Source organism: Sparus aurata, chromosome 7 (genome assembly GCF_900880675.1).
Source record: "Sparus aurata chromosome 7, fSpaAur1.1, whole genome shotgun sequence".
NCBI classification, from domain to species: Eukaryota; Metazoa; Chordata; class Actinopteri; order Spariformes; family Sparidae; genus Sparus; species Sparus aurata.
In genome coordinates this window covers 33,523,049-33,639,796 of record NC_044193.1, presented here as the reverse complement: position 1 = coordinate 33,639,796, position 116,748 = coordinate 33,523,049, and the positions used below count along the sequence as shown (strand labels likewise).

The following is a 116,748-nucleotide window of genomic DNA, read 5'->3' as shown; positions in this document are numbered from 1 at the left end:
AGCTTGTTTTTTTCTACTGATCAAAACTAAACTCCAGTAGGTGGCAGTAATGTATCTATAAACGGGTTTGCCTACTGTCATTAAAGCCCAAAGAAGATCTGAGCAGTGTAGTTTGTAGTCGTAGTAGGCATTGACAGAAGCCCTTCTCACACAGAGATTCCACATCATCGCTGCAACGAAGGCTCACCTTAATGCCGCCTTTGTTCACACTGAACCAAAAGAGGCGTGGTAGTACATATCATGATGTCGACATCCTGTTGGTTTTTTTCAACGTGTTCCCCAGGTTTCCACCTGTTAATCTAAACATGTAGGCCTATCCACCAACTGGTTACATTCATATATTTGCTGCTATAACGTGTTGTGATTGAGATCCTGCCGCACCATGCATCATGGAAATTGACAAAGATACATTTTTCACTCTAAATAACCTAATTACAAAGTCATCATTGCACAACAGAGGACCCGGTCTGATTTTTTTCAATACAAGTTTCCAGTGACAGTTACTACAACAACACACTAATAAAGGGTGACAAACACATAGTGAGTTAAAAAAAAGTTTTGCTCTAAATCACGTCACATAATCACTGGCCTTCAACTGTGGGACTCATCTGACTCTGCTGCCGGGGACAGACGCTGTTTTTCAGGCAGAAGTGTCACAGAGAGTTGGAAGGACAGACAGGATGACAGACGCTTCTTCAAGTATGGATGCAGTATTTTTACTTTTTTAGTAGTTATACACTAGAGTGGTCCTTTAAACACAATGACACTTAATATCTGTTACTGCATTTTTTATGTGGCAGCCTTTATGTCCACTAAATTTCCCTTTGGACTAATAAGTAATCTTACATTTTGAATCAGTCTGTTGTGTTTAGTATTAATCATACTGGTACTCATTCATCCCATAATTTTAAAAGGGAAACAGAAAATTATGGACAACAGACTTGCAATATGTATTGTGCAAATTTACAAAAGTAGCCTGTGGCAAGTTTCCGTTTCTAACCATGAAATATTATTGTATATAATAAGTGTCTATAATTTTCTGTCATAGAGTATATCACTTCACTGCTAAAAGAAAATTTATCATCAAAATTTGTTAAATTTAAATGTGAAAAATGTAAACATTAATGCTTTGCAGTTTTCACTTCTACTAGTATTTGTTTACAGGGCAGACCTGCCACATCCAATTATGATGGTGACATCTACAGTAATAGGTCCATGATTGCATTCCTCAGAATAGGAAATCAGTAAGCATTTTTGCATATCAGGTGTCCTTATCCCAAAGTCTGTAAAGTTTTTGAATTGGTTTTCGGTTATATGCCTGAAATAAGGTGTGTAATTACCACAGGCTCAGGATATTTGCATGTTTTTTTTCCGAACCGTACAACATAAAATATCCCATAAAATGTCCCATAATTTAATATAAAATGCTTATATGTCTTAAGAACGGCAATTGTTTAGTGTCTAATTGAGACAACAGAGGTTGTCGGGGACATTAAAGGGATAGTGGGGTCATATAAAGTACATATCTATAGTCGGTCTGTTCCCTACCGTAATTGCCGATCAGCGCAGTCCAGATGCATAGAGTGATATATAGATTTTTTTAGGTGAGCCTTGTTTTAGGTGGTTGAAATTTGCTTTGCATCTGGACTCCGTTCACTGCAGTACAAAGCTGAGTGTCTGGGCTGGAGCGGCTCTCTGCTTCTCCAAACTGAGGCTGCGCTAATCAGCAATTATGGTAGGGAACAGACCGACTATAGATATGTACTTTATATGACCCCACTTCAAAAAACCCAAACTATCCCTTTAAACATTATCACAACAACATGGAGAGTTATCGACTCAGTAGTCTGTCTTTCAGGCCCACTATAGTTACAAATTATTCCCACTCTAACTTTACTGATCAGTTTATAGAAAACCTGTATAGTAATTGAGTAGTAAGATGCTTAGTGGTGGTGAAGTTTAAGTCATGTGACTGTAAAGTAGCCTGTTAGCTTTTTACTTCTAGGGAGTTAATTTAGGCTTTGAAAAGTCCCATAAGCTTTTTGACGAGGAAACCAGGGCAATGCTAACTTACGTACATCACTCTATTGACTGGCAGTTAAAACTGTTAATGAGAGGCAATAGGTACAGCACAAATTCAATGCAGAAGCATCACTGAATTAGACACAGATTGTTTGAGGCAGTGGTTTCAGTCTGTTCTGTCAGATTTGTGAACAACACAACATTAAAGAGGATTCTTGTAAGTTAGCAGTTACCTAACTTAAATGCAATAAATGCCACTGTATAAACTGTACATTTTGTCATCCGACTTTTTAATCTTTTTCATCTTCTATCTTTAATAAAATAAAATAACAATAACAATAAAAGCTCAACACCAGGTAAACAAACAACACAACAAACCCTCACTAATGTTACATTGGAGACCTATTTTGCCTGTTGGAGCACAGACTGAAGAAAATGACATATTTGCAAAACCACTGAGAATACTGTAGCTTGGTGGGCCTTTAACAGGCTGCGTTCAGATCCAATTTGGTGTAATGGTGAAAACGCTGGTCCTCGCCTTCATCTGAATGAGGGTGCTATGTTCAGGCAGTGTGGACTACAGCCGGTGCAAAAAAGAAAACTGCTCAGACAAAGAGTTGTAATGAACTTCACTTCTGGAGAAACACAACCCGCCATCACGTTGTGGTGGCTAATCAGTTGCTGATTAGACTACCAGCATGAATATATGAAAACATATCCTCAATTATATAACATATAATTAATATATCTTATCATAGTGAAGACATGGCCCGCAGATCAGAGGCTGAATAGAAGTGGTCAGCAGCAGGGTACTAGTAGCATGGCTAAATGCCAGCTAAAAACCTAACATGCTCCTAGTGTCACCACAAAAAACACAAAGACTTTTATTTGTGTAATGTCATGTTTCCCTCAGTCAGTCCTGTGTCCCAGTTTAAAACCCACCGTAATGACAGACCCGGTGTCCCTGTTGTTTACTAATATTTTGTAATCCGTTGATGTGTACGGACAATCACGTGTAGAGTAGCAGAGCAACAGAATAGCCCCCTCTGGCAAGCCAATCAGAGCGGGTTCAAGTTCACAACTGACGTCATACAATGGGCCATGGAATGACACTACCATAGCAGCTAACCGCTGCAACGTCAGATTCTGTCTGAAACTGCCTGCTGGCAGGGGAACACATTGAGGGTACATACATTTTGTAGATTCAGTTTGACTTCAAGGCTCTGCTTTTTCTGCAGTGAAAATTTGATTTATTTTCATACTTGGATCAAGTTTTCCTCAAACAGCTCTTACACACAGTCTTATTCAAATTAGTAGCCCCTTATTATCTGTTTTACAGATATAACTGTAACTAACTGTTACCCATCTTAAAATGCCAGATTAAAATATAGACGAATAACGTTAAAACAATTTAAATATTGACTGAAGTTTTAAGTTAATGCTCTAATGCTTTCTGTTCTTCGACGTAGCAGTTGTGATACTTTGTCAGATCTTTTGTTTCAACCATTCCCACCTCTTACTAAGATTTGCCAAGTTTTACAGTGCAGTTTACGAGCAGTGAGAAGCAGAGCTGTGAAGCAGAGTTTTTTTTTCTTTTTTCACCAAGTTGTGGTTGTTTTGTGTAAAATAGCTGAGTTTCACCTAAGTTGAGAAACAACAGCAACTAAGTCAAACAGAGTTGGAGTTGAGTAGTAGTTAGATAACAGTAAAGTGATTTCCCTGTCGCACCCATAAGACCTCCATGAAATAGTAGATGGTGATCCTCCCAGTTTGATCCCCAGGAGCCAGGGTCTACATTGCCACTGAAAGAGCAGGATGAACTATTGTCTTCTTTGGAGGAGAGGTTCAGCGGCGTGTTCTTAGGATTGTGTTACACAGTCCTTGCTTCTCATATAGACAGCTTGTTCAAGACATAAATGATCTAATCGAATATTGTGTGGCCTTATTCCGCATATTTCAGCTCCCCATTATGCAAGCTTTGTAAATGTCATGTGAAATGTATGTGTATTTGCTTTAAGTCTGTGTATTCACTTTCTGTACATATATTAATTTGCATTGGAAAATCAAAAAAATAAATTAATGTCGAAAGTTGAGCAATTGCTTTATCCTGTTGAGTGGCAGTTGCTTGCCTTGCAAATAATGACTGCTAATATGTTTAGCTTGGTAAGGAGCTATTACTTCAATCTGCTGAAAGATCTAGCTATCCTGCTAACACTAATAGTTTTAGGTACCTAACAATTCAACGGGAATGCCCTGAGCTTGTTGGGACCTCAGTACATAGTTCTCCTTATAGAGAGTCCTGCATGTTAAACCAAAAGGCTAACATGCTGTTTCCATGAACCACCAATCCCTGCAAACAAAGAAAAGTACGAGCAAATCCCTGCGTACCAGTAAATCTTACTGGTTGCGAGACTTATCCAAATTCAAGATCATTTTGCTGAGGCGCACCTGAACGCACCTCAGTTCCTGCAGATCAGTTATGTTGTCACTAGAGCTGGAGGGCAGCGGCACACCTCTACAGTACCTGACTTTCCTACTGAAACACATTGCTAAAGAAAGCTCTGATTGTCTTTCTGCAGCAGTTGCTGAAAGGGAGCACCCAAATGTTTGGACTTTGAACTGGACCTAGGCTGCAGTCTTCAACCACATGGGACAAGCAATAGGCTGTTTTTCTGTTTACTAAACACATTTTGGATCCAGGGGAGATGGCTGAGCAAACCAGCCTCTCCACCACTCCTCCTGCAGAGGTAAGGAATTTTCCCCAGGAAGAAACTGATAGCCTCTGAGCCCCACTCAACCTCAGTCAACACTGCTGTTTCCTCCACTGAACGCCAAGGACAGCCACCATCAGCCACCGTCAGCCCACTGATGGACTCTACAATGGCAAATATAAAAAAGCCTGTTGAAAAAACAGTACATATTTGAAAGCCCAGGTTTCTGGAGACATACCTTGTCAGTATTACTGGTAGTTCAATATATCCTCTTATTCCTCACTTATATTTGCTGGTTGTAATTTTCTCTTGCTAGTGTGTTTCTTCACTAATGTTATGAGCAAATGTATATCTCCTCCCCTTTCACTGCAAACCACCCTTTACCATGATCATAGGCTCTGTAATTTGATAGTCCCCACCCCTGAGAGAGACCGGCTCCTTCTCTACATATCAACGGTTCATTCTAAAGTGAGGAAAACACAATAATTCTTAGTTTCAGGTAGTTATACTCAAAAACATTACACATATATGAATGATATATCCAATTTCTCTAATAAAACACCCAAATCCCACAGACTGGACATTTAAAGGAGAATTTCGGACGTTTTTAACCCATATCTCTGTTGATCGAGGTTACCGAGTGCTGTCATTAGGAAAAATAACGAGAACATTTAGCACAATATTTACCGAGTATCAAAACGGCAGCTAAAGCGAATCTATGGGGGCAGACATAACCGAAAGTGAAACTTAAGGATGTGTGCACCCAGAGGTTTGCTTTAGCTGCCGTCCCGATATCTGGTCAATATTGTGCAGAAAATTCACATTATTTTTCCCACTGACAGCACTCGGTAACTTCGATCAACAGGGATATGAGTTAAAAACGGCTGAATTTCTCCTTTAAGTGTGAGCTAATCACATAAAGTGATATTGACATAGCCATTCAATAATGGTCAGCAACAGGAAATTTCCCTGTGTCATTACTGTTGGCACTGCTATTGCAAAGACAGCATAAGCAACACAGCTCCCACTAGCAGCCTGGCTGCCATAATGATAGTCATGTGACATTTAGTTTCTTCAGCAAAATGTGTATGTATATGGAGGCTTGGAATCATAGTCTAGTGTAATCTATCCATTCAACCTGGTGCTGTGTGTATGTGTACACATGTGTCTTTGCATTGGTATATTCAAAATGAAGTTCATGTAGCAGTTCAGTACATGTATGTCTTGTTGTCAGACAGCTGATTACTTTGTTGCTAATGATTTGGAAACTCCAATATGGGCTCAATTGGTGTCCCTCACATAGGCTTTGGGGTTTTCTACTACACTGCAAACCCCAATTTTATTGTAAAGTCTACACAAATGTTCAGGACTGTCAAAATGACATAAAAATGTTATGTTCACTTGACACAAACACTCATCCCTTGTGAACACGACATAATTTTTTTATGTTAAGACAGCAATTTTAGATTTTTTAGTTAATTTCACTTAAATCTATAAAGCTGAAGTATATTTAGTTCAGGGCCAATTAACAACACATACTTTGTGCACTTAGCATATATTTGAATGAACTAAAAAACTGTTTGTAAAAATATGCACTCAATGTTTTTATGTTCATATGACAAGCAGTCACTTTCTTGATCAATACAATGAAAAATGTATGTTCACTTTACATAACAAAAACATGTGATATCAACAAGAGTTGCACAGTTATGCTGAACACAAAATTGTTTTGCTGTCTTAACATAAAACTGATACCATTTTCTGTGTTATTACCAACTTATTATTTTCTAGTACACATAATTTAGTTAAAATTAGTCAAAGCACACATAACAACTACACTATATTAAATGGCACAATAGATGGAAAGTCAATTAATATTGACATCACACTACATGAAAACTGCACAACACATAAAAGTCCTTAATGTGAACACTGCACTACATAAAACAATAGAATCCATCGCTGAACTGAACTTGCTAAGTTGGTTTACTTTTTTTTGGTTAGCTATAAGAGAGGAGGCCCACAAAAACGTGTTTTTCTGCAAAAGGTTGATTTTACATTTTAGTTTTAGAATATTTTCCCTTGTACTCATTTTATTGGTAATCATATTGTGCCATATGTTCATCTGACAAGAATAAACAGTATCAAGTTACATCTTAGAAGAGAAAGGCAGGCTCTGTATACATGGGAAACTGCAACAGGCTGTTTCTTCCCATACAATGCACATCAGTTTAGGATATTATCCTTGAATGGGAATATTGTTAGAATCCTACCACATTCATCTGAGGGCAGCCTGAATTTTGTCTCAGTTCACCTCAAATGAAAAGCTTTAAGGTAAAAGTAAAGGTTAATTTGATTGTCATTCTACAACACCAGGGTTGTATAACAAAATGTGGGATTCCTTTTCACTTTATGCTACATAAAAAACAAAAAACATACTATTTCATAAGCGGGGTGCAGAGGATACAATGAGAACACTCGCAGCCTGAGCAAAGAAGCTGGCGGTATGGCAACAGGTTCTTCTGTATCTTTAGCCACATGGCAAGACTGTGCTACATCTGGCAAGGTGTACAGACTGCGGAGGGGCTGGTTGTTGTCTTTTAGCATCTTTTGGGCTCTGTGCAGACATGTCACTTCACTGATGCTGAATGCTGGGTGCCAATGATGTTCTGGGCAGTTTTGCTCCCATGAGTGAACTACCTCATTTAGACTCAGTAGCGAGATTTGAATATACACCAACAGTTGTTTCTAATTACAATTGTGATGATCAACTTACATTTATTGCAAATGTACTCCCATTTAATTAATTTCTACAAACTGAGACTGGACATCCATCAAATGTTTTTCAAACTTTTTTGCATTTTTTTAATATCATAATATCAGACATTATCATTGTGGGAAACGTCCCCCAGGAATGTGAAAATATCCTTGTCCTCCCCATTTAACATTTTGCTTACAAAAGTCACACTATTGTGTATTTTATTTTATCACATTAGAGGGGGGACTCATCTCTAAAGCTTTGCAGACACACAAAATGGTACATGGTACACCATGGACAAGATGCCAGTTGATCGGCAATTTAGACTGAACAATTAACCTCACTTGCATGTCTTTGGCTTGTCGGAGGAAGGCAGAGTACCTGCAGTCACAGGGAGAACATGCAAACTCCCCACAGAAAGATCCTGCCACTGTGCTGCCCAAATTACCCCATTATATGAGGAAAGTTGTTTGTGGTCCTTTGGTTCATCTGCATCTAGAGGGCTATAAAGGCAGCTCTTGTGTGTCTTCGCTCATCGCTCCTCCTCCTGGCTCCTCGGAACACAAATAAGAGCATTGGGATTGGGAAGGCCTGTAAGATGGCAGACAGGGGTGCGCAGGTGGTCGAGTGGTCACATCCCCCTCTCTCTCCCATATTTCCTATCTGTCTACTGCTTAATAAAGGTGTCTATGCTGGAAAAAAGCTTAAAAAAAAAAAAAAGATGGCAGACAGGAACGACTTCCGCTTCAAGTGAGTATCGAGAGCGAGGAAATGACAAATAAGAGAAATAAGACGCACCAGTTTATCCTCAACTGGTACATCTTAACCTCCTGCACGTATGGATTGAATTATCAGAACCTGGAAATAAAGCCATTCACGGCTCCTGCACAATCATCACATTCCATATCCACATTATAACTTAATCATAACTCAGGCCCAGTTCATTGAACAAAACTTCAATAAATAAACTGTGTTCACAAAATAAAACTTGTAAACTTAAACTTGAACTTTTAAATGATATCACGGGGTGAAATATAACACAGATCATTTTTAGCAAGAGTAACTGTCGGCCTGATCTCCAGTAAAAATATAAATAAAGCGGTGTCATTCGTGCATTATGCTGCATGATGAAATACCTTGGTGTCTGACAGAAGGCCTAACATGTTTGATGAGTGAAGCCTCTGTTAGAACCTTAAATACTCAAACCTTTGCTGCTAGCGGTCACAACAAGGTCTCAGTGTTTTTTGTTTCACAGTCACAATTCATACAATTACGCTGAAATATTATTTTCTAATACAGATGATACTGGAAACATGTGTGGGTGCTTGCAGACTTACCCTATCAACTTTTTTTGAGTCAATTTTGATTCTGGGTTTCACATATTTTCTGTGTTTCTTTTTTATTTCAGTAAAATTTCAGACTTTCTGTTTTATTCAGCCTGACTGGTCTGCAGCCAAAATAGCTTCAACATTTTTCCTGCTCCTGTATATAACCGTCTTCACTGAACAAGTAAGATATCACAGTGTATAATCTATATTCTAAACATTTTCTCAGTGGTGGTTGTGGTTAAGGCTGATATCCTTGTTAATTACTTTCATTATCAATAAATGTACCAATTCCTTTTTTTAAATTAGTAGTTAATCATGTGGACAAAAAATTGTCAGAAAACTGATGGAGTTTGCTCAGTACTAACAGTACGGTCTTTGTTTCAATACCTTTTTTTATTAACCACCACTCATCACATTCATCGTTTCACATCACACAGATCTTGTTTGGATTCAGTGTGTTATGAAAGCTTTGCAGAATCATCAAAGTATTGGTACCAAGGTACTGGAGGTATATAAGATTTCTGACTTTGCCATCAACAGTTCTCATTTAGGATAGAGGCTGAGACCTCAGACACAGATTTTCCTTTAATGTGGACAAATACATCCAAACTCTCTGTATGGATAGATACCACGAATATATAATAACAATAATATAAATAATAATAATAAAAATACAGCAGTAAATGATGCACTGAGGAGCATCCTTCAATTGGAGAATGGTGTGCATAAGCTGTCCTGATGAAGTACTCTCATGCTACATCCTTGCTGCAAATCTTTACCTTTGTCCTACCTGTAGTCTGTTTGTTATGTGATTTAAAGACCTGACAGTGACAATATCATAGGAATCAAAATGGGCCTGATGTGGACTTGATTGTTTCATAGTCTTTGGTTAATATATATCTGTGTGGTGTAGAGAGAAAAGCTCAATCCAAACTTTGCCGTTATGATATCAAATATAAGTATTTGTATGCAGCATGTGTTCAACTATAGTGTTTGCACGAGGAGGGCAGGACGCTGTTTTGTTGCATTCCTGCGGAGTGTTTGACCTTTGACCTGGTTGTTGCATTCCATAGAGGCTTGTCCTGCAGCAGCAGCAGCAGCAGCACCATCAACACCACAGCTATCCCTGCACTGACATTGCTTATGCCACCGAGAGACGATGTGTGTTGAGCTAGTTTAGACAAGGCACTGAAAACAATAGCGACAACTATCAGATACTAGCAGGCAGCAGTGCATCGTCTCGAGCTAAAAGGAACGTTTTGTTTTGTGTCCCTACATAGTTAACCTGGAACGTAGTTAGCCCTTTCGCTAAGTAGCTAAATCGCCATCGTATTGAGGTTGAGACACAGCAGACAACAGCGCAGAGGAAATGAAGGACAAACAAAAGAGAAAGAAGGAGAGGACCTGGGCTGAGGCTGCTCGCATGGTAAATAGTCTCGTCTAAGCGTTTAACTAGCTATGTAAATTATGTAGGAATTAATGTTTGATGATTAAACCAATTGTGTTGTTGTGTATGGACATTCCCCTCGCGACCACAGCCTGAAATCTGCTATATCAGCTAGCTATAACCTAGCAGTGCTAACTAGCCAGCAATCAAGTTGTTTGGTTTAAATGTAACTGGGGGGGGGGGGGCACATTGTACAAGTGCTGCATGTATTTCTGGCTGCTGACATAAAGAGCTACGCAACGCAACTTGCTAACGTAGGCTAGCAGCTAACATCCACCGTTTGTATTTTAAGCTCTTTGTTTGCTAGGCAGCAAGCTAGCTAGCCCCACGCTAACTATCATCCGAGCAACCTAAGTAATTGACTTGAAAGATACGCTAGCGGAACGCTACGTTTACCCATCTTATGTGAACACACCAGTCAGTAAAACGTTACCTCGTTAAACTTGTAACGTTAATGTACGGTCAACGTGGGGTAATAATGGCTAATGTTGTTGACCACAATGCACGCTAACATTAGCTAAGCTAAAAGCTAACGGTATCCACTAAATTAGCTTTCTTTTGAATCAACAGCACAACGGAATGGTGCAGGTAAATAATAGAAGTCGTTCGTTAAATCAACCACTCTCTGTCCGAAGATCGACGAGAATCAATTGATATTTACAACAAGAAGTATAATCTGATGAAACAGTTAAAAGCCAAAGATTGAACACTAGTGAGTTGTGGGGGGGGGCCCTCATTGTTATATCTACTTAACTATCTACTTCTACTATCTACTTAACTGTATTTAATCAGATAAAAAGCACACTTAGTATAGGGCAGATAGCTACACGTTGGACTAGTACAATGATGATATCATAGAATTATGCTTTAGCAGTGTTTAGTTTTCATCCTCACTGTGAGGATCACCAGCTACATGGGTCTGTTTTGGCTGGACAGGCCCCTGTGTCCTATTGATGCAGAGGGTATAGCACCAGCAACTGCAGAAAACCACAGTGAATCCCCCCCAGTTGAACAGAAAACTATATAACCAAGTAATTTACATATGTGCATTATTGGCAAAATCTTCTATCATGTTACATGTACATTTACATTTACAATTACATTTGTACATCTCTATAAATTACATTACATTTTTTTATTTTTATTAAATAACCGCATTATGCTTCATTACAATTTACAATTTAGTTCTTTGATGTCGAACAATAAAACAATTTTCTCGCATGAGATAAAAATGTTATTAAAAACAAAGACTTGAAACAGTAAAACATTCTTTCAGAATGGAAGCTTTAGTACCTCCTGCTTTGTATCTACAATTTGACTCATTTTTTTTTGGTCATCAATCTCTTCTGTGGCGGTTTGCAAACCAGCTTATAAGAAACTTTTTCAAGTTTAAGTTTTTCCACTTGCTGTTTTTGAAGACTGCTTACAAAAAGCCTCAGATCAAAGGCAAACTGTGCAACCACTGCCATGTGTGAACTGCTCAAAGATGCAGTCCGGGAGCTTGCTGGCACCTACTGAGTTGGTGATGGGCTGGTGACTAGGGCTGGGCGATATATCGATATAAAACTTATATCGATATAGTTTTGAAATGTGATATGGAATTAGACCATATCGCATACATCGATATAGTTCAAATTTGCACTGTGGTCCTTGCTCCGGGCAAGCCGCTGACCCGGAGCTCTCTGCACTGCTACCCCCGCCCCTCCTCCTTCATGCACAGAGAGGAAGGGGCTGGAACAGACACTCCGGCACTCTTCAACAGACACTTTGGTGGCCGCCGTTGCCCCACACTTTGGCCTTGATACCCCGTGAAAAAAAAAACATCGCACGGCCACCGGTCAGCGTAGCGGGCTTGCCCTGAATTACAGCCACCCGAGTGCACAGTAGTCACTCACAGTAACTTCAGTGAGTCCGCGGTTCGTGCAGGTGGAGTCTCATCATCACGATGATCTCACGTGAAAGCCTCTCAAACAGCAGCAGCGTCTCAAAACAGAAGAACGAAACTTACAGCACAGCGAGCGAGCGCAGCGTAACGATGATACGTAACTGACTTATGTGGTAGGATTTAGTTTGGTAAAGTTGGAAATATATTTACAGATTCGAACTTCCCAGATCAATAACTCATAAGCGAAACCTTGTTAAAACACAACTGACGGCTCTTTCCTACCGTAGTACGGTAGACAACGAGCTACAACTGTATGTTAATCAAAACGAGCGTCTGGACATTAACTCTGGTCTGTATGGTCAGCCAGCTGTGAGACGAGGGCGCAGGGACCGTCTACAAAGTACAGCACTGAAAAGAGAAACTAGAAAAAATTCAATAACTTCACTATTATTCAGAGTGTAGTGCCACCAAAATCACTCCACACATCAGTGGTCTCCTGCTGTTATTCTACAATTTTTTGTTTGGAAAAAATGTGCTTTGCCATAATTTTGGGGAATTTCTATTGGGAGAAATATTCAGTAACACTAATATTCAGTGTGGTGTCACAAAACTCACCTCACTCTAACCCTACTTAACAAAAACTGTTTTGTAATGTAACATCAACTTGATATTGGTATTTAAAAAATGTTTTAATACATAATCCATGTCTTATTATAAATTAGGATGTTATGGTATCAGTCTGAAAGGTAAATCAACAAATTTTACTCAGTGGCCTTTGTGCCCTGTCATATGGCCTTGGTGCCCCTGACAAAAAAAAAAAAAAGTGAAAGCCAAATGTACTTGCCCCTAAAATGACAAAATTCCCACCCACATGTCATATTTGGCTTTGATTTTGACTGAACATTTCCTCTCACTTTGCATAAAAATATCGGGATATATATCATATATCGATATTCAGCCTAAATATATCGGGATATGGCTATTAGTCCATATCGCCCAGCCCTACTGGTGACCCAGGAGTGAGCTACAACCAGTGAGAGCAGACACTCTGAACCCAGCCTTAACATGCATCCATCTGTGTGGAGCAAGCCAAATAATAGCTAATAGTTTCTATCAGAATGCATAAACACAAGCTCCTCAGTAGTTGTACTTTGGTGTCCTTGCTGAACCATAATATGAGCAGTCGGTCTTAAATTCTTAATGTAAAAACAATCCTTGTTGTCCTCGCATCACATAATCCAGCCTCTCTCACATTCTTTTCTTTTTCTTTGTTGTTTTTTTTTTTTTGCCAAGTAGTGCACCAACATCTTGGACTGGCTGGGCCCCATCATTCCTGTGTCACATTTCACATGTGTAATCTTAAAACGTGTAAACCATATTTACTGATCAGTCATATAGTGTGTTAAGTAGGAGGACTGCTTATTGGCAGTGGCCGGTTGTTAGATATTGCTGATACAATAAACTAATTTAACAATGTGCTACTTTGGCTCTGATGTGACATCCACTCACACAATGTTCCGCCCACAAAAATATCCGATTGGTAACACATCAAAATTAATATTCTGTAAACACTGAATAATCTGAATCTGCAAAGTAACTAGTGACTGCATTTATTAAATAGATGAAGTGGAGAGGAAATATGAAATAGCAGAAAAAACAAATACTAAAGTAAAGTACCTGAAAATAAGGCACAGTTCTTTACTAACATACATGTAGTAGTATTTACTAATCACACAATCTAGTGTCCTACTTTACACATGTAAAGTTAACTACACAATGTGAAAAGGGCTGCAAGCTGCAGCCACCCATTCAGCTATCGCTGTTGAAAGTTTGTCACATGTAGAGTGTTCCAGGCGTCTCCAGTGCAAAGTATGCAGCCTTGTGTTATATGAAAGGAAATCAAAATGAAACACTGGAATAGATAGATAACTGATATTGCACTTCCTGTATACAATCAATGATGTTTATATAAAAAAGGCCTAACACAAGGTAATTTTAAATGTATGTTTCTCTCAGAATTATATCAATAATGGTTTTCATTTTCTTCACAGGCATTACAAAGGGCCATTATCTGTGTTTGTCAAACATTACAAATAAACAAATATCGACACAAACCTCAAACAAAAACCCAACATCAGCAGGTACAAATTAATAAAAACAAAACTAGTAAGACATTAGCATATGTACTTGAAGTACAAACAAAAGGGAAATAAATAGATGAATAAATAAAAATAAAAAAGTCAAAAATTATATCGTACATATACTACACATATGCACACATCTGGTGTTGTACCTGCATGCACATACATACCCACTCTGTAAACAACCATACTGTATGACATATGAAGTGAACACTTAACATGGAAGGAAACTATTTTCTCCCCTTCCCCTTAATCCCCTCCCTTTAGCACCTGTCGAACATGGTGCGCAGTTGGCTTGGTCTTAAATTATATGTACATCAGATCATTTCCTTATAGACTATTCAGAAGGCAACGAGCAGGAATAAGACCAACATCCACACCCAAGCTGTCAATAATCTTTTTATTAACCCTCTGCCAATAGGTGGCCAGGCCGGGACACTTGAGAAACATATGGACAATGTCCTCTCATTCAGCTTGGCATTGCCAGCAGATATCTGAATGGCTCAGTCCTCCCCTATACTTCCTCACAAGTGTCCAATAGTCTGAGTATTGAGTGTTTTACATTTAGTTTACATCAAGTTTAGACCTGGCATCTCTCATTGTGTTTAACATCTTCTAAACTAGTATATCCCATTCCTCATCTTCATACATTACCCTTAAATCCCTTGCAGCTCACGCAGCTTTTAGTCCCATAGTAATACCGTGAAATCTCTCGATGAGAGAATTGTAAATTCAACCTGCCAGATGTGGAAGTTCACCGATCTACTTCAATGTAGTGAATATGGAGGACTGAGTACACAACCCAGCGCCTGCTGGGCTCGCCCCAGACAGGCATTCTCTGAGCTTGAGAAATTTCCAGAAATCTTTTCTCTGTAGGTTATAAACTTCTCTCAGTTCATCAAATGGTCTTAAGGTATTGTTGCGATAAAGACATCCAATGTGCTAAACTCCCTTGTTGTACCAGTCTCTCCAGAACACCTTCCCTCCTACATTCAATTTTGGATTGATCTATATTGAGGCTTACTGCACAAGGAAGGAGGACACTCCCTCTTTTTTATGTAAATGAAGCCAGGTATTCCCAGGTATTCCCCTGAATGGGGCATTCATTTCTTCCTCTAAATCTACCCACGTGGATCTGTGAGAGGAGGTAGACTATCTGAGCTCCTATGAATTCTTTCTGGTAAAGACTCATGTTAGGAAGTCGCAGCCCCCCATACTGTGTTTTAGCCTGCAGTTTAGTTCGCTTCATCCTCTGCCTTTTCCAAGCCCAAATACACTGTCTAAACATCTTATCTAAAGTCCCTGGAACACCAGGAGGTAACATACTTAGGAGGTAATTCAGTTTAGGAGCTATAACCATTTTTCTAGTTTGTATTCTTCCCCATAATGAAATCTGCAGTTTGTCCCATCCTTTGAGAGTGAGTTGTAGCTTATCCAAGGCAAGGCGAAAATGATCAGATATCATGTTCTAAAGTCCTGGGTTGAGAAGTAACTTTGTACTCTCTCTGAAACAAGTAAACCAGATCTAACATAGGTGGTACAGATGTCTGTGGGTCTGTCATCAAAACCAAAATGTCATCAGCAAAAATCTACATTTTATGTTCCTGACCACCCATCGTTACACTCCTAACAGATTCATTTACTCTTATAGCCTCTGCATGGGGCTCCAACGCCATAATAAACAAAAGCAGCAAGAGTGGGTAGCCCTGCTTTGTTCCACGTCCTACAGGAAAAGCAGATGATCTCTGACCAGTTGTTACTATAGGTTTCGGCTGATTGTATATAAATTATACAGTATTCTGAAATACTGGTCCAAATCCAAATTCTTTCAGTGTAGAAATAAGATAACTCCAGCTGACGTGATCAAAAGCTTTATCCGCATCTAAAGACAAAGCAGCTGTCGGGGTATTTGTGTCTTTTTTCTTCCATATTAAATGCAAGAGAGGCCTGACACTGTCAGAGGAGGTCCTGCCCTTCACAAACCCAACCTGAAAAAGCTCTTCCTTTTTTTACATCCATCTGGACCTCAGACCCTTACAGAACCCCTCAAACACATTGGTGATTTGTTTGTGATTGCTGACCAGATTTCCATTTTTATTTTGAATCCCCCCAATTTGGCGAGCCGCCTTCTCGGGCTTTCAGTTGGCTGGCAAGCAGCTTAGCAGCTTTGTCACCTGACTCATACCATTTTTGTTTCAGTCTATATAGAGAGTATTCTGCCTTTTTAGTGATAATAGTATTTAATTCATATTTGTCCTTAACTAGCCTGTCTATGCATTAGGGGTGGTTAATCGGCCCAATTTCCCGATTCGATTCCGATTATTGAAGTCTATATTCGATTACAAATCGATTTTCGATTACTAATGATTATTGATTCGATTTTCAATTATTAACGATTATTGATCTTCCATTTCACATCAGTCAGCTGCGGAATTATTTTACTTCTCTTTTGAGTAACACCTCACAGCACCTTCAATATTGTATAGTGTAACTGTAATATCAAAATTATTATTTTTTTATTTGTTTTAAATGTAGTGTTTCACTGTTAAAAGAAAGCTGCCAAGCTCAGCAGCCGGACTCATGTTAGAAGCATTGTTGGTGACGAGAACCAGGGCGTGTTTCTCTATTCCCCACTCGTCTGCCATTGCTTTGAGAAACTCACACATATTTGCGCTTGTGTGGCTATCATCCATAGCTTTCGTCTGAAGTACGTAGGACATTAGCTTCCATTAACTGCTGACATAATGAGCTGTAACGGTCACATATGAGACTGTAGCTCTGGATGTCAAGGCATCGCAGGTTATTGCTACCCTGTGAGCAGAGTTGAGGGACACTTGCACGGAAAGGTTTGTCTCCTTGTAAAGATTTGGAATCGATTTAATTGTGAAAAAGCTCCGGGATGGAATAACATATCTTGGCTCCAGACTGTGGACCATGTAGCGGAAGCCAGTAAGAGGAGGACTCCAGTTTGTATTACTATTTCCCCCCAAAAATTAAAAAAACAATAATAATTTTAAATCGATTTTTGGAAATTTAATAATCGAATCATAATCGTCAAAATATTAATCGCGATTAATCAATAATCGATTTTTTTCACCACCCCTACTATGCATAAGTTGTTAGGATTTTCCCTGTATTCCTTTCTAGTATATTATTTTTTTCTTCACATTTAGAGTTTTGTAATTTGTCCTGTTTTTTTGTTGAATCATTATTCCCCGTATGTAAGCTTTAAAGGAATCCCATATATTAATCTGTTCTGTGGTTCCATTATTAGAGAGAGTAGACTGAATGTCTATTTGAAAAAAATTTGTAATCCCGGGCAGACGTTTTTCAAAGTCTCCATGCATCATATAGTCCCATATCATTACATAAGGCCTTTATAGCATCCTGAGTCCTAGAAGGTATCTAACAATTCCAGATCCTGTTGTATCTAAGAACACAACCAGCACCTCCTACGACCACAGGGAAGTCACCAGTCTAAAATTATTTTACTTTCCTTTTTGTTGTAGAAAAAAGTCTGGATCCTCCACATTAGGTGCATACAGATTTCCTAATATTATATTTTGTCCTGAATGATTAACCAAAAGTATTATTATTAGCCCATCTTTGTCTCTAAATTTTTACTTTTAGCAGCAAGGCTACAGTCAGTGCGTTTACATGACACTCAAGAAAACCGAATTACTGGGTTAGTCCGACTATGATCTGATTTTTAAGATGCATGTATACACCTTAGTCTGACTAAAATCAGACCGGATCGATTTCTCATAGTCGAATTAAAACACCTAGATTATTCGATTGATAGTGGCATTACTCCTGCATGTATACGTTCCATCGGATCGGATTGGATTTTGCGCTCTGCACAGGCGCGAGATTTCTTTGCTTTTTCGGAGGTAGAAGGACAGCGGCGGCGTCTTTTCTCCGTAATAACGGCAAGAAAGAGCACCATTGTGAATCTAGTTTGTGTAATTATTATGTACACCATATACGAAATGTACAAAGATGTAGCTTCGTCTCGCTCTTCGTACGCCATCTTTCTCGAATGCCGAGGCAGAGTTTGTTGTTGCTGGTGATGTAAAGAGGTCTGCCGGAGGTGGCTCTATTACCACTAGTTGAAATGGCTACAGCGCCACTTATCGTACTGGGGTATGACATGCTCCGGCCAATAATCCAATTTTCTCACCTGGCATGTATACTCGGACAATTGCAGATGTCTGAGTAGCATAGTCGAACTATGGCTGTAATCCGACTAAGATGTCAGGCGTGTGATTTTTCCGGAAATCCTGATTTTTCAACATGAAAATGCGACCCTCGTGAATCATGCAAATCCGCTTTTTTGGGGGGGGGGGCGGCGGACCGCCGGACCACCAGGCCACCATTAACCACCAATAGGTTTTAACAGACCAGGAGTTTATTTGGGACAGGCGTTTAATTCCCTCCTCACAAAAATCCGGGATGAAAATGTCACAAACTTCGCCAGCTTCTCTGAATTCTCCGGCATCCTTCTGGGCAATACTTGTCTTCTGCCAGTGAAGTTGGCTTACCCGTTTGCTGATAACTCATTCCCGCATGTTTATCTCAGGCTCCTCGCTAGCCTTCTTCCCTCCAGCAGGCAGCCTGGCCCTGTTGCTGTCCTCCTCGGACAGACGCTGAAGCTCTGTTTTATTTTTTCGCCTATCTCTATCTCTCTTGGGGTCGACAGAGAAACATCTAGCCGCTGCTTCTCCCGAGTTTTCCTCTGCATATTTTAAGACAGAAAGTTTGCTGCACCGGAGCCATGCCGATCATCACTGTGATGACTGACAGAAAGCAAGCACGACACGTGAAAAAGGTGAAGAAAAAAGTCGTGCAGCGTCAGTGGTCACATCTTCTTCCTTGATGTTTAAAAAAAAAAAAAAAAAAAAATTCGACTCGGCATTAATTTGGAACCGGCGGTTATTTACCAAAATATACACCTTTACCCGGCGTTTAAAGGGGACCACATGATGTGTTTTATAATGTGTTTATGTGTTTACAGCTGCTAATGTATGTAACGGGACCTCTGTGAATTTGTGTCTTGTTCTGTACATCTTTAGTGAAGCCCAGGAAGAAGTCCACTCTAGCACCATTCCACTGAAATGTTCCAGGTTCCTTTGCTTTGAGTTGTACTTTGTGACGGGGAGCAGCGGTGCGTCGGCGCTGTGGGTTACAGCTGTGGGGATCGGGTGTGCGCTCTCTATGATCATGTCGTCCACATTTTCTGAAGCACCTGTAAACAAACACCGGAGCATGTCCTTCACACAGTCCATCGCTTTGTGTCCGGCACTCCTTTAATCTCAATAGTGTTTCTTCTGCTGTAGTTTTCCTGATATTCAAGGCGAGCCATGAGCTGTGTTATTTTACCACTGTGTCAAGTTTACCAGGCAAGTGTTCTCATCTTCCAGGTGGGAGAATCTTGCTTCAGCCTTGCATGTTCTGGAGCCTAGTTTAATCACATCTGATTTCAGTGAGTCCAGGTTGTCTTTAATCGCTGTCACGTCATCTCCCACCTTCTGTATTTTCATTTGGAGACCTCCATTCATGATGCAAATTTCGTTCTATATCACAGAGTTGTCTCCGTCCGTCCTGCTTGCCATGTCTGCCTTGCTAGCTTCGATGCTAGATGCTATGCTAGCTGGATGCCGTTTCAAAAGCAGTTTGTTGATTTTAAGGCCAGGAGACCTTTGTTCCTTAGGTTTTTGTTTTGCGCATGAGTTCTGTCTAAAAAGGCAACCTTTTGAGTATAACATAAGGGGTTTGGCTGATATTATTTAGCACTTGAAGGGACTATGCCTATTCAGCAGGCAACTGCTCCTCTCCACATCGTCACTGGAAGTCATTTCTCTCAGATTCATATATGAGCTACCAGCTGTGAGCTGTCGTGCAAAGTACACTTTTACTTGTGAAATTAGTTTTCTTTTTATTATACCAGTCGTCAAGGCCAAGAGGCACTTGTGGCACTTTTCACATTTGAAAGGGTTTTGTATTTTTTATAAAAGTTAATTTATCTGACATTGAATAATAAAGTGTTGTAAAAAAAAATGTTGTTGCTTATAAGCTAAATAAGATGTTGAATCATTGTCGACGTGCTGTTGTGGTATGCCAGTTCTGCTTTGCAGTAGACACGTTGCACTTTGTTATCTTCTTTTTTAAGTGGGAAATGATCTCAAACTTTGGACATTTTCTGACTTTTACGGACAGCTTCTTGGTTCTCCGCCATCGCGCTGACTCAAATCTGAACGTAGTGGTGTGTGTCCGCAATAGCAGTCCATGTGGAAAAATGATCCCTGAGCTAAGCAGGCCACAATACGCTGCTGATAGGAATTAAACGAAGCCTCGATGCAGAGATTTTGCTTCAACTATTTTTTGTAATCGAATTATTCAAGTTAGTCGAGTAATTGTTGCAGCTCTACTCACAGTTCAGTTTTCAGCACACTCCTGCAGGGCTGCTGACAGCTAAGAGTCAATCACAGGATGGTGGTAGTAGTAGGATTACAGTCTGGTTCCATGGAGTATAGGCCAATTCCTTTTTTTTCCCGCCAGCACCTTTGGCCATGCCGGCTCTAACCAAGCTGCGCTGCTTTGCTTTTCCATCACCAGTTTTGCTGCGCAGATTTGAGCTGTGCCATGCACGTGTTGGACCTGCTCTGGTTTAGGGCCAAACTGTGCCCGCTCCCACCTCCAAGCAAGCTGTGTCTCACTTCTGCCACTGATACTGATACTCAACTCAGGTGTGTGCAGGAAACCTGAGAGAAAGACGTTTTTAATAGTCAGTAGCCCTTTCAGAGACTCCGCATTATCTCCGCAGCGGAGGTTCGCCAATTCTCTGCCTTTGTTTGTTCACACAGAACCGAGCAGCTCCAGCTTAAAGCTGCACCAGTGTGTCAATTCATACAGCAAGCCGGTGCTGCTGATCCAAAAAAGGGAGTTATGGTACACATCATGATGATGTAGTCTGTGTGTTTTTAACGTGTTTTCCCCAGTGTCCTCTTGTTGTTTTGAACATTTACCTGCTGACTGTTTATAATCATATAGATGCTGTTATAATGGGTAGTGATTGAGATCCTGACCCACCAAACATCCTAGAAATTGACAAAGTTATGTTTTTCACTACATGATGTCATAATCACCATCAGTAAACAGGACACTCTTGAGTTGGAGAGATGCTGCTTTCTGGGGGAACATTCACTGAAATGTTGGTTGGGAGACTGTCGCAGTGATTTTTTCATGACAATAACTACAACAACACAACAATGGAAGAAGACAAGCACTGTTGAGTTTAAGTTTTTTGCCTGGGACAGAGGTGTTTTTCAGGCAGGAATGTGACCAAGAGTTGGTAGGACAGACAGAGTGACACAGACACTTTTCCATGTATAACTGCGGTATTTTTTACTTCATGTAAGTTGCCAAAAACACTACAAGTTACCACACTGTGTGTACAAATATTTGGCAAGTCAGTATTTTGACCATATTATTTTTAGGCATATCCAACTATAAACTGGAATGCTTATTGGAATTAAGCATATTAGGTGTTGTGTATGTGTAATGAGGGAGGGTGTGGCTTACGGAGCTCAACATCCTAGATCAAGGTGTGCATAATTATTAGTCAGCTTCTTTTTCTCAGGCAAAATGGGCCCAAAAAGAGATTTAACTTACTCACTGCTGGTGAAAATGCAATGTTCCATAACGTTGTTCCTTAGAAAAGCTGTTAAATGACCAAATAAGAGGGGGCTTTTATTATGAAGAAGTTATAGAAGATGAAACTGGTTTTAGTTGAGTTAGTTGGGCCACTTTGTAAGTGGTTATTCTTCGTTAGTACTGCGGGGATTGGGCTGCAATAAGACACAACTTCAAGCAGGTAGCTCAGTTGTGATGGAATCGCAAATCCCTGCCATGCTGCCACATTGTCAACTGAGTAGAGCCAGGTTGGCAGATGTAATGGAAAAAAACGCCTTAAGAGTCATTGTCATTGGACTAACTGACTGACTTGTGTTGCCTTCTGTTTCTATCACCCTCCTCCGCTTCAGTCACACTTTTTGTTATGTGATCGTCGAGACTTGGTTTGTAAAGTTCACAGCCTGTTGACGTGGGATCTTATAGCTGATCATTTTAATCATTGAGTTTTAGTGGACAGACCTAAGAATGCCAGACATGAACTCCTTCAGTTGCAGGTTTTATACCAAAATATTTTGTCTTGGGCTTGGATTCTCACCAATTCCAGAGAAAATGCAGGTCTATGCATTCATTTTAATGAAGGTAGTGTGTTTTGACTGTGGTGGTGGTAATTGCAGGGGGTTTTAAAGAAAATGCAGGCAGCTGCAGCACAAAAGTTGAAATGGACTCAACTTTTGGAGAAAAGCAGCTGGCGTCATGTTGCAGTGGCCATCAGGTCAACTAGTGATCAGAATGGCAGCATGAGTTACTTAGTGGAGTGTAACATAATGCGTCACATGTAATCACCCAGTTTTGTTTTAAAACACATTTTTAAAATGTATACGTCATCACAATTCTGCCGCAAAAACACAGCGTCTCTCCGCTCCAGAGGGAGCCAGACGAGTTCCGCGGTTGAATGGCGGTGATTATGTGATGCAATGTTTCTTCCCCCCTCAATTATTGTGTTGTTGTAGTTACTGTCTCTGGTAACTTGTATTGAAAAACAATTCTGAACCAATGCTGAACCAAATTTGTTGGTTTCATAAACTTGTGTTTGCCGCAGAGCTTATTTTCGGCGATATTCCAAATTCAACAATCCCATAGGCATTTTGTCAAGGGAAACCAGGCGATGCCAAACTTCAGTTATACCCTACAAAATTGTGTCAACTACACACCACTCTATTTAGCATGGCTTAATGCTAGAGAGGGAACACAATCGACATTTCTTTGTACACATTGAGGATAAATACACTGTAGAATGAGTGTGACAGAAGGTTATGAACAAATTTAGCTGAATTTTACCAAATCTGTCAAGAAGAGTGGCTGAAATTTCCGGTACAGGCCTGTCAGCAGCTTGTGGATGGCTATCCAAAGTGCTAACTGGGGTGAAAATGGCACAGGGACATTTAGCCAAATATTAAGAGTACTGACAGGGTTCGACATAACCCATGGCCCGATGGCCCGGGGCCAGTAAAAGTAGGTGCAGGGCATGTCGATTGGTCAGTCACTGATTACACTGATTGGCCAGTCACTGCCCGTACGACAATCGTGATTCGCTAGAATGCATGAGGGAAATGCTCAGAGTGATGGCGGCGAAGGAGTGCTAAGAGTCCGAGAGGAGGAAAAGGGGATTTCTCCCGAGGTGGAGAGATCAGTATACCTGGCTGAACCACCACGGCGGCGTAATGTATTGTGAAGTATGTCGGCAGTTTCTGGCGAAGGCTGACCACGGTCAGAGGCGTCGCGCCCGTGGGGGATGTGGGTGTTTTACCACACTTTTCCCGGTCAGAGGGTTCAACACCCACACTTTACTGCCGTTTATCTGCAGTTTTGCAAAAACGCCTCACTACAGTCGCTCAGTTTCTCTGGCCACTCTGTGTTTCAGTGTTGCCAGATCAGATTGGCAGTTTCCAGCCCAATCACATCTTAGAACGCTCCTCATGGGCTCCCGCACTTCAGAGTGCTGTTTTCACATTATTAAAAACTCGCCAAATGTGGACAAAAGCAGCCCAAATTTTAGTCACCCGCCCAATGTATTTTTTTCCCGCCTGGCGTCAACAAAAGTAGCCCAATTGGGCGAAAAACCGCCCAATCTGGCAACACTGCTGTGTCTGCGCTCGCTGCAGCTGCCTCATCTCCCCTCTCCTCCCTCTCCTGTTGCTGCTTCAAACATGACACCGGCTTTGGGTCTGACCGGCTGATGATTGGCTGTTCTGCCTTAAGTCCCGCCTCTCTTGCTAAGTTAGATTTATTGTTCAGCTCATGCTGATGATGCGGGAACTACCGTGAAATACCAAGTAATAGCCGGGGTGTTTATTTGTTTCAATCACATTTATCGGCGATTATTTGGGACAGGCGTTTAATTCCCTCCTCACAAAAATCCGGGAAGAAAATGTCACAAACTTCGCCAGCTTCTCTGTGAATTCTCTGGCATCCTTCTGGGCACAACACGTGAAAAAGGCGAAGAAGAAAAACGTGCAGTGTCAGTGGTCACGTCTTCGTCCTTGATGTTTTTTCAAAATAAATTAGACTCGGCATTTATTTGGAACCGGCGGTTATTTACTAAAATATACACCTCCACCCAGCTTTTAAAGAGGACCACATGATGTGTTTTATAATGTTTTTATGTGTTTACAGCTGCTAATGTATGTAACGCTGTTACTGTGATGATACATGACAGTTAAATATTGAATCTGTCTATAATAACCACATCCTGACATGTAACTGTGATTTTTGATAATCCAAGTACTAATAATAACAATCATGACAAAAAATTAACAAAGACTGCAGATCACGATAAGAGGCTGCAACTGGCAGTGAGCAGCTCTCTTTTCTGTTAGCAGTGAAGTGACATAGTCCATGACAGAACATTATAGAATATGATAATGTATAAAATAACATTTAATGGTAAAAAAAAGTACAGTTGCAGTAGGCTTCTATTATAAATATGCAGCATATAAATAGTTTATCATCATTATTATTATTACTATTTTTCTGCATATTCTTGACTTTGAATGGGAGCTGCTGTAAAGCATGTCTGTTTCTGATTTATATATTATGCAGTCAGTTGTCCATATTTTAAGTTAAATTAAATGAATCAAGACAGATGTCACATTTACATGTCAGGGTGTGGTTATTATAGACACAGATTCAATATTTAAGTGTCATTTATCATCACAGTATCAGCGTTACATACGCCGTTGCGGTGGTTCAGCCAGGTACACTGATCCCTCCACTTAGGGAGAAATAATGGAACTGATTGTAGATTGCTTTCAGAACATCAATCACCTGAAAAATGATAACAGAATTATAGGAGTGAGAGAAATGATGCATCTCAAAATATTAAATATGTTGTAATTTCAATTTAGAAATTTTAATACTTGTTATTACGCAAACCCCTATTACTTTTTGCCATCATTGCCAGATCATACTGATTTTTCAGGGACAGACTCTCTAAACCATTAAATGGGAACAATTTCAATAAATAAACAAGTCTTTTTCTTTTTTTTTTTTCAAAAAAACAGTTATTTTCATTTTTCGTGGCTGGGCCACTAAAATTATACATGGGGTCAGTAAAACTCGAATCTACTGGCCAAGCGGGCCAGTAAGAAAAAATTTTATGTTGGACACTGACTGATAACGGTTCTCAGTCATCCAAGTCATGGTAATGACTCCTCTCCTCCAAGGGACTTCTTCAGCCACTTCCTGACTGAATCCTCTAGTTTTGTGTTCTGCTAGTGTCACTAGCCCCATTCACACCGGTGTTTGGATGCAGCTTTAGTGCGCCAATTCCCTGCCTCCGTCTCAGTGTGAATTGCTTGGAGGCGGCGAGGGGTGAAATTTCACTCCGGCGCTGATCCGCCTCTGGAGGTAGTATCAGGGCCGCATTATTTGCAAACCGAACCAGTGTCAAGGATAAGCCGGCTTCACGTATCTAATGTGTGTCGATTGTATAGTCTGATAACTGCACAGGTCCCTCACTTAACAAAATAAAGAGCAATTTCCAACAAAGCAACCAAACAAAAGTAATGTAGTAACTTTTGTAGTGTAAAGCGCCAGCTTTCTGTGTGAATTACACAGTGGTTCGTCTTTAAAGTGAAACTCTCATAAAAAATCAACCTAGGCTTTATTTGTGATTGTATATGAGTCAAACCTTCGTGTAAAAGCATAATGTAAAAGTGTAAAAGGCAATTCGAGTGCGACCTTACAGGAAGGAGAAGAAGGAGATGGTGGACCCCTCCTCAAGCCTTCCTGTTAGGTTGCACTCGTGGATCGACACCTTTTGTCTGCCATGATGGCGGCGTGCCGAAGATACAGCTGCTAACGTGTGCTGTTCAAAAACCTTCTTTTTAGTAAACTCTGTCTACACACAATGTTCTCAATGCTCGTGTTCATATGTAGAGAACCTGGTGATACTAAGTGCAAAGTTTCATGTTGTGTCGAGCCTTCTTAGGCTAGCATCAAAATTGCTATTTTTAAAACACTACCAGTGCCACCGCATTCCATTGAAAATGAGCTTGCCCGAAAACGAAACTATGGCAAATCTTAAAAGTGCCTCTTTCGTCATAATCATGCTTTTTACACAAAGGTTTGACTCATGCAGCACACTTAGTGTACCTGGGTGAATCGCCATTGGTGGAGAATTGGAGAACCACCACCAACCTGCCAGCAGCACCTACTAGTGTGCATGTTTCTGACCGAACTGTAAGAAACCGTCTCCATAAGGGTAGCAAGAGTGCGAGACGTCCTTTTGTGGGACCTGTGCCCACAGCCAAGCACTGTGCAGCTCAATTGGCATTCATGCAAAACACCAGAATTGCCAGGTCCGCCACTGGCCTCCTGTTTTCTTCACAGATTAGAGCAGATACACACTGAGCACATGCAACAGGTGTGAAAGAGTCTGGAGACGCCATGGTGAAGGTTATGCTGCCTGTAATATCATCCAGCATGACCAGTTTCTTGGTGGGTCAGTGATGTTCTGGGGAGATAAATCCTCACACAGACCTGAATGTAGGGCTGGGCAGTATGGCCTGTAAGTAATATAGTGATATTTTTAGGCTATATCAAATCATTGCTTTGCATTTCAAATCACACCTGACTATTATTACACAAGTAATTTGACTTCTTCTGTGAAGGAACATGATTGAGTGACATTGACAGTGAAATAGGCCTAGCTTGTGTTTTGTAAGGAAAACGACCTAAATCTCTTTGTGATGGCTCTATTCTATTGTTTATAGAGCATAATGATGCCTTTGTAGATATTTAATTCTTGTAATGGTATTTTAATGGCCAATTCAACAAAAACGACTGAAACCTCTTAAATATGCCAAGTTTTCTAATGATTTTGGCCATTACTGTATATCTACATGTGTGTATCTTAAAAAAAAAAGTATTTCTTAAATATATCTTTGTTTATGTCTGTTTTTGATGAAAATTGTAAGTCAGTCATGGTTAATGTGTATAGCAGTTCCTAATGATGTAATCGATTCGATCCAATATTGATTTAAATGCTTCGATATCGATTAAGTAATTGGTAGTAATAAATAAATTAGAGCTGCAACAATTAACTATCGAGTAACTCGAATAATTCGATTACAAAAAATGGTTGAAGCAAAATCTCTGCCTCGAGGCTTCATTTAATTCCTATCACCTGCGTTATGTCAGGGATAATTTTTCCACATGGACTGTTATTGCAGACACACACCACTAATTTCAGAATTGAGTTAGCACGATGGTGGAGAGCCAAGAGCCGTCCGTCAAAGTCAGAGAATGTCCAAAGTTTGGGACCATTTCACAGTTAAAAAAGAAGATAACAAAGTGCAACGTGTCTACTGCAAAGCAGAACTGGCATACCACAACAGCACGTCGACAACGATTCAACATCTGAACCGAAAGCATCGAGTTGTTAACACCAGCTCACCAAGTGTCACCGACACAAGCTAACATAAACATTGATGTTAGCTAATTTAACGTAGCCTTCCATCGCTAATTAGAGCGTATGGTATTTGTAGAGGCTGTAGCCTGATGTCGGTATGACTAGAAATCATGTTAAGATGTGGAAACTAATTTGTGTTAAATTGCAAGAGAGTAATAGTCTACACACCAAATAACCTCTTTCCACACACACACACACACACATCTCGTCTGTCTCACTCTCCCTCACGCACGGGTGCACACATAAACAAACACACACCAGGAATAAGAGCCAATAGCTTGGTCTTTTTAACAGGCCTGTCATTTTCGTTATGCATTATTTGTTATTGTTGTTTAATAATGCAAAATGATTTTTTATTAGATTACTCGATTAATCAATGGGATAATTGGTAGAATACTCGATTCTAGAAATATTCGATAGCTGCAGCCATAAAACAAATTCATTCGAGTACCTGTTGATAATTTTTTAATTCAAAAAATTAAATTTGAATTGTAAATCTCTAGGAAGTTCTAGTTCGAATTGAAATGTAAACAAAGGCACACGATGTGTGCATGGACATAACCACGGTCCCTCCGCCCTCCGGCTAGACGCGAGAGGGTAAAATGTTGACACTGAACCCCCCTCTCTCCCCGGAGGAGAGTGCTACCTGCGGGCGAACGGTGCATCGGCCAGGGTGAGACCGGCTGCGCTGGGAGTTTACAGCCTCTGAAAGAGCGGGTTGTCAGGCATCGGCTTCCCGCCTCCACAGCTCCAACGGTGTTTCCGCGGCACATCACCCTCCGACCCTCGAGCGAGGTCGCCGGCAAGGCGCCTCCAGCTGCTGGGGGTGGGGACCGAGAGGTGTCCGGCGAGGGACAGCAGGTGGTCGGGGGCCTGCTTGCCTGAATCGATTCAGAGGATTTTCTGAATCGATATTGAATTGGGAAAAAATATATTGCAATGCATTGATGAATGGATATTTTTACCCACCTCTACATGAGATGTGATACAGTATGCCTCATGTTATTTTGTAATCTGTCAAATGGACAATCACTCCCTCTAAGAACTGGTATGCTAGAAGTGTAGCAACATAGCAGCTTCTCCTTTGTTGTTTAGCAGTGGTTGGCAAACTGCGTCTGTGACCAATGACCGCAGTTCCTGATTTGATCTGAATGAGGCCTTATGGAGGTGCAGATGTTGGCATACTACAGATTAGTCCAGAACTGTGCCAGCTTCCTTTCTATATTTTTATACAACCCTGATAAATTATGGAAAAAAAGATGATAATAATAATAATAATGTATCTGTCGCTGGCACTTAATTGCTTCTGTTAAACAGGTCAGTGTTGAGATAGTTGATCATGTTAAATCATTAGGATAAATATAGTCTAGCTTCAGCCTTTGTGGTCTGCTCTTGAGTCTAGACTGATCTTTTATTCATTGCACAACTGTTCTTCCATGCTCAATACTATGTGGATGTTTTCCAGGTTCTGGAGAACTTCTCTGATGCACCCATGACTCCCAAACAAATCCTCCATGTCATCCAAACCAAGGGGCTGAAGGAAATGAGGTCACACACACACATCACACAGCACACACATGAACTGAACATGTCAATTAGTGTGATTTTTAACTGAATTTTTCTTTGTTCCCCCTACATGGATTACTTGGCCTGCTGCTCACCTACACAGGAGGTAGGTTGGAAGACCTTTATTGCACACACTTATAACATACCCTGTGGAACCAAACACTTGTCCTCTTTTTCATGCTCATTCATATTCTGTAAGGCTTACTAGGAGCTTGGCAATATTGCCTTAAAATGACATGGCATTATATGTAGGCTATATTAGAATTCAAAATATATACTATATACACTACTCACAATAAGTTAGGGATATTGTTATTTACATGAGTGCTTTTCCTATTTGGTCTGAATTTTAATGAAATAAGTAAAAGTTCCCTTTGATATTACTAATAATGAATGAGAAGAAACACCATTTTCATTAGTTTAATATTTATTACCCCAAAAATTTAGACAATAACAAGGATAGCCCCAAATAACAAAAATTGACAATGTCAGTAGCGGGTGTTGCCACCATTTGCCGCAATGACAGCTTGAGAGCGACGTCTCATGCTCCTCACTAGCCTCATGATGTTGTTCTGAGGCAATGCATTCCACTCCTCCACAAGTGCTACACGCAGTTCTGCCAGGTCACGTGGGGGTGGGGTACGATCATCCAGTCTCTGCTTCAGCTGGTCCCAGACGTGCTCTATGGGGTTCAGGTCAGGGGACATTGCTGGCCATACCATATGAGGCACTCCGACTTCCTGAAGTCGAGCTGTGACAATTCTGGCACGATGTGGTGGAGCATCATCATCCATGAACAGAAAGTTGGGGGTGTGCTGGCGGAATTGGGGGATGATGATGGGTTCTATGATGTCTCTGAGGTAAGAACGTGCAGTGACTGAGCCATCTACAATAACCAAATCTGTTTTGCGCTGACTGGTGATGCCTGCCCAGACTGTTGCACCTCCTCCACCAAAGGGAACCCTGGGGACCATGTTGACCTCGGCGTATCGCTCACCTCGCCTTCTCCAGCAACGCTGACGACCATCATTTCTGTGCAAGGTGACCCGACACTCATCAGTGAACAGGACGGTAGACCACTGCTGCATTGTCCAGGTCACATGGTCTTGTGCCCACTGCAAACTTTCACGGCGGTGTCTTGGTGTCAGTGGAGTCACCTACAATGGTCGTCTGGCATTCAAGCCAAAGCGGTGGAGTCGGTTTCGAATGGTTTGTCTGGAAACCCTAGTACCCCTCACATCTCGTAACTGGGCCTGCAGCTATGTGGCAGTTTCATAACGATGTCTGGGTGCATAGGTCCTTAGGTACTGGTCATCGTTGCGGTCTGTTACTCGTGGGGCTCCACTCCTGGGTCTGTCACGAACTCTGCCAGTAGTTCTGTGTCTTGATGCAAGTCTGCTGATGACACTTTGAGACACACCAAGTTCACGAGCAACATCTGACTGCCTGCCACCGACCCGAAGGCGCGCTATGGCCAGGTGGCGCTGCTCGTCCGTTAAGTGACGTTGTGTGTTCATGGCTGTTTGAATGATGAACTTGAAATGACTTATTGACAATACCAGCTTTTTATACCCACAGAATGTTGGAATTGATGCCACATTGAAAGGGGTTGTCTTTTAGTTTTTTGGTATTGGCCCCAATTGGGCTGCACAAAAAATCGTTAAAAAATCGCGATCTCTATTCACACATACATGTGATCTCATATCTACACACAGCGATTCTGAAGCATTTTATATCTCGAGCTGAATCACAAACAAATGCTCCTATTTTCCTCCCGGATTTTTTGAAGCGCCCCCAAACGCAGCACTGCCGCTGCCTCCGCCCTCAACCTGTGGTAAAGCATCTTTACAACACGTGATTCAGTGGCGGAAGCCCGCCTGCAGTTAAGTGTATGGAAGGAGTGAGTGAGAAGCCGTTTTTAGACGGGGCAGCAAGCCGCCAATCTGCCCGTCCTTTTAGCGGCTAGGTCCGCGGTTTTGGACAGAGGGCGGCAAATTGGGGGTCTGTTTTGGTCCGCCGATTTCCCGCCTCGGAGGGTACACTTATTTCCGCCTCGCCTGCTAGATGAGCAACTGGACAGCCGCTGAGATCAGGAGATGCTAGCGTCTCCTGGATCTCTAGTTGTATGGTTGTGTTAGCTTGTTGTTGTAGCCACAATCTAGGAACGGTCGCTACTTTCAAATTAAAAGCCCCCCGCTAAGAACCCAGCTCTAAACTCCAATGGGGTGTAATGTAAAGCTCTTATTTTGAAAACAAATTCGTTATCAACTGCTCACAGCCCAACATCGGGCTTCACGTCACGTCACATGTTTACCTCTACCTCTGAGGCGGCTTTTGGAAAAGGAAGAAAATTATGCCTCCGTTTTAGAAAGCCGATCACAGCAGCTATCACATATCACCTAGCTTAAGATACGGCCCCAATAAACACTGTACAACATGAGGTATAAAAGGATGCCCTCTCATCTTGGGAGACTAATTTTCTTGTTTTTTTTTTGTGTAAAAATAATTTCTCATCCAATGATAGAACTTAAAATGAACAAAAAAACATTGCTTTGGCAGAGGCATAGTAGTATCTGCCATACTATCATATTTTTTTTTTTTTTTTGTTCCAAGTTCATCAGTGCAATAAACATTTTGTGAAAAAAATCGTGCCAGAGAATCGTGATCTCATTTCTAAGCAAAAAAATCGTGATTCACATTTGTTCCAGAATCGTGCAGCCCTAGGCCCCAATATGAAAGGCACACTGTACACAGTGAGACCATTACGTGGAAAACACAATTGCCTCCCTATCCCAAAACTCTCTGAAGTGAAACAAACACCGTATGTATGAAATCCACTGAGTCTCTCACAATATCCCTAACTTATTGTGAGTAGTGTATATGTGTATAGAATATCTTTGAAAAAGTTAATTTTCTATTCCATAGTGAAAATTGCATATGTTCTAGATTCATCACACATAAAATGAAACATTTTGTTTTAATTTTGATGATTCTGGTGTACAGTATATGCAAATCCATAAATCCAGTATCTCAAATTATTACAATATTTCATAAGACCAATCAAAAGAGGGGATTTACAATACAGAAATGTATTTTCAGTTATGTACTAAATACTTGGCCGAGGCTCCTTTTAAAAAATATATATGTATGTGTGTTCATGTGTAGTGGTACAGCTCCTTTGGCCTGCCTGGTCACCATGCTGCACTCCCAGGTGAGGGGAGACAGAGTCAAGAACAGCATCTTCTTCAAGCTTCCTGGACGGATGAGCCTGTTCACTCTAAAGGTACTTAACATGATCCATTTCACCCTCAACACACCTAACCACTCTGCATATCAAGGCAGCTTCTGTCATTTTACATCACCATCATAAGTGGTGTAAGTAGAAACGTGCTCCAAAAAATTTACTTTTTAAGAAGACGCATGTCACATTAGAGAAATGCCAGCATGGTCTTGGCAATGTCCCTTTCAGTAATGGTTAAGACTATAAACCAGCACAGAAATTACAATTACCAACAGAAACCACCATGATCTGGACAGACATCACTACCACTAACAAAAAACAAACTTGGCATAGACATAAAACTTCACACAAACTTTTGTAACATTGTAAAAATAATTGAACAATTCTTTGTGCATTGTCCGTGGTATATATAAATGTCTGTGGTGTATGTGTGTATATATATATATATATATATATATATATATATAGATAGATAGATAGATAGAGATAGATAGATAGATAGATATAGATATAGATAGAGATAGATATATAGATCTCATATAGATATAGATATAGATAGATCTAGATATAGATATAGATAGATCTAGATATAGATATAGATAGATCTAGATATAGATATACATACATACATACTAGGGCTGTCAAAGTTAACGCGTTAATAATGCGTTAACGCAACTTCCTCTTAACGTCATTAATTTTTTTTAGCGCGCCAATAGAATAGATAGAATAGTCTTTATTGTCATTGTACAGGAGAGTACAATGAAATTGAGGGTGCTCCCGCAGCAACAAATAAAACATTTTTTTTTAAAAATTAACGTTTAAACGTATTAACGTTCGGTATTAAAAAAAAAAAGAAACGTGCATTGTATGATTTACGGCCATCGATGGCACTCGTGTCTTGATCCAGAGGGTGGCAGAGGAATAAGAATGGGAATCAGAAGGAGAAGAAGAAGGGTTGGTGTTCGGGAAAAACACGGTGGACTGAAAAGTGAAAGTGAAAGGAAATGGTGAAAGGACTTATGAACTGCAAATTTACTTTCAAAACACTGCCAGATGGTTCGGTCCATAGGACAAAAGTTATCTGCACGTACTGTCGACATGAAATGAGTTACCACTGAAGTACGTCGAGTCTCAAATATCATTTGTCAAGCAAAACACATGGCAGATGCAGAGAGCCCACCCCAAAAATTAATCGTTTGACAGCCCTAATGTATACCTGTAGTTATGTACTTTACCCCAACGATAAGGTACTGGAAAATTTTAAAAATGACCCTTAAAAGTGCTTAATAAGTGCTTGAATTTTACCTATTCTTGATGGATGGCTGTAATTACTCTAAGACACCACAGTGTAAAACTGACACGTTCAATATTTTAAATGCTTCAGTGGAGCAATGTATTAGATGAATTACCTAAAAATGAATTAATAGGAGAAGACTTTCTGGTGTGCTTCTTGCGTATACAATGGGGAGAACAAGCATTTGATACACTGCTGATTTTGCAGGTTTTCCCACTTACAAAGCATGTAGAAGTCTGTATTTTTTATCATAAGTACTCTTCAACTGTGAGTGATGGAATCTGAAACAAAAATTACATTGTATTTAATTTGCATTTTATTTGCATTTTATTGCATGACATAAGTATTTGATACATCATAAAAACAGAACTTAATATTTGGTACAGGAACCTTTGTTTGCAATTATGGAGATCAGACGTTTCCTGTCGTTCTTGACCAGGTTTGCACACACTGCAGCAGGGATTTTGGCCCACTCCTCCATACCGATCTTTTCCAGGTCATTCAGGTTTTGTGGCGGTCGCTGGGTAATATGGACTTTCATCTCCCTCCAAAGATTTTCTATTGGGTTCAGGTCTGGAGACTGGCTAGGCCACTCCAGGACCTTGAGATGCTTCTTAGGGAGCCACTCCTTGGTTGCCCTGGCTGTGTGTTTCGGGTCGTTGTCATGCTGGAAGACCCAGCCACGACCCATCTTCAATGCTCTTACTGAAGGAAGGAGGTTGTTGGCCAAGATCTCGCGACACATGGCCCCATCCATCCTCCCCTCAATACGGTGCAGTTGTCCTGTCCCCTTTGCAGAAAAGCATCCGCAAAGAATGATGTTTCCACCTCCATGCTTCACGGTTGGGATGGTGTTCTTGGGGTTGTACTCATCCTTCTTCTTCCTCCAAACACGGCAAGTGGAGTTTAGACCAAAAAGCTCTTTTTTTGTCTCATCAGACCACATGACCTTCTCCCATTCCTCCTCTGGATCATCCAGATGGTCATTGGGAAACTTCAGACGGGCCTGGACAAGTGCTGGCTTGAGCAGGGGGACCTTGCGTGCACTGCAGGATTTTAATCCATGACGGCATAGTGTGTTACTAATAGTTTTCTTTGAGACTGTGGTCCCAGCACTCTTCAGGTCATTGACCAGGTCCTGCCGTGTAGTTCTGGGCTGATCCCTCACCTTCCTCATGATCATTGATGCCCCACAAGGTGAGATCTTGCATGGAGCCCCAGGCCGAGGGAGATTGACCGTCATCTTGAACTTCTTCCGTTTTCTAATAATTGCGCCAGCAGTTGTTTCCTTCTCACCAAGCTGCTTGCCTATTGTCCTGTAGCCCATCCCTGATGTCCTTACACAGCTCTCTGATCTTGGCCATTGTGGAGAGGTTTGAGTCTGTTTGATTGAGTGTGTGTACAGGTGTCTTTTATACAGGTAACAAGTTCAAACCGGTACAGTTAATACAGGTAACGAGTGGAGAACAGGAGGGCTTCTTGAAGAAAAAATAACAGGTCTCTGAGAGCCAGAATTCTTACTGGTTGGTAGGTGATCAAATACTTATGTCATGCAATTAAATGCAAATTAATTATTTGAAAATCATACAATGTGATTTTCTGGATTTTTGTTTTAGATTCCGTCTCTCACAGTTAAAGTGTATCTGTGATATAAATTACAGACCTCTACATGCTTTGTAAGTGGGAAAACCTGTATTTGTGTTTCAAATACTCAAATACCCGACTGTAACTTTTTTCTCAAGATGAATAGTGACCTTTTTAATTATAACCCTGTGCTATTCACACTCTGTAGAAGAATGCCCTCCAGTGGACAAAGACAACATCAGAATCAGAGACCCCAACGGAGCAGGCAGGCAATACTGCCACCCCAGCTTCCAGCAGCACCCCTGCAGGCCCTGCTGTTGCCTCAGTCGGCCCCACTGAGGCCACTGAGCAGGAGAGCTGTGATTCCACTGAAACCACTGCTGCTGCCAGCGGAGACAATGACGGTAACACCACACACTAATGACGAGGCTTACCATGCTAGTCAGTGTCTCCAGTTTGACACAGTGGTCAGGCATACACTGAATACATGAGTGCTTTTTTCTGTATCAAATCTTAGTTGGACAGCGGAAGCTCCATGTGCACCGGAGGCAGCAGGATTAGCAGCAGGGTCGTTGGAGTTAAATTGCACTGTATAACTTGAAAGTTGACTCACAACATAATGGTGGGCTATAAGGAGAACTTGATAACATTAATGAGGGAAGGGAAGTTTATTGAATATTTTTTTATAACAATAAGAAGTCTGCAGCTTTTTATATAACAGCTCCCACAGACTGAAATATACTACTCAAATATATCTGCTGATAACAAATGCTCTGTTGTTGCATTTTCGATTACTAATAGCGGTGCCCAAGGCACTGAACAATGTATTTTTCTGTGACTAGCTCACTTCAAAACAAAAGTCATCTCCTGTTTCGCCAATGTAATCTTTTTAACGCGGAGGGGCAGCAGTAGGAAATGGTTGTTTTGCATTAGCAGTATGTACACACAGTTTTCTACATACAGTGAGTGTCTTTTCTTGTAAAAAGCCCGGTATACCCATCATCACCGGTGTCATGAGTCATCAGGGAAGTCAGTGGGAAAATTCACTCAAACAGTCACTGTGGCAAACCTACAACGGACAGTGATGTTGCTGATGCATTAAAATTTGAAAGGATAAAGTGAACTCACCATCTACATTGTGAACAATAAATCTGTTATTGAAATAATTATAAAAAGAAACCTGCTCTCAGGATGGTTTTGTATGCACAGTTTTGTACATCTCCAGTATTGAAATGCCAGTGTGACTGTTTTTTGCACTGAATGTCTTGGCCATTTTAATCTGTACTGAGCTCTTCTTGTATTTGCTTGCAGGCAGTTTAAATGACTGAGCAAATGTCCAGAAGCATCACAATTGTATGATTTTGTACATGTGCAATCATTCTGAAGATTTCTAGTCAAGAATAGCCTTTCATTATTTAATCTTTCCCAAGGTATTAGAGATGACTACATGCACTGCAGCAGGGGATCTCTGTTATACCCCTTTCACTCTGCCCAAAAAGCCCACTAACACCCGCTGACGTCAGGCTTTTGTAGCAATGCGAATGTGTGTAACCAGGATTTACTCCTTGATCCGGCAGTAGTCACAGGTATTGATCAACTCCAGCTTGCCTCAGCTCTGATCTAAATGTAACATAGAGATGAACACTCACCCTTTTTAGGTGCGATGCTATGACGTGTGCTGAAGTTAAGGCTGTTGCCTGGTTAATACTTTTCCATCTGTCTCTGTCAGGTAGCGCTTGAATATTGTTCAGATGACACTTGGCTTGGGCAATATCCAACATTTTACATCATGATATTATCCTAAGATGACATGTAGCCCCTTTTGAATCATTTGGACTGCCATTTTCTCCTGTTTTCAATTCAAAATGTTGCTTAAATGGCAAGCAGGTGTTCTCCTTAGAAACTAAGTCATGCCGCTACATCAGGCAAATTAACCTGTGCTGTGTTCCGATATCCATACTTCCATGAGTACACTTAAACGTAGAACACTATCCACACTTACTAAGTACGCAGATTTCAGCAGGTGAGTATTGTTCCAAATCTAATACTCCGTGGTGCACTTAACGGAAATTATGATCGCGACAGCCGGCGCGGCGGCAAAAACATCCCGCTTTGAACGGTGAACATAAGACATCTACGGCTTTACTTTTTAACAATTACAATCCTGCAACATGGCTCCGCTGCAGGCGCTGTTGTCTCAGAAGCTATTTAAAAAAAAAAATCCGAGCGGAGCGCCTCTGCCTGGCTCCGCTTCTTTCGCTACGTAGACAAGATGGCGGCCGTTGAGTGCGCAAAGTGTACATCGTTGCACACTCAACAATTTTGCCGTTATGAGTGCAACATCCGGGTCCTTTAAGTACACTTCTTTTCACCGCGATTGATATCGGAACACCCTACGTACTCAAACTAAGTATAGTAAGTACGGAAAGTATGGATATTGGAACACGGCACTGTAGTAACCTCTGCCTGCCTGGTCTCCTCAAACATTGAAGCACATTGCCTCTGATGGTAGACTTCAGTATCGTAGATAAGGAAATATAAGCATTATGATATACCCTTAAAACAATATGTAGCCGCTACCCTTCTCTGTTAAGATGTTGTTGGGACAGAAGGAGGAGCAGCAGTGTCATTTCATACAGTGTAATGCTCCCACATGGCAGACACTTTGTTTCACTTTTTTTTTGAGTCCTGGAAAAATCAATGGCTAGGGTCTGCTGGAAGGCGAGATGGACAGCAAAATTGATGCTACACAAGAGATAAAGATCGTTTACTAACATCATGAATGTCATCTAAATTGCCAAAATGAAAACCAATGAGGTGAATTTGGGCCAATCCCGATGCTGAATCGGTACAACCCTGGAAAATGTGTTTTGCTGCTAAATGCTTGTAACATCAAGAGCTATGTTGGCCACTGCACAGACCTCTTGTGAATGTTTTCTTAGTATAACTGCCATTTGTAAATGTGTGTGTGATGGAGTGGAGTTGTAAATGTATTTTTCATTGACCTGAAGCCTCGGTGGATGAGAGTTCGTCCAGCGCCTCCTGCTCCACAGAGCTGCAGGCTCCCAGCAGCCAGCCTCAGACCCGTCTCAGCAGGGCAGCAGGACAGCAGGGACGTACAGATACACAGCAGACCCAACACGCTCAACACGCCCAGACCAGACTGAGCCGCTCAAGACAGGTCAGCATCCGGCATGAAGCCATTGGCTGCTCCGTGTTTACTATAGAAATTATAAAGTGTGTTCATTAGTCGAGAATTTGAGAGCAATTCCAAAGTGGCATTCAGCAAGAGTTGAATATGGTTAAAAAGTTCAGCTTAACACACAACTTTACAACTTGTTTGTACTGTTTCCACCCGTCTGTCCCACCATTTGTGTTGTTACAGTCAGGGAGACAGAGGAAGAAAGCCGTCATGATGCCTCGTGTTGTCCTCACCCCTCTTAAAGTGAATGGAGAGCATGTCCCCTCAGGTAAGAAACACTGGACCAACATAACCACAACATTAAAAGGGACATATTATGCAAAACCAACTTTTTAATCATTTGATTATGTACATTTGGGACTCTGGAGGGCCTATGAGCAGGCAAAGTGTGAAAAAAGATGATTCAGTCATGTTTTTCTTGGCTGCCTCAGTCAAAATACAGGAGATAAAACTCGCAATGTAGACTTCACACCAACTGTGATGTCACACTTCGGTTTGCGACCTTTCACCCCGAATGTTGCCACCTTTCCAGGAAGTTTACCTCTTTGTTGTGTAGAAGAGCTCCGCCTTGTCCCTATAAACTGTGAGAGTGCAGGCGAGGGGGTGGAAGAAGTGGGTGGATTACCTATGTCTCATTTGCATTTAAGGAGACAGGCGCTCAAAACCGACTGTTCTGAACAGGGCTGTTTTGGCAGGGTGTTTTGGCAGGGTTGAACTGCTATTGTGCTTAATCCTTATGGTATTTTGACCAAAGCATGTCACAGACATTCCATTAGGACACCAGGGAACTAGGTTAACTTGTAGAAATAGGGTATAATATCACTCCTTTAACAACGCACCAGTAAAGAATGACAGAATTCAGACTGATTTGGCCGGACAGGTCAGACCTCAACAGTATCCCGAAGATAAATAGGAAGAAAGCAAACCGATAAACAATACAATGGGTTTTATAGAATCTATTTGCTACCTATCAGAAGGTAGGATATCCTGTGAAAAATGTACCCCTGTCCCAGATGGGCCAGGACCATTTCACTGGATGAATTTTTGTGTGTGAACCTGCAGTGAGCACCAGGCTGAGTGGCTTAGTTAAACGTGTTTTTTGCTGAAGCAGGTCCCATGAAACGGAGTCGAGGAGGGGTGGATGTTGACTTTGAAACACCAGGCTCCATCTTGGTCAACACAAACATCAGAGCCCTCATCAATGTGCGGACATTCTCTGCCTTCCCCACACACTCACAGCAGCAGCTGCTGCAACTGCTGCCAGAGGTGGACCGACAGGTATGTGGAATTTCTTCCCACAGCTTTAATGTCTATTAAACCGGTACATCTTTTTTTTTTTACTCAAATGTAGCTAAATAATGTCACGTAATCTGCTACATCAATACTACACTGCAGAAAAGGATCCAGGTATTCACACTGTGGACAGTGCCACTGATTATCCATGTAACATTTTGGCAACAACAATGTCGCACATTGACCATCCACCAACCACCCATACTAGTTAAATTCAGCTCAGTCACACTCACTGTGAAATACAGGATGCATCTTGTAATTTTTAGGGTCACTTTTGATGCTTGTGAGGCATAGGCCTGTTTTACAGATATTTGTACAATTTGTCCTCTCCTCTTGAAGATCGGACCTGATGGTATGACCAGACTGAGCAGTTCAGCTCTCAACAATGAGTTCTTCACACATGCCTCCCAGAGCTGGAAAGAAAGGTTGGCTGAAGGTAAGTGATGCACAAGCTGCCACACTTTACTAAGACTTCTGCCAGGCTTAAAAAATACATTAGAAAAGATCTGAGTGGGATATATTCAATCTATATTTGTATAGCACCAATTATTAATTTACTTACAGACCAAACCAAACATTGTTGAGAAAAAACTGCCTTAAAACAGGCAGAAACTTGGGAGCAGAACCAGACTTGGTGGTGGACAGTCATCTGCCCCAATTGGATGTGTTGGGGGGTACAGCTACAGCAGTAATAACAGCTTTACTAATTGAGACTAAATTAGATATGAATATTAATAATAATACAAGTACAATAGTAATGATAATGATTATGATGATGATAATAATAATGATGATGATGATAATGATAGTAGGACTGAAGCAGGACCACAGCAGCAGGATCACCATCCATGGGAACCTGCGTGATGAAAGAGCACAGAGACTCCAGGGAAGAAGCCAAGTCAGTAACATGCATTAATAAGACATGAATGTGTACAGATAGAAAGAAAGAGAGAGGAGCTCAGTGCATCATTAGAAATCCCCCGGCAGTCCATACTGCAAAGCAAAGAGCCTTTGCAGGCCGTAACTATAAGCTTTGTCAAAAAGGAAGGTTTTGAGCTTACCCGTAAACGTAGAGAGGGTGTCTGCCTCCACCTACAATGGAAGATGGTTCAAAAGGAGAGGAGCTTGATGGCTAAAGCCTCTGCCTCCCATTCTGCTTTTGAAAAATCTAGAAACCACTAGTAACCCTGCATCCTGGGAACACAGCGTTCAGTGGGGTAATTGGGTTTTTAAGATATGCTGTGCCTGGCCATTAGGGGCTTTGTATGTGAGGAGGATTTTAAATTCAATTCTGAATTTTACAGGAAGCCAGTGCAGAGAGGCTTATATGAGGAGAAATATGTTCTGTAATATGAGTTCTTGTCAGTAAATATGCAGCAGAATTCTGGATCAGTTGGAGAGTCTTGATAGACTCATTGGGGCAGCCTGATAAAAAAAAGAATTGCAGTAATCCAGACTTGAGGTAATAAAAGCATGTTCCTAATTTTTGCAATGTTCTGTAGGTGGAAAAAGGCAGTCTTTGAAATGTGTTTTATGTGGGAGTTAAAGGACAAGTCCTGATCATAACTTACTCCCAGATTCCCTCCTATGTTACTGGAGGCCAGACGAATACCATCCGGAGAAGCTATATCATTAGATAATTCTGTCTTGTCCAGTCTTTGTAATGGGATGTGATGGTAAATAGTGTCAAAAGCTGCACTAAGATATAAAAAAGACTAGCAGAGACAAGACCCTCGTCAGATGTGATTAAAAGAACATTTGCAACTTCAACTCATGCTGTTTCCATGCTATGCTGTACTCTAAAGCCTGATTGGAAATCCTCATACAAATTGTTGTTATGTAGAAAGGCACACAGCTGATTAGAAACAGTTTTCTCAAGGATCTTAGAGAATAAGGGAGGGTTTGACATGGGTCTATAGTTGGCTAAGACCTGTGGATCAAGTGGTAGCTTTTTAAGAAGGGGTTTAATTACCACTACTATAAAGGACTGTGGCACATATCCTGTTAAGAGGGACAGGTTGATCATGTCGGGTATAGAAGTTCTAAGTAAAGGTAAAACTTCTTAAGGCGAATTAGTTGGGATTGGATCTAACGGACATGTTGTTTTTAGATGAAGACATTATTGGAGTTAGCTGGTGAAGGTCAATGGTAGAAAAGAATTCTAGATAAATAACCTGGTTTTACAGCCATTTCTGTGTTAGAGGCTAAATTGGTACCATGTGAGGTCAGAAGTTGATGACTTTTGTCTCTAATAAGTGGAATTTGTCATCAAATAAGCCCCTAAAGTCATAACTTCTGAGTGTTATAGGAATACAAGGATCAATAGAGGTCTGACTCTCTGTCAACCTGGCTACATTGCTGAAAAGAAACAGTGGTGTTCTTTCACGTTTTGAAAGAATAATAAGCTGCTCTGGCATTACATGGAGCTTTCTTATAAGTTTGAAAGCTTTCTAGCCGGACAAACCGAGCTTCTTCCAGATTGGAGGAACGGCATTTCCTCTCAAAATTTCACAATGTGTGCTTTGATATCTGAGTTTGGGGTTTGTGCCATGGAGCTAATGTCTTACGCTTGACTGTTTCCTTTTTTAGAGGGGCAGTAGAGTCGAGTGTCATTCACAGAGAGCCTGCAACATTCATCGCTATTGGACAGACATCTAGAATAGAAATGTTTGTGGCATGTAGTTTAGTAAAAGGAATTTAAAATTTATTGAATGATGGTCTAATAAAAGAGGATTCTGTGGGAAAACTATTATATGTTCAATTTCAATGCCATATGCTAGAACAAGGTCGAGGGTGTGATTTAAACAGAGAGTTGCTTCAGATACACACTGACTAAGCAAATCTAATTGTGAGGAAAATCCAGTCCCAAGGCTATCATTATTCACATGAACATGTCCACATGAATATTAAAACCAATCATAATAATTACTTAATCTGTTTTCAGGACTAAACTTGAAAGAAAATCAGAGAATTCAGAATAAGGACCAGGAGTGCAGTACACTAAAACAAACAGTATATATACATATACACAATCTTATGATCTGATAGTAAACCATTTACAAAACAGCTTCCAGTGACAGAGATTTCAAATGTTAAGAGTCCACATTTAATGTTCCAATTTTTTTCAACAGTTCTTGTGTCGACTTTTATCAAGTCTTATTGATTTGAGTGGTCAGGGACAGACACAGTTTCGACTGGGGTTTGGGAAAGGCACTAGTGGTGGCAAAAGCAAATGTGAATAAATTACGCCATGGACCCCGTTACCCCATTTCTGGGCCGATATAAGAAATCATGGAGAAAAATCACCAATATTTAGAACTAGAGCTGCTACGATTTTTTGGGATGAATGGAATAGACAATCAAAAGAAATATAGTTGCTGTTTGTCAAATCAAATGTCACACACTTGCTGATTCTAGCTTTTATGATGTGCTGTTTATCTTTGTCATTAATGACAGTTAATGAAAAGTTTTTGGATTTTGGACCGTTGGTTTGATATTTACAATTACCAGAAATGAAGTGTTACTAAATACAATTAACTCGAAGTAATATAGTGACTTATTTTTGGATACTCCACTGCACAATATTTTGGAGGCAAATATTGTACTTTTTCTACTGTATTGCACTATGTTTGAGACTATTTAGTTTGGGGATTCAGATTGTTATTAAAAGAAATAATTACAGATTCAGATAATTAGACAAATGCTAAATTTAGGACCCGAAAATCAGACGATCCTGATCATTTGTGCCAATTCCCAAATTTATGTTCGAGTGATAGTGTTGAAATACACAACAAAACACACTGTATGATCAAGGTGAATTGGTCCATTCAGCTATCTGATCCAGAGATTGTCATGTCTTAATACTTTCTACAACTGAATGACCGTCAAGTTTATATCTGGTAGGTTTATATCTACAATAATACTGGGATACACTCCATAAAGTTTAGTTGTGGCATTACTCCTTTAAACCTTCTTATGTGTTTTACCTGTGTAGGTGAGTTTACCCACGAGATGCAAGTGCGTTTCCGCCAGGAGATGGAGAAAGAGAAGAAAGTAGAGGCGTGGAAGGAAAAGTTTTTTGAAGAGTACCACGGGCAAAAGTAAGCGCCAATCCATTTCATCCAAGTCTGAATTCACTGTTCACACAACAGCTCTATTAGCTCTTGCCATATTTTATGATGGTTCATTGGAAGTAGGAATTTATTTTGAACATGTATGAGTGGCTGGAACATTGATTGCAAAAGTATTAATTGGAAAACTGCATGTTATAAGCCAGCTATTTCCATCCCCTTGTATGACCTTTATCAGTCATGGTCATTTTGATATGCAGACAAATGTGAGTGTTGTGCACAATGTACTAAAACGTAGTTGATGTGTCTGCAGGTCTGGTCTGACCCAAGAGGAATCCTTGAAGCTTACTATGAGTGAAGCCAGTGAAGTTGCAGCCAGTGTGCTGGACAGTGATGTGGCAGTCGTTGCAACTGGTGCCCCCAAGAGACGCACTGTGGGTCGAAGGAGGAGAGATGGAAGGATGAGGAGACGCACGCGGGCTGACCTGCGTCGCAGGGCCCGCCGGACTCTCTGCAAGGCCCCTCCTCCAGCCCTGCAGACTTCAGAAGCAGCTGAGGCCAGCACTGCACTGGACATCTCAGCAGCCTCTGTTGGCTCTCCCATGTCTGACAACACTGTAGTTCAAGGCGAGGTGGTGCTGCAGGCCGAGTGTGGTGTGGAGCTCCCAGCTGAAAATGCTTCCATAGAGCCAAAGCCCTCTCCTACTCCAGAACCAGTCACAGTTCCCACTCCCACTCCCACTCCTACTCCTACTCCTACTCCGACTCCTACTCCTACTCCTACTCCTACTCCTACTCCTACTCCAACACCAACTCCCAGCCCAAGCCCCAGCCCAGCTTCCACCAGTGCAAATGAAGAGCCCGAAGTTACAGCCCGTCTGCTCCCAGAGGAGGCTGCCCCTGTACTGGCTTCCACCTCCTCCCCCTCCTCCTCCTCCTCCTCTTCTTCTTCGTCTGCCTCCTCGCCTGCCTCCTCACCCTCCACACCTTCTGACAGACAGGGGGCTTTTGCTGCAGGCCTGGACTCTTCTTCTTCTTCCTCAGCTTCCTCCAGTGCAGCAGTCGCAGCCGATCCCCTCGATGACACTGCTTCCGTGGTTACCTCTATCACAGGGGGTACTGCAACTAGCAGCCGTGAGAGCAGCCCTTCAGCCAGCCCAGCCAGCACCCCTGTACCTAGCTCCCAGCTCAAGGAGCAGAAGAGAAGGCCAGATGAGACTCAGGCCTTCTCCAGCTTCCCCGAAAAGAGGCCACGGCTCGACGACCGTCAGTCCTTTCGTACCACAATTGACAGTGTCCGTTCGGAGAAGCCGCAGCCGACAACAGAAGAGCCCAAGGTGCCGCCCATCAGGGTAAGACTTTGTTGCTTAAAACTAAGAGCTCCAAGGCTTGTTATCTGCAAATAAAATAATTTGCCTGTTGAGATGTTCTAGTTACAGTTTGACCAACTGTCCTTGTTTCTCTGTCCCAGATTCAGCTGTCCAGAATCAAACCTCCCTGGGTCAAAGGGCACCCCACCTACCAGATCTGCCCCCGCATCGTGCCGCCCAGCGAGGGCTCGCGGCGGTCGGGGACAGGGGGAGCGCGCACCCTGGCAGACATCAAAGCCCGCGCCCAGCAAGCCAGGGCTCAGCGCGAGGCCGCTGCTGCTGTTGCAGCCACTAGCGACGGGGCAGGGCCGGCAGGGGTCAGGCTGCGGCCTGCTGCTGGGCTACCGGATAGCAGCAATGGACGAAGAGCGCGAGAGCATCCAGGACCTATCGAGCCCGGAGGAGGAGGAGGAGGAGGAGGAGGAGGAGGAGGAGGAAGTGGAAGAAGGGGAGGTTGTGGGATGGAGGAGCAGGGATCGTCTTCAGGCACTAATTCGTCTGGAACACAACTACAGCTTCTCAGTGTAGACCCCACATCTCAGCCTTCCCCTTCACTGTCCACTACCTCAACCTCCATGTCCTTGGAGCCACCACAGACACCAAGCCCTGCCCTAGAGGAAGCAGCTGAGGGGCCAGAAGTTGGAGAGGAAATACAGGCAACAACAGCCAGTGTCCAGAGCTCCTCCAATGGGCTCACGGACAAGGCATCTGACGTACCCTCTCCAGAGCCTGACACTGTATCTGAGTCTTTGGCTAGCCAGTCAGCCAGGCAAAGCAAGGTGCCAGAGTCTGCCATTGTTGTCACTGAGAGGGCAGACCAGGGTCGTGAAAAACCTTCGCTGGCCCCAACCTCCATCCCAGATTCCCTTCCCAGGTTCGGGGCTCAGGGTGTGGATGTCATTCAGACACTAGCCAGCTCCTGTCAGCCAAAAGAGCAGGTAAAAGTGAAGGATGCTGGACTGGGTGGTGTTATACAGCATGGTTCCCACCACGTCGACGCCCAGGAAGTGTTTTCTCACTCAGCTACGGAGAAACGGCAATCCTCTTCCCAACATGTGGAGTCCTCTGGCGGAGAGAAAGACGACGAGGCTGGGACCCATAGTGACTCCACGGAAACTGCTTCGGACTGTGAGAATGAGAGCCAGGAGGATGAGCAGCAGCCTGACCAGGACTGGTGCCCCCAACTCAGTACCAAGAGAAATGGCCAGCTGGTCATCTGCAGCCCTCCTTCTCAGAACCAGCAGCCAGTCATTCAGGCCCATGTGTCCAGCCGCCAAGGTCAGACCGTCATTCAGCCCTGCTTCCCCAATGGCCTGCCTCACCCTCAGCACAGCTGCCTGCCTTCCCAGGAACCCCATTCTCTTCACACAGTCCATCCACGGGGGATTCGGGACACCAATATTGTGGTCAAAATGGAGTCCGGAGATGATTGTAGAGTCTCCAGACAGAGCTCTGCTGAAGAGGAGTGTCATGGAGGTTTAAAGCCTGCTGTCACTCACCTAAATGCTACAGCTGCCTCCAAGAGACTGGCCAGCTCAGCCAGACCTCTGTCCAGTGTGGAGGCCAACAACCCTTTGGTCACTCAGCTTCTACAGGGCAGCCTGCCCCTGGAGAAAGTTCTACCCTCACACTCTGCCAACAGGCTGGAAATTAACCGATTGCCAGGACCTCAACCCAGACCACAAGTGTCACGGACCCCAGGGTCACACAACAGGCCTGAGGTCTCAGCCAAGTCTTCTAGCCCAGAACTCACTGCACCCTCTCAAATCCACAAGAAGTCTCCACCAGGTCGCCCAGTCTCCTGTGTGAGGGAGGCTCCAACCTTATCACAGTATCAGCCCCAGCAGGCCCCCGGGGCTGTCCCGGTGATCACCTCTCTACCCCCCTCTTCATCCTCCTCCAGTTCTTTGACATATAGAAGTAAGTCAGATATTAGCTCTCAGACGACCGTGTCTGCAGTAATCAAAGACTCTCATGGTCCTCAACCCTCACAGGGCACCACTTCAGACAGGCCCCAGCCATCGCACCGGACCATGCCTAATGGCCCCTCTGCTCCCCATGCAGACTCCTGTCCCACAGAGGTCTTGCCTACTATTAAGATTAACTGGAGGCCCCCACAGTCCCAGCTCTCCCACCTTCACCAGCAGCTGTCTCCTGCACCCACTGTGAAGAATGAAGTTGGTGCGCGGCCCTCTTGCCAGGCTCTTGGGAAATCTTCTCCCACCAAACTCATGAGTGTTACCAAAAAAGAGCCTGGGAGCTCTGTGGACAGCTACCTGAGCGGCGGGGCGATGGAAGGACTCCTCAACATGGAGATGACTTTAGCCAGGATGGCAAAGAAAGAGCATGGCAAAGCATCCTACTCCACTGGCTCGCCTTCATCCTCTTCTCCTTCACCCTCCTCGTCTGTGTCCTCCCTTCCCTTCCAGTTGTATGGGAAACTCCCCAAGCAAGGTGGAGGTGTCGGAGGGGTAAGCTACACAGGCAATGTGTCAGTAATGGACAATGGCGGTTTCTCCAGGAGCATGGCAGACGGTGTTCTCCAGCTGCGCCCCCGCTTGGCTACCGGCCAAACCACCCTCAGCATCCAGGCCTTTACTGACAGTACGGCAGAGGAGGTGGCGCTCAAGTGCTCGTGCCGCCTCAAAGCCATGATCATGTGCCAAGGCTGCGGTGCCTTCTGCCATGACGATTGCATTGGGCCTTCCAAACTATGTGTGTCATGTCTGGTGGTCAGATAGTATGTTGAAGCCCCTGCGCACTGTAGGACTGGTATCTGTACAGTATCAGCAGCAGGACTTCCGGGGAGTGTACAGTAACCTGATTAGGGTAGAACACACACAGGAGGAGCCTGACAGGCAGATTCGCCTTGTAAAATATAATTGGTCTGTATTTTTTGTTGTTGCAGATTTTCAGATTTTTTAGCTGTACTGATTATATTATTGTTATTATTATTGTTATTATTATTGCTATTATTATTGTGAATTTGGGGCATGATTGATTGTAAATTGTGCCTTTTTTGTTTTCTCTCCTCAAAAACATTTACCTCATCTTATCTTGCTCCACCTGTCATCATTTGGTGGCCATCATTGTTTTGGTCCCTTGTTTACTCAACAAACGGGGGCTTATTGTTGTCTCCTTGCGCAAAGAAGTATTTTTTTAACCATTAAAATGAGTAAATGACTTTGTTTCACTGGTTTTGCTTCTGGACACATTTCAGGGTTCCTTTAAAATCTCTTCTGTACTTACAGTTTATTGAGCAGTGATAGGGTCCCTCATTTTTGTCTTCTATAATTTTTGGATTATAAATGATACTATAATTTTATCGATACATTTACAGAATATCTTTTCATCGTTGGGTACAGTTGTGTTGGAAATGGCATTCTTAAGAAAGTGAGAAAAGCTCAAAATCCTTATTAGCTTTTGTTTCCATACACATTCTATTCCAAATCAAAACATGAAGAAAAATGTATCAAATGTGTTATAACTTTACAGAAAGAGAAGAAAAAGGAATATTAGGCTGTTCTCAAATATAGCAGTGTCTGCGTTTTACTTTACACCTTTAAACATTTACTGTAAAAACTAAAACAATTCTTGAAGATTTAGCTTTCCTGTGAATCACTGAACTAATACTTGTTTGTATGACCACTGTTTCTGAGAACTGCTTTACATCTGTGTTACACTGAGTCGACCAACTTCTGGCACCTGTGAAGAGGTATTTCAGCCCATTGCAACTGGACTACATTCCACAATTTCTCTGCATTTCTTGGTTTTGCGTCAGAAACAGCATTTTTGATGTCACCCCACAAGTTTTCTACTGGATTAAAGTGAAACTCTTGCCAAAAAGCTACCGAGGCTTTATTTGTGATTGAATATGAGTCAAACCTTCTTGTAAAAGCATAATTACAATGAAAGAGGCACTTTTAAGATTTATCGTAGTTTCGTTTTTGGGCAAGCTAATTTTCATTGGGGTGCAGGGGCACTCTGACGCTAGCATCAAAATCGCTATTTTTAAAACACTAAGAAGGCTCGACACAACATGAAACTTTGCTGGTAGTATCACCAGGGTCTCTACACATGAACACGAGCATTGAGAACTTTGTTTGTGGGCGCAGAGTTTACTAAAAAGAGGGTTTTTGAACTACCCCATTGAAAATTGGCTTGCCCAAAAACGAAACTACGGTAAATCTTAAAAGTGCCTCTTTTTTTCGTAATTATGCTTTTACAAGAGGGTTTGACTCATTTTCAATCACAAATGAAGCCTTGGTTGCCTTTTGGCGAGAGTTTGATTTTAAGGTCTGGGGATTGGGCTCGCCACTCCATAACCTTAATCTTGTTGGTCTGGAACCAAGAAGCTTCTTGCTTACTGGTGTGTTTGGGGTTTGTCTAGTTAAAACACATTTCATGGCAATTCATTTTCGGCATAAGGCAAATTGACCGCTTCAAGTATTCTTATGTATTCAAACTAGGGCTGTCAGGCGATTAAAAAAAATAATCTAATTAATTACAGGATTTGTAATTAATTAATCTAATTAATCGCATTTTAATCTCATATCTGCTAAAGGTACCCAAATAAAGAATTCAAATTCTAGGACATTACAAAATTGTTTTGCAGGACTAATCAATTGAATACACTAAAAAGCGAAGATCTGAAATCCACATTTTTATTGGTGAAGTGCTGAGTCTCAAATAGGCACTTAAGCAGACTCTCAATCCCGACGTGTTTAGCGTTTAAATGATAAATCAAGCTGGAGCAGCTTCGGTGATAGGCGAATTCTTTTTTACAAAAGCTACAAATCACCGCGTTCTTGTTGATAGTCCCGTCTTCGTTCTTTTTATAAATAAACTTGCCGTTCAAAGGCCCGAGCAACGATGTGCTCGCCTCGCTCCCCTGAGTCGCGTCCAGGATGTCTGTTGTCACCCTGACCCTGCTTTGACTAGCGACGCAGGTGAGAAGTGACGAACACGTCCGGACAAGTTTTCTCCCATTTGAGAGACCCAGACAGGCTTTTTTGTGTAAACTGTAAATATGCCTCTGTGAAAGTCCACCAAGTACAAAATATGTGTTCTATACCCCTGCACATGCTGGAGCACCACTACGTTGGAGGGATTGGGTGTAGAAACATCTGTACCAAGTCTGGGCTGGATCCTCCAAGTTTAGATGAGATACACTGCAAAGAAGGTAGGTGGTAATACAGATATGTAATGTAATGCATGGCACAACATCAGGACAGAGGTATTATTTATGAGAAGCTGTGCACATGTCCTTCAGTGGTCAAAGGATATAATAAAGGATGTAGTAAATGTATCAGGATTGCTCAGGGCCATGACCACCAAGTTAGCTCAGACTTCTATGAACATTCCCAGCACTTGATTTACCTTCACCACATGCTATGAGTATTGTTTCTATTCCAAGGCTAACAAAGAGTCTGAAGACTTTACATTTTAACAAAATCTATATGGGAGAGCTAAACATGTATCTTTGGAGAGGGTTGTCCCACAGCAACAAATGACCTATGGATAAAGGCTGTTTTACTTGAAGTACAAGAACTCGTATCCATCAGTCCTACATCTTACAATGTAAGTATGAGTCAATACAAATATACAGTCCACATTTACAGCGGGTTAACCTTTATTTCAAGAGCAACTTAAAGACTAAACAGCCATCATTAACACATAGACAATACAAAATAAATATTCACCATCACTTTGTTCTTCACCAAATAAATAACCAATATATGCAGCTCAATATTCCCAGTGTATTGCAATGTACTCAAAATAGTTTGGGAAAATAAAAAGGAAAATCATATAAACAGAAGCACCAAAAAAAGATTTTTAGAAAATTATTAAAAAACTTTTAGTTACAAAATATTTGCACTTAAAAAGATCCCAGTATTTTTAAATTAATAAGATATATAAAACAATTTATAGTTGATATCTTAAAATATTTCCTCATTGTTAAACAATGGAGAGGAAATTAATCCGTTCTCATGGTTATTGTTTAAAATCTTCTCAGGTAGCATTTTGAAATAAAAAAAAATGTAAATAGATAATGAATAATAAATAGGCCAACATAAAAAAATAAAACAGCAGACATGAATAAATAAGTTGTTATTAAACCAACATTTGCAAAGGAAGAATAGTTACACAGCAATAGTAAGAATGAAGCTACAAACTAGTCCTGGAGGTGCAACACCAATATGCTCATATAGAATACTATTAACATTATTGAGTGGAGGTGGGATATGTTCACTAACTAAGAGATTCTATTCGTCCAGGCTGTATATTCAACTCCTGACTTTGTTCTGCACTCTCTGTGCCTGTCAATGGATACCTTGAGATGCCTTTGCTTACAGCAACAGTTTGAGTCCAGTGTGCTACTACACACTTAACACCCACACCCTAATCTGTTCACGATCACACCATCATAAAGCAACATGCAAACAGCAAACAAATGCTGAGAACAGATGACAAAGTTCCAAATGAGAAAAAATAATTGCATACAGTATCTAAAGGGTTTGGAGGGAAAAAAAAAATGTATGTTGTCACTGTGATGCCCGCCCTGTGTCCTACTGTTCGTCACACCTCGATGCCCTTCACCGCCTGGTTGATAGACTCAAGCAGAGCCCTGTTCTCAGGGTTCTGGTAGCAGTCTTTATTGGTAAACATGTGGGTGAGGGTTTCTACATAGTTGTCGAAGTTCTGCTCTGACAACGGCTCCTGCTGAACACACAGAAGATTAGACGTCAGAAAATTCCAAATCCTGTCAGTTAAGTCGTGACTTACCTTTTCTACACAGTCTTCCACAGGAGCCTAAATGTGCCACTAGTGACTGAAATCCCCCAACCCATTTCTTTCCGGAAACTCAGAGAGGACTCCATTGGTAAGTTATGAGTGGTAGCCACGTGCATGCATGTGGGATTTCCATGCTAGTTACACTGAGCCATACCTGCCAACATTTTAGGTTTTGAGACCAGCAAAAAGTAATTGGCCCATACGGATAGTGGTTGTGCACATGTCCCTTGAATCAGGGTGCGCATTTCCAGGTTGCACATTGAAATTGTATGTAGTGTGTGGATACATTGAGTCGACAGTTAGCAGTTGATGCACTTTGTTGATATGCTGCCCTCTATTTGTTTGGAGTGCGAATTCAAAAGATGGACAATTTTTGCAAATTGCACCTTTAAATGTTCCAGTTGGATAATCATTCCAAGGTAAGTGCCAAAAAAGGAGGCAGCATATCACCAGAGTAACAACAGCTGCTCTTTGCGAGCTATCCTTGGCTGTAGCTAGCAACTGTTTAGCAGTGCTTTAGCAGTGGAGCCAGCAGCCAGAGTTTGATCACAAGGACCAAAGGCAAAGGAGGCTCAGCTAAACTGGGTGTAGCAGCCTTAGAGAGAACACAACTCTATAATGAGTTAACAAGGCAATTAAGCTCATCTTTGTTCAGTAAAAGACAGAAATTTCAGCAACATCTTTGACATTACATCAGCACTGTTGTTTGTTCTCACTCTGATGATGATGTTGGTTCATGTTTTCAACAAATATTCTGGCCAAATCTTATACATTGCTCCTTTAAAACAAACCTTAAAGGATAACTTAGCCAATATTCAGCCTTAACTTCTATCTATTTCACATATCTACCGGTATTCGAATTTGGGGCAAACTGAGGGCTATAGATAGCGAGCTGCATGTTGTTTGAGTCCTGCTCTGTTGATCATAATTTCTAAACATTATTAATACAATAAAATAATACACGAAGCAGCCAAGTGGTGGACCCAGATTTATGCATGTTTCCTCCTGTTGTATTGAGTGTTGCTTGAAATATGGCCTGAATTGACAGACTACCTGTGACTACCGCTGATGATTATTAGTTTATCGGTCCACCCAGCCACCTTTTTTTTTTTTTTTTTTTACAACATGTCTTCTCAGTTTTTATTATTTCAAAATATTCTTAATTAATATTTTTTCTCCGTAGACTAAGATCTAAATCAAACTAAATAAATTGTGTATATTATAAAACACCCACTGGGACTTCCAGTTGATTGTAGGGTGACAATAATGGCACGCATGAGTGCCTCAGAGCTCTTCCAAACAGCCAGTAACCCTATGCTCTAAAAAGAACCAAGGACATGGAATATAGACCTGCTATACAGCACCGGGGTGGCAATACTGACAGAGGCCCAAGGGGTGAACCAATCATCTACACCTCACATCCTACACATCTGTGAATTTATTGCCTCAATTAAATACATTTACCATCAACACTGATTAGGATATCCACATAAAGCATGGCGAATTTCTCCTTTAATAATTTTTATACACTCACCATGGCCGGCAGGTGGATGTTTGCCAGGCTGCGGATCAGGGCCTGACTCAGGCCGGACAGTTCCAGGAACAGGGCCTCATTCTTCTCCTCAATTTGTTTGTTCTCCTCCTCCATGTTCTTCAGGTTCTTCTCCATTGAGGAGATCTGTGGCAGAGACAGTCACAGTCCTGAAGCAGCAACACAGTGAACATGTGCCATTATTCTAATGTAGAAAAGCCATAGACTGGTGAAAGACTGAACTGCCAGAAAGCAGAACAGTTCTGGAGTTAGAAATATTCAAAGGAAGGTTACAACTACGCTTCATTAAAATCTTTATAAGTTCAATAAACAAACAATTAAATGAAAACTAAAAAATATTTGGCACCTGTGGCAACATGATATATCTCTACCTATTGTGACACAGTATGTTGCAGGATAAATATTTTGTCCCTCCACTTACTGGTCTGTGTAATATCCATCTTGCACAGACCTTTCTCTGCAGCCAGGTATTTTTCTATGCTCAATCTTAATCCTCCCATCAAATGGCAGTGTCTCCTCAATGTACAGTATTTTGAGTGTGTCATTCTCACCCTGCTGGGAGCAGCGCAGTGATCTGAGCAGCTGAGCTCACCTGAGTGTGCAGATTCATCATGTCAGCCTCCATTTCTGAGTTGGACTCATTCAGCTCATTGATCTCCTTGTTAAGCTGCTTAATGTCCTCATCGTTGTCCAGAACTGAGTGAGAGCATCAACACACAGCAGAAGAATATCAAGACAACCATCAACCCTACCTACTCTGGCTGTCAAAGTTCCATTACAACCATCACTTTTATTTGTGGGCTTGAATTTTTGAATTTGTTGTAGCGTCAGCCTATTAAACTGTAGATAACATCACTTCTGGGCTCCTATGTCTGAGTCTGTGCATGTTCAGTGTTGAATGTTGCTGTCCCTGACAAACCTGTTTTTTAAATATTTCAATGTGTCTGTGTCTTAGTATTAGTAGTTATAGTCACAGTCATGGGACATGCATTTGGGAAAGTACTGCCTCTTACCATCGCTGGCTCTGAACTTTGCAGTGATATACTCGTCTCCAGGAAACTTGGATCTCTTCTTATTTGCTGATGCTCTGGGACAACCTGACAGACTGAGAGGGGAGGCTGATGAGAATCAAGAGCTCATGAAGGATAAAATCCATCACTTTCCACTATACAGTGTATGAGTTAATACATTTATTTACAGTATATACAGTGATAGAAAACAGTGGACCCAGTGGAGGGGAAGGTTAATCGACATGAACCTGCCTTACAGTCTTTGTTTGAGATAACACTGTTTTCTTGTGCTGAATCCCAGATATTAAGAATACCTGCGGTGTGTCAGGAAGCTGCCATTTGCATGTCCAGAGCCGTCGCAGCCTGGTGTTGGGCAGGTTGGGCCCTCTGTCTTGAAGGCCTTCCAGGAGAAGGGAGTGCCGTTTAGAAGACCTTCCTTCTGCCGGCGTGCTGCCAGTGGACAGCCATAGGCACTGCGGTGGGTGGCATACTTCCCACTGATGTGGCCAAGGCTGTCACAGCCAGGAACTGGACACCTAGACACGGGTAGAAAGCATTGTCTGACTGGTTTGACTCTCACTGATGAAGAGTGGAGATGGAGGTGTCAAGAGGCTGGTTCAAGTAAGACACATGTTTAAATTTCAGAACATTAATAGCGGGGCAATGACCCTTCCCTTCCTGGGTCCACCATGGGGCTGTAATTCAGAAAAGACATGTATAGTAGTGAACCGAGAGAGACACAAATATTTGATCTCATTTGAATTGAGCTATGAAGTACACATTTGTCAATTAAAAAGACGAAATATAAGACTATGAAAATACATTATTAGACAGACTACACACCCAACAGTCACGTTACGTCGCTGGCGTCGCCTCGTTGAAGATTCATCAAACCAATAACTGAAACCTTGTAGTTTGCCCCTGAGACAGAACTGACCAACTCTTCTTTCACATAACTGCAGCTTTCAATATGGCCAGATTTATTGGGATTTCTAGCTTTTTCAATATTTTTTCTGTGCTGAACTGACGACCAGGCTTGTGTTTATGACATATATTGCCACTACATCACATAAAATGTGATGGAATTTTACTATCTTTACCATAACTGCAACTTTATTGACTTTCAAAATTATCTTAAAGATTGTCAAACCTTATATGTTGCTCAATTCAAGTGGTTTCAAGTGTATTTGTCTCTTTCCATTGACTAGTGTATAGTTTCTTTCTGAAACTGGGGTTTCTTTATTGTGTTCAAGCACTGATGTGTTTACCTGGAGCAGTTACCCACGTGCCTGCCTGCCAATCTGCCAGCCTTTACTTGACAGTAAGTTATATCATTAATATATCACTGAAGTCATCCTTCTGCCTCCTCCATCTGTGTTTGGGTCCCATCCTCATGCCATTAAAGATGTAATTTCTAGAAATTACCAGAATTCGAAGGTAGCTCCCAAACTATAGGGGGCAGCATAAACGCTACCTGCTGCTCACTCAACTCACCTTGCTACTTTGTGCAGTAGCTACCTTTGGCTGTAGCGACTAGCACTCAGTTAACCATGGAGCTTAGAGGCTTTATTATAAGCTCCATGAAGTCTGCCACACTGCAACCTCAGATAATTATAAGATAAGATTTGAGTTTTGACAGAAACATGTTACGAAGTTTCAAAGTGATTACATATATTTTCTTTCTATACGTTTTTTTTTTTACCTCTGGACTTTTAAACACTACAGAATTACTTGAATTGTTTAGATCACATGAGTAAAACAACCACCACTGGAAACTAAATCAACACAAATCCTAGTACAGACATGGGACATTGGCAGTCTAATACTTTATATGCATTACTTGGGTGCTAATGAGCTAATGTTGCTCACCTCAACAGCTCAGAGTCTTCCTTGTCATCCTTAGTGGGAGTTGATTTGACCCCACCCTTCTTGGCTCGTGGGCATCCGGACAGACTGGCAGAGATGAACAGAGAGGATGAATCACAGGATCTGGCTGTACAGAGTAACTGATGGTACAACCGGCCATCTGATGGTACAAACAGGAGAAGGGCTCCTACCTTCTATGTGAAGCGTAGTTTCCAGTGATGTGGCCTGATCCATCACAGCCCGGAGTCGGACACCTGAGACACACACAGATGTTCTTTCACTCTACAGGCTTACATTATAAGCAAATTGCAGGTAGAAGCCAGTTTTCCTCACTAAATATTTAGGGCTCATTGTTTTGGTTTGGATTTTTCAGTATTGGTCTCAATAATGATTGATGTTAACTATTGTATATTAGTGTTAAAAGGAGAGCAGGGACAGAGCTGTAGCTGCAGACTCAGTGAACATGTTGGAGGTGAGAGGCAGGAGAAAGCACACATACTTTAGTTCAGCTGTGTGGGCAGCCATGAGGGTCCGAAGTGATTTATCAGCAAGAGGACAGCCTGACAGACTGGAAGATAGGTTAGAGAGAGAACGTCAGAAAACCAGACTGAGAACAGGATGTCTGAGCATGAGTGGAAGAAAGAGCCAGAAACTAAACTGGACTACAGAGCCAAGAAGTAGAGTAATAGTTGGGCAGGACAAATAATGAATGTGTGTGTGTGTGTGTGTGTGTGTGTGTGTGTGTGGGTGTGTGTGTGTGTGTGTGTGGCTGTAGTCATCTCAGCCAGAAGGATATCAGATGTAAATGAGGTGTAAATCCTCTGGCAGGATTTTTGCAGTTCAAAATTTTGTTTTAATAACAGGTAAGAAATCCTCAACATTTCTCCTGGTCAGGTGGTACATAAAGTGACTAAAGGTCATGGGTGTACCTGATATTGCTGTGTTAGCGTTGTCCCTTAGAAATAATAATATTATAATATTGCTCCAGGACAATCAATTCAACATACAAAACTGTGTCAATTCTTAACCTGGAGCATGCTGTCATGGCTGAGTGTGCTTTTTGCAGGATTGTCACTCAGAAGATCAGGGTTCATTTCTTGTATTCTGTAATGTGTTATACAGTTATACTTCTTTTTGTTTCTGTTTCTTCTCAGTTGTCTGTTGTTGCTTGCATAGGTTTAGGCAACTAAAATACTTGGTAAGGTTTAGGGAACAAAAATACTTTGTAAGGTTTGGGCCTCAAACTAAGGTTGAGGCAACAAAAATATTTGGTTAGCTTGATACGTTATCTGTAGGCAACAAAAATAATTTGCTAGGTTTAGGCAATGAAAATACTTGGTAAGGTTTAAACCACTAAAATACTTGGTTAGGGTTAGACAAATAAAATACTTGGTTGGGTTTAAGCAACACAATTGTTGATTAGGTGTAGGCAAAACAATGTCCTTGTATGGTTGAGGCAACAAAAAAGAAGTTTGGTTAAGACAAAAATACTTGGTAAGTTTTTGGCTACAGAAATACTAAAGTTTTGGCTTAGGCAACAACAGCATAAATTGGTTATGTTCAGGCAATCAAAATGCTTAGTTAGGATTAGGAAATCATGGTTTGGGTTAAAATAAACCTTTTTACAATGTTGAACATGTCTTTCTCCCATGTGCTCTTTTATCCTGAGTTGCTTACAAAAAAGTGATTGATCAGTTTCAATGATGGCCATGGAGCAAAATTAATTAGGATTTTCTAGCTACAACACAAACACAGCAATATTATACCGTGCAACAGTCATTTTCCATGTCAGATGACATGAGGTGCTCAAGGGGCCAAATGTATAAATGATGTGTACGCAGGAAAAACATGTGTATGCCTTGTCCCACACATAAACTGGTATTTATAAAGGAAGAATGGGTCGTGACAATGTGCATACTTCAGACCAGATAGCGGCAGGTAAAATTACGAGGTGGACATGAAATATAATGGGGGGGGGGGGGGTCTTACAGTAAGACATTGTTTATGTTGTTTGCCAGTTTCACTGAACGTTGTTATTTTTCAGTCTACACAGATTTTAGTAAAATGTCATGTAGAGGTGCATTTATATGCATTTTATATAAATTATTTAGGAGTGATGAATTGTATCATTCTTTTTATCTACATGGCTCCACCATTACTTCCCTGCTAATGATCTCTCCATTTGACCCTGAACAGTAAAGCACTTTGAATAGTCTGTTTCAGTATGAGATCTATAGATTCATCATTGATTATCTTTGAAAAAGTTATAATGATGAGTTAGTTAATACCACAATGATGATTTACAGGCACACCAAGCAGTACTAGAAATATTCTCAGCTGTGCATAATGTTTGCATGCACTGACAGCTGTTCTGATGCTGTTGGAGAACCTCGCTAATGAGACAAAGCCAGTTAAATTGCATTGCACTTATTCATTTCCACTTTCCTTTTTTTTAGTAGCCAGGGTGGTGCTGTGCAATGACCATTCACTGTGACCATTCTCTGATGTCTGGGAGTGAGGTCATGGGTGTACAGTGTGAACAAGGAGGCTGAGCAAACAGCCCTGAGGGGCTCCAGTGTTGAGCACTACAATAGCACAGGTGTAAATGCCAAGCCGAACTGTCTGGGGTCTGCTTGAGAGGAACTCCGATATCCAGCTGCAGAGTGTTGTACTCAAGCTCAGAGTGTTAAGTTTTCCAACCAGCTTCATGGGTGAGATTTTGTTGAATGCTGAGCTGAAGTCAACAAACAGCATTGTGATGTAGCTGTTCTTATTCTCCAGCTGCGTGAAGACTGGGTGGGTGAGTTGAGCTGAGTTATACATTCTCACCACACATCCCTCTTTTATAAATACCAGTTTATGTGTGGAAAGAAGTGTACAATATACATTTATAAAATTGGGCTCCTGGACACATCTGCTGAACTACTTGCCATGTTAGAGAAACATTAAGGCAGCAAAGGCACTGATGTTACAGTAGCCCTCTGATCAGATGAACGAGAAGGTGAACGATCTCCATGTCATTATTTTACTTTGACCAATGTCATCTGAACACCTATATGTTAATCTGAAAGTATTAAGACCAATTTTAAAGAGAACTATAGGGCTTTTCAAACTGTGCTTAGTCCCAGGCTAAAGGAGCTGTTAGCACCGGGCTAAGAAAGCATTCACATTGGCACATTCCAATGTGGGCTAATCCCTACTTTAGCCTAGGGCTTGCTGGCCCTTATCCAGAACAGGGTTAGTCCCGATTTTGTGGGGTTATCCCTAGAAAATCAAATAAACCCCGGGCTAAGAGTAACCAGTATGAAACAGGGCTAAAGAGGTTAAGACAACATTCTAAAATGTTGAGTTTAACTTGAAAGCACCTAACACAGGGCTGGTAGAAGTGCAGTGTGAATCGTATAGCCCTGGACTTTAACAATGGGTGTGTGAAAAGGGGCTAAGGATATGCAGTGTGAAAAGCCCTTATGAAGAGGTTCTTCCAACCATAAAAAACAAACTTCAAAGCCAAAGGCTTGTTTGTAGCTGACCTCCATACAGAGAAAACCTGTAAGCAATAATAATTATACCTACATTCATTAGAATGTGGCAGTAGTGATATTCAGTTGGACAGAAATCAAATGCACTGGTGAGGACTAGCCTAATCAAGCTCTGTGTTATGCTTATCTAATCTTATCCACAGGCTGGAATCAGGTTTGTTGAGTGTTTCCAGGAGGTAGGACTTTGTAGAGTTTAGTAGACTATTTCCATTGTTTTCACAAACAGATCTTAAAGGTCCAATTCGTAAGAACTCCCAACTCAAAATCAAATACTGATGCTTTTGGGTGGTAGCCAACCCAACATACAATCCTAAAGTGTCAGTATTTGATTTTGAGTTGGGAGTTCTTACGAATTGGACCTGTCGTGTAGTTAATTGGAGTGTAGTGTGAGATAAAAAAGAAAAAACAACTTTCTTCAGAAATTGGAACTTTGAAGGAACAGTTCCACCAAAAATTTAAATTCATTCATTATCTACTCACCGACATGCAGATGGAAACTTTGGTCAAGTTTCATAGTCCACAAAACATTTATTCACGCAGAACAGTGTTGCAGCGACTGCAAGTGGCTGTAGACTCAAAAAATATAAAATGGCTCCATACAGCTCATCTGGGCATAATCCAAGTCTCTGGAAGCCCCAAGATCCCAAATTGATTTGAAGAGACATAACTGACATCATCTTTCAGACCAAAACCATCACTGTAGCTGCTAAGCTAAAGGCACCCACATTGTCTGAAGTAGGTGCATGAGCACAACTACACATCAAGGGTGTAGATGATGTCTTTTCAAATAATTTGCTACTTGGATTACACTGGACAAGCTGCATGGAGCCACTTGGTCTCAAACAAGTCCCCAGCTACTTCAGTTGTTTGGGACAATGCTGTAACACTGTTTTGCTGTGAAACTTCTATGACTTCAACATGGGGGAGAAGAGATAATGACTCAGTTTTACATTTTTGGCCTTCTTATCCTTTCGAGAAGGAGAAATGTCGTGAAATTGACAAATCCCCTTTTCCATAAATAAATAAAATGATTCCAGTCAGAATCAATGTAAGGAGCATAGTTCAAAGTAATATCACACCATAGATCTGTGAAGCAAACATACTTTGCTTATCTTGTCCAAGTCAGAGTTCAGGTCTTACCTTCGATGTGATGCGTAGTTGCCAGTGATGTGTCCACTTCCATCACAACCTGGGGTAGGACATCTGGGGACAAAGACATGCACTCTGAGTCCATTGCCTTGGAAGAGGGTGGAATACTGACATGCTAGCTTTTAGAAGAATCTGAGTTTCTTCATGTTGAAATGCTATTCATAAATTGGATACTGGCATTAACACGATGACATGGACATGGCATAATATTTACAGAGAAGTACATCTCTGTCTGAGAGGTGGTTATCTGTGTTTGTTGACCCACCTGAACTCTACCCAGTCTTCAGATCATTTGACTAAATATGTTAGTGTGGCTCCATGCTGAGTAACAACCATAGTCTGATCTGACCACTGAGTAACTCCACTGAAGCCTTAAGCCATAAGGGCCTTGCTCAAGGGAGGGTGGTAATATCTGGGCACACCAGATATTTAGGCCACTACTGCCCATGCATTATTGTTTTTCTTCTTTCCTTCCTTCTGTCTTTATTCCCTTTTCTTGTTCAAATGTGGGGTTCCTCCATACAGAGAAGTGTTTGGCTCAACAATTTTAGGAGATAAGGCCATATATCCTCCTCTTGCTGCTGTTACTGCTGCTCTTCTTCTTCTTCTTCTTCTTCTTCTTCTTCTTCTTCTTCTTCTTCTTCCTATAAGACTAGACATTGATTAGCGCATAGCTGCCTCCTCAGTTGTTTGATAACTAATTGCTTCCTTTGTTGTTACTTGATTTGGTGTTACTTTTATTGTTTGATTGTTAGTGTGACTAAATTGTTTTCTCAAGCTGCAACTTTATATTTGTAAAAACCTGTGTGAAGACTGTATTGTTGATGAATTGTTGATCATCAGTTAATTAATTATGTAAGTCAGGACAGCTATAGAATTTATAGTGCGGGGGTGAATGAATGCAAGCTTTCGTTGAATGAAATGAATGGAATGGAGTTGACTTACACAAGGATCTCTTTTTTGTTGTCTTTGGGCTGAAACTTGACTTTGAAGCTGCTGGTGGTGACCTCACCGGGGTACTTCCTGTCCTCCAGGTTTTCTTGGTCCTCTTCCTCACCATCAGATGAGGTGTATGAGGGAGCCATATACTCCACCTAAACAAAGGTAAAACATTGGTTACCTCCACAAAGTGGCAAAATAATTCCACAATAAAGTTTTATTGTGTATGACCCTGGGTATATTACTATACTGAGTGTGTACAGTACCTCTTCATGGTCTTCCTCTTTGACTCCACTTGGTTTGGTGAAATCCAATGGCCCCTCCCACTCTGGCTGAGTGTGGCCCTGAGACAAGGTGGCTCCAATGAGTTGAGAGGATGAAGATGAGGAGGATGAAGGCTCTGAAGGCTGCATACCTTCCCTCTTGGTCTTCTTCATGCTGAGATCCAAGGTGCCATTTTCATCTACCTCAATGTCAGTCTCCTACAGGGTTCAGATATACAGTCAGTGTAACTGCAATCACACAGACAATGAGAAGACCAAAAAGCCAATCTACATGAGTTTCAAAACGAATGGGTCCAAATGAAAGCCTGTGTACCTTGGTGCAGGGCTCCCTGGCCTTGGTGCTGAGAGTCTCTGGCCTCTCCCAGCAGCGGGTGGACAGGTTGAGGATGGCCGTTGCTGCCATGTGGGCTGCTTCTGCATCTTGGCTATAGTCATAACTACTGGAGGATGAGGCGCTCTTAGAAAAGCCTCCTGACACACTGTGACTGGGGGAGGAGGCCTTAGGGAACGATTTACCTGTGTGGGAGTGGAGCAGAGGGAATTCAGTGGAAAAAGAAGGAGAGAAGAGTGCTACATATGTAGCCTAACACTATATGAATACTGCATTAGAGCTAAATGTGGCTAACATAGCTGCTGCTGGTAGCAACAGTAATATCAGGTTTGTTTTTGCTAATTGACTAGTGTTTATGTATTTTAGCAAAAGAGTCATGTATAATTGTGTGTGCCTTGGCTCACAATGTACACACACTGATCATATACAAAAACAGTCATATCGGAGTGAGGAGATGCTCTGCACCATATTAAGCTAGCCTACTAGCAAATCTCCATCAAGGTTCTTTATTTATCACATACACAGAGTATACAGTACAATGTGCAGTGAAATGCATTATATGTTGTATACATGTATACTCACTACACTATAAACATCACACACACAAGGCAAATGTATACACAAGCACAAAATGTAAGCAAATAATGATATAAATAGTAAAAGTGTCAAAGCGTAGTGTATGAGTTTGAAGGTGGAACAGTGATATGATGATACAGGTTGGTTGCTGTTAGTGAAAAGTGAATAGATGGATAATGTAAGTAGTTTGTCTGGATTTTTAAGTGCAGTGAGGCTTTAGGTTGCAGAGGCGTCTTTCTGACATTAGCAGCCTGAACTTATTGTTGTGGGGGTGTGTGGGGTCCTTCATTGTTTGTCTTGCTTTGTTCCTGCAGTGTGTGGTGTAGATGCGGTGCAGTTGGTAGGCTGGTCCTGGTTATGCGCTCCGCTGTGTCACACTAGTATCTGTAGTGCTTTATGGTCCTGAACTGAGGACTGTACCAGGCAGTAAAGCTCCCTGACACAGTGCTGTCTGTGGTGGCTGTGTAGAATGCAATGAGGACTGATGAAGAGATACACTGGACCTGGAATGGTTCATCAAGTGACTTCTGAGAGTAGCTTCTAACCACCTTGATCCTTTCATTTGCCAAAAAATTTAACCCATGATCATGTCACCCTTTGACCTCCCCTGCAGGTCTTAATGCACAGGCCCCCCTTCCTTTCCATTTCTTTCTTTTTCATTATGTCCTATCAAACAGATGCCCCTTTCTGCCTTTGTTTCTGTTTGCATTCCAATTGATCAAGAGTCAGCCGTCCGTCTGATAAACTGTATATTATTTGATGAAGGTAGAAGGACAAACTACAGGGTTCGTACACATTTTTCAAGGTCAAATTCAAGCACTTTTCAAGCACTTTTAAGGGTCATTTTTAAGATTTTCCAGCACCTTACTGCTGGGGTAGAATATGTATCTACAGGAATATATATACTTGTGATTTTTTTCTTCACTTTTTATCACAATTATGTACATTGTATCATGCTGTAAACATCTAAAATTATGTTCTATAATAGCAAAAACTTCAGAAATTAATTATCCAGTCTGATCCCAATTTTTTAAAAGACACAGAGTTATAATGTCAAGCACCTTCAAGCACTTAAACTAAAATCCAAGCACTTTTCAGACCTTGAAAACACAGCATTGAAATTCAAGCACTTTCAAGGATTTCAAGCACCCGTACGAACCCTGAAACTAAGAAATAATGATCCGTATCTGCCAGAATTCTACTCAAAGACCCTCCTTGCTCAAACTGTTCTTTATAAATGAGAACAGAATGCTTCTTTTTTAAACACCCATGGGGAAATGAATCATCTGCATTTAAACCTTTTGAAACATCCCATACTCAAACACAAAGCCACAAGGCTGAGGACAAACTTAATACTTAACGGGATGTTTAATCTGATCTCGACTCTGACAGCTGTCTAGTTTCTAGGTTTTTGGGCCATCTCGCCAAGGATTTTTAACTGTCAACTTTTGCTAGTTTGTCTCTTTAACCTCTGAGCAACCTACCACCAAAGTTGCTTACCTATTATTTCTATCAGCCCACCCTAATACAGCAGAATAAAAGCGCTTGTGTCTGCTTATTTGAATGGTAACCACAGCCATATACAGAGCCTGGCAGGTAGAGAAAAGAGTCACTAATTTGTGTATACAAAGGAATTTGCCTAATTCAATCAATAAACCATGGACATATACATTTAATTGTGCTCTTAAACTACAATAATGAATGCATGTAAATATTGCATTAAACATACATTTGTAATGTTTTGTTTGCCATAAGGTCATGTTTTGTTTTGTATTTTCGCGTCTTTTAGTTCTGTTTTCTGTTTTATTCTTGGTGTCTAACTCTCCTTCCATTCCAGATTCACTTTCAGCTCTTGTGTGTCTCCCGTTACTGTGATCCACCACCCCCAATGTGTTTCACCTGTGTCTAATTATTCCCACCTCCTTTGTGTATATATTCTGTGTGCTCCCTGTCTTCTGTGCCAGTTCAGATTTGCTCTTTGTTGAAAGCGTTCCAGCATTCTCCAAGTGATTGTTGTTTCTAGAGTTTTTTAACCCTGCTTTTCTCCTGACTTTGACTCTGTCTGATCCTTGAAATGGTTTATTGTCTCTATCCTAAGGAAATAAAGAAATAACTCCCAGACTCAATCGACCAATCTCTCCGAAACGAGTGTAATTTTCCCTTATTATTGTATGTAATGTATTTCTGTGAAAGAAGCTTTTTAAAGCAATTTCCTGCAAAGAAAATCTAAAGTTGAATAAATATGATGATGAACATGGTTAAAATTGTGTTCCACTTCATGTTTTGTGTTGAAGACATGTCAATTTTAGGCTCATGTCTCTGAAATCAGCATCTTTTTGCCCCTTATTATAAATTGAGCTATTTCAGTGAATTTCTTTTTCAAGGAGGTTTCCTTCCAACGTGAAGGTTGGATAAATATGATGAGTTGAATTGTTTTTGCACTTTATTGTAGGTTAAGCTGTATTTAAGTGAAATACGTTTTTTCAAGCAAGTTTATTGCCAATAAACATCTAAAGTTGAATAAAAATGATGAGAAACATGTTTTCAATTGAGTTCCACTTTATATTTTTTGTCCAAGTCAGTCAAGTCCATTTTGATTTTCTCTCTCTATAAAATCAGCACCTTGTTGCCCCTTATTATGAAATAATCTATATTTCAGTGAAAGTATCTCTTAAAGCATGTTTCTTAGCAGGAAACGTGCTTTAAGAGATACTTTCACTGAAAAGTTGGACAAATATGATGGCAAAGACGGTTTGAATTGAGTTCCACTTCATATTTTGTGTCTCTGAAAGTACTGTCAGCTTAAATCTCCGATATTGCCCTTCTTATAAATTAAGTTGTATTCCAGCAAAACATGCATTTTCAAGCAAATTTCTCAATTGTGCATTGTAAAACAAGGCTTGTGTGTCAAAATCAATTACAGAAGTAGAGCATTGAGATGAAGTGTGTGGGTCTTACATTTGAAGGCTTTGGGTGACGTTTCAGTGCTGCTGGGTGTCTTTGGAATGAGCATACGCTTTCCAAACACCTGGACATCAAAGCTTGCATAGTCAAAAGACACCTTTGAGTATTTCTCCAGCTCCTTGGCCAGGTTAGCTCGAGGTGTGGTGGTCACCGTGTTGGGCCGGTAGCTGCCATACTGAGGGATCTCCAGCTGTTTCACAAAACACATGGGCCTAGAGGACAAGCCATTAGTTATGCATTATCCCTATAGTGGTGTGGATATAGTTGTATGTATGCATTCAAAAGCTCAACTGGAAAACAAAACACTTCGCTTGTATGTCTCACCTGAGCACCCTGTCAGAGTTGGAGGAGGGTTCACTGGCTGAAGCTTGTAAATGAACCTGCTTGTCCTGACTTTTATTCAGCTTAGCTGCAGCTGCAATGGGGCAGCCGGACAGACTGACAGGGGGGACAGATCCAAACATTTGCATGTTATGGAACACAACTCTAATAAGTAGGTACACAATTAAAGGAACAGTTCAGGCAAAAATGAAAATTCAGTAATTATCTCCTCCCCCCATGCCAATGAAAAGTCGGGTAAAGTTTCATAATCTGCTAAACATTTCTGGAGCGTCACAGCAAAACAGTGCTGCAGTGTTCTCCTAAACAACTAAAGAAGAAACAGGGACTTGCTTTGAAATGTTAAACAACTGACAAGACTTTTCATCAGCATGGGGGGAGGAGATAATGACTTAATTTTCATTTTTGGCAGAAATTTAACTTTAATATGTAGAAAAGAAGTTTAACTTGTTGATATAGCTTCTAAATACTGTTTAAGTAAGTGTAAGTAGTATTAGATGACATTAGTCCCATTCACACTTCTGTTTGGATGCGGGGATCCTATGCCAATTCTCCGCCTCCGCATCTGTGTGAAAGTCTCAGAGAAATTTTGCTCCGGTGCTTGTCCGCCTCTGGAGGTAATATCAGGGCGCAATATTGGTGAACTGTACATGTGTGAATGGATAAGCCAGCGGCGCAATGCGAGGGTGTGTCGTTCTGACAGTCTGATAACTACACAGGTCCCTCAATCAACAAAATAAAGACAAATGTCCCACAAAGCAACGGTACAGGACCGAACAACAGTAATTTAGTAACTGTAACTGTCTTGGCAACTTATATGAGGAAAAAAATACCGCAGTTATACGTGGAGAAGTGTCCATCCACCTGTCTGTCCTACTGACTCTTCATCACATTTCTGCTCGAAAACAGCATCTGTCACCGGCAAAAAACTTTAACTCATCGAGTGTTTGTGATGAAAATAAATCACCGCGACGGTCCGCCCTTCGGACCGAGACTTCAGTGAACTTTCCCCCAGAAAACAGCCTCCGTCCCCGCAAGTGACAGAGTCAGAAAGCGTCCAGTTTAAAGATGCCAATTAGGTAATTATGTAATTTAGAGCAAAAAAACTTAACTTTGTCGCTTTCCAGGATGTTTGGTAGGTCAGTAGCTCAATCACTACACATTATAATAGCATCCATATGATTATAAACTGTCGTGGGTTTAGATTGACAGGAGGACACTGGGGAAACACCTTGAAAAAACACAGGCGTCATCATCATGATGCGTACTGTCACGCCTCTTTAGGAGCCGCAGTGCCGGCTTTCTGTGTGAATTACACAGTGGTTCGTCTTTAAGGCGGAGATGCTTTGCTCTGTGTGAACGACTAACGGTGGAGAACTGGTGAACCAACGCTGTGGCGATAATGCAGCGTCTATGTGTGAAAGGGGCTACTGATACAATCTGGGGTTTCACTGTGTATGTGCAAATATTCTGTCTTAATTATGGATAATTTCTATGCTGACTATTCCAGAACTTGAATCAAAAGAACTCCAAAACTGAATTTAGACCATTATTGAAAACTGAAAAGCTGCCCAACCACTGACTATGTACAAAGATTAGCTGTGGTCACGTGGACAGTATTTCTTGAATCTGATTGTAATCATTCTGAATAGAGATTCCAACTAAACTGTTTACATGGATGCTAAATAAAGAGATGAAATAAGATGTGTGTTCACATGTCCCAAATATTTTAATCAGAATATAACTTTCTTGGCATGTGCAAAGTTTTTCCTCTCACTCTAAATCTGTTGGAAATATAACAGATGATGAATAATACTTTTTTCAAAAATAGACTTTGTTCAGCACAACTCATTGAGTTGTTCATACAAATGCTGAACAAAGTGTGAACGAAGGGTATTTTGAAAAAAAGTATTGTTCTCCTTCCTGTTGTTGTATTATCCACAGAGCAGTTCTGTTGTGTTACCACCATGTTTCTGTCCCTCCTGGAAGCAGCACCACCTAATGTTACCCCCACATGAGGCCAATGTGCAGAAAGAATATAATTATCCCAAACAGAGAGAAACGATCAGATTAAGCATTCACTGTAAACGGCTCAGCTGTGGCAGTCAGGGCTTTTGGTGTTATGTGTTCCCCTCTCCTTTCTCCTCGCCTGCTCCTTCCTAGTGTGTGTCCGTTTTGCGTGGGTATGACTGCTGCTGTGGACAGATGCATCTGCATGTCATCAGCTGATCAACTCCTGCTGGTCTCTTCACTACTCCAGTGCCAAATCGTTCCATCCCGTCTGAACCCTCAGCATCTCTCTGGAGAACGCCAGCGGAGATTCAGGGAAATGCTGTGTCTCTACTGTGGGCAACATCCACTTGCCATCTTCCTCTGTCCCAGGCTGCCAAAAGACCAGGCTCATCAAGCAACAGGAGGACGCTGATTAACGGATCAACTACAACCTCTTCTCCCCCCTCTCACATCCAGCTTCAAGGAACTCTATCGTGGTCTCAACAGACTCTTATGTGCTGGGGATAACTTTATTGACTCTGACACTGTTTCCCAATCTAACATTCTCACTCACAGAGACTAAAAATGTTTTTGTTATCCCTTCACCTCACTCCCCAGTCATCTTAGGACGTATTTAGCAAGGACCTTGCACTCTCACTACCTCCCCACAGACCGTATGACTGTTCAATCAACCTACTTCCTGGTGCCACTCTTCCTGTGAGCTGTCTCTACAACCTTACTTGCCCTGAATGAGATGCCATGGAGTCCTACATCAGCAACTCACTGACTACTGACTACACTGACTACTCAGTATTTTGGACCCCTCCACCAGGCTGCTGTCTTCTCCAAGCTCTACCAATGCAATGCATATCATCGGGTGCACATACGAGAAGGAGACGAATGGAAGACGGTTTTAAACACTCCTCTTTGCCATTTTGAGAACCAAGTCATGCCCTTTGGTCTCAACAACACCCCTGCAGTCTTCTAAGCCTCGGTCAACCACGTTCTCTGTGACATGCTGAACTGGTTTGTGTTCGTCCATTTGGATGATATTCTAATCTTTTCCCAGATTCAGGAGCAGCACTTTCAGTGTGCCCATTTGATACTGCAGAGGCTCCTGGAAAACAAACTTTACGTTAAGGTGGATAAATGTCGCTTCCACTCTCCATCCGTGGATTTTCTGCGCTTTGTCATCGAGCGAGGGCAGGTGAAGATGGATCCCACCAAAGTGAAGTATGGAGTTAGAATCATGCCAAAACTCTAACTCCATAGTGAAGGCCGTGACTGATTGCTGACTCCTGAAAACATGGCAACTCCATAGTTTCCTTGGTTTTGCCAACTTATATTGATGAAGCTTTATCCTCCCGCTTCCTCTCTCCAGCTGAAAAGAACTACGATGTTGGTAATCATGAGTTACTGGCCATTGTCCACGCCCGTCAAGAATGGAGACATTGTCCAGAGGGAGCTGACCATACTTTCCTCTTGTGGACTGACCATAAAAACATCACATATCTGTGTTCTGCCAAGCGGCTGATCCCCCACTTTTGTTTGTGGGCCACTTTAACTACACCCTCACCTAATGCCCCAGCTCTGAGAACATTAAGCCCGTTGCCCTCTCTCGTCAGTTCACCCACTCAGAAGAAGAAACCTCTGAAGAACCCGTTGTCTCCCCCATGTGCTCCAGTGGGGGAACACCTCAAAGGCCATTCAGGTTTCCGAAAAAGCCTCCAACTGGCCCACTGTCTATTCTGACAAGAACAAGTCTTTCTCAGCTGCTCTGTCTGTGCCTGCAGCAAAGCCTTGCATCATGCTCCCACTGGCCTGCTCCAGCCGCCACAGGCCTGCCTCCGACGGAATGTAATTACACCGTACTGTGTATTGTCAACAGGTTCCCCAAAGTTATACATTTTATTCGCCTGCTTAAACTCTGGTCTGCCCTACCATGCCCTACTGTCAGCGAACCCCCTGCAACCCCCGACTCATGGCCATCCTGTCTTCACGGTTCGTCACCTTGGATGTCCGTGGCAGTCAGGGTTTTTGGTATTATGTTTTTCCACTGTCCCAGAATCGCCCTCAGCGTCTCTCCGCTCAGCCTGCAGCTCCATTCATATATGGCTATTAGAGGCTAATGTTTTCGTATGTAAGTTATTATCAAAGAGTTACACCATTTCTCAATGTAAATTAATTATTCAGATTGTACCGGATCGGATCAGTCTCTTCCAGTGGAGACAGTTGCATGAGACATTTTTAGCCCAACTGGCCAATCATTCTGATTATGAGATCTAATATTAGGGTCCATGCTAACACAAATATTGATTTCTATGAAACTGTGAAATAAGAAATGATGCTCAATATTCAAACTTTCAGCTATTTTAGAGTCCTCAATTCTCTGTTTTGTGTGCATGCATGCGTGTGTATATGTGTGTGTGTGTGTGTGTGTGTGTGTGTGTGTGTGTGTCCTTGGGTGTGTCATTAACCTGCGGTGTGTGTTGCGGTTACTGTTGACATGGCCCTGGCCTGTGCAGCCAGGAGTCGGACACTTCAAGACGTTCTCATGCATAGCCAGGACTACAGACACACAGCAGACACAAACTCGGGTCAGTCTTTTTAGTTTGCTGCAGATGGTTTTACATCACTAGCAGTAGTAAGAAGAGTTTATATGAAACACACAGTAGTTGAAAAAGCAATTGTGATAACACATCTAGTTGTATTAGTAAAACAAAAGAAAGTAGTAGTAGTACTAGTAATAGCATAGCAATAGCAATAGAAACAATAAAACAAATAAATAAAAATTGTGTATATAAGGAGTGTAACAGAAGAATGTATGTACTGTGTGACAGAATATGCATTAGCCGTGTCAAATTGGTCTCCTGGTGGTCTCTGGTGATATTAAAGGTAATGTATTGGCTACTCACTCTCTGGAGGGATTCTGTCTTTATGAGGACATCCAGATAGACTGCGGTGGTGAGGGTACAGCCCAGTCACATGACCTGTCCCATCACATCCTGGGGTGGGACACTTCACTTCCTTCTTCTCTGTATACAGGAGGGTGTGGTTAAGATGTCAGCGATATTGAATTAAAGCACATAATATAAAAAAAAATGGATTTGATTTGATTTGATTAGCAACTTTAAGTATTGATCCACTCAACCATTATAAGTACCACCACCCTTCTTTTTAGGCCCCGTCCACACATACACAGGTATTTCTTAAAAAACAACTTTTCTATGCATTAAGACTCATCACTGGTGGTAGCATCATTAGCTACTGTGAACTCTGAGTATGTGTTATGTTATTGCGGAGTGTTTGAGTTTACATTGACAGAACTGATGTTATATTGCTTATATTTAAAAAATACACAAACAGACATAATAATTCAGTGATAGAAAAGAGAAACAAAAGTGGCTGTTCAGCAATGTTAAAATCAAAACACCACTATCCAGGAGGATTCTGTGAGGATCTTTCACGTTTGCAGTAAAACATATACCAGCGTAGGTACCAGTCCTAACACCTAACAAATACAGTATAGTATGTAGTAGTAGTAAGTAAGTATACAAAGAGGAGTAGGTAAAAGAACAAATTGGTCATAATATGTTTTGCAACTAAGCACCCACCAACAGATCTGCCAGTCTGTTTCTGTTTATATAGGTACATATGACATGCTTTTTTTAGAAGAAACTGTGCTAAAACGCGACTCTAGATGGAGATCGTTTTTGTTTTAAAAGCATTTCAAAAAAACCTGTGTATGTGTGGACTAGGCCTTGGACTTAATGTTTATAATTGTGACTACTTTTAGGACCACCAATTTAATAAAGGATTGATTATTTTACCACAAAGCCGTGTGAAGAGTCCCTGTGCAGTGAATACCAACACACAAAAAAAGCATTTCATCAGGACTTCTTCGAAGAACACATAACCGTTGAAAACCCCCACTGAATTCAAAACAGAGAGGGTTTTTACAGACAATATCCAGGAACAGTGAACGGTCCTGGTTGTCAAGTATAGTTCTACTGGAGTTTTATTAAACCTAAAACAACAAATATATGCAAAATAAATATATTTTGGTAAAGAAAATATGACATATTAGACTTATATAACATGTGACATATTTTCCAAAAAAAAAAAAAAAACGTAACAGCACTGTTAATAGAACCATATCCCCTGTGGAGGACCAAATGTGCCAAAACAAAAGATAAATTAAGAAATAAATTGTATTAATATATTTTCTTTCAAAATTCTGTATAGATTTTGCTAATAAGGGGGCTGTCACATTAAGTATTTCATAAACAATTACATGAACCACTCAAGGCAAGTTCCGAAGAACTTAGGTTTGTGTTTGCCAGCTGTTGAAAAGCTGACACCAAATGTGCACTGAAAAATATTTTAGGGTTTGTTAAAAGCTGATGCTACATTTACATTGCTGGCTGTCAATCTTACAATAATGCCAAGAATGCATGACAAATGTGGAATATTTTAAGGTTTGTTGAAAGGCACATTACTGGCTACAAAAACTTTGAATAATGACAAGAATATATTAAAATATGGGGGTTTTATTTTGGGGTTTCTTGAAAAGCTACAGCCAAGAATGAATTAGTGAATTTGACATATTAGAAGTCACATGTAAAGTAGTATGAACAGTCAGTAGTGGGGTGAGAGTGTAGAATCCGAAATATACTATAGGCTGGGAGTTAACCTGCATTGTTGGTTTGAATTTGTGTTTTGAACAGCTTATGGAGTGTGACAATTTGTTACTGAAAAGTTGAATGCATTTTAAAACTTTTATATGTTTAAATTGAGTGTCTGGCTTTAAGAATGAACAAAACACAGTGTAAATGCTGACAACTGAAGTAATTTTGGAAAAACTGCCGAATATACAGAACAATAATTGCCTGAAATGCATAAAACTAATGTGTTGCACTTCATTGATGAAAACCCCTCATGTAGTAGTAGTAGAAGTAGAAGTAGTAGCAATAGTAATTGAAGTAGTGGTAGTAGTAGTATTTCCAGTGGTATAAGTAGTAGCAGTGGCCCCAGTAGTAGGTGGAGTCTCATAAGTATAGTTGTAGTAGAAGCTGTAACAGTTAAAGTAGTATTAATCGTAATAGCCTAGTAATATTAGAAGTGTTGGTGGTAGTGGTAGTAGTAAAAGCTGTAGTAGTCATAGTAACAGCAGTATTTGTAATAGTAGTACTAGAAGTATTACCACTACTTTGTCTGCTAACTAAGCATGAATAACGCTAACTGTCTCGTTGGGCCCATTTAATTACATAGAAAAACACCTCCCAACTCCTGCTCGTCCTGAAAAAAACTTACTGGTTATGGCCTGAATAGATCCTGTGAGCATCAGGAGACATGCTCAACTCAGAGATGTCCTTATTTCTGCAGTGTGAAAAATGAGGGAGCTAGTGACTGATAATACTGGTACCATCTGCTCGCCAGAAAATGAGGCTCAGAGTTAACACTGTTGCTTATGGGGCAGTTGGTGGAGTGTGGCGCTATAGGGCTTCTACAGCCAAAAGTGTAAGTCCTACATCTGAAATGAGACCATCAGCTGAAAGACAACATTTCCCACAGTTCTATCTAAAAGTTGAATTAAAGCATTCTGTGCATGTTGCCTCCAGCATTCACAACAACCAATAAATAAATTTAGTAATGAATAAATGTATAAACAAATTGGAGATTTCAGTGTAAGTGATAGATATCCATTCCTTTCACATTTAAGAAATCAATTAGTGCCCTCATTTATTTTTAATATTATTTTTAATGCATTTTAATGGCACATTATTTTAATATTCATTAATTTATTTACAAATGTCAAATTTTGACAGTTTCAGTCGCCCGTAATCCACTATGTTATACTGTAGAATAACCAGGACCGCATTTTGAACTATTGTTGTGTCTGTTAGTAGTAACAGTAAGTGTACCTTTGCTGTAGTGTGCGGCGCGGCGGGCTGCAGCAGCAGGCTCACAGTTTTTGCTGGAGGTGCTGTATGGATGGTAGTCTGGGGAGCCCTGGGCCTCTTGACCTCCCTTCACCTCTTCCGCCTTCAGGGCGATGGCCTGCTCCAGAAGCCCCAGGTTCCCCCGAGTCATATCCCAGTTCTCTGAGTCATCTGTGATTCCTGAGCCCTCTGAGAGACGATCCTGCTCCTCTCCATCCTCCTCTTCCTCTTCCTCCTCCTCTTCCTCCTCCTCCTCATCATCTTCGTCATCATCCTCCTCAGAGCGGACTTCTATAACCACTGTAGTCGAAGAGGCTTTGCTAGAGTCTTGGTCTTCCTCTACCTCCTCCACCACCTCTCCAGCTTCTTTCCCCTGCCTCTCATCCTCCTCTTCCTCTCTGTCTTCCTCTGGCTCTTCATCATCTTCCTCTTCCTCAGTCATGGGAGTGTTGACCTTTTCTTCCCTGAGTGCGGCTTCAGATCCCTGAGTGCATGGACTCAAAGTGAAAGGAGAAGTAAACTCTTGGTGGACCTCCCTCTCTTCTCCCTCCTCCTCTTCCTCTTCTTCCTCCTCCTCCTCGCCCTCCTCCTCCTCCTCCTCCTCCCGTCCCTCCATCTTACTCTGGTCCTCCAATGATTCTTTGGCCTGATGTTTGTAATCTCCACTGGAGTACTGGTGATCAGAGTTTTCCTGCCCTATCATCTGTCTTTCCACCTCCTTCTCTTCTACAATATCCGCTTGCCTTTCTTGCTGCTCTTCCTCGTCATTTTCCTCTTCTTCTTCAGCTTTCTCATCATCCTTCTCCTTTGTGTCTTTTAGCTCAGTAACCAACGTTTCTTCTTCAGCTTGCTTTGATGCCTGGTCCTTCATCACCAGCTGACCTTCTTCCTCCTCCTTAGTCTCAATTTCCTCCTGTTTATGATCATCTGTGAGGATTACTGGCTTCGGCTCCTCACTTTTCTCACTGTCAGTTTCGTTCTCAGTCTCTGAGGTGATGCTTTCATTCTTGCCGTCTTTAGCCGCAGGACAAACTGTTGTTTCTGTGACGTCTGTCCTTAGTGAGCAGTCTGCTGTGGATGAAAATATAGATACATGTCATTGTCATCTCTCCATGAGAACTTACAACTGAGATGTGCAATGTGACTGACCTTTCAGTTGAACCTGCCCTGTTTATCATTAATAAAGTGAAGCTAAGGCATTCGACTCTAGTCTGCTTCCACACTCAGAGGACACACTCTTCTCCCTGCAACATCTATCCAAACCATCCTTTTCATCAGCTGTCAGTCCTCTACTCAGTCTTTTGTTCCTGTATTTTAATAATGTTGTAAAGCATTATTCAATGCTAATTTCCAAAATGGCAACATTAGTCTTCGAACACAGGCCCGGTTTGGTGTGATCCGATGTGTCGCAGGATAATTTAGGTGATAAGCCACCTCTCTCTTGCTCTGGTCTCCACACTGCTACTGTGCTGTAATGTCAGTTTTTTAATGGTAATTTCCCTGGTTTGGTTTCACTCACCTTTGATATCCTCAGGCCTGCTTTTTGTTTTGTTTTTCTTCTTCTCTTTGAGGTCTTCTTCTTCCTCCTCCACTTCCTCCTCACTGTCTGCAGTGAAACCTTCATCTGCTGGCTGTTTGACAGGCTGGTTCCTCCTCTTGGGAGCAGACTGGTTCTCCTCGGCCTCAGCCTCCTCCAGCTTCCTTTTCTTCACAATCGGGCATCCCAGTACACTAAGGAATGCCAAATGGGTATGGAAGTGAATGCTGACACCCAACACGCTAACATTTAACAGCAGAATCGACACCTTGTTGTTGCTCTGTCCAGTCCTTTTACAGTGTTAGATGAAATTGATGTTGTAGTGTCTAGACACCACTAGCAGGACTTAAAGGACTGTCATATTCTTATCATTTATTCATTTATTTGTTACAAGGAAAAGGAGAATCAAAATGTTTTACACAGGAAATGACCAAATAGACAACATAATAATGGTAGTAACTCCAGGCAGCCTTTGTGTCATATAAGCTGAACATGCAGGTGTTTCTCAAGGATTTGACAAAATGAATGTGTTATAGTTCAGTTATACACTGTACCATTTTCATAGAAAGCATTGTTTTCATGGAAGTTTTGATTGTTGCTTCACTTCGTAAACAGCAAAACAAATCAAGTATTTTACTTTTGATACATATACTTGTATATACAATGTAACTGTCGGCTATAAAGAATTATATTTACCAGCCATGACAGTTTGGCCGGCACTGGCTTCACCTTGTGAGTGTGTGTGGGTGTGTTTCTGACAAAGGCTACTTCTGAGTACAAATTTCAGACTAAAGATCAATTAATTGGGGACAGCTTGTCCAATTAGAGACAAACATTGTTTTTCCAAAATAACTTTATCTGTTTGGGGGTGAGAGCCACAGGGCGGTAGAATTTAAGACTAGACACATCAGACTTTTAACGATACAGTAATGATGACTGCTGTCTCTAGGCAGGAGGGAAGTCTCCTGTGAGAGTGAGATGTCAAAAAAGTCTGGACTGCTGGTCCAGATAATATGCCTGGCCGGGTACTAAAACCATGTGTCTTATTTATATTTATGCAGGATTATTCTTACATCTGTTGTGCTTAGCCACTGCTCTGGAGGACAAAAACTGACACAAATCAATATCTGTGTTTGTGTGTGTGTGTGTGTGTGTGTGTGTGTGTGTGTGTGTGTGTGTGTGTGTGTGTCATCATGGTGAAATGTGATCCTGGAGATGCATTTCAGAGTGACTTACCACAGAAGCAGTTTGTACTCTGTGGAATACTTTGTGAAGCAATTAGGCAAGTGAAAACATCCCCGGCTGAACAAGATGGCCAAAAAAAAATCGTCCAAAGAATAATAATTCATGTATATGTTTGTACTATCAGTTTCTTTATTCTCTCTTTTGATTCTGTGTTCTCTCTGTAGGTGACATATCATGAAGCTTTTGATATGTGTTCTTGCTCGATGACTGTTATGTAAAACATTTTATGAAATACATTATAATGACATTATATACATGATCCTACCTTCTGTGTCTTGAGTATCTTCCACTGACATGGCCTTTGCCATCACATCCTGGGGTGGGACAGCTGCTACTGGCACACAGCAAATACACGTGTCATATACACACAAAGACACACTTCAAACACTATGGAAGTCAACTGTTGCAAAGCCTAGATTTGCTTACCTTAATTCCTGCTTCATCTCTTGTCCCACGACTTCGGATAAAACTGAGAGCAAAGGGGCAGGAGGATCATTAAATGCAGAAATAAAAGTCACATGAGTTCTCTTGGTATGAAAAGACCATAATACTTTTAATAATGTTCATGCAGCGTATCAAAAGTGTTGTCAGCATGGCTGGATTATGAACCAGGCAAGTAGCACAACTGATCTGGGGCCACAGACCTCCAGGGACCCGAAGAGACTATTAATTTGCCAAAATGCCAGTTTGTTAGGTAAGATGCTCAAAGAAACAACAGCAACCAAAATGATTAAACTTGTACTTGCACTTGTAGAGGGGCCACAGGTTTTCTTAATTTCAATGTGTACTAACTATTAAAAGTTACAATTCACCTGTTATACTAATATATTTCTGTTTTCCTTCAATAATGCCTAATAATAAATTACTGCATTTTGTCTCTCAATATTTTGGCAACCTGCTTTTCTTTGGGCCGTCTGCAGTCTCCTCTAAGGTTGTCTTTCACAGATTTAACTCTGACTTGTCAGTTCATAGTATGTTTAGTTGATATTTCCATGTCCTATAGAATGCCATGGGACTGAGTCCTTAAACCCCAAAATACGTTCATGTATTTGTACTTCAGCTCATCGCAGTCAATAGTCTTTTTGAAAGTGTTTTCAGTTGAATGCCTGAAATAAGGTCTGTGGTAAACAAAGCTTAAGAGATTTTCTTGTTTTGCTCTACAACATAAAATACATCAGTAGAAACTCCACTCGCGAATTATAAAGCATTATGTGTCTTAAAAGAGGCAGTTGCTCAAAAAAGGCTAAAAGAGACTACGAGGTTGTCGGGGTCATTAAACGTCATCACACTGAACACACTGAGACTCATCTACTCACTAGTCCATCTTTACACTTAAGCAAAGTATTCCAACTCTAGGTACTCTTTACAACTTGTACACTGATCAATTTCTGGTAAAGTCTGTACAGTATGTAGGAAGCTTGGTGGTAGTGACATTGTGATGTATTTAACCTATAGCCCACATTAGCTTTTTATTCCTGGTGACTGCATTTATGGCTCAGAGATTATAAAAGTGGTGTTCATTTGTGAAGATTATCTTGCTGAACAAAACATTTTGTAATGTAAACTTGTGTTTTCCACTGAATTTCATAAGTAAGCCAAAATACTCCAAAATCCCATAAGGTGTTTGTCAAGGGAACCAGGGCTGATAACTTACAGGTAGGCCTCCAAAAATATGTCATCCCTCCTTGCACTCTCTTTTATTAGTGCTTACCCTGGAGTAACTGTCTGTTCCTTTTTTAACGTTTTAGAAGGAGCATTTTTTTTTAGATTTGTGTTTTTCCTAACATGAAAATGGAGGGAAAAGAGAGAGGATGAAATGGAACAGAGGGCTCCAGGTTTGAGTCAAACCCAAGCTGCTGCAGTAAGGGATTAGCATTTGGGTGCATGCTCTCAAGATAAGCTTTTTTCTTTAAAAAATGATTAATTGAAAATGAAAAAGGTTATATCTCTACTTCTGCTCGGATCATTTTATTTTAAAGTATCCATAATGACTCCAGCAGTTTTATAGGAGTGCAATGATAGACCAGGGAACGACCTTTCAAAACCTGCCACCAAGGTACTGTACATTACCAGTTTATCAGATTTAATGCAGCTTTCTCTCATGCCACAACAGGCTTTATACTACTTAAGAACATATAGTACTCTCAGCCATTGAACAGTTTGTGTCTCTAACTGGTAATTCCAAACTTTTAAATGGCCATGTTTATATATAAAAATTTAACATAAACTAGTTTAACACAGCAGGCCTGTGGCCAGTTAGCCATCCAACATTGGAGTCCTTGTTGATTTCAGATCTCTTACAATGTGTAGGTCACATGTGTGCTGTCAACATGTTAATCTTGCCATGGATTAAATTAATATGCAACATGAAACATCACATCAGTGCAAGCATGTGCACTTATATCCACGCGTTCACTGAATTCTGCTGAATCTCGTGATATAGGCCACGCCCATTTCCACCAATCTTTTTTTTCCGCAAATTTGCAAAATGTCGCAAACCTAATTTTTCGAACTCCTCAACTCAGGCGATTTCACCGATTTGCACCAAACTTTGCACACAGCATCTGTGGACTCTCCTGACAAAAGCTTATTAAAATAATTTTGATATTCCAAACAATACTCAAGTTATTAAATAGCAACTTCCTGTACATTTTGCTCAACACAAAAAGTGTTGCATATCTCCACATTGGTCTGTCCAAATGACGTGAAACTCAGGTGACTACTTCCCCATGAGCCCCTGAGGCTCTGTGCAAAATTTTGGCAGATGACCACTAGGTGGTTCTGTTTAAATTTAAGTATTTTATATCTCTACATCGGTTGGTTGGATTAAGACCAAACTTGGTAGAATGATTCGCAATGCACTCCTGACGATACCTGACTAAAGGCATTACCAGAGGACTCTATAGCGCGCCCTGGAATATTAACAATCCAAGCCCCGCCTTCTACATGCACATACATGAATGAAATTTGGTATGCATATGTATCATCAACAGACGCACAAAAAACATCCACCGCACCAAACCGTCACTCCAACAGGAAGTCGGCCATTTTCATTATTAGGGCCCGAGCAAGTCTTGACCTGCGAGGTCCCTATTGTTTTTCGAATGACCACTTTTTCCTCCACAATGATCACATTTTTCACTGCCTGAACATACCCGAAAACTCTCCAAACTTGGAATATATGTCACACCTGCCCAAAAATGTCATAATCTATTGTCGTACTCAATTTCAACCACTAGGTGGTGCTATAATCAAGGAAAGTGCGTTTTGGCTCACATATACTTTGTTGCACATTCAAAAACCTTACATCCATGCGCTCCCTGAATTCTGGTGAATATCTGATGTAGGCCACACCCATTTCCGCCTACCGTTTTTTTCCGCAAATTCGCGTAATGTTGCAAACCTACTTTTTCGTACTCCTCTCAGGCGATTTCACCAATTTGCACCAAACTTTGCATCTGTGGACTCTCCTGACAAAAATTATTAAAAGAATTTTGATATTCCAAACAATACTCATTTTATTAAATAACAACTTCCTGTACATTTTGCTCAAAACACAAAGTGTTGGCTATCTCCACATTGGTCTGTCTGAATGACATGAAACTCAGGTGACTACTTCCCCATGAGCCACTAAGGCTCTGTGAAAAAATTATAAACTTAATTTTTCCAACTCCTCCTAGGCCATTTCAGCCATTTGCAACAAACTTTGCAAGTAGCATCTGTGGACAAAACGTATCAAAAGCTTTCACCTACGTCACACCTGGTGGCGCAGTCCATTTTGATGCTTCGCCATAAAACCATCAACTAATTATAACTTCCACATACAATTTGGCATCTACTCCAAATTGCTCAAACATGTAGAGGGTCTTACCCTCAATAGATCTATGTGGCACACCCCGACGGCAGCATGCCCTGACGCGCGTGGACTGCGAGGGCCTGTTCATCGCTGCTTTGCAGCTTTGATTTTTTAATGATATCAAAATTGAAGTTGTCGGTGTGGAATTTTGTTGGTCTTATACATCACATTTTTCCAAATCTAATTACGCAAAATCTAATTGAACTTGATTTTCTACATTTCTCCCTGGATTCTGGACCACAGATTAGCTTACTTTACTCAGAATTCAGTTTAAATCGTCATGAAGCTAAACAATTTACAAGACTTTTGCTTCATTCACATTTTTTAATCATAACCATTTAAATGTATTTTTGCCGAACTGAATGCAATTACATTGATCCAATTTTTAAATCAATTTACAAGTATTATATTGAATTACATGAACCCAAAAAAACATATAAACAAGGTTTACAATGCTACAAAGTTTGTTGCAACTTCAGTCATTTTGTGACTTTCACCTTTCACCGTGTCCAAAAACGTGAATTTAACCCAGAAAGGAACAAACTGGCCACATATTTGACAGATATAAAGCTAAAGCTACACAGATAGATAGTATGGATAAGATAATCTCTTTGCTGGTATTTTGGTCCAGGTTGAGGCTTTACATTTTAGAGACCTTATGATAAACATGTCAGTTATTCACTTTGATTATCTTTGCAGATATATAATAGTATTGGACAGCTCCGCTAGCTCCCCCTAGCTGCATGTCGAAGTTTCCTTAATTGGGCAAGATACTGAACCCCAAACTGCTCCTGATGTGCTGGTCACCTTGCATGGCAGCCACCGCCATCATTTTATGAATGTATGAATTACTGTATGTCACTTTGGACAAAAGTGTCTGATAAAAATGCCCTCGAACTGGTGCAAATGCTATGCATATTCCACATTGAAAGGGTCTTTTTCTTTAATTGTAGCTCAGAAATGTGCGATACATTCCTTTATGCTTTAAATAGTTAAGTTGCCCTCTCCTAAGAAGCAGAATTGTGAAAAGAGAACAGATCTATTGCTCAGCGTCAACAAAACCAAGCTAACTTAGGAGCAAATAAAGACATTTAGGGGCCAAATGGAAATCATATCAACCAAATTATGTGTTTTTCCTATAAAGGAATACTAGGTTCAACAACATAGTTTTGAATACCAAAGTGCATTAGTGTTTTATGTTCAAATTGTATTCAGTCAATATGCAATTATTTGTAGTTTAAACTCTGACAGCAGTTTGATAAAGAGTGTCTCCACTCAAAGTACTTTTACCTCAAAACTGTGAACTTGCTGTTTTGTCACAGTAATCTGCAGTTCACTGTTTAATGCTTCATGTCCGTCTGAACAGAAACTGTCAGCTTTTTAATGCTAGTTCTGTGGTAAACTATTAGCTCCATTAGCTCTTAAATGGTGGCTAACAGAGCAAACTAGCTTCCTTCCTGCTGATATCAGGACAACACTTGAGTCCCCTCTTGGTTTCTGCACAATATATTCACAAGGTCCTCCCACACTGTGTGTGTGTGTGTGTGTGTGTGTGTGTGTGTGTGTGTGTGTGTGTGTGTGTGTGTGTGTGTGTGTACTGACCCCGGATACCTTTGGAGCGGGTTCGTGTTCGTGTCTCTGTAGTGTCTTGGCTCATCTTAACAAAAAGAAAGATATGAGCAAGATGAAGAGAAGTGATGAAGTGCAGCACAGACAGGCAGGCAAACAGATAGACAGACAGACAGATAGATAGATAGATAGATAGATAGATAGATAGATAGATAGATAGATAGATAGATAGATAGATAGGTAGAGTGGTAGAGTGGTAGATTGATTGATAGATTGATAGATACTTTGATGCTCGTCCTCTCTGGTTGATTGTCTCTACTCTCATCCACTGTTGGCTCAGTGTCCAGCCTCTGAACTCATTCTGTGTTGGAGAGCAACCCTGTTCCTGTGAGATAGTGATGAAAAAGAATTACTTTACAGATGATGGCCAGTTTACTCGTCATTGTAGAAATAATGAAGTTTGCAAATAAGTTGTATAATGATCTCTCTCTCATAGTGAGATCATCAGGGTTACCATGGCATTTTATCATAGGAAAAAAGCCTCCATAACAAACTGGTGGTGTGAAGTTTGAAATACAGTATGTGGGCATTTACAAGTCAGGACGTTAGGGTCTAGTAAAAAGATACTCAAGCTGCATGATGGGAAATGAAGAATCCAGAATTTTGTGGGCTTGACCCATGCTAACAACCAAAAATCTGCCTCTGCTAATTCAATTTAGATTTGTTATTAAAACCTGGATCTTGTGAGTCCCCCAACTCTGTAAAAGTGATATCGTTGGAGCAACTTTTTTAGCTAAATTCACTTACTGTGCTGCTGAATAGACACAAACCTGGTGATTTTATGTGAAACTCAGCTTTTCAAGAGGCACATTTTTCCAAAGATATAACACATGAGTTTTGTTGTGATAGGTGTTTACACATGAAGATTGATTGATTGTTTGATCACATCTTAATGAATGACTTGTTCAAGTTGAAAATCTTTACTAATGTACATTGTATAATCTGTTGAGAACAAAATGATGTAACAACAGTCAATCTCCTCCCAGACCTGGATCAGAGCATCAGCGAGCTCCTGGACAGTATGTGACTGTGCTACAGGGGAACACGACGGCCAGTCAATGGTACCAGTACCTTCATCATCCAGGAACTGCCTACACACTCTGGCCACATGACATTATCCTGCACCAGGAGGAACCCAGGGCCCACTGCACCAGTGTATGGTCTGATGGTCGCTCTGAGGATTTCATCCTGGTACCTAACAGCAGTCAGGGTACTGTAGGCTGGTCTGTGCATCCCTCTGAGGATATGCCTCCCCGGACCATCACTGACCTACTGCCAAACCGGCCATGTTGGATGAAATTAGAGGCAGCAAAATGTCCAACACACTGCTTCCAGACTCTTTCACACCTGTCACACGTGCTCAGTGTGAAGCTGCTCTCATCTGTGAAGAGAACGAGATACAATGGCAGACCTGATCATTCTGGTCTTCACTCGGGAATGCCAGTTGAGCTGTGTGGTGCTGGGCTGTGAGCACAGGTCCCACTAGGATGTCGGACGTTCATGCCACCCTCATGAAGTCTGTATCTGACAGTGTGCTCAGAAATATGCACACCAGTAGCTTGCTGGAGATGATTTTGTAGGTCTATGGCTGTGTTCCTTCCTCCTGCACAAAGGAGCAGATACTGCTGCTGGGTTGATGCCTGTCTACGGCATTTTCCAGACCTTGTACTGGTGCAGTGGACCCTAGGTACCTATTGGTACAGAATCAGTGATGCCCTGATCCAGGACCAAAAGGAGATTCCCCAGGACACCATCCGGCAAGCCATCAGGAGCATGCCCAGACACTGTCTGGAGTGCACACACAGGTCCATACAGATAACGTCATTTTGTTTTCAACAAATTATACAATGTACATCAGTTAAGATTTTCAACTTTTGGTCCATCAAGAACTGGTGTGTGTTTAAAGTGCAAGACTTGAGCATACACCTGCCCATACAACTGTGTACGCACACACACACACACACACACACACACACACACACACACACACGCACACACACACATATATAAGCAGCACTGTATCTTTTCAAGAAGTTTGGCTTTTCAAGAATTTTCCTGATTGAAAAATTAACTCTTTAATTGGTTACACTGTTTTAATCTTAAAGGACACTATAAAAAAATACATCTTTATTTCAAAAGATTTTTCTTCTTGTTCCATCATCAGACAGAAACGTACAGTATATAACTAATTTAGGTGACAAATAGATAAAAAGGGGGCTTGGCTCATTTTGGCTTTGATCTCGCTATGATGCATTGCACCAGATAGCAACAGAATCTATATGACATGGACATAGAGTGTATCTTTTGAAATTGTATTAGTTATAAGAGTCTAATCTAGAACTTAATACCATAATAAAATATATAAATAAAAATATAATTATAAAGATAATAAGGCATGTAGAAGTCCTTATAAGAAGGTTATTAAGATTAATAAGTCCATACAAGTGTTAATAATAGAGTAACAGTGATAATATTGATAGATTATAAGACATTTATAAGCACTTGTAACAAAACGTGTTAATAGTTTATTGACACCTAAATATTGTTAATAAACGCCTTATGAGTTTCTTATAATTGGGTATAATAGCATTATAAACACATTTATTGAGTTTAACTGACTTACATAATATGTCATTGTTGCAAAAAGCATTGTTAACTGTTAAAAAGTGCATAATTAAATATATATTAATCTTAATAAAGGTTTAACAACGACATAATAGGCAAGTTACTTTATAAGTATGTATGCTGTAATAAACTCATTAGGCTAGTAAGCAGTCAAACATTGAATACGTTTCTCATAAGAGCTTATAAATATCTAATAATCTAACAATAGACGTCTTTACTATGATATTATGAATATGTATAGTCTTCAAATGTTAATAAGTATATTATAAGGACTTATTTCATAATAACTAACGCCTATTTTTGATTAAAGATTTTCAATACTGAAAAGAAAGAAAAAAACCCAGACATGATGTCGACATGTATCACGTGAATATATAACATTTGAGAACACAAAGGTATGTCCTCACAGTGTGACAGCAGGCTGTTTGGGGATCTTCGTACAGGCTCACGGGCCAGAAATAGGTTTGAAGTGACTCAGTGCCTACTGGCAGGCCCTGGCATCACGGACACTCAGCTGACATTAGTTTAAACGTGTAACGTTACTGATGTCTACATTTAGCCTAGCAGAAGATATTACACACGCACAATATAAATGCGAATATAAAGCCAACAGAGCGATCGGCTCGTTGTGCTCTGACAGCAGTGATGTAGGCCGAGCTGCTAACGAGGACGAGGCCTCTCTGCTCTCCTCTGCTGGCACGCTGACAAACACAGCACATACAAAGGCCGCCGGTCTTCAGCAGTTGACACTTCCACACAGACTGTATCGACACTGTGCCGCCATTGTAGCGGCCGGAAATAGCGACAATAACAGTGGCTTTTAAAGCCTGACCGTCCGCACATTATTGGAACGAGCTGAAATGATTCTGCATGAAAAGAAACCGTCGGAAGCACACTGACATCCAGTGTGGAGGAGCGTACATGTCGCATATCACATCCTCCCTGCTGTGTAAATCCACCGTAGGGCCTGCAGCGAGAGCACGGAAAATACCGACAACTGCTCTTTGTCAGAGACATAAAGCCTTACCTTACTGCCCTCCCCTCCCCCTCCACACCGACATCTCCGGGCTGGCAGATAGATTCTGTTCACTGTATCACACAACCACAATAAAGCACCAGAAGGAAGTGGCATGGACTGAATCAGTGTGACAGCATCCTCAGACTGAGCCCAGGTCCCCTGAGCTGTTCAGCACCCCGGACAGATCCAGCCGAATCTTCAGCACCATGGACAGAAGCCCCGCTGCACTGCCCCCTGCAGGAGGACAGGAGAGCTGCAGCCGGCCGCAGCTCATGGAAGGGCCGCCCCGCTTGGACTGGTCTGCCCCTCGGCCTGCTCCGTGGCTGCTAGAGGCGAACACGGTGTCAATATTTAAAGAGCCATCGAGCAGCTGGTGGATGGGATATGGAGGAGGAGAGTTAGGACGGATCTGACCAAACACACTCAAGCACAATCAGCGAACCCCCCAGTGACATAAAACTAGCTGAGTTGTGACAGTAGCTCATAGCAGCATTAGGCTTTCTAGTATTACTATCACTGGTAGTGGACCATACTATTTACCGACTGTTCACTTAATTAATCAAATGCTACTCTGTACAGTATTTGTCATCCTCAGCCGCTCATCTCTGGAAAAAAACTCTTAAGCCAGTACAGTTCACTATTGCCCTCAAGATCAGCCAATCAGAGAGCACAGCTTTGTTTCTGTGTCCCAGATCAACCAATGAGAACGACAGACAGCTGCCTAGACTTCATGTTTTCATGTTATTAACAAACAATTTTAAAATATGAAGAGGTACCGTCCTTAAGCAACACATACTGTACATTCATTTTATTGTTATTTATTTTATTGTGTGTATCCATGTGAGAGAAACTCAGATTTGGCTTTATTGACCAAGTCTGTACAGAAAGGTCTTTGACATTGCTTTCAGTGTACTACACAGAAACAGACTTACTGCTAGGAACAAGGGCAACAAAAACTCTGAACATCAGAATGACGATGATGATGACAATGATAATAAAGATATTAATAAGAATAATAAAGAGTAAGCATTGTCAATGTTCAGGACACACTGTATACAATAACATGTGAAAAGACATTACTGTGTATAGTCTATCACAACCATCTCGGCTGACACTGTAAAATTATACTCCATTAATCGGTTTACAAATCAACTGCTGTGAAGTTGTGACTGTGTAAGCAGTGCAAAGAAAAAAAAGAATGAATACTGGACAAACGAAGTGTGTATGGATTATGTTCATATCAGACATGTATATATGGTTATATGAATTATATTCAACATTCCAGATTTACATAGATGAATTATTACATTTTCTTTTCTCTCTTTTTTTTTTTTTTTCAACTTCTTTTGTTATGACCTTTGACAAAACATATTACAGCAGTAGCATACAGAGCTGAATTCAAGCTCTAGACAGTACATGCAGATTACATGTGTGTCTACTGTTGTGTGCCGATTTACAGGGCTAGTTGAGTTCTTCACAGCTCAGAAGAACTTCTGATAACTCACAGTAGTGTCACAGTGTTCGTACCCAAGTTATCTCACATTGTTGATACACATTATAACAACATCCTGCTATGTACAACTGGCATTGGCCTTGGACCATACAATTTTCTCAGGTTCAACTTATTGTTTGGGTACAAATGGTATTTGTTATGCTCACATGCCGCCTCAACACAGTGTCTGCACAGTGTCTGTTGATTCGTGCCTCTGACCTTTATCAACCCTCCTGTATTGATCTGTACTGATCAACGATTGAATGTACATACTTTTTACTATCGACAAGTCATGTACACCAAATAAACATTGCAAAACATACAGTAATACAGCAATACAAGACACACAGTCAATCCACAATACAAAACATATAGTAATACAGCAATATAAAACACAGTAAATCAGCAATACAAAAAATACAGTAATTCTGCATTATAGCAATATTTCACTGAAAACTCTCTAAGGAAACAGTAAGGAGTAGTAAGGAATAAGAAAAAAGGAATATCAGGCAGCCACTGCATCTGTCCAGCTGGTGGCAGTAATGCACCAATAACCTAGTTATTCAACCACCAATAAATAAGAAGGCTAAACCCCTCCTCCAAACAGCTACCGTCCAATCACAGCTTAGTAACTGTTACTAGGAATGGCAGGCCTGTGAAGCGCTGCAGTCCTCTGCGTGTTGATGCAGTTTACATCAGACTCAAAGAAGGGCAATACTCAGGAGTATATTTCTCAAGAATAGGAGGGGATTATACTTCAACCTGCTAAAGGGTTTTTGGCAGTTACACAAAAAAACCTTATGAAATCCCTCAACGAACATTTACCAGAGGCTCTGTGAAGGTAACATAAAAACCTTTAGGAACCGCCATGGAGTGTTTTCTGAAGGTTCACTTAAGGTTACGCTAATTAACCTTCTGAGAACCCTCAGTTCTCTAAAGGTTCCTGTGAACATTTCCAGAGGGTTACATGTCAGCTGGGAGCGGGCTCTCAATTTCGATATAGTTGTCTCAGAGCTTACCATATCCAAATACAGTGGATATTATTAGTAATATATTTTTGTAGTGTAACCTGTTCTCTGAGGGTTTTCTAAAGACTATAGCCAAAAAACTTTTACAGAACCTTCAGGAAACATTCCTTAAAGGATCTTCGAAGGTTTTACAAAAATGACCTCCAGGGAACGTTCCCAAACTCTGAGGGTTATATTTGTAAAGATGAAATGTGTGGATTACTGGTAAATTTGAAAATGTTATTTCAGTTTATAGTGTGTAGTGAAGTGTTATTATCATCATATAGTTATAAAATAGTTCTGTATCTAGGGGGAGATCTCCTCTGAGATTACAAACTGCATATTTTTGTGCCTGCTGCCTGTTTAATTCAGTTGAAGTGAAGAATAATGTAGGTTGGTCAGCAAACATCTTGGGCTGGAGCAGTACTGAGGTATGTTGGAGACTATGCAAGAACTGGAGGTCAGTGAGGCTGGAAGATGAGACACACAACTTGTTTCATTCTAAAAACCATTGCCAGCTTTCTATGGTGGCTCATCCTGTCGGCTCATGAATTAGCTGAACAGTAACACATTCTGCCATAACTTCAATGGCAATACGATACAAAACAAAAATTAAAGTTCAGATTCTTTAGGAATTAAGTATGATCTAATATATATTTTTTAAAATAATTAAGATTTGTTTTTCTTTGAAAATGAAAAGGTTTCTTGTAGCCCAACTAAATGTAGGTGTTTTATTAACTTTGATGATAAGTTCAGTCAAGGCAAGAAACTGTGCTTTTGCAGTATGTAAAAGTCATTTGTTAGATGCGCTATAACCATGTATCACTAGTGGGACGTGCCAAAGCCCCCTACTGGTGCATCACACCAGTGTATCTAAATATACTCCGCTTGGAACAATAATATTGTCTGTTATGGATTTTCCACAAAAAGGTGTAATTATCACATTAAGTGTTACAAAAAACGTTTTTTTATTTACCATTTCCCAGAGCCCTGCTTGTCAAACAATCAGTCCAAAGCCTAAAGACTCTTTATTTACTTGACAAGAACAGTAGCAAAATATTACATTCAATAAGCTGTAAACAGCAAATGTTTGACATTTTGGCTTGGAAAATGACTCAAATAAGTGAGTCAAAATGTGAAAATGCTCATCTCATCTCCCCTGTTCCATAAATGACATACAAAAACAGCAAACCTCTCCAAACAATCACTGATGCAGCATCAAACTGGTCATGCCGGATGTTATGACATCTCCAGACTCTTTCACACTTATCACATGTGCTGACTGTGAACCTGCTCTCATCTGTGAAACGAACAGGCATCAATGGCAGACCCTGTCCAGCTGTCTTCATGTAGTGGCTGGCCTCCTGGTATCTCTTCCATGCTCTTAAGACTGCGCTTGGAGACACAGCAAACCTGTTGTCACTTTCATTTGCACCAAAGCACATGAAACTGATTCACAATCACTTGTGCTTCCCTTAATGGACAGATTGATATCCCTGAGGATTGACTTGGTGTTATACTGTGATCATTAAGTGTTCCCTTATTTTTTTTGAGCAGTGTATATTCAAAAGCCAAAAGTATGTTAACTGATTCAATGACTAATTCATAATTGCTTAAATAGCTTTGTAAATAAAATGACGGGAAACTGAACTGCAAAGCACTAAAATAAAAAAGCTCCTCCCAATTGAAATATCCACAGAAAAAGATAAATATACATACCTATATATACACATATTTACACTCATATGAACACCATGACCCATAAGGCACTGAAAGGCAGGCAGGAACGATTCTGTTAACGTTACTTTACTTCATACTGTATTTAACGATGTGGCCTTCTCTCTTCCAAATAATCCAGCCATGTAACTATCAATCCGCTCATGAAATGAAATCGTTCGCCCCCGAGAACAAATACCAGGACTTTTATTGTGAAAGGCGGAGCAGCGGAAAGTGCCTGTGTGTATGTGAGCGGGCTAAAAGTTTGCCGTCTTGGTTGAGGCAAGGTTAAGACAACACAGCCGAGTGGTATCATTTCATTGTCTTTGTAAGTGCGTAGGCAGCTTATAACCCTCGGCTACAATATTTATGAAGACCTGAAAGTGTTTTTTGGTCTCGTCTGTGACCCAGCCAGCCCACGAACCAAATTTAGGAGTTCAGTTCCTTCAACTTCCGTCACGTTCGTCCCTGACGTCAGCGCTGCGGCTGCAGCTGGATCACAGATTGAATATAGAATATCATGTGCTGGAGATAAAGACTGGCGCACCTCCTGGTGGCTTCAATAGAAGCAGAAAGCGCAGAAGAAGGAGGGAGAACTGACCAAAGGTATAATGTTAACTTTTCAGTTATCCAGACTTCCATTCGGTCTGGACCCGCCTTCCTCTCTTCCACAGCTTAGGTTAGCTTCCTAGCTCCACTTTGCCCATAGTTACTAACTAACTGGAAAACACGCCGTTCTGTTATAACAACAGTTGAACTAGTAACGATCCAGATGAATTAGTTCAAGTGGTAACTAGCTGAAGTGGTGACGCCCAATCGTCACTGATTGACTGTAAGTTGATTTGCAGAAATTACTTTAGGCCTGAATGTAGCATAATTTGAGTCTGACGATGGGCTCTGTAGAGAAAAAGCTCTCGCCAAGTCATGTAAGAAGAGATGTTACATGCCGAACAGGCTCTGAGTCTCGATCCAGCTTCTCCAATAACTTTCCTTTGTTAACTAAATATCTTGGGCTTTTGGACTATTGGCCGAACAAATCATGACATTCCCTTGTACACCCTGGAATTGAAATAAACGTTAGTCGCTTTGAGAGCTGGGCGATATATGAAATGATATAATATAATATATGATCTTGTTGCATGTGGGGATTTGTTATACGTGTTGTCTTTCACTGGCTTTAAGGCAGTATTACAGTAAAGTTGTGTAATTGTCTGAACTTACCAGTTCACTTCTGTTTTACTTGATTAACACTTGTCTTTACCCACTTACTTATTATTTCCAAATTTCTGGTGTTTATGCAAATATAATTGTGTCAATATTAAGTAAAATAACAATAGTCATCCATGTTGTTGCAAAATCAAAATTGAGGTGTTTGGTCAACAGTATTGTGATACTGAAATATTGCAATATTATTAGCTAATAGGCCAGGGCACCCAGCACTTGGTGCATACAACCCCAATCTAAAGGACAGTAACTGAACTAACAATAAACAGGGATGTTTTATCACATTCTATGAATTCAATACTGCCATAAATCTTGTTTGTCCCTTTGTTATTATTTCATTTAGTTCTTTTCATAAGATGATTAAAGTTTGAATATGTTTCTATAGTTTTTCTGTGTGTTGGCTGCAGCAGGATGGACATGTCCAGCAGGTTGGCAGTGTGGCAGGAGCTGGCTGAGAGCTGTGGTCTCACTACAGTCCAGCAGGGCCTTGAGCATGTTTGGAGGCTGGTGCTGCTTTGCCTGATCTGCAGACTTTGCTTCAGACTGGGTGAGCTGTCAGTCATTATCCAAGGGATTTATAATAAGGGATAAGTTTTGGACATTTCTGGAGCTTCACAGCAAAACAACGTTGCAGCATTCTCCTAAACAACTGAAGTAGATGGAGACTTGTTTTTTCATGGAAAAACAGAAAAACTATTAAATGGCTCCATTGCCCAGCATAATATAAGAGTCTTCAGGAGCTCAGAGATCCAAATTTGATTTGAAAGATGAAGCTAAAAGCTGATGCACACCATGTTTGGAGTGGACATATGAGTTTGAATGCATGTTGAGGGTGTAACTGAATAATCATTTTTGGGTGAACTTTTTCTGTAAACCTGGTTAGAATCAACTGAAAATTCAACCAATATTGATGTAATGAACATATTTCAGTCAGATTTAAGTTTCATTAGAGAACCAGGGGCCATTGATTCTGAAAATAATTCAATTAAATGTTTTGGTGCTTGTGTCCTTAGGAGGTGTGTCCACTGTGAAGCATGTCACGTCAGTGTTGACTGGAATGTACGGCCTCTTTCTGTTCTTTGAGCTACACATGCTGTGGGTGCTGTTGCTCAGTGTGCTCTGTTACCTCGTTCTGCTCCTCAGCCGACACTCCAGCAGCAGTGGCCTCTTCCTCTCGGTGGTCATCCTCATCTACCTCCTCACTGGGTGAGAAAACACAGCAAAAACCATATACTAACCTGGAAACTAAGATAAATTAGTGCAGCTTTCCAAAGAAAACAGAAAAAGCAGTTGTCCTGAGACAGTGTGCCACATGTAACTTTAAGTGGTGATGATTACAAGCATTTTCCACACATGAAAACATTTTAAAAATGTCAAAGAGAGCTTAATTGCTCTGCCTTTCACACAATATGAAGATGCCTCCACTCGAGCCTCATTTGGCACTCTATGTGTCTGACTATGCTTGTATGATCTGTCGGTGTTTCTTGTGTGCCCTCTGATAGAACCGTGAGTGGGAGGCTAACAGATGACAAACATACCATGTGGTTTCAATGAGCGTTGGCTTGAAAACCAAAAAAAGGAAATCATGGTTGAAATGAGGACTAAATCCTGGCACATGTGAGCCATGTTAACATAAAAAGAACAGTTTACCCAAAAATATACATTCAGTCATTATCTTCTCACGTACATGCAAAGGAAAGTCAGCAAAACAGCTTTGAGAATGTAAAACAACAACTGAAGGAGTCTGTGGAGGCCCCTAGATCCCAGATTGTTTTGAAAATATGCTATTTACTAGAGGTGTGGAAATTTCTTGATTATATGATGCATCGTGATGCAGAGAGGACGATTCAAAGCATAATCGAGAGTCTGCAGCTTATGTTGATTGTTTATTGTCTGGCCTCAGGTATGTCAGAGGGAGGCAGAGCTCACCTGCGAGTGATAAAAACAACTCGCCTAGTATTTTAAAAACAGGCGTCTTGCGACACATTTTGGATTTTATGAACTTGCTGGGAAGCCCGAAGTGGACGTGACGCACACATTATGACCTCTGCTTCACAACAGTTGCTATTCACGTTAGACCTGAAGCTGAAGCTGACGTCTGCCATACATTATAACAGTTACAGCAAGCCAAGTTCAAATCTGCAACGTGAGAACCATATTGTAGATTACAACAAACGTGTACAGCACTGCAGATGGACAAATCTCTTGTTTTTCTAATGTTTCTTTATTGCAAAGATACAGCTTTTATTTTGTAGACTGCTGTAGTCTTATTATTAGAAGGACCTTCTGAATAATAAGGGGATTCACATTGTGATAAAGTAGCTATGTGCAGTGATATATAGATCATTGAGGATGCCATACACTGAGATGCATCGAGAATAATTTTGAATTCCAAACTTGGACAGCTGAATCATAATGGAATTGTGAGGCCAGATTCACACCTCTAGTATCCACACCTTTCTTTCTTTTCTTTTTTTGCAATTCACTTTTTCATTGCCTTTTGAATTTAACATTTACAACAACAACACAAACATCCACAAAGATTCAAAAAAGAAAATAAAGAAAAAAGCCAACATAAGACAATACAAAATAAATGAAAAAGTTAAATGATAAAAGTAAACACAGAAGCATTTTCAACATCCATCCATCTCAATCACTAGTACAGTATTATGATAGTGTCCCCTTCACCCTAGTTAGTCACTCAGCACTGTGTTCATGTAGGGCCCCCAAATTTTCCAAAACACAACTTGTTTGTTGTTCACTTTAAAAATCATAATTGGCTATTTTGGTCATCTCTGTTAACCATTCATTAAATGGGATAATGTTTTTTGTTTTCTAGTGTCTTTCTAGTACAATCCTGCAACCTGTGGAAAGGGCCAGTCTGCACCATAAGTCTGTTGAGCTGATAGATCCACCCCCTTTGTTAATATACCTAATATGCAGAGTGCAGTAACTCTGTCCGGAGTAAATTATTTCGAAACGTTATCATATTTTCCCATAAATTCCATGTCATCTGGCATTCATATAGCATATGTATGAGTGTGCCTCTGAGAGTCCTGTATTTTCAATCTTGCCATCTTACAGGGAGTCCAATAGCGCCTATTGATATCTTTATATGTAATTAACCTTGTCTGGACTTCCCTTGATGTCTTATACCAGGACCAAACTATTTCCTCCCATGTCTCCATAGCTATTCACCCTCCAATATTCTCTTCCCATCTGTCCTGAGACGGTCAAGTTTTGGTGGGTGAGATCGTCTCATAAGACTATAAAGTCTAGATGCACTGCCCTTAACCAACTTGAAATAGTTCCTTTATTGCTTTTTGAGATGTAAGTGGAAGTTTCCTCTTTGTAGACAGTGTACAGTTTCTTAATTGCAGATATTTCCAAAAGTCCTTTTTTGGAACTTTGTATTTAGCATATATCTGTTCAAAAGATATAAAAACGTCACCTAATAATTTTAGACAGCTGACTAAGGGAAACGACAGAGTGGTACCAGTCCACTTTTGGTAGACACAGACCTCCATCCTCATTAGCAGCGTACCTTTGTTCTGTTGAAAAAAGAGCTTTTGCCTGCCCATTGAACCTTTTTAGTAGTAGGGGATGGAAACATGTATGTTTATATATTTGATTTGTGGAATGGTTACCATTCTAAGGATGTTTATTTTACCCAACAGAGATGACCCTAATTTAGACCAGTTTTGTAAAATGCACTTGAGTTTCTGTATAAGGGGAAGGAGGTTTTCTGTCATCATGTCCGTAAGGACTTGGGTAAGCCTGATGCCCAGATATACTAAACCAGAAGGAAGCTAACTGACTTCAAGGAGTCCTCAATCTTTTTATGGTTTGTTGGACCTCCTCTAATGTGACATCACCCCCAATCTCCTTTTGTTTTTCTTCAGACGGTGGGCAGATATGTCATCCTGGTCTGTTGTGCATTGTGAAGTATATGATTTTTGATAAAATCCCCTAAATCCATCAATAATCTCCACAGTGTCTGTCACTAAACTCGCATTCTCGTCCTCAACAAAGGTTATTAATGTACGATTATATTGTTGTTGTACTCTTTGGGCCAAGAACCTTCCTGCTGCTTCCCCTTGCTCATAGTAACTCTGCCTACACAGGAATAGTACAATTTTTTTCTGCAGTATTGACTTTAACTCAAACCTGAGTTAACCTGAGAACCACAGGGTTTGGTTGGGATGCATGCATTATCTCAAGGTCTTCAATTTCTGTCTCCAATTCAAACAAGCATTTGATCACTTGTTTTTTTAAGTATAGCAAAGCATGTAAAACAGGCAGTCGAGGAGATGCTGAATGCTTGTGAAATAAACAGACAACGGGTCCATGTCATTTTATGTGACAATGTAAGGAATATGTAAAATAGCAATGGATGATATGAAGGTACCAAGTGTGGGCTGCGTCTCCAACACACTTCCACACTTCAGCTAGCTGCACATGAGGGTCTGCTGTCACAGTGCAAAGTCACAGACTCACCTGCTAACACAAGGCAGGTGGTAGGCCAATGTTGCAAAAGCATATCTGCAGAATAACAAAGAGCCATATGACAGTATATACTTTATTTCAACAAAATAAAATACCTATTAAGGAACAGCTTTGATACAGGTACTTTTTTTCTTAATGCAGCTGTATTATCCAGGAAAATATTAGTTAAGGACTCGGTATCGGCATTTACTAAATATTCAAGGACTCGGATCGGTATTGGGGTAAAAAAAAAAACCTGATCGGGACATCCCTAGTTGTAATGATGTGATTTATTAATAAGGGGGGATACAGCTGGCTGACGGGGGGCCATGCAGCCCTGTGCTTGCTAGTTATAATATTGATGTTCTTTCTGCTGGAATCATTCCATGTCATTATTTGTAAAATGATTTTACAGGCAACATCTACACTTCCTTGTGTGTTTACAATTTCCTCAGTAATTCTGTGCAAATTCCCCATTTATTATTTTCATAAGAAATTCTGCGAACCTTTCTGGTCACACCGATTTTAAAGTCTCTGCACTGGCTACCTGTCTGCTTCAGGATTGATTTTAAGATCATTTTATTAGTTTTTAAAGCTCTTCATGGCCATGGGCCAACTTATTTGTCAGATTTGCTTTTATCATATGAACCCTCCAGAACCCTCAGGTCCTCTGGTCACAGCCTTTTAAAAATTCCAAAAGTGAGAACAAAAACTCACGGTGAGGCCGCCTTTCACTACCACGGTCCACGTTTGTGGAACGGCCTCCCAGAGGACCTGAGGGCGCTGGAGAATGTTGATACTTTTAAGAGCAACCTTAAGACCTTCCTTTTTAGGCTAGCTTTTAGCTGAATTTGATTTATTTATTGAGTCTTATTCTGCTTAAACCTGGTTTTATTCTATTTATCTATTCACTCACCACTTATCTATTTACCTTAATTATTGTGTTTTATCTTGTTTTACTGTATTCACGATTTACTTATTTATATTATTGATTTCACAGCAGTTTTAGACTTTTGACCTCCTTTAGTATTATATCAGTCTTAGTTTTAGTGTTTTATTATTTTATTATTTCATCTTATTTTACTGCCTCTAGTGTCTCCTCAGTGAAATACATCAATGATAGTGTTTCCTCAGTTCCGCAATACCTGTTGTTAATGCCTTGTTTTATTTATTACCCTTTTATTCATTTATTATTACTCACTCTTTTACTTCACTTACTGTGTTTAAGTAGCTGGATACGTGTGTGTGTGTGTGTGTGTGTGTGTGTAGGTGGGAGTATGTGTTTGCGTATGTATGTGGGGGGGGTATTGAAATTGTTACTGTTTTAATTCTGTAAAGCACTTTGTGCTACTTTACGATGTATGAAAAGTGCTCTATAAATAAAGTCTGATTGATTGATGGTGTAGAATTCAAGTAACTGTATTTTTCTTTATTTCAGAGAGTTGCATTTAATTGACATGGTGACCTGGCACAAAATAAGAGGTAAATATTTCGTATTTGGTCTGAGAATACCATCATGTAAGTACTTGACTTTAAACTTGTTTTCTAAAATGCTGCTGTCAGGGCATATGTTTTTAAGAGTATTCTGTAAGTATTCTGGGAGCACTTTAAGCTGTGACAAAGATTATTTTCCTCATTTTTTTCAGTTAGCTGATCTTTTAACATTACACTTTAGTCTAGCATGAGAAAAAGGTTCCCATGGGGGGAATCAGGGTTTTGCTTTTTTTTATAGGACCAAGGCCGGTGCTAATCAAAATGTAATTTATGAAGTCCCTAGTTATGGTTAGGGTTGGGTGTTAGACATTAATTGGTTATGGTTAAGGATAGTTCTTGTCAGTGGCCGGGACTAGGGTCCATTTGCCTGGAGTTGTGCTGAGGGTTGCAACCCCCCATATGATGCTGGAAATGTGGCAGGTGAGATATCAAGACTCCTATGATCTGACCATGAACCAGAAACACCAAAAGAACATCATGAGACATGTAGGTCTGAGTACTTCGGGTTTTAGGATCCCCTCGAAATGAAATGCTTAGCATGCCAGTATCCACACACACATTAAACACATGTCCTTTTTTATGTAAGAGATAAGGTTAGGGGTAAGGTTTGTGTTGAGTTGAGGTTAGGGGTTAGGCTACGGTTGGGCTGATGAATGATGCCATCATCCATCGCTGTTTGACTGACAGCCATCAACTACTAATCCCTGACCAACATAACATTGTGATTCAAAAGGCTCTTCACCAGAGAGCACAAGTAAGTGGCGTGTCCCCTCAGAGTTGCCATAGGGCAAGAGATGTTGTTGTTGTCAGGGTTTCCTCTACATGTAATTGACTGTGGCGCACCGCCACGGCAAAATAAAAGCCGCCACACCTTAAAAATTCAGGCATAAATAAATCTAGTGTTAGAGAAAGTCAATATTTTACCGTCGTCTTCGACGTTAACTAGCATGTTGGATATTTAGCTTGATAATTAGCTAGAGGATTAAAATGGTCACTTAGAGCAGAGTCCTGCACGGGTCTTATTTTACATTCCGCACCCGAGCCGACCCGCTATAAATTGATACCGACGTCCGAAGGAAAATTGGATGGACGCAATTTTTAAAAGTGAAAGTAAGCCAGCGTGGGGAATGGGAGTTCTGGGAGGGCGCAAGCACGCATGAATGAGCTCATATGAAATATAAATGGTTATCATTTGTGTCGCTAATAATGACTGATGATCAGGGTTGGGAGGGTTACTTTAAAAATGTAGTCTGATACAGTTACTAATTACCTATTAAAAAATGTACTCAGTAACGTAATCCAAGTACCACAATATTAAAGTAATGTAACTTGATTACTTTAAGTTACTTTTGGATTACCTCAATACAAATGCAAATAAAGACTTCCTCTGAGGAACACATAAAGCAAATTAAAAATGTAATTAATTGTAGGGTATGTTAGATTTATTCAGTTTTATTCATTGACTACTAACTATTCTGCTGTATTCAAGAATTACATCACATATTACAATAATAGTAGTAATAATAATAATAATAATAATAATAATAATAATAATAATAATAATAATAATAACAATAGTAACAATTATTATTAGTGTTATTGTAACTACTAGGCCTATTTCTAGTAATAGCAGTTGTAAAACACCCCCACATATAGGATGTGTGTCACTTATTTGTCCCCCAAAATTACCCATACAATTTCCTAATATAATCATGCTATTTTAATACCTTGTTGTGATCTAAAGTGTTAGTGACCCATTTCAGTCACTGCAGGTGTTTCAGGCAATTTTGTAACATACAAGCCTCACAAGGTGGCAGTAGCTACATTTTAAGTGCCTATGGGGCCCTCGAAAGTCAACGAGTTTTCCACGATGAAGTCCGTGCAAATGTTTCACAATAAAAGCCTACTGAGCTATTTATGTTAGAGGACTTTTAATTTGAGACGGACACAGGAAGTATTGAGTTTGTATTAACAATGTAATGTCTTCATTTTAACAGGGCAAATGGGAGCGAACCAAAACGAGACTTCAAAACTACCAAAAACCTAAACACGTACCAACCCGGTCACCAGCAGCACCACCCACAGACCCAGTAGTAGTACCTAGAAGCAGCAGCAGCACCACCCACAGACCCAGTAGTAGTACCTAGTAGCAGCAGCAGCACCACCCACAGACCCAGTAGTAATACCTAGTAGCAGCAACAGCAGTAGTAGTTGTTACAATGACAGTCTGGTTAGCAGGCTAACTAATGTTAACTTTAGCTAACATAATTTCTGTGTAGGTAGCTAACGTTCGCAGTTTCGCTTACCATTAAATGTTTCTTTAAATTGGATGTGGTGTCCTTGGACGATGACAGTGTGTGCACAGCTGGGAGGCATAGCTTGCACTGTGCAGTGATGTTGTTCCCTCTTACTTCTTTAGAAACAAAGAAATGGCGAAATTTCCACGCAGTGAAAGCATTTTTTTCTCTAGCGCTCGAGTCTATAATGAGCCGTCTGGCTTCACCTGAGAGCAGAGCGTCGTTGTGACTGACTTGTAGTGAAGTGTAGTAATGTGTGCGCGCGTGTATACGGCATTGCCGCATTGGCAAGTGTTAGATTAATTCATTCACATTTATTCATCATTCATCATCATATATTTTAATTGTAATCCAACTAATAATCCCAATTTTTTTCCAGATGTATCTGTAATCTGATTATGGCTTTTTTTTCTGTAACTGTAATGGAATACAGTTACTGTTTTTTTGTATCCTAATTACGTAACGCCATTACATGTAGTCCGTTACTCCCCAAGCCTGCTGATGATAAGTGACGCCTTGAAAATGGCAATCGTAAAACCCGACCCGCCTCTCCAGGCGTCCGACCCGATCGCATCTGTGTCCGACACAGTACATTATGTTTCACCCGTGCAGGACTTTGACTTGAATAACTCCTCTCTTAAAACAAATAATAAAAATATTTCTTTACAACATGAATCTTCATTCCAAGCCCATGCAGGGGAGTTCTTGATGGCTGTGTGAGAGCATTCCCTAAATTCCCTAAGTAGCCTATGACATAAGTATAAATATTACATTATGATGACCCAAACTGTACCCCCCCCCCCCCACCCCCAGCGCCACAGTCTCAGAAAATACTGGAGGAAACACTGGTTGTCATTGTTTGTGATGTGTGTTGTGAGGAGATGAAAAGATGTATGTTGCTGCTCAGTGCACTAACATTACGTCTCTGTGTGCCATTTATTTTCTTATTAAACCAGCTAAGTTAAGTGAACCCTAGACACTCGGTTAAATTTGTGAAAGCAGTGTTTGCTGTTTCTCTGATATGCTGTTTTACACACAGTTTTCTTAGCTTATTGGTTTGTCAGCCAACGTTGTTTTTATGCATATGAGGCTGAACAAAGCTAAGTTATAGACATAAGGGGCGGAGATGCATGTCAGTGGTAACAGCTTCCTCTGCAGAGTGAGACAGTTGAAGGAACGGCGGTGGCGGCTACAGGGCTACACAACTGCTTCCTTACAACAATAGTAGCCCCATCCACATTGCCCTTTTGAGTGTGGGGATCCTGCACCCTCCTCTGTGTGAAAATCTCAGATGTGGCAAAGGATGAAATTTCATAGCGGCTTCGATGCACTGGAGGAGCAGCATCGGCGAATCGTACATGTGTGAATTAGGGCTGAACGATATATCGTTATCGTATCTATATCTAGATATGAACATTCAAGATATTCATATCGAAAAAGCAACGATATAAACGATATAGATTACCCCCTGCTCGCCCTGCATGTACAGCTCTGGCAGTTACAACAAACATCGTTTTTACGATTGCCTTGAATGCAACGCTAAGGCCAGCCAATCACAAACCTTATTTCATGCTTGCTTTGGATCGACAGCTGAAGCCAACCAATGACAAAACATACGAGGGCGGGAGTGAAGGGGAGGGAGACTGAGACGCACACACACACTACATACTAGTGTTGCCAACTTGGCGACTTTCTAGCTAGTTTAGCAACTTTTCAGACCCTCTTAGTGACTTTATTTCTTAAAAGCGACTAGCGACAAATTTACCGACTTATTCAGATCATCAGGGGAAAGGCGAGAAATATATTATATTGTAATTCTCCTGCTGCTCAGAGTCATCGCAGTCCACGGCTCCTCTGCAGCAGCGCCGGGCTCTCTGACCTCCCGAGCAGCTGCACAGGCGGCAGGCCGGTTATTTGGTAAAGACTTCTCTATCAACCATTTGTATATGGCTTGACATAATCTCTTATACAGCATTCCTCCCCACGAGTGACAGAGTCAGACAGTGTCCTGTTTACTGATGCCGATAATATAATTGACACTTGCCAGGATGTTCGGTGGGTCAGGATCTCAATCACAACACGTTATAACAGCATCCATATGATTATAAACAGTCAACAGGTTCATGTTCAGATCAACAAGAGCACACCGGGGAAACACCTTGAAAACACACAGATGTCATCATCATGATGTGTACCGTCATGCCTCTTTAGGAGCCGCAGCGCCAGTTTTCTGTGTGAATTATGCAATGGTTTGTCTTTGTGCTGGAGCTGCTTGGCTCTGTGTGAACAAACAACGGCACAGAATTGGCAAACTGCCGTTGCGGCAAATTGCGCGACTCTGTGTGAAAAGGGCTACTGAGGGGACATGCTGCCGCCACGCAGACATCACCCAACCCTAGGTTAGGCATGAATTGGTTGTGGTGTTAAGGTTATGATTAAGGGTGGGCTTAGGTGTCCACAGTGAATGGAAGTCAATGTCCTAACAAGGTGTGTGTGTGTGTGTGTGTGTGTGTGTGTGTGTGTGTGTGTGTGTGTGTGTGTGTGTGTGTGCGCTAGGCTCTCAGATGGTGGTGGCCATGAAGGCAATCTCTTTGGCCTTTGACCTAGACAGAGGAACTGTTGGCACCCTGCCCTCCCCAGCTGAGTTCCTGGGTTATGTTCTGTTTGTGGGCACTGTTGTCTTTGGACCTTGGATCAGCTTCACCAATTATAACAACACCATTGAAGGCAGAAAACTGGTGAGTAATTGATTTTCGTTCTTAGTCTGTGAGCCTTCTAGGGTTCAACCCAGTTGCCAGAATAAATTTTGTCAACGTACGTTTTTGCAAACCACAGCTACATTGAACCGTTCAAATCAAACTTTTTGTTGCTGTAGGATCAGTTTTCTATTCTATGTTGTAACAACTATTGATCTGGTTAGGTTTATGCACAAAAACACTTAGTTAAGGTGAGGATAATATGATTATAAACTGTCCGCGGGTTTAGATTGACAGGGGGGAACACCAGGGGAAACACCTTGAAAACACACTGACGTCATCATCATGACGCGTACCGTCACGCCTCTTTAGGAGCCGCAGCGCTGACTTTCTGTGTGAATTACACAGAATTACACAGTGGTTTGTCTTTAAGGCGGAGATGCTTCACCCTGTGTGAATGACAGAGAATTGGCAAACCACCGCTGTGGCGATAATGCGGCTTCTCTGTGTGAAAAGGGTTACTATGGCAGTGAAGCTCCGGAGGAGAAGTAAAACCCAGGTCATCAAAAAAGGTCAGCAAAAAGGTCATGGGTGAAACTACAGATCACACTCCCGTGTAAGTACTGCAAGCAAGCAAAACTGCTCCTCAGTTATATGTTACATGATGTCTGCGGCAGGACTGTTAATTCATAAGCTTACATAACAACTAATTATGTCAGAGCGCACAGCGGAATATCCGTTCCTTGTCCCTCCAGCCCATCCATTCTACAATCAACCTAGAATGCATTTTATCTACTGTGGGAAACTGAACTTAGTACTTTTAAGGTTATTGCTGAATTACGTCGGTGCTTCCGAGTACCAATTCACATTAAATCCATCAATGCCAAATCGATTTAAAATGACTTCATGATCTCGACCTTCAAAATCAAAGGTGGAGTCGAGGATTGAGCCATGCTCCCAGTGTCATGTCCAGCAAATGTGTCAAGAGGGGAAAAAACAACACACACAATGTTAAATCATTCATCTTTACTCACTACACCTTAGCTTTTTTTACCCTCAGATGCACATAAACTGCAGGTTTGGGACTTTGTAAAATACAAAAATGTAAACAAAATACATGTCTTTCTATTGGTTATGGGTTGCAAGTGGCAGGTAAATATCAGTTGTCAGTATCTGTTGAAAAAAACTATGTCTGTCTCGTTTAAAACACCTGGTTTTATTGCCATATTCACTGTTGGAAAATGCAAGAGTTTTTCCTAAAAAGATTTAGTAGTGTCACACTTACAAATCTTTAATAATATCCAGTGATTTAAAAACTTAAAATGCAGCCTCTAACTGCAGTCACCAACTTGACAGCCTTGTCGCCTCTAAATTTACCTCCAGACAGAACTAGTTTCTATACATGTAATCTGATTGAAATAAGACACATTTTGTAGAAATGTCAGTAATAGTGCATGTGCCATAAAAAAATTGCATGTATCCCTGTTTTACAGAAACGTTAAATGCAAACATGTCATTCATGTGACGGGGCTGTTCATGTATAGAATTGTGGTGGTAATGAGGTTATTTGTTCCTCAGAGCTGGTCGTGGCTGCGTAGTTCCTCCCTCAGCCTTGTAAAGAGTCAGATCTGTCTGCTGGTCTCCACGTGCATCGCCCCTTACCTCTTCCCTTTGTTCATCCCCATCTACGGAAACACTTTCACACAAAAGTAAGGCACATTTTCATCCAAATCTTCATCCCCCTGCTACTTTAATATTTACCTGTTGGTAGTTCTGCCAATACAGCTTTCAAAATAAGTTGGTTTGAGAACCTACTGTCTGTCTTTCTTTCCTGCTTCCAAGAAGCATTTGAGAAAGGTAAGGGTTGTTTTCAGGGTTATAATAATTTGCTTTTTCCCACAGGCTGCCATGAGTCTACTGTAGTTCATTTAACTTAAGAAATGCACAGGGGAGAGTTTTTAATGCATCATGTTGTTGACAAAATGCACTTCTCGTCTCATCATCACTTGATGCTGGGACAAAGCATTTGGCCATCGATCCAAAGGCAGTAGTTAATGTTTCAGTAACAACATGTAACAGTCTCAACTCAAGATCCAATTACTATCTTTATGTAGGTGCAGGTGTGAGCAGATAGTTGTTATTTGCCTTATAAATGCAACACCACTGGTATGTCCTAACTTCAACACAAAGGAGGTCAAAGAGGTCCTCTTTCGAAAAGGTCAAGTGTATGGAATTGAGGAAAAAAACAAAGATAGGATGTGTCTCTGAAGTGTATGCGCTGATGTTCCACAGGTGGCTGCGTGCGTATGAGATTGCAGTTTCCTTCCACTTCAGTAACTACTTTGTTGGTCACCTCAGTGAAGGCACCTGCATGTTGGCTGGAGCAGGCTTCACTGAAGAGAAAGACAACATCAGATGGTAAGTTCAGCTGGGGCTGAGCAGCTGTGATTAAAAATGCTCGTTTCATGGTAATAATATATAGTACTGAGTTTTATTTAGACATTGAGACTTAAAAAATAATAATTTGTCATTAATCGGTGGAATGAGCAGGAGAGCCTAGTAGAAGGGTCTCAGGTCAAGGAACTAACAAATATGAACAAAAACTGGCTGTTTGTCAGACAAACCATCCGCAAGCTAAGTTGCATGTTACATGGCGTCTGTGGCTGTGACTGTTAACTCATAAGCCTACTTACCAACTAATCCCATCAGAGCGCACAGCAGAATATCCTTCCCTTGTCCCTCGAGCCCATCCATTCCATGATCAACCAAGAGTGGATTTCATCTACAGCTGCGTACCGAACTTAGTACTTTTAAGTTTTTGGCCGAATTACATCTGTGCTTCCGAGTACCGATTTATATTAAATACATCAATGCTAAATCGTTTTAAAATGACGTCTTGATCTCAATCTTCAAAATCAAAGGTGGAGTCGAGGATTGAGTCATGCCCCCAGTGTCATCTCCAGCAAATGTGCCAAGAGGGAAAAAACACTAACTTTTATCTGGTCATCCAATCAGTGTGAAATGCTGGTGTTTTGTAGCCCACGTAAAGATTTTGGCCTGGTTTCCTTCCCGTGAAGTGGTTTAGAAACTGTTACTTGTTCTCTGAGACACCGACAGTCTTCTTTTGGCAGGATTTGACTTTTGCTGAATGGAGTCTTGTGTTCTTTATTTAGTTGACTCTGTGTCTGTGAAGTTGCATTTATATCTCTCAGGGAACTAAGTTTGATGTATTGATGTTGTGATGGTGTGGGCACTTTAGCTCTGCGTGATCATTCTTTATATCCAACTGATCCCGTTTCTGTTAAGAGTTCCATGCAATGCCCCCTTAGAAACCCTTAGTCTGGCCATAATGTAATGCTTAGAAAGACCTCTTTGTTTAGAATAACATTCAGACAAATGACATGTTCACTCAGACTGTTAGACTATACTGTATGTGGGATGATCTTATCTAGTCCTTCATCCTTCTATCTACTGCTGCTTCTAGACTGTGAAGTTTAGCCCAACCACAAGAGGTGGCATTTCTTAGCAGCTTTTTTAGTCTGTGTACCTTGCCAGTTTTGATGCTTTGACCCTGTCACACCACAGCTAAGAACAGAGCACTGTTTACTTACAGATATAAGATCTGCAGTAGCCTGTTGCAACAGCATCAGCTCCTCAGAAAGAACAGTCTGCTCTGTGAGGGCGTGTTGAGTCCAGATTTTGATTTTTTTCCCTCAAGTATGTATATACTTACATAATGATATTGTTTACTTGTTTTGTATATTGCTGTCTTGACTGACTGGAACAAAATGAATTTCCCTAGTGGATAGTAAAGAACATCTTGTCTAATCTAAGCTAATCTAATATAATCTATATGTCCATGCTCTCCACTTCCTCTCCCTGGATGATAACTGTTTCTCTGGTACTCCAATATCAGGGGTCTCTTTTATGAAACTCTGCTGAGAATCCACACTAACTTTTTTGCATACATATAAATGAGGGAATGTACCAATGGCAAAAAATATTCAGATTTATAAAACCTTATGGACGCCTACCGGTGCACAATTTCCTTTTATAAATCCCAAATCAACTTGATATTGTGTGCACATGGATCAGCCCCTTATCACACCATGAAAAGTGCCTTTTAAATGTTAATGCATAGAAATGAGCCTGCAGATTGACCAGTTCCTTACAGTAAATCATGGCCACAACTCGGAGTTAGATGGGTCAAATGAATGTTTCTGGTACAGAAAACCAGGGTTTTGTGAACGAGGTAGTTACAAAGCACATATTATTAATTCTCTCATCCACATTGTCTTCTAGCAGTGTGCGCATGGTGAAAGTGTATCATTCACCATTACGCATGAGTGGCACCTCAGTATTCATATGTTTATTGTGGTCAAATTGACTGCTTCGCCTGCCGGAATGATTGTGTTTGGTACTAGGGGTGGTGAAAAAAATCGATTATTGATCAATCGCGATTATAATACTGACGATTATGATTCGATTATTAAATTTCCAAAAATCTATTTAAAAAAAATACAAAATAATATATATATATATATATATATATATATATATATATATATATATATATATATATATATATATATATATATTTTATATATATATTTATTTATTTTTTATTATTATTTATTTATTTATTTTTTATTATTATTTATTTATTTTTTTTATTTATTTATTATTATTATTTTTCCGCTACATGGTCCACAGTCTGGAGCCAAGATATGTTATTCCATCCCGGAGCTTTTTCACACTTAAATCGATTCCAAATCTTTACAAGGAGACAAACCTTTCAGTGCAAGTGTCCCTCAACTCTGCTCACAGGGTAGCAATAACCTGCGATGCCTGAACATCCAGAGCTACAGTCTCATATGTGACCGTTACAGCTCATTATGTCAGGAGTTAATGGAAGCTAATGTCCTACTTACTTCAGACGAAAGCTATGGATGATAGCCACACAAGCGCAAATATGTGTGAGTTTCTCAAAGCAATGGCAGACGAGTGGGGAATAGAGAAACACGCCCTGGTTCTCGTTACCAACAATGCTTCTAACATGAGTCCGGCTGCTGAGCTTGGCAGCTTTCTTTTAACAGTGAAACACTACATTTAAAAGAAATTAAAAAATAATAATTTTGATATTACAGTTACACTATACAATATTGAAGGTGCTGTGAGGTGTTACTCCCAAGATAAGTAAAATAATTCAGCAGCTGACTGATGTTAAATGGAAGATCAATAATCGTTAATAATTGAAAATCGAATCGATAATCGTTAATAATCGAAAATCGATTTGTAATCAAATCGATAATCGTTAATAATTGAAAATCGATTTGTAATCGAATCAAGACTTCAATAATCGGAATCGAATCGAATCGGGAAATTGGGCAGATTAACCACCCCTATTTAGTACATTTTTAAAACTATTTTTTTATTTAATCGTAATTATGCTGAACTCGCCCTGCATTATGATTTGGACTGAATGAGGATCTGTAGTGTAACGATTGTGTAAGAGAGCTGTCACTGACTTTATTTCCAGGCTTCTATATTTTCTCCAATCCATATGTGAAGACGTACTGAGTGAGCTGACCAGAGAAAAGTGTGTGTGTGTGTGTGTGTGTGCACACGCACGTGCGTAATTCACACAGAAACTATATGGAAAATAACATTGTACTCAGTGGTTTATCCATATATCAGTATACCATTATATTTGTTGTATAGCACAATTCAGACACAAGGCAAGTCAAAGTGCTTTACAGGGCCATAAAATTTACGCTAAAGACATTGAAGATTGCATTTATAATACTTTAACAAGAAGGAAGACATCAAGAAACATAACATTAACACAAGTTAAGAAATAGGAAAGTAAACTAAAAGAGAACAGGTTTAAAAGAGACAAGGAAAAATCAAAAGTCGAAAAAGTGTGGTTCAAAGCCTTGACAGAAAGGTTTACAGCCAGGAAGCCAGTGTAAAGAACTGAGAATTGGGCTGCGTCCGAAATTCCATGCTAACATGCTACTGAGTATGCTAAAACAGTATGTGAGATTTTTTAGTATGTCCGAAACCTTAGTATGAACCTAATAGTACGTGAGGTGCGTACTGTTTCCGGTAAATATTACAGTATGCAAGCACTGGACACTACGACGGCATAAATATCCCACAATGCAATGCAGCGGTGACGACAACTACAACACAACAGACAACGGCGGACAGCGACAAATGCAGCTCTGGTCTAACGTTATAATGCTTCAATTTAAGTTTCTAACGGTAGCTGTTTAATTAACATTAGCTCCTTAGTTAACTCAGTTAACATTACAACCAACCAACAGTGTGTCATCATAAGTGAAATCTTATACTTAAGTAAAAGCCACTTAAAACACGTTTTACACAAGTATTATTGCAGATTGCCAGTAGAGGTGAGGTTGACACGGGTTACCACGGTTACGCATCTCCAATCCAACCGGCAACAGGCTCTTAGGAATTGCGTCACTTCTGCACTAAGCAGTGCGTCTGAAAAGATGCATACTGCTGTTATTCACTCAAAAGTATGTTGAACGATAGTGCACATATTGAGTATTAGGGATGGGTACCGAATTCGGTACTTTTATTGGTACCAACCGAATTCCCCCCGAAGTACAGAGTATCGATTCACGTGAAGTCAATCGGTACCACATTTCGGTACCTGAACGCACCTTCACGGGCGTCAGTTAGAGCGGAAGTACGGTATGGACGGGACAGGGACTGAACGTAAAGTACGTTGCATTCTCTGTCAGAAAGACAACAAATTTGTCTTCAAAATAAGAGCTTTACATTGCACCCCATTGGAGTTTAGAACTGGGTTCTTAGTGGGGGCTTTTAATTTGAAAGTAGTGACCGGTATTAGCTTGGTGCTACGACACAAGCGGACAACGAAGACAGCTACAGAGACCGAGGAGACGCTAGCATCTCCTGGATCTCTCAGCGGCGGTCCAGTTGCTCATCTTGACGTCTGCGGATAAAGTGATGGACTGACTGCTGTGATCAGCTGTTTCCTGGTTTTGAAACTCCCCGGCTGTGGGTCACACCATAGACATACACTACTCACAATAAGTTAGGGATATTGTTATTTACATGAGTGCCTTTCCTATTTGGTCTGAATTTTAATGAAATAAGTAAAAGTTCCCTTTGATATTACTAATAATGAATGAGAAGAAACACCATTTTCATTAGTTTAATATTTATTACCCCAAAAATTTAGACAATAACAAGGATAGCCCCAAATAACAAAAATTGACAATGTCAGTATCGGGTGTTTCCACCATTTGCCGCAATGACAGCTTGACAGCGACGTCTCATGCTCCTCACTAGCCTCATGATGTTGTTCTGAGGCAATGCGTTCCACTCCTCCACAAGTGCTACACGCAGTTCTGCCAGGTCACGTGGGGGTGGGGTACGATCATCCAGTCTCTGCTTCAGCTGGTCCCAGACGTGCTCTATGGGGTTCAGGTCAGGGGACATTGCTGGCCATACCATATGAGGCACTCCTACTTCCTGAAGTCGAGCTGTGACAATTCTGGCACGATGTGGTGGAGCATCATCATCCATGAACAGAAAGTTGGGGGTGTGCTGGCGGAATTGGAGGATGATGATGGGTTCTATGATGTCTCTGAGGTAAGAACGTGCATTGACTGAGCCATCTACAATAACCAAATCTGTTTTGCGCTGACTGGTGATGCCTGCCCAGACTGTTGCACCTCCTCCACCAAAGGGAACCCTGGGGACCATGTTGACCTCGGCGTATCGCTCACCTCGCCTTCTCCAGCAACGCTGACGACCATCATTTCTGTGCAAGGTGACCCGACACTCATCAGTGAACAGGACGGTAGACCACTGCTGCATTGTCCAGGTCACATGGTCTTGTGCCCACTGCAAACGTTCACGGCGGTGTCTTGGTGTCAGTGGAGTCACCTGCAATGGTCGTCTGGCATTCAAGCCAAAGCGGTGGAGTTGGTTTCGAATGGTTTGTCTGGAAACCCTAGTACCCCTCACATCTTGTAACTGGGCCTGCAGCTGTGTGGCAGTTTCATAACGATGTCTGAGTGCATAGGTCCTTAGGTACTGGTCATCGTTGCGGTCTGTCACTCCTGGGGCTCCACTCCTGGGTCTGTCACGAACTCTGCCAGTAGTTCTGTGTCTTGATGCAAGTCTGCTGATGACACTTTGAGACACACCAAGTTCACGAGCAACATCTGACTGCCTGCCACTGACCCGAAGGCGCGCTATGGCCAGGTGGTGCTGCTCGTCCGTTAAGTGACGTCGTGTGTTCATGGCTGTTTGAATGATGAACTTGAAATGACTTACTGACAATACCAGCTTTTTATACCCTCAGAATGTTGAAATTGATGCCACATTGAAAAGGGTTGTCTTTTAGTTTTTTGGTATTGGCCCCAATATGAAAGGCACACTGTACACAGTGAGACCATTACGTGGAAAACACAACATGAGGTGTGTCTATCACCCCAATACAATTGCCTCCCTATCCCAAAGCTCTCTGAAGTGAAACAAACACCGTATGTATGAAATCCACTGAGTCTCTCACAATATCCCTAACTTATTGTGAGTAGTGTATATACAAAGACGCCTCATTGAGCGCTGGACCGTACGTCAATGTCGCCGCCATGGGAGGAGGCAGCTCAGCCCCGTGAACTAATACGAGTCAATGAAGTGAACTTTATAAAGCTCACTTCTACAAAGTGCCATAAGTTAATAAGTTAATTCAGGAAACGGATACGAACCAAAAACAACGTAACGTTCTCTGATGACTATAAACATTAACTACTTCTTATATGTTCAGTCTACAGGTCCGCACCAAACCACAATATGTATTTTTATAATGTTTAACAAGTGTTTATAGCTACTAATGTATGTAACGCTGTTACTGTGATGATACATGACAATTAAATATTTAATCTGTGTCTATAATAACCAGATCCTGACATGTAAATGTGACATCTTTCTACCATACTGTCAACTTGTTTAATTAAATTTAAGTTTAAATAACTGACTTCATAATATATGAAGTCAGTTCAGAATCAGAAATACTTCATTGATGCCCGATGAGAAACTGCAGCGTTACAGATGCTCCCAAGTCAAGAATATGCAGAAAAATACTACTACTACTACTACTACTACTACTACTAATAATGATAATGATAATGATGATGATGATAATAACGATAATAATAATGATAATGATAATAATTAAAACTATATATGGTGCGTATTTATAATAGTAGCCCACTGCAACTTTACTCTTTTTTTTACTTTAAATGTTATTTTATACAATATCATATGTTATAATGTTCTTTCATGGAGTATATATCTATACTGCTGAAAAAAAGAAAGCAGGCTCACTGCTGCTGCAGTTTATCTTGATTTGCAGACTTTGTTAATTTTTTGTCGCAATGATTATTATTAATACTTAGATCATCAAAAATCATTCAGAAGAAGAAATTCAGAAGTTTTGACTATTTTTTTTTATATACAAAATAACTTTAATTACCACACATATAGGCAAAAAAGTACCGAAAACAGGTACCGATATATACCGGTACCGATTCCCAGGTACCGAGTATTTGTACCGTATCGCTTCAAATGTGAAAGGTACCCATCCCTATTGAGTATGTAGTGTATAGTATGGATTTTCGGACTCAACCCTGGAGTGATGTGATCTACTTCTTGAGCAGCAGCATTCTGAATCAGCTGCAGCTGACTGATGGATTTTTTTTTGAGTCCTGTAAAGACACCGTTACAGGAGTCGAGTCTGCTGAAGAAAAATGCATTGACAAGTTTATCCAAATCCTGCCAAAACACAAGTCCTCTAATCCTTTATATTCTTAAGGTGATATCTAGCTGACTTTGTAATTGTCTTAGTGTGGCTGCTAAAATTCAGGTCTGAGTCCATGATTACACCGAGGTTTCTGGCTTGGTTTCTAGTTTTCAACATTACAGATTGAAGCTGAACCGAGACAGTTAGTCATTCTTACATGGCTCCAAAAACAGTTACTTCAGTCTAATCTTTGTTTAACTGAAGAAAACTCTGACACATCCAATCATTGATTTCTTCAATGCATCTACTCAGCATTGGTATGGAATTATAGTCCTCTGGTGATATGGTTATATAAATGTGTCATCTGCATAACCATGGTAACGTATTTTTTTGTTTTCCATTATCTGAGCTAGGGGGAGCATGTGAATGTTGAATTACATATCTCCACTCAGATGTGTAGTAGTAGTCTCTCCCATTTAGATAGGATTTAGGTGTCATCATATTTTTCGGAAACGGCCGAATTCCTAATCCTATTCCCCAGTATTGGTGTGTTTATTGCACAGGGATTTAAGTGTGGTGAAGCCTCTCAGTGTCGAAATGCCTCGCTCCATGGTCCTGGTGGTGACGTCCTGGAACATCCCTATGTCTCGATGGATGAAAAAATGTAAGTCCAAGCCTCCACTGTATTAAAAACACCAACATTACTGAACACTGCTACAGAACACCAAACCCCACAGAATTAACAATTATCTAAACAACTTCTTGCTGATTGACTGAGCAGCTGAATTACATCAGTTTTATGATTTGTGCAGCCGGCCTATAGTGTTGGAGTTTCTCCACTGGCCATTGCTTTGTTAAAACAAATCGATACCAGCTGTGGTCTATCATGCCATTACATATCCTGTGACTAGCCTGCTTCATAGAAAATAAAGCTGGGAATCTGTGACACATCCTTTACAAACTATTGAAAAAATACACTGGCCACAGAAAATGCGCTTAGGTGGACACACTTAGTTCTGCTTGAAGTGTCTTTCTGTTTCCTTGCCAATGTCAGCAATTGTGGCGGCACTTTGATCATCTTGTTAGTAGGCTCATCAACCTTGGCATTAGTTATGACTGTTGCTTAGCGCAAAAATACTTTTAGGTTTTTAGGTTGTTTCAGCAAAGGGAATTTATGAGAATCAAACTGACCACCTTCTAAGATTAAAAAGGTCCATTGTTTTGTACATATAATGTTTATCATCCTAATTTTTGAACTTTATCATTCTAATTTTATTTTTTGCATGAAAATAATAGTTGCAGATCTACTGGTGTTTAACTACCTACCTACTAGACAAACTGTAAAGCATTTACTCACTTGGTACACCAAAACACACTGACAGTCTGTTACAGGTTTTATTGAAAGTAACATTAATAACTTTATTTACAAGTTGTCTTTATGCTGTGTGTTTACTATGTCCTCCATGTTCCTCAGATGTTTTTAAAAGTGCCATGAAACTGGGGACCTTTGCAGCCATCCTGGTGACATATATGGCCAGCGCCTTACTGCATGTTAGTAAGATAATGCACACTTTTATCCAGAGCTCTTTACACTGTTGTTGAACTTTTTTAATATAAAGTATACTATAACCATGTAGAGTTTTTTTGTTTTTCTTTGCACATCTACATTCACCACAGAATGGGGACACATGATGAGCATACAATCTCCTGTCATCCATTTGTGACTGTAATATTTCACTTATAGAAAAGAGGCTGTGAATACTAAGGTTTAACATACATATTTCTTTAGTTCAGTGGTTCTCAACCCTTTTTTGGGCCAGTTTCACCCTATCCATTATCCAGGTCCATTACTGCCACCATCAAATACATTGTAGGCAATTGTCCTCACTGACGGTTGATGATACATCTGTTTATAATTATGATTAATATGATAATTACTTTTCCTATTGTGTATGTCATTTTATGATATAAAATGTATTTTATTTATCAGGGATGTCATGATATTGATTGTTAGTAGGATGTCTTGTAACAATCTCCCTTAATTATCAACTCAAAGGAAAAGTACAAACGCAAATTTTAAGGGAATGGGAGGACTTGATAAGTGCTGCTATAAGTATTGATATTCTTGGAATAAATGAGATAGAAACGAGAACACACAGATGGTTAGGCACCATGTATTAACAGAAAACAAATTAAATTACCTCCGACATAGGCATACATTGGCATACACCAAACAGTGGAAGTTAGGCAAACTCCAATACAAACAACAAACATTTGGCAAAAAACTCCAATAACCCGGAATATCCCCACAGTTCAAACATTCTATTCCCAATGTAAAGTGTCCATGAAAGAATTAATCCTGAAAGAATCACAATAAAACTACCTTTGACAGGTGCAAAAGTGACGAGCCGCTGTAAGTCTTAATGAAAATAAGCAAACCCACCCAGCCCGTTTGGCAACCGGATTGTGGGCAAGCATTAGTCCAGTGTCTTTAAATCCTTTTTTTTTGGTTCCCAATGGGTTCCTTCTGTGGAAATCACGTTATCATCCTGGCCACGTTCTCGAAACACCAACGGTTTCCACGTGCCGCGTGTGTCATCTCTCTAGCGACCTTTTCCCTCTCCTCCATTTATCACATTTGGTTACAATAATGCAAGTAAGAAAATAATAACAACAATATTAATAAACGGTGTTCTTATCCCAGGTCCCTGATGATAAGAGTTAACTAGAGCTGTCCTAAACAATTATTTTTCAATCGATTAATCTAGCAATAATTTTTTCGATTAGTCAACTAATCTGGCAATTAGTTTTTCAGTTACCGATTATTTGACATTTCTTGATCAAAGTAACTATTCAAACAATATGGATATCAAAACATTCATCCTCAAGAATCTCTCAAAAATAAAATTCTGTGTGATGAATTAAATAGTGCATTAAATAATGCATTCTGATGCCAGATGTAGCATCTAACAAAATAGATAATAAGAAAAGTCACCCAAGGGGAATACCAAAAATAAAAATCTTACATCAAGCCTATGTAAAATATTGCACTGAACAGCCAAGCTCAGGACACATAATCTCGTGCTCTTTGGCCTAAACATTTCTATATTTAAACACTTAAACACTGCCCTGCAGATCATTCAAAATGAAATAAAATGCAGAAAGATCTGCATTCTGACATAAATGATAAGAAACCTTACAGAATCATTTTGTTCTGGTAAGTTTGCTCAACATATCTTAAACGTAAGCTTTCTCTTCAGATTGTATGCTAGCGTCTTGTTCGAACAGTACGGTTATTTCCCTATTGTGCGAATGAAAGACGTGGGCATAATTATGTCAGTCTAATAATACATAATACAATAATGATAATAATACATACGAGGTAGTTGAGCCTGTTTGGCCTTGTATTGTTAATGTAGAAAATACAGAAGCTACATGTCGGCACAGGATACATGTTATGTTAAGTTATGGGATTTCAAAAAAATCCCAAAGGAATGGGAGTTCAATGGGGCTGCTGGCAGGCTGCTGGCAGAAGGGAAGAAAAACACACACAGCATGTTATAGTGCAGCGAGTCAACGTTACCTCCTCTAACCTGAAGCTGCAACCAATTAAAAGGCACCATGGCAACGTTTGGGTTGTTGACAAGAAAACCATAGTTTGTGAGCTCTGCTATCTGCATCCACTGGCAATATGACAAATATGGCAGGACATCACCGCAGGGATCATAAAGCAGTAGGCTTAACAAATAAAACCACAGCTAAACTTCCACAGAATTAAACTTGCGCTAAAGCAATAAGTAGCACAATAGGGGTATTTGTAGCATCA

General features: G+C 40.8%; 3 protein-coding genes across 16 annotated transcripts in view; 2 read left to right on the top strand and 1 right to left on the bottom strand.

The window, feature by feature from the left end:
- The first annotated feature begins 9,880 nt into the window (after positions 1–9,880).
- Positions 9,881–48,699, top strand: asxl1 (ASXL transcriptional regulator 1). Of its 3 annotated transcripts, none has more exons than XM_030422423.1 (11): positions 9,881–10,245; positions 29,361–29,444; positions 32,625–32,744; positions 35,789–35,984; positions 38,592–38,761; positions 38,966–39,050; positions 39,894–40,060; positions 40,415–40,511; positions 44,070–44,175; positions 44,459–45,497; positions 45,617–48,699. In XM_030422423.1, exons 1-11 carry the CDS (start codon positions 10,189–10,191, stop codon positions 48,254–48,256), a joined length of 4,761 nt encoding a protein of 1,586 aa, XP_030278283.1. In that variant the 5' UTR covers positions 9,881–10,188; the 3' UTR covers positions 48,257–48,699. The 3 variants fall into 3 exon arrangements, with proteins under 3 accessions (XP_030278283.1, XP_030278282.1, XP_030278284.1); XM_030422422.1 differs by having other exon boundaries at positions 39,891–40,060; XM_030422424.1 differs by lacking the exons at positions 9,881–10,245; positions 29,361–29,444 and adding an exon at positions 29,454–29,567 and having other exon boundaries at positions 32,627–32,744; positions 39,891–40,060.
- A 2,424-nt stretch (positions 48,700–51,123) lies between these two features.
- Positions 51,124–87,306, bottom strand: LOC115584857 (myelin transcription factor 1-like). 8 transcript variants are annotated; one of them, XM_030422704.1, is made up of 23 exons: positions 86,713–87,306; positions 83,285–83,385; positions 83,034–83,088; positions 78,002–78,044; positions 77,841–77,909; positions 76,313–76,524; positions 74,776–75,864; positions 71,767–71,886; positions 71,329–71,419; positions 66,845–66,958; positions 66,515–66,732; positions 62,963–63,165; positions 62,632–62,847; positions 62,372–62,520; positions 61,418–61,480; positions 57,238–57,306; positions 56,930–56,992; positions 56,742–56,825; positions 55,187–55,408; positions 54,876–54,967; positions 54,455–54,558; positions 53,845–53,988; positions 51,124–52,235 (listed from the first exon to the last, which is right to left on the bottom strand). In XM_030422704.1, the coding sequence occupies exons 3-23, from the start codon at positions 83,086–83,088 to the stop codon at positions 52,095–52,097; spliced, it is 3,561 nt and encodes a 1,186-aa protein (XP_030278564.1). In that variant the 5' UTR covers positions 83,285–83,385; positions 86,713–87,306; the 3' UTR covers positions 51,124–52,094. The 8 variants fall into 8 exon arrangements, with proteins under 8 accessions (XP_030278564.1, XP_030278565.1, XP_030278566.1 ...); XM_030422705.1 differs by having other exon boundaries at positions 51,124–52,238; positions 74,776–75,861; XM_030422706.1 differs by having other exon boundaries at positions 51,124–52,238; positions 83,043–83,088.
- A 3,812-nt stretch (positions 87,307–91,118) lies between these two features.
- Positions 91,119–116,748, top strand: part of LOC115584810 (protein-serine O-palmitoleoyltransferase porcupine-like) — a 31,048-nt gene continuing 5,418 nt past the window's right edge. Inside the window, exons 1-10 of one of the 5 annotated variants that reach the window (XM_030422588.1) lie at positions 91,161–91,524; positions 92,528–92,689; positions 93,156–93,201; positions 93,286–93,348; positions 98,066–98,109; positions 102,975–103,156; positions 104,693–104,823; positions 105,407–105,532; positions 113,486–113,586; positions 114,397–114,473. In XM_030422588.1, coding sequence (XP_030278448.1) covers positions 92,554–92,689; positions 93,156–93,201; positions 93,286–93,348; positions 98,066–98,109; positions 102,975–103,156; positions 104,693–104,823; positions 105,407–105,532; positions 113,486–113,586; positions 114,397–114,473 — 906 coding nt within the window. In that variant the 5' untranslated portion in view covers positions 91,161–91,524; positions 92,528–92,553. Of the gene's footprint in view, positions 91,525–92,527; positions 92,690–93,155; positions 93,349–98,065; positions 98,110–102,974; positions 103,157–104,692; positions 104,824–105,406; positions 105,533–113,485; positions 113,587–114,396; positions 114,474–116,748 lie in introns of all 5 variants that reach the window. The other 4 variants (XM_030422585.1, XM_030422586.1, XM_030422589.1 and 1 more) reach the window with 4 other exon arrangements.

Bases quoted from the DNA above. Each gene is read 5' to 3' on its own strand.
- asxl1 (XM_030422422.1), top strand. From the start codon at position 10,189: ATGAAGGACAAACAAAAGAGAAAGAAGGAGAGGACCTGGGCTGAGGCT. The intron at 35,985-38,591 runs GTAACACCACAC...ATTGACCTGAAG, and splicing joins TGCCAGCGGAGACAATGACG to CCTCGGTGGATGAGAGTTCG. The intron at 40,061-40,414 runs GTATGTGGAATT...CTCCTCTTGAAG, and splicing joins TGCCAGAGGTGGACCGACAG to ATCGGACCTGATGGTATGAC.
- LOC115584857 (XM_030422702.1), bottom strand. From the start codon at position 83,088: ATGAGCCAAGACACTACAGAGACACGAACACGAACCCGCTCCAAAGGT. The intron at 62,848-62,962 runs GTACACAGGCTT...TGAACCCTGTAG, and splicing joins CCAGGGAGCCCTGCACCAAG to GAGACTGACATTGAGGTAGA. The intron at 61,481-62,371 runs GTAAGTCAACTC...CTTTGTCCCCAG, and splicing joins AACAAAAAAGAGATCCTTGT to ATGTCCTACCCCAGGTTGTG.